This window comes from Genypterus blacodes, unplaced genomic scaffold (genome assembly GCF_046128005.1).
Source record: "Genypterus blacodes isolate CSIRO-AG114 ecotype Tasmania unplaced genomic scaffold, CSIRO-AGI_Gbla_v1 ptg000015l_1, whole genome shotgun sequence".
In the NCBI taxonomy this organism is placed as follows: domain Eukaryota; kingdom Metazoa; phylum Chordata; class Actinopteri; order Ophidiiformes; family Ophidiidae; genus Genypterus; species Genypterus blacodes.
In genome coordinates this window covers 1402425-1532622 of record NW_027466829.1, presented here as the reverse complement: position 1 = coordinate 1532622, position 130198 = coordinate 1402425, and the positions used below count along the sequence as shown (strand labels likewise).

The 130198-nt window shown below is 45.6% G+C and overlaps 3 protein-coding genes across 7 annotated transcripts in view; all 3 read right to left on the bottom strand.

The window, feature by feature from the left end:
* tshz3a (teashirt zinc finger homeobox 3a) overlaps positions 1-3741 on the bottom strand; it is a 17094-nt gene extending 13353 nt beyond the window's left edge. Inside the window, exon 1 of the mRNA XM_076140559.1 lies at positions 3357-3741. Within this exon, the coding sequence (XP_075996674.1) occupies positions 3357-3396 (40 nt within the window). The 5' untranslated portion in view covers positions 3397-3741. The remainder of the gene's footprint in view (positions 1-3356) is intronic.
* A 26941-nt stretch (positions 3742-30682) lies between these two features.
* LOC142989952 (neural-cadherin-like) lies at positions 30683-104670 on the bottom strand. Its single transcript, XM_076139673.1, has 33 exons — positions 103668-104670; positions 82130-82327; positions 79204-79429; positions 78347-78551; positions 76620-76731; positions 74438-74687; positions 71576-71718; positions 69648-69820; positions 68346-68514; positions 67441-67611; positions 66866-67038; positions 64170-64337; positions 63458-63707; positions 62879-63006; positions 62307-62493; positions 60735-60878; positions 58983-59266; positions 55991-57599; positions 55138-55231; positions 54197-54381; positions 53083-53312; positions 52333-52610; positions 50163-50377; positions 48408-48535; positions 48087-48214; positions 46354-46477; positions 45584-45770; positions 45179-45345; positions 38929-39193; positions 38015-38198; positions 36381-36631; positions 31931-32085; positions 30683-31249 (listed from the first exon to the last, which is right to left on the bottom strand). Exons 1-33 carry the CDS (start codon positions 104668-104670, stop codon positions 30683-30685), a joined length of 8751 nt encoding a protein of 2916 aa, XP_075995788.1.
* Positions 104671-109722: 5052 nt separating this feature from the next.
* The window catches only part of mtss1la (MTSS I-BAR domain containing 2a), a 20671-nt gene continuing 195 nt past the window's right edge, over positions 109723-130198 (bottom strand). Inside the window, exons 1-15 of one of the 5 annotated variants that reach the window (XM_076138342.1) lie at positions 129715-130198; positions 126781-126842; positions 126619-126692; positions 117260-117344; positions 117005-117096; positions 116827-116901; positions 115339-115496; positions 115134-115241; positions 114864-114961; positions 113756-113888; positions 112997-113071; positions 112657-112812; positions 112098-112274; positions 111832-111997; positions 109723-111732 (exon numbers count right to left, since the gene is read on the bottom strand). The exon at positions 129715-130198 is cut by the window's right edge and continues 195 nt beyond it. In XM_076138342.1, the coding sequence (XP_075994457.1) occupies positions 110939-111732; positions 111832-111997; positions 112098-112274; positions 112657-112812; positions 112997-113071; positions 113756-113888; positions 114864-114961; positions 115134-115241; positions 115339-115496; positions 116827-116901; positions 117005-117096; positions 117260-117344; positions 126619-126692; positions 126781-126842; positions 129715-129783 (2322 nt within the window). In that variant the 5' untranslated portion in view covers positions 129784-130198 and the 3' untranslated portion in view covers positions 109723-110938. Of the gene's footprint in view, positions 111733-111831; positions 111998-112097; positions 112275-112656; positions 112813-112996; positions 113072-113755; positions 113889-114863; positions 114962-115133; positions 115242-115338; positions 115497-116826; positions 116902-117004; positions 117153-117259; positions 117345-126618; positions 126693-126780; positions 126843-129714 lie in introns of those variants that run through there. The other 4 variants (XM_076138349.1, XM_076138359.1, XM_076138367.1 and 1 more) reach the window with 4 other exon arrangements.

Genomic DNA, 130198 nt, shown 5'->3' with positions numbered 1-130198 from the left:
CTCCTCCTCCTCTGGTGCTCACGGCCTCATTAGGTATGCACTTATCAGACACATAGATCACAGACGTGACTCAACCTCGCCGGAATCCAGCCACAGGACTTTCATTAGCAACGAGGCCTGCAACGCCAAAACATTTACAACGCTCACACCTGCAAACAAAGCCAGCCGAGACATATTGTTGTTAAGCTCGCTACGCTGTCAGTCAGTACGTCTGTCGGACAATTAAGATTCAACGTGCTCTCTCTGCTGTGTAATTTCCACACACACACACGCGCACGGACACACACACACGTACTCGCACACATTTAACAGGAAGGCACGTCCAAAAACATCTTCCTTTCATCCTCTGCCTTTAAAACCAAGTCACAACACGTGCGCGTGTGTTTGCAACATGTGCTGGGAAAGGAGTGTTTTCCGTGTTGTTAAGTGTGTGTTTGTGTGCTATGCTGAGTGTGGAAGGAAAGAGGAGATGAATCTGGGCAAGGAGGAAGAGGGCTTAGTTAGAATTATGGCCTGTGACTGACTCACCCCATCAGGTGGTCTATGGTTACAATTCCTTTCATCGCTTTCACTAGCAAAAACCACAAACACACACACACAAACTCCAGAAACCCAAACGTGGACGCACACTGATTTCAGTGTAGTAGTGTCTACACACACGTACACACCCACATACACACACAGAGGCGTGAGTGATGGCTGCCAGTCTGGCATAGCTGACCTGGCAGCTATAATCCTGACCCTGCAGAAAGAAGAGACTGTTGGTGTGCAGCCCGGTCCAAACCAGAGAAACCCAACCACCCCCTTTCCTCCATTCTCTCTCTCTCTGACACCCAAACTCACACACTCGACACTCCTACACTAATGGCCGGCGCGCTGGATGTATCTCTATGGTGGCCTGAAAGCGCTCTGACACGGGGGCGCCGCTCTGGTTAAGTGTGCATACATTTACACCTATAGGCTGCAGACATACTGCCCAGGTTAGACATTCCATCCTAACGTTCCCGTCGTCGTTTCCCACATGATGTCGCCTTCCTGCTAAGTAGGTGGGGCGGTTCAGCTTTCTACACTCATTTCAACAGCTTCGGGCTGGGGGATTGCGGCGAAGCTAATCGGCCGGTCACAAAGAAAGATACTTTGTATTTGCACAGCTGCTTGTGTCTCTTCCTCATATTTGCTTGGTTGTTTATGTGGCCGGTTGCCCTTGGTTGTTAAGAGCACTCAGACCTGACCCAGGTATATGGACCCATTTGTCACCTGCAGTGGAAAATTGAGTTACAGCACAACCAAAGGCGAGCGGCTCTGTGTAATATCAAGTTGATTACATCAAAGTGGTGGCAAACCTCATTGGGCCGGGCACCCCGAGCTTGTCATCTCCAATCACGGGGCCTGTCAGGACTCCATCAGCCTCACGGCTAATTGGACCAACGCTAATGAAGCAGGCAAAACAAGTTTTCTGCTGCGGAGAGAGAAACCCTCTCAGACAGGGGGAGAGGAGAGGAAGGGGAAAAAAGAGAGCTACACAGAGAGAGAGAGAGAGAGAGAGAGAGAGAGAGTGTTTGAGAGACAATGAGGGAGCAAGGGGGGAGTAGATTTTTCATGCAAGTCTCAAGGTTGCAGTGGGCTGACTCTCCCCCTAAGTCCCTAATCAAGGCCCATCATCTGTCATCCTTTTCTTTGCTCTCTCTATCACCATGCTCTGTGCTGCAATCAATTCATCATCACCCTTTGTGTGCCACTGAACAGTTGACAACTTTATAACTTGCAGCTGCACAGGCTGACTGACGGGGGTGGAAGGGTAGCATGAAAAAATGAAGAAATGAATAGATGAATGAGTGAACAAAGAAGCGTGGTTTCAGGGAAAAAAGTTGTTTTCTACAAACACAAAACGATCTATATTACAGCCTTTTATTCCCCCGTCGTCAACAGAGACCCACCAATGTGGAGGGGAGGGGAGAGCGGAGGGGAAAGAGGGATTAAAAAAACAAAAAAAAACATCCTTCTCACTGATCTGAAATCAGAAAGCTTTCAGTCATTCTTTATGTGCTCCCCGCGGCCACTCTGAGCCAGTGAGCATGTACATTAGGCTGGGGCATTTTGATGAAATAAAAGCCCAGGCCAGCTTATGGCTAAACAGAATGGGAGCACTCACTCAGCCTGTCTCTGATTGACCATTAAAGCCATTGATGAATGGGCCTGTCAGGGGAGAGACAATTAAATCAAACATGAAACAAAGCCGTTGTGACGGCCCGGTCTGACAGAGCAAACCATTCCTCCCCTCCATTACATAGCACACGGCTCCTTTTACAACCCCTAACCCACTCCTCCCACCTCCTCTACCCACCGTGTGTGTGTGTGTGTGTGTGTGTGTGTGTGTGTTCAAAGTGAACAAGTGAGGATGTGCACATGGGAGTGTGATATTCTCTGCTGGAAGAGTGTGTGCGATGCCTCACTGTGAAACCACTTTATCCCCCCTCACACACACACACACACAGTTCCACTTTTTTGTGAGTCTCTTGACCATCTGAGAGAGGGGGGGGGGAAGAGAGAGAGAGAGAGAAACAGAGAGAGGGTCTGAGAGAGAGACTAAAAAGTACACAGGGCTGTTCAAAGTGGTTTGGTGACGTCAGGGGCCTGCAGCACATGGTGGGAAGTGATTTTCTGATGCAAATCAGGAAGGATCGGATCAAAGCCGCATGACAGCCAATCAATCAACCGTCAAATCAGACATGGCAACTGTCGATTATGGCTCCTTCCAGTCCACGGGACGCCTTTGTCTGCGCTCAAATTGTTTATCTTATTCCAAGAACAGAGGAAAGGAGCAGAGGTAGAGCTTTTTTTTTCTCTCCCTCTTTCGCTTGTGCAAGTAAGTTATGCGCCCGGATCAGATGTGTACAAAGCCCGAGTCCCCCTTATGGCACGCCGCGGGGAAGTCGCCTTAAACTCGAAAACACCGTGTTCCGGGACGGTTCACTCTCCCCGTTAAAAATCAAAATGTCAGTTGGGATGACGAAGTTCAATGGATTCAAGTTGGGAACAATAGGAAGCTAAAGTTTACTCATCCGATGGGACTAAGCGGCGTGGAGCGCAGCGGCACCTAAACGCAGCATTTAGACACTTAAACGCCACAGCGCGTTTGAAACAGGCGAGAAATGTGGGAATGTAGCGTCAACACGGGGAATTAAAGAGGAGCAGCTGAGCGAAACGTTACAGAGTAAAAACAACCCCAAAAAAAAATCACAAAGTGGAAACGGAAATGCAGTGACTGTAAAGTGAGCCTTACAAAACAAAAGGTAACATGCGCAGCTCTACGTTAACAAACCTCCTTTACGCACATTACACACACATACACGTACCTGCTGCGCGCTTGGGCGCTTCTTGTTTCCTCCGTGGCATTCTTGATTTCAGGCTGATTTCCTTCAAACTCTTCTTTTATTTAATTTAATATACCCTCGCGGTATCCGGGAAGATCAAGCTCTACTCAAAAAAAAAAAGGAGAGAGAAAAAAAAGGAAAAGATTCACGCCTTCGTGTAGTAGACGGCACAACATCGGGGAGTCCGATGGAAAGACAAACTAGAAATCATCGTTGTGGAATAGCAGCCAGCTGTGGGGGGTAAATAAAGCGAAAGGCGTCAAAATGTGCTGCGATCGCGTCAGAATGTCACCGGTGATCGCCAGCGTCCGGCTCGGCTGCCTGATCTGGCAACAGGCAAAGTTGAGGGATAAGAGAGATGATCGCGTCACTCACAGCAGGAGAATGGGCAAACCCACTGCTCCGTTAACTCTTTACTTCTCACTGAGGGGCGGACACACACACGCACACACACACACACACACGCTCTCATGTCCTCCCCCCTCCTCCTCCTCTGCTTTTTTTAATATGACTCACACCCTCTGTGTTATTACAGAACTACGACGGAGATTTTTTTTTTTTTTTTTTTTACAGATACAAGCACCTTCAGCATCACTGAACAATTCCAATGATGTCACCATAACGACACGTGTTTAACTTATTATTATCATTATTATTATAATTAGTAGTAGTAGTATTAGTAGTGTATAATTTGCATTGATTTTGTTGTTATAGTTATGATTTTGTAATTATTGCTGTTTTAATTCTATGGATTTTATTTTGGTATTTATATTACATGATTACTATAAATTATAGTTTTGCATATTAGTTTTATAATGACCAAAACACAAACAAACAAAACCCTTATTAACCCTTACAATTTCTGTTAACATTCATGATAATATGATTTCATTATATTTTTATTCAACTGAAGTGGTCACAGCGTTATCAATATTGTGATGCTGCATAGGTGTGTGTTGGTTTTTAAAATCACATGTTTTAATTTCAGTCATCCTCACTGTATTTATCAGGAAAAACAGTATAGCCATGTTAGTAACCTGCCGCCCCAACATCCATACAGAGTGTGTGTGTACACTGTTCCCTTTGAGTGTGAGTTGTTAAACGTTAGCTTTCATCACAGTGCAAGCATCATGTCTCCCACATATCCACATTAGGTCGAGATCAAAGCCGGTTCAGGGAAGAAGTGTTAAGTCTTGAGTGCCGGGGTAATGAGAACATGTCTGTGTTCATTTCTCACCACTTCGCTCTCTTTTCTTTTGCAAACAGTCGCTCTGGAAGATCACATGGTCCTCGGTTCCTCTTGTGCATCAGATGTGTTCAGGCCCCTGCCAGCAAAAGACACACACGCATACCAAAACATGCTGTGTGAGAGCTCAACAAACACACATAAACAGCCGACTCACACTCGCATAGCTTTCTCATAAACATTATACAACACATAAAAAGCAACACGTATGTTTTTTCTCTATCTCTTTCTCAAGCGCACGCACACACACACACACACACACACATACACACACACACACACACACACACACACAGACAGACAGACAGACATGCACGTACACGAACACAATCATCCTCACAAAGAGAGAGAATTAAAGGCCTGTGTGATCAGGTCTCGCCCCTGTCTCTCTGTCTCTAAGAGCACAGAGGCTGGGTCTCTGTCACTTTAACAACATGAAATTACAACCCAAATGGGATGTCAGGGGTTAGCAGTGTCTCCAAGAGAACTATGTGAATATATTTCCTCCTATGGACTTACCCCCATCATGACCTCCCCCAGGAACAAGAAGTAACCCGGTGATTGGCATTTTTACAGCCAAATTAAACCGTCTCAGAGCCGGCTAAAGGCTGGAGGAGAAAGCAGCCTTTCCAAAATTAGTGAGCCATCATCATGACAGAAAGTAGTGGGGACATGGTGTCATCCTACTACTGTATCGATTAACCCATAAATAGTATATGGCCTCTTTCGCTGTGGCTCTCCCAGGCTCACACTGTAAATGGAAGTTATCTGAGCTGTGCATCCGTCTTACTTTGCTCCCTGCATTAAAGCCTCCTATCTAAAGAACGTAACCTTGTGGGTTTTGCATTCAGCGGCTTGCAGAAAAATCATTTCACGCCTTCAGTTATTGAAAACATCTTAGATTATTCCAGGTATGAAAACTGATTGCGGTATGAAACATTATCGATGATTCAAACAAACAAATAAACACACCGAGTGGATTTCTTCATTGTGAATTCCTTCAAGTGTTACACATGACTGCATGTGATTCAGACAGCAGTGCAGCATTACGCCCTGGCTTTTATGATCCTTCTTTCTCTTCTTGACACCGGGATTATCATAAAAGAGGACGTCTGTCTAGCAGGCATTGATTCGCACACAACTTAGTCCAATCAATCTAAAAGTTGCGATTAAAAAGCATGAACCACTTCTGTTTTTCTATTGAAATCCTTGGCAAAAAGCCTCCAGAACACTCAGGTATTCATTGCGCTCTCCCCTTCTCTTTCAAGCTCTCGGCGGGAGGCAGGACTCGTGACATCTATGTACGCCGCTCCAATTCGCGGCGCTATTCAAGCCTTCAGATATGTGTTGCCATTGATCCCTCAATACCATCAGATCTCTTTTATTGGCATACACCGCCATGTGGGCCCGTCCAGAAAGACAGAAGTGCAGGTTGACAGTTCTGTTCTCATAAGAAACAGGAGAGACAAGTCCCATTCAGCCAAGCTCCACTCAAACTAAGAGCGGTCGTCAATTACACCGCAAAGTTGAGCTGTGGAACTCGAAAATGTATCGGTAGCAAAGTTTAAAACATGCTGCTCGGTATCTCTCACGAAATTTATCCCCCCCTCCCCGCCCTGCAAACAGCTATTATGTTTGCCTGTATCTGTGTGCCGTTATCTGTGTATTCATGTGAGTGTGTTCACGTGTGGGTGTGGGTGCGTAATGCATGACCCTGTGGAGAAGAGTGATTGCTTTATTCCTGCCTTGTAGGTGCTATGGGGGCCAGGGCCGTGTCTTTGGGCAGCTATATGGATGGCTTGAGGAGGTCTCCATCATTCATAAAGCACACTCCTACATGTAGAATTGATCTCGCAAAGAAACAGGGTGGCAATAGCAGTTCATCAGTCTTCCCCAACCACAAATCACTCGGAGGTGTCCCCCCGAGGGAGAGGTGACACCATTGTCAATGCGGCGGTCCCCTTGGACAACAGAAGGGGCAGGACGAGAACTCTCGCTCATACCGTAACCCCAAAGTGTCGCGTGAAAGGCAGCCGGCGTTCGCTTCCTGTAGTGTCAGCGCCGTGAAGATCACTGTTGAAAGAACACACGCATGATAAATATACACATTATGAGATTGTTTGTGTTTATACGGTGATATAAGCGGATTTAACAGGCGCTGCATTCAAAGGACTGACAATTTTCTCTCTCATTTTTCAGCGGGGTGATTAATGTTGTAAATGCACGAACATACCAGGCAGTGAAGTCAAACAGGTTTTATAAAGGATGCATAATTAAAGCTACCTTTACTCATAGTGTTTAATATATGCATCTCCACCTATTAATAACCCAGGTCATTAATTTGTATAAATCAGCTATGTAAGGCACAGAGTAATTTCCACTCTGATAAGGAGAATTGGCAAGATGAAGTTCTTGCCTTTGGCCTTCTGTTGCACATTACACTCATCTTACATTAGGGCATATGCTTCTCCTGTTCCTCCTCCTCCTCCTCATAGCATTTGGACTTTGTCATTGATCTTCATTCTAAAATAATCTCTTATCATTCCTCATTGTAAGCCTGCAGAGAAACCTTTTCCAGATTCCAATTCATTAGCTTCACCCTGAAAATAGAAAAGCTCAGGGAAAAGGTGGACATGTGATGAAAACTCAGCGTGAGCACCTTTAAAATATCTCCACCAATCCACCTTAAACACTCATGATCCTTCTTAAAGCTTTTGACATGCTACATATTTATCTTTACGGCCGTTTGTGCCCCAAAGCGTGAAGCCGCGGCCATAACAGATGACTTTCCTGCTGTCATTCTCTTCTCTTCCCCCTATCAAAGCCTTACAAGTCAGACACGCAATTCACACATTAACATTCACAAACTGAGTGGCTCAGTCATTGAAAAGGTCTCCTTAACATTTCTAACAACCAAGTCTTTCTACATCATTTCGCCCACAGCAGAGAAAAAGCATATCCGAGAGAAAAGTTCACTTTATAAGATTTTGTGGTGAAGTATTATGAAGAACTGCACTCATCTGACCGCTCTCATCCTTCAGGGGCTCGAAACGACTCCACACCATTTCAATTAGCACTTCTGATTGTAGAGGCAGAACCCAGACAATTGATCAAGAGTCTCTCTCTCTTTCCCTCTACCACTCTCCCTCTCTACCTCTCTCTCCCCCTCTCCCTCTCTCTCCCTACCTCATTGCCCAAAAGAACCTTTTAAAATATTCAGGTAGATTATGAATGGTTACACCCCCATCTATTTATATCCCTTATATTGACAGAATTACATTTATATGAAGTCAAGGTGAGGGATTTAATTTAGGACTCTTGCAGAACTGCTCAGAATACTTAGAAAAAGACTGATTAAGGAAGTGTGATTTATACGATTAACACTTTCCAATAGGGAAGTTTAATGCCAGATCATATGGATTTGAATGGGCACACACATACAAGGAGGGAATACAGAAGTAGTTCGGAATTTTCGGAAGTATGGTTTCCCTGAGTGACTAATAATTTTTGGTGTTACCTTGTTAGAGAGATTTTACTACGTCTGGCACATTGCTCCACTGATGTCACGTCAGTCTGCTTAGTGCTGTCAGTTTGTGTTTGAGGGAGCGCCGATTCCTCCCCCCCAACCCTCCGTTCCTTCTCAGGCAGGGAACATAAAAGAGAGGATGTTTATGATGGACGGGCAGCTTTTTAAAGAGAAGCATCACTGGGTGTCGGATAGGAGGGATCTGAATCGGGACGGCTGTGATGTGACGAGACAGACAGGAACATCTTTCTCCTCGTGTCGGGATGTCAAGCAGGGGGAGTCTGAGCGGAGTAGACAGTATCATCACTCTCCCAAGTGAGGCAAGAACTCACACGGGAGGAGAGAAGTGAAGGGACACAGCTTCAAAAAGGAGGCACCGCCGGCCACAAGGTCCTGGGTTTCCCCCTCTTTACATCTAGATTTCTGGAAACATAAGTGGTCCCATGTTAATTACAATGTTTGCATACACAAACAAAGTCAAACAATGTGTTATATGCACAAAACCATCCATCTATCCATTTTCTACCACTAATCTGAGTCTGAGTCACAGCACGCTAAGCAAAGCAGCCCTGTTGTCCCTGTCTCCGTCCCTGTCTACATCCCTTTCTACATCCTCCTACTCTTCCTGGGAGATCCCTAGACATTCCCAGGCAGATAGGATATATATATAATCCCCTCAACATATTCCGAGTCTGCCCCGGTGATCCACAGAATCAGAGTCCCTCCCCAGGGACGAGTCCAGGGATGAGTCCAGAATGTGTCCAGGACTTTGGACACCTATTGATGTTCTAACTCCTCCTCTTAGCCTAACAAAACTGCTATTATAATAACAGGAATGGTGAGAATCAGTTAGAAGAGTACAAGAGTTATAACTATCTGGAGTAGCTCTATCATTATTTAATTCTAAATACCAAAACTGTGATACCAAAGCAGGGATTCTGTTCTGTTTAACTTCCCACTGCTGATGGAAAAGGCCCCTTGCACTTAGTGAGGTGCCTCTGCCTCTTGAATTACAGTTGAAAGACGTCCTTGTCTTAGCCATAATCTGCATAAATTTACACCTTTTAAAAATGTGACTCTCCTGTCTTTCTCCTCTACCTCTTATCCTGTTTGGTAATTAGCCTTTGATCCTCAGGGGCCCAGGCTACCGTGGAGACTGAAGGACAGAGATAGTTTAAAGAGACGGATTTGTCGTAGAAATTTCTCATCAGTCTTGAAATCTGAGGGCAGAGCTCCCAATTTGTTACATTACGGAGCACACCTTGTAGCACTATTACTTAGAAAGGAGGTGTCAAGCGGAATCGGGCTTTGACTGTCATGCCAAGTCCATTTGCCTGGGTTTTACAGCGTGCCCCTTGACTTTGCCATGTGTGGAGAATTACGAGACGCTGGTGATGTGCGGTAATTCCCCCGCCTATTGCAGCGAGTGATCGGAATTCATATTAGCGTCTTTACACGCTGATGGCAGCCTGTCACTCCAGGTGCCAAGTGGTCTCCTTGGACTGCAGTTAGTCACTCACAGGGAAGAAAACGCTGGACGGATCAACGTGGACCTCACAGCAGAGGACACTGGGTTCATCCCAAGATTGGAAGGGGACAAAAGCTTTCCTGCCGCAGAGTAAAAATTAATATTTGGTGAATACTTCTGTTTGTGTGATGTATGGCAGCACAGGCATCCTATTACACACATTTCTTACAGGATATCTGTGCAGTTCTTGCTCTGACCGAGTATAATTTCAGTTAGACGCTTGTGATTCTGTTGTATTGGTTTCTCTGTCTGTAATTCCACGAGATTAATGACACTGTCAAACACTTCTGAAGCGTCCTTAACTAAGATTCAGCAGCATAATGTCCACTCCATCTTTGTTTCATTTTTCCCATTCAAACGGCATTCCAATCAGCATCGGGCCATCTTGAAAGTCTCCTCGTTCTGGCTAGTGCACTGTGACGCTGCCAGTAGTGGAAGGGGAACGTTTTGCCAAACAGATGGAAAAGCATCACTGTGTTGCGCACACACACACACACACAGATACACACACACGTACTTTCCTCTTGATGATTTCACGGCCTGCGCTGACATTCAGTCATTCATTACAAAGTGAATTAATGTGCCAGAGTTGCAGTTTCCCTTTAAAAACAGATGTCGCCGGAACATCTAATTAAGCAACACACCAAATCATTGGCTCTCGGTCATCTCCAGCCATTTTGCTGCTGCGCTGCGAAAACAACAACAAAAGAGCCACTCAGGAAACCTCTCAACATGAAGCTGTATCTCATCTGGATCTGGCAAGGTGTTGTGGCTGTGACCTCGGCGCCCAATAACCTAAATCACCATTTAAATTATTCACACAATAACGACATCAGAGCACTCCATTATGAACATTATTGCTGAGAAATGGGCCCGGCTGAGGTGAAGGATGAGTCTTATCTTTCCCTGTCAGTCGGGGCATTAGTCATGGTAACGGGTCCCTCAGACCTGTGTTCAGGGTTTTCATTGAGCTTTACATAGCAGATTTATCATAGATCAGCGGCTGATGTCAGCGTCCAAACAATGAGATGAGATGACCGTCTAAAGATGTTTTGCGCTCCTGTGTTGTAATTTAAGGTCCCGGCTGGTGCAGTGTGTGTGTGTGTGTGTGTGTGTGTGTGTGAATGTGGGCGAGCGTTCTGTGAGATGACATCAGGTAAATGCAAGCGCCGCGCTGTAAAATGCGCTCATGATCCCGCAGATGTCGTAGTTTTTATTCTAGTAAATCAGGACATAGAGGGTAACGTCTATATCTCATACGGCCCGAGGGAAAATCAAAGTGCACGGACGGGAAAACTTTCCATTTGAACCAAACAAGACAGAAGAACGGAGAGCGTTTCCTCTGTCGTTGCTCTTTCTCCCCTCGACGAAGCCAAACTCAATTTATGTCAAACAAGGTTTAAAGGACCTTGGGATTAAAGCCATAAACTGGCTCCTGTCAGACCTGAAGCCCCGCTAACAATTTAGTGCCAAACTGGCGTTGTTCAATATCATTTTATATTATATCACATGGCGGCACAGTGACAGCTACACATCAGAACAGTCACAGCTGGTTTGCCCTGAAGAACTCCTCTGATGTCTCCTCCAATCGAAGCTGACTCCACGACGCTCTGATCTAAAATGGGAAATCTATCTGAAGTACTCGGCGGGGAGTGGGTACGGGTTGGTAACGAACGCCCCCGCTAACAGGTCGATCAGGTAATGGGAAGAGATATTTGGGAGGGTGTAAGGGGGTTGTCTGGCGCTGTAATGGGCCTGCCAAAAGCTTCACTAGCTCCATTATAACAGATGGAGACAGCGTTAATGGAGTACTCACCTATACAGAGATACAACACGCCGCCACCCAAATAAACAACATACACCTGCGATGTTTCACCTTTTGAGGCAAATGTGTTTACCGTGCCAATTAAGAGTATCTTCCACACAAAATAAAGGTGTCAAAGGACATGTTCACACTAACGCTCCATTAAGAGGCCGGTGCAAAGAGAGAAGCAGCTGTCCGTCATTTCTTAAAGCTTCATTCTTTGTTTCGGTTTGATTTTCAAAAGTCGATCCCGTGACAGTCACAAGCCTGGAGTCAGTTGCCAACCATTCATCAACACTCCAGCACCAGCCTGGTGTTGTTCCCACATTAGAGGTGTTTGTTCACCTGTGCACAGATGTGTGAACATTAGAGAAGTACTTCTGTGACGTGCACCAAACTAAATTCCTTCTTTCTAGCTGCCTATCCTGTGTAGGGTTGTAGTAGCGGGCTGGAGTGTGTCTCAGCGTTCAGCCTGTGCGTGTCACATGTCACACACTTGGAGCAGAAGGGGTAGACGCGCTGACACACACGTCCATCAGTAAACAGCACAGATTGGCGATACTAATTTGGGGACCAGCGCGCATTCTAAGGCGACGCCCCTGAGGTTGAGTACCACTTCATATCTGTGGGTGAGGAAGAGTGCAGGAATAGAGGGAGGACGGGTCACTTTGTAGAGTCGGAGCAGAGGACAGAGGAGGAGAGAGACAGGAGTGTGTGAAGCCTCCACGTGTTTGATGGTGATTGGGGACATCACTTACACAAACAACAAAGTGGAGGATGACAACATCTTCTGTTTGACGAGTGTGTTTGTGAAGGCTGTCCTCACACTAAGGAATGACACTTTGAATCATCCTCGTGTCCAGACACGCACACAGACACACACTCTGACACACACAAACTCATCCAAATACAAATACAAAGAGAGAGAGAGAGAGAAAGAGAGAGGGAGAGAGCGACATAGACACACTAGGAGCGTTCACTTCACATTTTCCGCCACAATGTTACACAAAGTATGACTACTAAAGTGATGGGTGGTTGTGTGTGTGTGTGTGTGTGTGTGTGTGTGTGTGTGTGTGTGTGTGAGTGTGAGTGTGAGTGTGGTGGGGGGGGGGGGGGTTCACTCTGTAACAGGAAGTGATGGGCACTGTTTGTCTATTCTTACTATGACAACTAAGTTTGTGGCTAAATGAATAAATCGTTTTAAACTCAACTACAAACATCTCAGACGGCACTTTATTAATTTTCTTGCTGCCCGGTTCTTATTGACGTATGAAGATCTTGGCTCTTCATTCACACTCGGACAAGCTCATATAAATCACAATAAGTAAATAAAAATAATAAATAATAATTACTTTGATTCATTGTATGAAATTACAATGAAATTAACGAGAGGACATCTTTTGATTTTCATAATAAAATGTAATTTGAGGTAGAGGATGATGTCAAAGTGAAAGAAGTAAATTAAATCAAGCATAATCGAGTATAATCTATATGTTTATTATTATTATTATGATACGTTTACCAGTTTTATACTTCTTGTACTTGTCTGTTGTGTCCTGATGTCACGTTCCGGCTCTTTATTATTTACGATTGTTATACGTCCACATTTTTCACTTGTATAACACAATAGCACTGCTGGAACATTCCCTTCCTCTGCTGGCCCCCTTTTCCACATGGGGGAGGTCAAAGGCCAGTCACATCCACAGCGGCACCAGTGGAGGTGATAATGTTTCCACATGCTCGCCTACAGACGCGTAACCCCTCCAGATCTCACATATAGTGCAGCGGCGACACGGACACTGTGGTTAAACTTTGAGTCATTACCGGCCAGCACAGTGTTTAGGTGACAGTCTGTCCTCTGCAGCGTGTGTGTGTGTCCTCCTCAGGTGTGGTCCTCCCTGATACACACCATCAACTGTGCAATCCACCATATTCTGCTGCCAGGCCTAATAAATGGCTGGTGTCAGAGGCAGTGTCAGTCTATTGCTTGCTCATTTTGAGTTTGTCGCGGGGTTGGAGAGGAGCTTTGCATTCTCTGCCGCTCTGCTCAGTGACTGGCAAAGTCCTGACTTTATTGATTTCTTTCTTCAGTGCTCTTTGTCAAAATATCTAACTGCAGACCTTAAAGACCTCCGCCATCGCCAGACATCTGCAGCCACACACACACACACAGCACACACACACCACACACACAGCTCCTCTTATAATGGTCGAGTCCAACGCTTTGTTTTGGAAAGGGGAGGAAGGGATGATAGGCTGTGTGAGCGGGAGATGATTGGAGAACACAATCTAAACCCTTACCAGCTCACACACTCCTCTCCCTCCTCCCTCTCTCTCCTCCTTTCCCTCTCTATCTCACTCTCTCTTTCCATTCTGACACAGAGAAAATATTGTACACTGACTGGCTCCCATTGAATCCACGTTGTGATTCATCGCCCAATTTCAAACTGCCAAGCAGCTAAATTGCACCAGGTCTGCCAAAATTCATCCCAGGAACACGCAGGAGATGTGAAAAATTAAATGTCATCGTGGCACAGTGGAAAACTTTCACCTCTCATCGAGCAGAATATGCTCGCTTCATTCTGTACTGATGGATGATGGCCCGGGGCTATACTTAACCTACTTAGTAATGTCATGTACCGCAGAATGTGTTTACTTTTGAAAAATAGCGAGAAAACATAAACTCTATCAGAGCTTGACATCGACGCATTCTTCCTCCAAATAAAGTGGCTTTTTATGTTGATGCGGGAATGAATTTTCCCCCTCATCAGACTTGTTTGCTGTATATCATGTACAAACGCTGGAGGTATCAAATAAAGTAGGCGAGATGAAAGGACAGATAGTGTCTCTAAATACTCAGAGATATCTGTTAGGCTTCCCCCACTTTCATCTCTGAATAGTTTACAAGCTGGGGGGGATTTTTGTTTTTTGTCCGGTGGCAGATTTTTACGCGGCAAGTTGAAGTTTTATGAAGGGAAGTTACACCATCCAGAGAGAGAGGGGGAGAGAGAGCGAGGGAGAGAGAGAGAGTAAGCGTTAGAGAGAGAACATGCAAGAAATAAATGTACATTATTGAGTGTGAATGAGAGACAAAGGGTTGAAAAGCAAAGAAAGGATGAGGTTGGGAGGCAGGGAGAGGGTAGGAGGGCTGAGCGATGACTGGCTACTTTAGCAATTAAAATGTGGGGCAAAGACACAGCGGCTTGGTTTGACCGAGAGACTGCACCATTCATCATCCCAGCTGCCATAAAGCAGCAGTAGATGGAATCTTTGATTTGAGCTTCACAGGAACATAAATCAAAATCCAAACCATGGCCTGTCAGGGCCATCGCCAGAATAACCCATTTGAGAGAGAGAGAGAGGAAGAGAGGGGAGGTGAGGTTGGAGAGAGTAAAGGTAGTTACTTTTCTCGTTTTGCACTCTATCCCACACGCATGCACGCACACCGAGACCTCCGTGGACACACACCTTTGTCCCCCCTCCCCTCGCCTCTGCACGTATTTGTAAGTTCAGACGCAGCTGCCTCACAACCCCGGCACAATATCGAATCCTGGGATCATTGATCAAGTGGCTGGGTCCTGTCAGTGGCCAGCGGTGTGCCTGACCTGCCCCGCCTCGCCAACATCTCTCCGTCCACCCCCCTCCGCTCCCCGCGCCCCCAAATACAAGGCAGAGAACAAGGAAGTGAGGTCACGCCGCGTGTACACCCATCCATCTAAATAGCATGACAACGACAGCTAATAAATCATTCATTCATTGTTTAATCTATTGTCTACGCGGTGCAAAAGTCACACGGCTGATATGAAGACAGATTTTCGGAGTGCAGGTGCGGCTCATTGCAGGGGGAATTTTTAGTGTTACTGGTTTCCTTATCAATTAGTAATGTGTTCATTATACCTAGCAGCAATTAAAAGCACTAATGATTGAAATAACACCCCGAGTCTTTTATCATGTCAGTGCCAAAGTAATTTAAGCCAATTTAGTGATACATTTTATTTTCGCCGCAGGCTTCAGTGATTCAAACGTGGGTGATTTACCGGAGCGCACTGGAAATTGACTGAAAGATGAATTATTGGTCATAGGAGTTATTTCTATATTACTAATCCACTAGCGATTCTAATAATAAGCCTTATTTCCGGGTCGTAGAGGGTTCAGTTTTACGGTCACAGTATGATGCGTGTTTAGGGTTCATCTCTCCAACCTGAGCCATGATTAATTTATTATAATTACACAAATCTGGAGTGAAGGCAGCGTGTTGTAAGCAGAGGTAATCGCCCTAACGTAACCCCATTACGAGGTTAGGCTTCCCCTGCGTGGCGGCGCTGTAAAACACGTGACCTGAAACAAGCTCAGGACAGGTTAATGAGGCTACATTTGGGATCTGCATCTCATTACCACAGCCGGAGGGAAGGTCACCACAACGGGACTGTTTACATTATGGCACAACACAACACGCCCATTGCTTTGTAACTAGGGCGAAATGGAGCAAAACACAACTCCCAGCATTCCATCTCTGAGAGCTCGTGTGCAAAAAATACGTTCCTCGGTAGAGAGGCGCCGGCGCCCGTGTTGACCTGTTGTTAAAGCGACAATGGCAATTGTTTTACGCCACATGAGTCTGATACACAATATGATTTAGAAGCCATAAAAAGCGATGAGGTAGCGTTGATCTCTCAGACAGCCGTCATCTCCCGTGAGTGATTGAGCCTGGGGATGGGCCCGGGGAAACAATGGGAGGGCTGCGAGGTGTGTGTGTGTGTGTGTGTGTGTGTGTAGGAGTAACAGCTAAAAGCGGTGTGTGTGGCACTCCGGTCTGTGCCCGCATGTGGAGCGTGGCATTAGTCAGAGTGTGTAAAGCCCTACCAGTCAGACGGGAGATGGGTTGAGGGAGATGAATGGGAGGCAGGTTCGCTTTATTACTGTCACTCTGCTCTCTCCCAGTCTGCCTCAACCTCCCCACTACCACCCATCCATTAATCACATGTTACTGCCTCCTCCCTTCCTCTCGCCCTCTTCCTCCCTCCCCCCTCTCGCTGTCTCTTCCTCCTCCTCCCTCCACCTTTCCACTCCTCCTCCTCCGTCGCTCCAGCCATCCGTCCTTCCATCGCTCACAACCGCATCACTTTCCCCCAAACTCTCTCTTAACTTTCGCTCGCTCACGCCCCCATTCCATCATCCTATCACATCCCGCCGCCCGTCTCCGTCTCCGTCTTGCCCCTGTGGCCCGTCGGCGGCGATTTCTACATTAAATTGTGCGGAAAAATGCATCTCAGAAAAGTGCGATAAAATGTTTTATATCAGCATGAATAACAGAAATCCGAATCTGAAGTCCATAAACATTTGGACTGTTGCAGTTTAGACACAACCAATCAATTTGGAGCAGTAGCAATATGCCCCTGCAGTGATGCCACCGGCTCTCCCTCTGTCCCAGCAGCTATCAGCCTTTCTGCAGCTCCCATGGGCAACACGTCAGACAGTACTGCTGTGTTGATGCTTTTGCTACATGGTGTATATATATAGATGGCCGGCTAGTTCCTCCGTCTACCTCTCTGGGGTACCTGGATGAGCCGAGTGCTACGTGGATACGGGGAGCTGCTGGGAGGGGAGAGAGGGGGAGGGAGGGAGGGGAGGAGGGAGGCGAGGGGCCCCCATAGGCTCGCCATGCCGACGCTCCCCCGGATCCTATCGGCTAATGGGTCGGCAGGGATTTGGGGAGGGGGGCGAGGGTGGACAGAGACGGATGGCTTCTGACAAACTCACACTGACAGCCAGTGAATACAGGGCAGCCTAGCAGAAAGGTCAGAGCAGGGATGGATAAAGGACCGCTTGACTTTCAAAGTTTTCACCCTGCTTGGTGCCACCGGGCCGTCAGCGAGGGACGCAGAGTGTTTACGGCTCGTCGGTTGGTTTATCTGTCAACCGGGCCACACCCCCCCTTTGCTAACTGCCTCCTCTTAACTTGGCGGTAAACTAGTAAAAAGCGCTTTTTAAAATTACCTTATGGTTCAAACGTTGACCCTCACGCGTCGCACACGTATGGAAAAGTAACACAATCTCATTAAGTCTCCGCTAAGCCACTCAGCGGTCGTACCTTGGAGGAAGAGGAGGAGGTGGAGGAGGCATCAAACCTGCTCCAAATGAACTAATCTGCTCTGCACCCCAGAGGCCCAGTTACTGTGCGTATGTGTTTGTGTGTAGGTGATGTGTTTATTGACTCCAGTGGAGGAGTGGATAAGAGGAGAAGTCTCTGACTGAAGAACACTGATCCAGTCAGATGTCACAGGCCCTCAGAACTGCCTCTAATGGGGCCCCGGGGACCTCACTCTCACTCTCTTGCCCTCTCTCTCTCTCTGTGTGCATCTATACCCCTTCCCTCTCTCTTTCCATCACTCCCCGGCTCTCCAGCCCATCTCCTGTGTCTTTCTCCCCCTGGCATTCTGCTCTTAATATACCTGCGATTCTGTTATTTCACCTTCAATACAAATCTCATCATCGGATGCACCGATAACAAACACGACACGAGTCTCCCTCATCTCTTCTCCCACTTTAGAAAGTAAATCACCTCACAAACAATCAGCAGTCAACAGTCCTGCCTGATCTCATCTCAAACTGCCCACACTTACGGACTTAACCTCCTTCGATTGGCCAGCTTAGCGTGAGCCGCCATCGTGGGAGATCAGCGAGGACACCGGTCTTCAGCGGGCCGGAGGAACCGGAAGGGACAGTTGTCGGCGGGACGTCTACTCCTCCCACCGCTCCCAGAAGGCCATGCTTCAGCCATGTGTCCATCAACACCGTCGGGAGGCGTCCATTTTGGAGTGGTGGCGTTCTCCGTCTGAGGCACCCCTGTCCGCTTGACGAGTCGTGTGACCTTTTCCCCACGTCAGGTGTCGCGCTCGCTTTACGTCAGGGCGACGGCCGAGTGTCACAACGTGGTCGTGTTTGTGTCTCCTGACTCACTTAATGGTTTTACCCAAAGAGCACTGATTTGAAGTGAAACAGGATCTGATGTCGGATGACAGCGACGACACGGACGAGGTCGCCCCGTCAGACGCAGCCAGGCCGACCCCGGCACAGTGGGACACATCCTATTAAGAGAGGGAGACACACACACACACACACACACACACACACACACACACACACACAGCTGCTCATTAGCTTTGCGATGGCGAGCAGATTTCTGTATTAACAACAAAGAGCTGACGTATGTGTGTGACACCTCCAGAGTCAAAAAGGCTGCAAGGTGTTACAGCCGCCCGTATGAAGCGGAGGTGCGTCACCGAGATCACCAAGACGATAACAACTAAATAAGGAGGATAATTAATGTCTGCGAGAGTTTACACACACCTGCATAACCACACACACATGGATTTGATTCAGAAATCGGCAGATAAAAGACGAGCAACAGGATCATAATGTCTTTTAAACTGGAGGAGTCTTGTATCTCTTTACTGCACAAATATGATAAAGACGCAAATATAAGATAACTGTTATTATTGTAAGGGAATCTGATCTAATGTGTTCATAGTTTGGCTCCAGATGTGGAAGTAGAAAAGATAGAAACCAGTTTTTAACCACAAATGCAAGAAAACGAATACACACATCTGCCTGTGCACGTCGCCTGTTTGTGGGTTTGTGTGTGTGTATGCGTGTGTATGCATGTGTGTGTTTGAGTGTGCCCGTTGTCAGCCTCACACACCCCGGTGGCTCCGTCTTAACGGCGGGCAGACAGCGGCCATATCTCCCCTGTGTCATAACCACTCTCCCTCTCCCTCATTACATTTCTCCCTGTGTACACAATACACGGTGATCGCACACCGTCGCATGATCATGTTAGAGTCGACTGCGACATCATAGTTCACGTCTCTCCCCCCCTCTCTCTCCCGTCCTCCCCCGAGGCTCCCTTCTTCCTCCTCCTCCCCCCCCGCTGCTTCTATACCGTCACTGCGGCGGCAGCGAGGGGTCGGCGTGTAAGACGGCCTGAAGCGTACATGTACTATAACGCCACGTACAGCTCTGCGTGTAATGAGCTCGTGTTCGTCGCTGCGGCGTAATTAAAACGCGATAAAGCGCCCCGTTATCAACACGGGGGAAGTACATTAAAGAGGTATTTGTTTCGTAGGTCAGCGCAGGGCCAATCTCTCGTGTTAGCCCTGCGTGGACGCGGGGGAAACACGTGGCGGGTGATGGGTTTGTTCCAGCGTTTAAACCCATTTGAAAGTCCCGTTTGCAGCCTTGAACATTTGGTGTTAATAGGGCAGAACGACAGGGTGTATTTGATAACCGCAGCACCTACAGTATGACATCCACAGCCAAAACGACGGCTACCAGCTCTGCAAACAACCACCACACCCTCGATCCATTTTTATTGTATTTGAGCAGCAGTGTTATATTTCCTGGCCTCCCCTTAGCACCACACACACAGGGCACTCCAAACAAAAAATCCATACTATCGACCCGCCAATGTCACCACAATTACTCTTCCCAAACAGCCATTGAGGACAAATTACATCTGCACTGCCTTTTCACCCGGTCACTATGGCTGAGCAGTAGCCCCCCCCCCCGCCTTCACACCACCACCTCCTCCTCCTCCTCCTCCTCCTCCTCCTCCTCCTCCTCCTCCTCTTCCTCCTCCTCGCTCCGTCTCCTCAGCCTCTCGTCTCCATCCCTCCGGTTTTCCCCCTAAGTGATATCTGCAAGGGCTAGATGGAGAAAACGGACAGAGAGAAATAAAGAGAGAGAGAGAGAGAGAGGGACACAACATAAGGAATTCATGTTGTTTTAAGACGTAAATCTCCTAATGGACGCTTTGTTATTTGATTCCATGCTGGAAACTGGACTTGATCTTTGTGTAGTTTTCCACTCAGTCATTTATAAAACTCCTATTTTCCTAATAGAGGCAGGGAAATTACATTAAAAATCGAAATATAATAATAATAAAGCCAGTTTCCTGTAAGTCACAATCCTGTTATTCACAAATGAACGCCTGAATTTAAATACAAACAATCCACGTCCAAGCACATTCAACTTGAATATCTAATGTAAGATGAATAGATTTAACTTCATTTTGCCTTTTGTTGTCGTTAAACTTCAAGTAAATCATTTCCGCCTGAGCCGTCGGCAAGTATTTGCTTTTACTTTGAGGAAGTTTCATGGATTACTGAATCCTTCTCTTATTTCAGTGTTTTGAACAGTCACACCACTTCATTAAATTTAGCGTGAGTTCATCCCCGATCACACAATTTCAAGCCTTCTAGTCAGCTGACGTTCAATGCGATTATGCCGAGTGACTGCACGGCCTTCAAAGCAGAGATGTTTCATTTCCTGAACCGAGGTGTAAAGTGGGACGATGGGATAAGTCCTCCTGATATTTTGCGTTTCGTTACACTGGAGTCTCCGCCGCTGCTGGCGACTCGTGGCTCGGTCGCGGCCGTAGCCATCAGCAGCAGCAGAAGGCCTCCAGTGGTGAGAGGTACTGCTGCTCTGAGGTGTGATGAAAACCACTTCCCATGTTTACATGAATACAGAAGCCCAACGCCACAGAAAACCCTCCAGTATTGATTTGGCTGTCTGGATACACTGCCAAAATCATTTATTCACTATTGGCAGCAGTGCTAGCAACAACCAGCGTTTAATGCTCTTAGCTATTAAGTTTCTTTGCAAGTAATCTCACAGAATGTTGCCCCCCCTCCCGCGCACACACACGCACACACACACCTCCCCCCCTCCGATGGCAGACAGGGTGATTGAATTTTCTTGATGTTACGACGGCCCAGGAGGACATTTAAATGACTTCTGGTGCAGGTGGTGTGTACCTGCGTGTCAGGGTTTGATTCTGTTTCAGACAGTGTGTAGGTCCGCTTTCTGAATCAGGATCATCAGTCACCGCCCACACACACACACACACACACTTGCACGCACGCACCCACACACACCCGCCCGCCTTTCACCTTCATCTTAAACAATGAGAGGGTCGACGCTGTTTAAACTGTAATAGCAGCGTTGCCATCTACTCAGCTTCTCTCCTCAAAGGTTCACTCTTGCAGAACCTCCTCTCTTCTAAAGCTTATCAGAGGCTTCTCACTGCACTTTTTCTTCTTTTTTTTTCTCCCCCTGCAATTATTTTTCAGGCTGGAGTAGGAGCGTGTTTTCTCCAAGTACGACTTCCCGTTATCTGCGATGCCATGCAGATGTCAAACCCGCTTGTTTCTGCGAGGAAACAATCCTGATAGCGAGTGTTATTGTTCAGAAAACGCGAGCAGGTACATTTGCGGGGAGAGAAAACAAATATTGGAGCTCGGCTTATTTGGATGTAGTTGTCAATAGAGCATTGAGTGATTTTCTTCCTTTGAAATACAAAAGGATATTCATAAATAAAACCTTTTTCCCCCATGGAGGAAAGAAGAAAAAAAAGAAGTGTGAGACAAAAGACAAAAGTGAGAGACATAAATCTTTGTTTTGGGGGGAAACTTGGCAGCATGGAGTCGTATATCAACAAAATCTAATATTCTTTCTGCATTAAAGCTGTGAACTTGAATGATGTGACTGACAGAGTCGGTGTCATACGTCACCGGGAGAAGGCAGGAAAAAGACAGAAGAGTCGTGTTCTTCCAGTGTGCTTCACTCCTGTTTCATACATCTGTGAGAAGCATTTCAAAAAAGATATCTGGTCACTAAAGGGCCTAAAAAGATGAATCCAAATAAATCAAAAACGCATCTAATTTGCATGACAACCTACTCTAGTTTCTCTCCTTCATTACGAACAGATCTGCATTATAACATTAAACCTCCACCTATCAAGACTGTGTGTGTGTGTGTGTGTGTGTGCGTGTGTGAATCATGCATGCATCTGTAAGCGTGTGCGCGTGTGTGTGTGTGTGTATGATATATGGTGATCAGTCACAGGAGGGGTTTTTACTGCGTGATTATTTCTGCTGTGACACTAACGAGCTTCGGCTGCAGATCCACTGCAGACCAATTACAGCAGAGAAGGAGCTGCTTCCTTATTACACTCAGATAATCAGCGCTTTTACCCTCCATGTTACAGCTCCTGCTACACACACGCACATTTGATTATCGTCGGCCCTGTGCGGCTGCATATTCTTTGCGTCCCCTGCACGTGTGTGTGTGTGTGTATCGTCGTCTTGCCATTCAGACGGACAGCGGGCTATTGTCTGCGACGCCGAGCCTCGGCTTGTTGATTTATCACTTCTGCATTGTGTTGCCAGGGCTCTCCACTCGATTGTATCTTAGGTGCACCAATATGCCACCTCTGCATGTGTCAGATTGTAGCTGGGCGCTGAATGAAGGATTTGTGACTGGAGGGGACCCCTGCAAACAGGAGAACGATGAAGAAGGAGAAGATGAGGGAGGAAAGGGATCAAAATCTCTCTATATGCTGTGATTGGGTTACTCCAGACAGCACTGTCAGCACTTTCTACAAAGAGTTGCCGAGAACACGGAGAGTGGCAGGGGAGTTCTTTTGATATACAGTATACAGTATGAGAAGGTGTGTGAGGAGTGTTGCTGTGTTTCTGTGTGTGTACGTGCATGCGCATTACGCACTCTAATCACCTTAATTATTTCCTCTAATTACCTGCAAACAGATAATGAATTCCTCAGGAATCCTATCATGTTGTGTATGTGCTCACATCATCATCCGTTTTGCACGGCTGCCATTAATTTGCTCATAAACAAATACAATTAGCATAAAATGTTTCATTACAGGCTCATATATCTGGTTTAGACTCTGGTAAGGGCGCACACACACACACACACACACACACACACACACACACATACACACACACACACTCATACTCACAATCACACTTGTGTGGCTTTTCTCCTGCATGTGTTGTGATGAAAGGCAAGGAGTGTGTGGTGTGAATATTTGTTGTCCTTGAAGTGATTATGTGTGTTTGTGTGCATTTGTGTACATACGTGGCTACGCATGTGTTTGCATTCGTGTGTGTTTGCATTTGTGTGTCTGTGTGCGCATGTTGTTATTTTTCACTTTATAAATTTTCCTACCAAGGTCGTCCGGAGCGGCGGGACAATGGACCCGGTCCTGTGTGGACTGATGATGAATGTGTACATTTCATGACAACAAAAGCATAATGACCTTATTCTATAATGAATGGATTCATCATTAAAAATCTCTGGCCTGCGGCAAAGTCTTTTTTGCATATTCTGATGTCACCTCCTCTCTGAACATCACATGCATTCACACTATATGCCTCTGGTGTACGTGTGTGTGTGTGTGTGTGTTTGTGTGTGTGTCTGTGTGTGTGTGTGTGTGTGCATGCCTATGTGTAGATAGGATTTTGTTTGCATGGGTTTACATGTGTTTATCTGTATGTGTCCCTGTGTGTATGAGTGTGTGTGTGGTCTATGCACCACCAGTTCAGACAAAGCTAACAGCCAAAGTGCCTGAGCACAGTCAGACGTGCTATCTGGAGCAGACTGGTGTTCAATCACACTTGTCACACACATGTTTATGGAAATAGACTTGTTTACATAACTATTGCCCTCATGATTGTATATGCAGAAGATTTCCTCAGAGGGCTGGTGGAGCTGGTGTCCTACATAATATCACACACACCAAAAATGAAATTACTCTCTACAATCTAATGATGATCTAAAAAAATCCAATTTGATGGCATAACTTTTGCACAGTTTTGTAGTGATTTATGCATATAGAATAGATTGATACTCACCATGACAGTTTCAGGGCAGCAGCTTCACCCATGGAGATCAGTTCAGTCGCTCTGCTCTCATGGTGACAAAAGACAAAACAAAATGCATGTGTGAACAAAGATAAATATACAAAATCTAACATTGCAAGCTCCAAATCTTTGTCAGATTAAATCAAAGCACAGGAATGTTTTGGTTGTCACTTATCAGCATATAGGGTGAAAACAAACGCAGCACCGAGCCGCCGTTTGGTGGCTTGTTCTCTTATTCCTTCACCAGCTGCCTCTCCTCTGGCAGAAAGATAATTGTTGCACTCGTACACAACTCTGATTGATTGACAGCGGTCAATTATTGGCGCCTCTCTGGGCCGTATTGATCCTCGGGCGAGATTAGTATCTTTCTCTCTCCCTCTCTCTCTCTCCGTCCCTTCGGTGGCGTAACGCACTCTGACCCCCGCCGTTGGACACAAATGGCACATACATCTGCCGCACCTCTCCAAATGTCACCTGTCAGAGACGAAGCCAGACGACGGGGACGGAGAGAGCGGCTTGAGCACACACACACACACACACACACACACACACACACACACACACACACACACACACAGGAAGAGAGAGATCACAAGCCACAGAAGTGCCTCTTGTTATAAAACACCCATTAGGGTTTGTTGTCATTTGACAGGAACTCTTCCACTATTAGCGTTGTTTGCCCTCTTGTAGGAAACACTCCGCTCTGTTGTACTGTGTGTGTGTGTGTGTGTGTATGCCCTGCAGGTATAGATGTTCTGAAAGCCGACTATGAATAAGTGCTTGACATGAATCACCCTTTCACAAAGTCATTTAGTTGTAATATCTAATACGGAACGACACTCTTACCAAAGCAGTCAGCAGACCCGTCCGCCTCAGACACAAAGAAGCCCAAGTCATGTAGGAGAGTCTGGGTGCCATGTTGAGAATTCCGAGCCTCCCCTCTGTCTGGAGTCAGGTGGGATGACAGGGGGGGCGCGCGCGTGCTGCCGGGTGGCTCCCTCTGACAGGCTGTCACCGGGAGATCACTGCCACATGCCTGTCTGTCCACAACGCTGCCGACGCCTGACCCGTCCAACGCGGCCCGGCCCAGTGGTCATGCCATCCCTGTCTGCTGCTGGACGTCTCTGACAGCTGACAAGACACCTGGGACACGTCGGGCCGGGGCCAGAGCACTGCTACCTGTATAGACATCAGGATTTACTGCTGCCAAGGAGAGGAGAGGAGGGAGAGGAGGGAGAGAAGGTGAGGGCGCACAGGTAGTGGCAAGATTTGCGCTCAATTAGCGTGTTTTTGTTGTCATTTCTCGTGTAAACACATATGCAAAGTTATCGCAACACATCCCAGCTTTTGACGAATACTCCGTGTGTGCTCCTGTGCGAGTGTGTGTGTGTGCATATTACATTTTTCACATGGTAACTCCCTTTAGATGTGGAGACAAAGGAGGCTGGCGGCTCGCGTCTGGGCTGCTGAAACATATGGGCCATGTCATTTATCACGTCTGCTGGTGAAGGAATGAGAGCCCATCAGTGGCCTGGCATTGATCCCTGCATGGCCCAGCCCATTGTTTCCAGCAGCACCTGGTGGAGTTCAGTCTGCAGTAATGGAGGAGGAGGAGGAGGAGAAGAAGGAGGAGGAAGAGGAGGAGGAGGAGAGACAATATGGAGCGAGGATTAGTTCAGAAAGGGGAAGGAGGTGCCGATTTTCTAGGTTGCAACAAAAACTGACAGAATTTTTGTTGCATTTGTGCGTTTTTCTATTACAGAATTTAATATAAATATAAAATAAAACTTAATAATATCCCCAGCAATGTAGTTTAAGAAATAAGAGGCTAAACTGTTCAACATATCAGCCACAAATGTTAAATACAAATGTTACTTAATGTTTCCCGTCATGAAAACTTCCTAACTTCCTTTAAGGAGTTAAGAAAGTGAATCAAAGATCATGTTGAAGTAAAGTCACGCTGCCAGCCAGGCCGCATGCTGGGAGACACTTTCAAAAAATATAAGCAGGTACAAAAAAAAATGACAAGCTTCTGTTCTGATGTGTGAGGAAAGACGCTGTTATATTTTCACCTGGCTTTGTTAAAAACACATTTGCTTACTCAGCGTTGTTTGTCTGCAGTAATTCATCACACAGGCTTTGAGCTATTGATGGAGCCAGCATCCGTTAGCAGGCCCCTGTCAATGATTCACTCACTAAGCCCATCTGTCAGGCGCCCTCTGCTTCTCCCCTCTTCCTCCGCTCCCGCCCGGCCCTCCTCTTCCTCAATGATGGATGGATCATGTCGTTGATAGCCTCAGATGGTGACATTCAGCACAAGAACATCTGACAGCCTCACCTGCTATTATGTAATCCCACATAAATTCATTCCATTACTGTGTCGGTGTCACCCGCAGTGCAGCGACATCACCATTTACAACTTTTGAAAGGAGAGGCTGGCTGCAACTATTGGTAACTATTTGAGTATTCACAGCTCAGCCCGGGACACTGATCAATAAATCAACCGCTCACAGAATCCATCACGATTGTGCCATTAAATGTTCCCGATACAGTCGATGATAAACTGCAACCGGCACATTTTGGGGAGGCATGCGGTGAGCAGAGCGGGATCAGTGGAGCACACAGCTTCTAACCTGTCTGGGAGGTGAGGGAGGAACCTGAGGATCTTGTGTGTGTGAGCACTGATCAGTTGTGTGTGTGAGAGAGTGCAGGTGTGGCAAAGAGTGCCATCTGTGGACGGATGGGGAGAAGTGCATTGGGAGGTGGCGTGAAAGACAACTGATCAATTTGTCATGGAAGTGAAGTCCGTCAGCCTGCAATCTAAGGGCAGAGGGGAGTTTAAGGGATTTTTAAAACCTTTTTTCAAGTCTTTTATTACTGAGGCGTGGAAGAAGCTCAGTTTGATTCATTTTATGTTAAGGACAGAGCTTATTATAATTTTCTTTCTTTTTTTTCAAATAAAGTAGATAACTGACTGGACTTCAAAGGGACGCTCTTATTTTGTAGGATTTTGCCTTTTTTTTTTTAGGTAAACCCTGAAGTATACCCTCACTTTAGATTTCTGTAGTAAAAACCCTCTTTGTTTATCAATATACAAAAGCAGAAAATCATATTCAATATATTTTTCCACTGAAATTTCCTTTTCCTTCAACGAGTATATTTTTATTCCCGTAGCTGTTAAATCCTAAAATATATTTATCTTTATTCATGTCTGTATCCATATGTAAATTATTATTTTTTTTAATATTATTTTAAATTATATTTTGTAATCGGTAACAGTTAAGATTCAATTTCCAATTTTCCAACTCTTTCTTGTTTTTGAAATAGATCTGTTCCCCCTTTAAACCTCAACCTTGTGGCAGACGATGTTAAATGCAGCAGGGACGTCAGATGAAACCGTCAGCGATGCTCTCATATGACTGCAATGTCCCAAACTGAGTGCGGTGATGATTTATTTATCTCCAACAACCTAATGTGGCACCTTGAAGACTCGTGTCAGTCCATCTCTGACAAATATGTGGCACGGTCTCTGTTTCTCCAGCTGTGAGGAGATCACTGCAGCTTTCACTCAGCCTGTGAGCGTCTGGCCTTCATGGGTGACCCCCTCACATCAAACTTGACTGCTCGTGTCCTGTGTACGCGGCGAGTTGTCGTGTAGGCTGTGTTGTCCTGTCATAAGACATGTCCCACATTTGCAGCCCGCCGTCGTCGGCCAGCAGGATGGGAGCGTCTGTCAGGAGAGCTGACACGCATGCCACTTTACTGGGCGACTGACAGAGGGCCACGCCACACTGTCACTTCTCCCAGATCTATTGCCTGAGGATAAACACAGACACACAACACACACGTACACACACACGCACACACTCGCGTTAATAAAGCAACGGTAAACAAAGCCAGAATTTCAGAGTGTGACTGAGTGACAGTCTGACTGGATGACCGGCCGGGGCTGAAGAAGCCGGAGCTCTGTGTCACCCCTCATTCTCACAATCTCCAGCTGTCACATCAAACACTCTCTCCTCTTCCTCTATCCCCCCTCCTCCTCCTCCTCTTCGTCGTCATCATCCTCCTCCTCCAGACCCATCAACACCATCGCCTCCCCCCCACCCAACCCTTCTTAACTGAAATCTCATCCTAATGACTGACGGGAACCTATCCTGTATCGTGCCCGGGAGCAAATACGGCTCCATATCTTTGCCATTGTGAGGTACAAGGTTTGATAAATGATTGCGTATTGATCACACACACACACACACACACCTGCTGCGAAGATTGTCTTCATCTCATTGTTCGGTGTGTGCTGAGGTTATCACACCATGACCTAACTGCCCCTCAGACACAGTTTGCTCCTCACGACCGTGCGACTTATTGAGTTACGCTGTCCTCTAATGGCCAAAAGCTAAATTACATCCAGTGAAATCAATTACAAATGGCAAGATACAAGCACAGACACTTTGATGGTGTTTTTGTCTCTTTATTCCTCTTTTCCTACATTGCTGGAAATTGCACAAAAGTCTATTTCAGCTCAAGAATCTGAGAGGGAATCAACACCTTCTGTTCCAATTTCTGCACAGCCATAAACATCCTCCCTCCATCCATCCTCACTCACATCATCCTGGTTATTTGTTTTTGAGGTCAATCTGAGGTGAGTTTCACTGAACCGTCACTCAAGACTCACCTCAACAGAAAAAAAAACAAAAACTGCCAGCACATTGTCGACAACTCATCCCAGATCATTTGCGCCCCCTCCATCAGCCCGACTCTCAGCCGACCCTGGAACCAGTGAGAGGAAGATCATCCCAGATTCTAACACTTAGCGCAGACACTTGTTCAGGTTGTTGTCCTCTGAGGAATTTCTACAAATGACCAAGAAACTGTTTTAAAAATAGTTCTTCCCCCCACCGCTGCATGAACCCCTGAACTCCTCACACTGATCCCTTATGGCCAACTCCTGCATCCTCTCTGCTGTATATCTATATGTCTGTGTTACTTTATGTTATTTTATAGTTATATGTGCCATGTACGAGACATTTTGTGTGACAATTTTGTTATTTGACTTTATTGGACCTTGTTGGATAAAGAGAAGCCAGATTTCTTATTTTCAAACATAATTTAGCCAAGATTAAAGTAGTAAATGAAACCTGAGATCAAATAAGGATCAAGGTATTTTCCATTACAGCATTTTTAATAAACTGAATAAAAGTGCAACTTAAGCATCCTTCATTTTGCCAGAACCAACCTTGGTCTCTTCTGATCAATGCAGTGCCGTCCTATCACCAATAGGTGGCAGTGTGGACTCATACAACATATTTACCCAAGAGAATAATTGAATTCAGAAAAGACAATTCAGCAGCAGATGAAGTAGATGTGCAGTGCCACAGATGTTTGAGCTCCTGCTCCTGCTCACCCCTGTGCCTATACCACACCTCATACATATAATATGCAGATGTGACGTTCTTTAAACCCCCATAGGGAGTACTTACCATCATCTCTGACTTACATTTCTCTTCATACTCTGCATTATGTAGGTGGGTACACAGAGAGGACTCAGACTTCAGGGCTGTCAGCGGCTCGTCTTCTTCCCCGGTGGCTCGCTCCGGTGTCACAGCTGTTTAACTTTGGTAATGCAGTCCACTTAAGGGTGAGTTAAGGCAGCGTGCTGAGACCTGCGTGCTTCAGAGTTCATATTGGACACTCTCAAAAGCTGGGCTCGGGAGGACCAGGGTTCAGGACATGAATGATTAATCCGGGAATTGTCTTTATTCCTCTCATCAGAGCCTGTTGGGGATGGCAACGGTTATGCGAATAAGACAAGAACAACTGTTTCAGTTTATTTTCTGAGTCTTTGTCATCATTTCCTCCTCCTAACATCAACATCGATCATAAAAACATCTTGTAATCTTCCATGTGTGTATAATTAAAGAGACGCATGTGTGTGTGTGTCCTCACTTTGAAGATGAGTGTTGGCTTGAACTTCAAAAATGGTAGATGTGACGGATTCCAACAAGACTGAGATCAAAATATTGTCAAAGATATTAATTTATTTAAAAGTAAGTAGATAATACAAACGAAACCAAATAGTTTTGCCACGTAAATGATTTCATGAGTCATTAACAACAAAAAGAATCCTCGTCAGCCTTCTTCTATATTACTCTGGAGCTTTATGACATGAAGAGTTTGGACACGAGGTTCCTCCCAAAGTGCTTTCTGTAGAATATAGATACTGTACAGAGCAAAGTCAAGTAAACAATACACCACATCGGATCATTCATTGGTAAACAGATTTCATATCAAAGAACTTAAATGTCCAAGTTTCATCAATACAGTACATATATAGCAGACTCCACATAGATGCTCACAGCCTCTCAGTCTCAGAGTAGCTCACTTTTAATTACCTCCCTTTGGAATTCTACCTCTGCGCACTGATTGGTGTTACCTCACAACCTTCAGTCCTTTTTCCTCCCAGCGCAGTCTTACCCACTTTTCTCACAGCTCAGCTGCCCTGTGCTCTCCTTCAGTGTGTCCCTGGGAACCTCTGGAGGCTTGGCGTCTCCTCTCAGTTCACTGACCACAGCTCGGAGGGTTTTGAACCTGTCTAGCCGGGGGCTCTGGGCCCCCTGGAGCCTGACCTCTGAACCCTGAGATGCACTGAGGGAGCTCAGCGAGCGCACGGCCGCCAGGCCGCGTTCCTTCCTGGAGGGGCGGCGAGGTGTGGTCATGGTGCCCAGCTCCCCAGGGTGCTCTGTGTCTCTGATGACCTCACACAAGTAGCGAGCCAGGTCCTGGCTGGAGAAGGACAAGGTTTTCTGTGATCGCCGGAAGGTCAAAGGGGATGGCAGGGTTTCTGACTCTGAGGGGGGAATGGCCAGACGCAGGGCGATGACTGCGCTCCCGTTCCCATTTGGCATCCCCTTCCTGCTGCTGTCCTGGGGGGGTTTACTCTGTGGGTACGAGATGATGCTTTGAGGATAACTGTACCGCAACGACTGTGCCGGGCTGGGCTGGAGGGAGCGCTGCAGCTCCACCATATTAAAGGCATTCTGAGACGGAGAGACCGAAACAGAAAGTACAGAGAATGAAGGAGGAGGAAGAGGAGGAGGAGAAGAGGGCAGGGAGACGGGGGGGAGGCATTTTCTGCATAATGTTCTTTTTGAATATAAAAGGTAATGAAAAACAACATTGGCACATGACACCAATCTGCGCTCAAAGGAGTGGAGCTCAGCTAATGCCTCTGCAGGCAAATGAAGCAAAGATGAAGATCCACCACGAGGGTAGAGACGCTGGCAACAACAGCACCATTGATTGGCCAAGTAATTAATTATTTGATTGCGGAGGGGGAAACTGCTATTACCAGCACTATTAAAACAAATAGAGGCATTAACAGCTATTGGTATCTTCTAGCTTAATTTCAGCTAATTGACTCACATTCCCAGATCTCTAGGGAAACAATATTTGGTCTTAATTTCATGGCACCAACAAAACACCAGCCTCTGTTTGGCTGCAGAGCAAAAACGATGCTATTTTCAGCATTAGTTGCTCGCCGTTATTTGTTTTTGCTCAATCCTGCGTCCTCGCTAAAGCTCTGAAAAAAACATCACTCACCTTGATGTCAGTCCAATCAGTGAAAAATGTCATGTTTTTATAATATAAAACCCTGAGCCCTTAATGAGATCTGAGCTGGGTGTGTGTATGTGTGTGTGAGCTTGTCTGCCTGCCCCTACCTGGTCCTGCTCCCCTCCGCCTTCCTCATCGTAGTTGAGCACGTTTTCTCGGATGTCCTCCCACTCCCCGTGGTGTGCAGACACGTGGTACACACCCTCCTTCAGGCCCTTGTGCCTCCTCCAGCAGGAGTACAGAAACAGGCCCAGCATCAACACTGAGCCACAAACAAGGAAAAAACAGGTTAACACAATGGGAAATTTTGCTCGCATCATCAAAAAAAAATGTGTGCACGTGTTTCAAATTTGCAACGTGAACTAAAAGTGAAGAGAAAGTAAAATAAACGCTGAAATACTAAGAAATACCCAGGATGTTGTTATTCTCCTAAATAGATGTGCAGCATCATAATCCCGGGCAGCAAAATGGATCCATCATGTCCATTAGATATGTTATTATCATTATTATTATTAGGACCTGCTAATGGATGCATGGAGGGACGAGGGACAGACTCTCCACCGTTTCTCTTTGATGTTACTTGTGTGTGTGTTTCTGCTCTATTCAAGGACTGCAGTTCCTTGGAAACCTATTAAGTGAATTTGTGCTCCTCCCTGCTTAGAGCCAACAGCCTTGGCGGCTTGGCTGAAGGCAGAGAGGAATGCTGGGGGAGAGGAGCAGAAAAGGTCCGAAAGCATACGCATCAATCACAGCTATTGTGTGCTGAATTATACAACATGCAGGACTGACCTTTAAAGTCCATTAATCTCAACCAATATTTTTCTCCCATCTGCCATCCCTCTTTCTCTTTCTCCCTTTTCCAGCTATCTGTTTTTACAAGTTCACACTCTGACTCTTACTTTTTCTTTATCTGCACAATTCGTTTTCTTTTTGTCTCTCTGTATAAGAACTTCCCTCCCTCCTCTCCCTCTCCTCACTCGCCTTGTGTGCCTTTCTCTCTCTCTGGCCTCGGCTTTTATCTCACACACACTTGATGGGATCCATTTCAGCTGGAATACTTTGCACGCCGTGTTGTAAGTATCGCTTTAATTGGAAATCTTCTGTGAAATCCGTGATAATCATATTAGTCTGGATTTGAAAGTAATAGCTTTGCTCTTTAGGGGTCACGGAGAAGGCAGGTGTGCATAAACAAACAGAGAGAATGGGGGGGGGGAGAGAGAGGGAGAGAGAGAGAGAGGGGGAATCACCATAAAATGATATCTCCATGAAGAAATCTCCCTTTAGCCACTCCCTCCCAGGGAGTTCTTTGGAAACCTTCCGCTGCTATTTACTGCACTCTTCATCTCTTATGCTACTCTCAGATGGGGAAGTGAGATTGTGAGCCTCTCATTTAATCCTAAATCAGCTGGAATGGGGTGGTGGGGAGGCTGACTTGGCCGCCCTGAAGCGCCATACAGGAAAACACCAGAATCACGACAAAAGCCTTAATGCCAACAGTGGCAAAGTAATACCTCCTCCAAGCACCTGCCTGGAGTTATCTCCAAACCCCAACAATGGCACAGGTAAACACACACACAGAGGCACACACACACACACCTTGCCTACGCCTTATGCCTGAAGCCATTAAGGCCCAGATTGTGTGTTCAGGATCAATATCACTCAGGTTGGAGAACAAACATCGCCGACATTCATCAATTCCTAATGTGGCTGCTTTTGCCCTCTAACAGTTTCTATGAACTGGGTATTATGTTGTTAGGGCCTGGCCGGGCCGCCGCACATTATGAATGAGCGTAACGTAAACAGTTACAACGCAGCTTTACCTTTTCACCCCAGCTTCAATATAAGGTTAATGAAAAAGAGTTACTGGGCGAGATGGCAGCAGAATGAAATGTCAACGGAGGAGACAGACAGTAAGAGACAGAACAGCAAGAAACGAGACAGGTGAGAGGTGAGATGAGTGGGAAAAATTATTTATTAATACATCTTTCAGAGAATAAAAGGAACGGGCACTTTACACAAGCATTTGGCATTCAGACTCCATGTGGAAAATTAATGTTTTATGCCTTAAAATTGAATGTCAAACTCGATGTAATAAAGTATCTGCACCTTCTGGCATTTTCAATTGGATTAATGAGACGCGATCAGACATCAGCTCGTCTGCTTCTGTCAATAGAGCGCTCGCTGAGCTCACACACTCTGGACCGTCTGCCGTGGCTTATGTAAAACTCAATAATGGATGATCATTTTAACTTTTCATGCAGGTTGAGGCAGAGAAGGAGTCCCCCTTTAATTTAACACCCAGCCGGCAGTCTGCATGTGTGTGTGTGTGTGTGTGTGTGTGTGTGTGTGTGTGTGTGTGTGTGTGTGTGTGTGTGTGTGTGTGTGTGTGTGTGTGTGTGTGTGTGTGTGTGTGTGTGTGCGCGCGCGCGTGCGTGCGTGCGTGCGTGCGTGCGTGTGAGCGGTGTGCTGTGGAGATCAGGGTCATCATTAAAGAATTATCTTTATACAGCTGGATTCATTTGGATTTTGATGACTGCTGATTATGATGTATAACTCGGTTGCTGCCTCTGCTTATAAATCTGAAAAACTATGAAGCTGGTTTGATCTTTCAAGCTGTGAAAACGTAATAACAGCCACTAAAGCCCTCTACTTCCAATTTGAATTATATTATGGATTAGTGTGTGCGTCTTGTTGAGGTGAAAAGTTGGGAGCCTTGAATATAAACGCCTCATCAGCAACGGTGAGCTTCGCTGCGTTAAAAAAATAAATAATAATAACCGCTCTCCCCTCTTTTATTTAGTATGCAACACATGAATTTCCATGAATGATGCTGAGGCCACATTTAATCATCTGTGAATTCAGTATCAAATATTGAGGAGCGCTTTATACGTTTCACTCTCAGGTGTCAAGAATAAGTGATGTCCCAATACTCGCCACATGGCCTGGGGGGCACAGGGAGGGGGGGCGGGGGGGCACAGCGCCCGTTATAGAGGTGGGGGGACAGTGTATTGAATTGGCCGAGCGTTTTATAAGGCCGTCTGTGATAGAAACACTCATAAACAGCCATGTGGCTCTGCAGAGAGCACTGAGCTCGCCAGATGCTGCAACGCGTGACATTTTGTTATGTGCGCGAGGACGGGAGACTCTCTCTTCCCTGCCGCTCCAAACTGGCCTCGCCACGACACAAACCACGTATAGATGCCACGGATTATAATTGGGATGCGTCCGTTTATATGCGCTGTATTAATTGCTCATTGCGGAATCAAATCCAATGCATTAATAAAGAATAAAGAGACAACAGAGAAAATCCCAAAAAAATGTATTAAACTCTGGAGCTTTCATTTAATATTTCTTTCCCCGGCCAGCATCAAAAGTGTTAGATTTGAGTTGAGCCGGTTTTTATCACAGGCTATTAACTAAATATTTCATGAAATTCTCTCATTGAACTCATTGTCTTATTAGAATTGATTGATAAAAAAAAAACAGTGGTAATTAAAGTGTGGTGTGATTCTCCCAAGACTCCGACTCGCAGCTCCTCTGCTCTTTGTGTTCTTCCAGTGATAAATTATGCATTTCCTCATCACAGAGCGAAATGAGGTGGAGAAGAAAGCATCAGAATTACAAACAAATATTCTGTATTGTCTCTTGTTAAGGCACAAAGTGTAGATCTTCACTTCAACTCACCAAACCACCAGTTGTTCCACTTCTGTCTCGCTTTGACTCCCTTAAAACTAACCGGGTCTAGTTTAGACTAACTTTAATCTCAAACCGGCATTTAATCTCATTTAAATCCAGCAAAGCCATCTTTTCCCTATTTTGATGTTTTTTGCTATTTCTGGGTTTTGCAAAGACGGATGTACAAAAGAATGCACAAAAACACACACACACACACACACACACACACACACACACACACACACACACACAGTCGGACACAAACAGATTTAGGACAGCTTAGGTAAAAAGAAAATGACAAACAGAGGTGGATGGGAAAATATAAAAGAGAAGACATCAGGAGAGTAAAATGAAAGGACGGTGAGATAAAACAAGTCGGACGGATAGAAAAACCCAAAATAAGGCAGAGGGTGAAATTGACTTTTGAAGTGAGAGTGGACGCTGAATACGGAGCGATCTATCAAGAAATTGCTTGATTCTCTCGGGACACGTGCTGCTTCCCTGTGAATCACAAAGTACGAGTCTGCCCTGCTTACATCTTCATCACCGATATGTGTTTTAGGTTTTCACTGCCTTCCATCCTGACACAACTACACAGATCAATACAGGTAACAATGTGTGCGTGTGAATGGAGTTCACAGAAGTAAGAACACGGATGGAGAAGCAATGAAACGGGGAGATTTTGCGGATAGACGCAAACATGATGTGAGACTTAGGCTGGGAAGTGGAAAACAAGCAAAATGGAGATGTAAAGACATGAATTAGGAGATGAAATACAGGAAAATGGAAAAGAAAAACATGCATATAAAGAGAGAGATGATTGGAGAGGTGAACGGCGTGGGGGTCACCAAAGGTAGAAGAGGACGTAATCGACATAGCTACCTAGGAAGGCCATGACGCAGATGCTGATGGCGAACATGGAGCTGACGCTGAGGGTGTTGCCGTCCTGGTTTTGAACCATGGCCAGCGTCACCTCGCAGTGGCGCCCCCTGTAGCCCTCGCTGCAGCGGCACGAGTACCGGGAGGGGGAGTGAGCCACGCAGGTGCCGTGGCGGCAGGGCCGGCTGGCGCACAGCGTGTACACACACACTTTGCCTAAGGAGCTCTCTTTGGTCATGTGGCCTGGAGGGCACCTGTGCAGGGGAAAGGAGAGAGGCGACTGTAGTGCAAATGTGACGACGGCAGAGACGTGAGGAGGCTGGCAGGTAAAAAAAAAAAAAAAAAAAAAGAATGCTGGAAAGAAAGATTGTGAAAGCTAAGCTGACATGGTACAAATTAATCCCTCAGGTATTCACATCACATATCAGACACAGAGCTGTAATCTTTGAAAGGTTCCTTACTTAATAAACAGCACAAAAAGAAACCAGATAACATATGAGTGACTTTTTGATGGAATAGCCTCTCAAAAACATTTTTCCCAAAAATTAGCCCAGGAAATTAACAACCCCTGGTTCACTTGGAGTCTCTGAGTGTGCTTTAACCTCAAGCTGGGCAAATAAAAGAAGATATTGACCCCGAACATAAAGCAGAGAGGGAGAGAGAGAGAGCAGAAAAGAGCAACTTCGCCTCTGAATCTTCAAATCTCAGAGTTCAAGCGGCTGCAGCGCGAGCTCAGAGTGACACAACTGAACCAGCTGCCATCTGGTGGAAGAACACAGCTCCAGTCTTGAGTATGTGTGTGTGTATATGTATGTGTGTCTCTGTGAGTGTGTTATATGTTTAGCTCAGTGATAGGGACCACATGTAGCTATGATATCACATTATATGTTTCCTGCTGCACATGGAGGTGTGTGTGTTCCATGGTGTTCAAAGTGGATGGTGCAGGTTAGCAAAAGGGAATCGAGGAACTTTATGCACATTAAATACACCTTAAATGTAAATATAAATGCATAAACGTCCTCTTTAAGGTATCTTTAATTACTATCCAATCATCAGTCAGTAATCTAGCACGTCTTGTACAATAGAGGGCGTCTAAACTCTCCGCTCTCTTTGTCTTGACGGAGTTTGCTTGCGATGTTTCACTGTCGATTTTTGGGGATTTTGTTCTCAAAATGTAGTCATCTTTTCTTTTTTTTGGTCTCAAATCAATGCACCTGTGATTGCAGCACAGACGCCTGAGTGTCTTTGAGGTGCATTTCCTTAGTGCCGCTTTGAGAAGTCGCACATCAAACTGCTGACTGCCAGACATCTTTGATAGCTGACAGATGGCACTAAATAGCATTCAACCCCATCCTCACTTGTCGATTTTGGGAGTTTGTATTTAAAGTTACTTCCCATTTGCTTTTTTTTCTTCCAAAAATGTGATTTCATCTCCTCTCCGCAGCAAAATCCACGTTCTGCCTACTGTGCAAACTGTACACACAGCCAGTTTTATAGCTTAAATATCCTCTCTTAATACAGCGTGGAGACGCCGGCATAACTAAGGTGTAAATATGTATAAGATGTGCTGTACTGTAAGAACTTAATAACATCCTGTCCTTGTTATTTATTTGGCAATATTTCTATATTTCCAGCACCTGCATTCATGGTGTCTCCAGAGATCCACACAGATTAGAGGAGGAGCGCATTGCTGTTTTCTGCAGGCATCCGAAGAGCACCCGAGGGACACGCCCTGGGAGCTGACCACCTGAAGCCCTCCTGACGGCTGCTCCTTATCCAGCGGCATTGAGCGGCCATTAAACCTGAGATCCCGCAAACAGCCTGGCGGAACAACAAAGAGGGGCCGAGAGAAAACAGAATTTAAAGTGGCAAAAAGGAGACACAAGTGCACCAGACCTCAGGCTAAATCTTTTATGGACACACACTTACGCCGCAGCGGGGGTACACAATCGAATGCCCTGACACAGAACCACTGACTCATAATCTGACACACCTGCACACCATTGTGCGTGCCCCCACACACGCGAATGCACACACACACACACAATACACACGCACAAACACACAAATAGCCCCGGGCTACGATGTCAGCATGGGTCTTTCTTCTGCAGCATATCTGCTCTGCTGGTTAGTTTGTTCTCTCTGCGGGGGGGACGCAGGGTCTACCACATCATTTAAATACTGATCAGTGCTAACTCTATTCCTCTATGCTGCATCTCCTTGAAACTAAAGTGTAAAAGAGAAAAAAAACACAGCCTGGGAGCCATGTTGGGCGCTGCAGCAGTATGTGCTAAGGGTGATCACTGAATCATTCATTAGGACATGAATTTTAACAGGTACACAACTGGGAAATCTGCTGAGATAACTGAACCCCTCTACTGCATCTACTGCATAGAGTCAGATTAACTCCCCTTAAAGAGAACGGTCCCATGAATTAATTCATCTTTGTCATTTACCCAGTCTGTGCTCAGGTATTTACACCTCATTTCTCTGAATATCCATCAACTCCTTCATTCTGGATCTCCCCTTAAATAAGTGAGTAACTGCTTACCCAGGAAGCTCCGGTTGTGTCCTGAGGGGACAGAGTTTCCAATCATCACGGCAGAGGGATCAATAATTATCTCCTGACTCCTCCCGGGTGAGGCGGTGACCTCTCGCCGCCCGCCGCCTCTGTCCACTCGCAGGGTGAACTCCGTGCCGTATCGGTCCAGCTCCACCTGGTGCCACTCGCCGTCGTCCAGGCGATAGGCAGGCAGCGTGAGGTTGTAGTCGCGGTCCCCGAGGTTGTAGAAGACGGCGAGCAGACCCTGAGAGACCTGGGAAGGAGCGGGAGAAGGAAACAGGTCAGAGCAAAGCAGCGTTAGAAGATGAAGGAATCCTTTGCGTGTCCTCTAATTGGACGCTGCAGCATTACTTCTGTGTGGTAAATAAAATACAAAATCGATTCAAACTGGAAAAGAAATGACACTGGTAAGATTCAGACTGCTGTCACATTGTGCTGTGGTCGATAGGTAGAAACAAATTATCAACATTGAGAACAGCTGGCCAGCAGATTGGGTGAAATTTATCCATCCAGGAGAAAAACTATTTGTTCTAAAATGAAAAATTCAGCTCTGAAATTTAATTTGGCAAGTTGACTAAAGTAGCGTACACATCGCTGCATGGCAGGAGCCGGAGCCATCCCGAAGGGAAGGTATACAAGGAACAACAATTATCTCCAGCAGTTAAGGATGAGCGAACACAATGAGCTGGGCAGGGAGGGGCTCCCATAACTGCAGCTTGTACATGTCCAAGCCTTAATTGGAAACAGTGGGGCAAGATAATTCAATACAGTGTGTAATGCATTCAGCCCAGTCTGCATTAACTATTGCTCCCTCAGCATGGGCATCTCAAAAGTGTCTTTCCCCTGGAGACACACACACACACACACACACACACACACACACACACACACACACACACACACACACACACACACACACACACACAGACTGAGTTAAACTTCTCTGTGTTCTTGTCACTTCCTCTCCCTGCATGTGTTCAACTCCACAACAAGAAGAGAGCAAAAGGACAAAAGGACTGGATCGATACTCCGGTTGATCACGTATCTGATTATACAAAAATGTCTGCCGGGCCCCCCAGAGGTCTGCATAATCTCCCCACCGAGTTACGCAACAACGCTTTGTATTTCAACCTCTTAATGTCAAATTGCATTACCATACCAAAGAGAAAAGGGAAGCCTGTGATGCTGCACTTATATTTCCGTGTAGTAGTTGGGAGTTACTGGACTTTGTGGTGCAACACAGTCGTTTCCCTTTATGGACTGCATAAGATAAATGTTTTCTTTATGCAGCCACCGTGCTCCTTTGAGAGCTGCAAGCTGTTTATACCCGGCTAGCCCTGCTAACCTTTCAGTGAATATCTGGTTATTTATTCAGCGTGCACTCTATCCCATATCTACCCTTAAGGAAAGAAATAAAGGAGAAGAGACAGACCTTTAGATTAGGGCTTGTTGTTGCCAAAAAATACCACACATGAGCTCAAGTGTCTCTAAGAGCTTTGAGTCAACCAGGCTGAAAATGCTTCTCCGTGCTGGCCGGGGACAAACGTCAGATGTTTGGTACAGCTCAACACTCCACATTCATCTCCAGAGAGGGTTTATACACACACACACACACACACAGACACAGACACAGACACACACGGTGAAAGCTGCAGCCTCGCTCCCTGTCGCTGTCATTGTGGGACTGCTACAAGTGACAACACACCCCAAGAGGAACAAGTGTTAACGCGTTGCCCCTTTCATCCATCAATCCATCTGCTAAACTTGCCTCTTCTTATCTAGGTGATACAATCGCTTAATTTAGAAGATGTGACATTTGATTTCCTGTTTGGAAGCATGTTGCAGATGCTTTAACCTGCTTGTTTGCTTGTTTGTTGTTTCCCTGCGTTGGTGGTGTGAAAGTGAGTTCAAGGAGGAAGCAGGACAAAAGCATGGCGATAGTTACAGCACTCGAGAGGAGCATTGAAGACTGGAGAACTTATATTGAAAGACAGGAGTCGTGCTGTATTGCAAATGCAGTGGCAATTGATGAGAAACGTTAAAGTGTCCTGCTTTGAACGGCCAGGGCACAAAACCTTCAAACTCATTGTGGACACACTCTCTGCTGAAATGTTTCAGTTTCACAAAGGAAATCAGAACAAAACATGAAAGTAGCTCTGAATATCTGTGCAGGTTGTCAGAGTGTTGTCAGTTTGGAGCAGGACTATCTGACACATTGAGGGACAGATGAGTGAGTGGGAATGAACAGCGACAGCACACAAAAGAAGCTGCTATCTAAACAAGATTTGACACTGGAAAAGATCCTCAGCATTGAAGTATCAATGGAGGAATCTCTGAGAGGAGCGTCCGAGATCCAGCCACAATCTGCCCATTATGCCACTAATAGAAACGTTACCGCCAAGGTAAAATGTCACAAAGCCCTGAGGAGTGGGGATTTAAAGACCAAGAATGTAGAAAACGCTGCAAACAAGGGCTCAATGAAAGAATGTGAGTGAGCAAAAATAGAAAAGATGACAATACACAGAATTAGAAAGACAAATTCTATGAAGAAACATCACAGAAATGTACACAAGGTGACAGCAGGGATAAAAAGGAAGTGACACACACACACACACACACTGAGGAAAGTGACTCTACGCTTCCAGGTTTTCTGGTGATGATTATAAAACGCTGATTTCCTATTTACCCTTAAAACAAACTGCGGGGACCTAAAGTCAAATAAAAGTTAGTGAAACACCGAGATAACACTGAATGAGGCTGTAGCACTGAGAAATGGTGGACCGGGATGACTCGGGAAAATCCAAATAAATTGTCATTCCATTAAGACATTGGAAGTGTCAGCAAAGTCAGACAGCAGTGCAACAACCAAAAGATGCTGATGAAGTGCTCAAGAAGGGAATAGTGACACCAAGAGGAATGAAAGCCAAACTTGGAAGTGGAAAAAGAAAAAGTTCCACAGAGCCAGAGCCTCACCGTATGCAATCAGGCCGACAGCAGGAGAAGCAGGGATGGAAAAGTCGGAGCAGACAGGAGTCGTGTCGTGTGGGCGACACCCATCGTGCCGGTGATGAAGAAAACCTCCAGCACAAAACCAGGGAAAGTGAGAAAGGTGGAGACTGTAAAGTGACTGAATCCTGTTCTCCATGCAGTGCAGTACCCACTACCTGATGTAGTAGAGTACATGCTTGCTTCTTTGGCTTGAGAACGCTCCATGAAAATGTATGAAGTGCTTGACCATTACTAAACATTAAGGACTTAAACAGTACAACCAGTACAAGAGTTTGCAATTCAGCATCGGCAACTGCAATTTGGCAGGGAGCGATGGACAGAGAGTGCTGCAGGGAAGTCCAGGGACTCGGCGATATCTGGACGACATTATCGTCACTGGGAAGGACGATAACGATCACCTCTCAAAGATAGACCGAGTACTTGGTAGGCTGCAGGAACATTGGCTCCGAGCAACGGAGACTAATGTGAGTTTTTTCAAAGAGGAAATCTCATACTGTGGACAAAATTGACAAGACAAAATTGAAGCTCCACCACCTGAAAATGTGTCTCAGCTGAGATCCAATCTGGACTTGGTGATCTGCTATCATAAGTTCTTACCCAACCCTGCCCGCAGCCCTACAGCCACTAAGCTGACCTTCACAAGCAGGGTCAAAGTGGGAATGGGATAATAAATGTCGACCAGTTTTTCAAGAAATCAAACGACTCCCAACATCTGATGAAGTCAAGGCCAATTTTGATCCATCATTTCCGGTCCGTCTGGCGTGTGACGCCCCCCCACATGGCATCTGCGCGGTCCTGTCACATAAATTTCCAGATGGGTCAGAACGGCCAATTGCTTTGACATCACGACCGTGGACTGGAAGTATGCAGAGCTCGACAGAGACTGGCTTACTTCACTGACTGAATTTAGATTTGATTCTATTTTCCACACATGATGGACAGATTCCAACATTCGACTGCACCTTTTAAATTCACACGCCAAATGTGCTTAGTAGGCGGGAAGATTCGCTGATTGTGTAATTAGCCACAACCTTTCATTTCAGGGCTCATTGCCAACGCGCAACAACTCTCGTCTGAACGTAATTTGCACGTTTCATGTGTGTTCATTTGGCCCTCAGTCTTTTCTGGGGAGTCAAGAAATTCAACAACTGTTTCTGTGGACAAAAATGTATACAGATTTTTTTTTACTGATGTTTTTTACTGATCATCAGCCTCTCGTTTTCGACCCCAGAGAAGGTGTTCCAGTGTCGCCTGTGAGTCTGCAGCACCGGGTCCACTCGGCACTATGATGTTGAATATAAGGGCTCTGCATCTAGGCCAACACTGGCGTAAAAAGGGAAAAGTGGATGTATAGGCGGTGTTTTACACAACAGCAGTGGAAGATCTCCCTGTGACAAACAAGATGATAGAAAAGCAGACAAAGAATGACCCGACATTGACTTCTTACGATTCATGAAAGGACATCCGGCACATGGTGACAGGATGTTTCTTGAATTCTTATTGAGGTGGATTGTGTCGGGGAGCCCAGATTGTGATCCTTCCCAAGCTTTGCACACAAGAGTAAGAGCTCACAAAAAGATGCTCAAGGTAATGTTCTTCATAACGCCATGGTGCCTGATGTTAGGTTACCTTTTACTTTACCACATGCGGCACATCATCTGCCTGCCTGCCTCCTCGGGTAGCCGCTTGAGATCTGTCAGTTTCATGTCAGTGGGGGATTGGGGGAGTACTGGGTGGGGGGAGCGCCAGTGCACTCAATCACCACTCACACACACACACACACACACACACACACAGACTCACACAGCTGCCGGACAGGAGATGTTTTCAACCCCTGACTATTTATACAGTTATATATCCTATTCTTTTCACTCTGGTTGCTTTTTCATTGCTCACCTCACTGAGGTCTGGACCTGTGTAAATTTTTCAGACCTTTCAGCGAGGTACAAAGAGTTCTTGTCGGTGAAATTTGGATTAAAAAGTGGTAACGGGGAACAATAACAAAAAAAGACACAAAAGACAGACCACTGATGTATACTGTGGTCTACAGAGTGTGTATAGAGAAGACGTCATGCGGATCAAAGCCATGATGCAACAGTCAATTAGAGTGAGCTGCTGTAGAAATACCCACACTTACCCACCGACAGCGAAGGTCAGTCACTACAGGGAGCTGAACACAACCGTCCTCCTACTTTACCCAGAGAAGCAGAGAAGGTTTCCCCAGAGACTTGATTTTTTAAATAAAAATGTAAAAAATTAGAAGAAAACAAAGTGACATGGCAATAATAATAATACATGTTTGAGTTATGGTTTGATAGATGTGTAATGTTAACAAAGGTGAGTAAACCAGTCAGTGAGGAGTGTAAGATACACCAGTGCTTTAATTTGAAGGACACGTTAGTTCCTGTTTGATGCATGTTGTAGCAATATTGACCTGCTTGTTGTATTGTATTATGGTTGTATTCCCATGTCAGCCGGAGTAAATACGTTAAAACGGCTACCTGCCTCTGGAGAATGTATTGCTCATGTAGTTGTGTATAAAGTACAAACAACACATAGTACTGACAGGATAAACCATAAACGAGAGAGGTTCCCTGCATAGAGCTGACCCATCAATTCAGTTCGATTCAAGCAGAAGTGTTTACTCTTAGGTGCTGCTCACACTCCACCTGTCAGTCAATCGGACAAAAAAGCTTCAGACAAGAAATACAGGCATCTTATCCACTCAGGAACATGCCAGGCTGGAGAGGGAATGTTATTATGTGGAGCTTTGACAAAGTGAAGCAGTCTTGACGTCTGCAGAGATGCTCCGTCGACTCTGTGTGAGCGCCGTTTGACTCTGGTTTTGCCAACACAAGCAGCACATATACATACAGTACATGATTTTCAGCCCCCACATTTCAAATGATATGTCTCCGAGCCTTCAACCACAGAGGAGGTCTGACCTTCACCTAAGAGCATTCTGCCCTCAAATCACAGGCCTAAATTTTCAAACAGTTTCCTCTCAATAGCAGCACTCACACTTGCTGAATAGATCTTAGTGTAGAACTTTCAAATGTCATTCAATTCTCCGTATCCACCCATCTGTCGCCAACCCTGATATTAGTCACTCTCAGCCCGAAAAGCCTTCACAGCAATCATTTGTCCGGGCTCTAATCATCATTCCAAGGCTCACAAATGACACAATCGGAGCTGTAATCATGGTGGGAAGAGGCCAGACATCACAAACCTCTAGACGCAGGTATTCATTCTGCTCCTGGGAAAGCAGGCTGACGATGACACCGGCGGCAGCACGAGTCCGGACCCCGACCTGCACCCGGGTCTCTCGCGCAGACAGGGACCACAAGAGCTGGAACTGAATGTGGCTCCGTCCGTCAAAAGAAAACTCATGGGCCACTTGTCAATCAAACAGACACAGGACAGAAGTTTCATTAGCCGGGCTGTCATCAGCCATGTGTCTTCAGTGAGACACATGAAGACATCACAGCAAGCCTTCCCCAAAACTGTCCAAGTGATGTTCCAGCCATTTTGTAACATTGCAAAAACAATTTCAGAGACCTAATTTGGACATAAATGAGCTGAAAATCAGTTTGTACGGTTGCCGGGGTTACTGATCGGAATGTTATATGCCTACCTTGGTCACATTGCGGCCCTGTGAAGCCCAGTTCACACAGGCAGCTGCGGGAGCCCCAGTCGCCATGACAGCGACCCCTCTTGCCGCAGGAGGGAAGTTGCTCCGTGTGTGTGGTGCAACGACCATCAATAAGCGAGCAGGCTGGGACGGCGTTCAGAGATTCAGCTGGGGAGCCAAGGTCATAGAGCTGGATGGAATAACAACACAAACAAGAGAGAAAAGTAAAATATAAGCAAGTGTCAGCCCTCTCAATCAAAGTAGTGGCGTGAAAAGAAGCGCGAGTGTCAGAGAGAGAGGGAGGCTTTAATAACCCTGTGCCCATATGCAACGTGATTACTTAAGCTGTAAAAGCTGTAAAAGATGAAACTCTTATTCGTTTTAATAGATAACTGGCCAGTATATAATGTAGATCTTAGATAAAGAAGGTGAAGTTACATGTATGGAATGAGGCCACGATACAAACGGCTGAAACACATTTCCTGTAGCTGCAGACCATCAAGACAAAAAGACACAATAAAAGACATTCAGAGGGAATTAGACCACAAGAGAAAGTGATGAGCGAGCGACATCAGCATTCAGTGGATTTAAGAACACGGCCTTGAGGCCACATTTACATTCCTACCGAACTGGAGTCCTCCAGCAGCTGCAAAAGCGCTGATCCTAAATACATGTAGGTTTAAAGAGCTCGTAACACTGCAGTCTATTCCTCCTACATGCTTCATAAACGGGCCTCTAAATGGAAACGGCCAAGGATAAGAAGTAAACGCTACCTTACTGTCAACATCCAGGTTCCTTATACATCCTGTATAGTGTTTGTGCTGTAGCTGTGGGTACTCGAAAGATATGTTCTCGTTGACGCCGCCAAGCTGCAATACGTGACTTCCATTCAGATACCTTGGAGAGAAATACAATTCTCATTATCAAAAGGGAAGACTGCAAGCAAGAACAAAAGAGAGAGAGACAGACATGTAAGCTGCCAAGGTTATGGTTCAAAATAAAATCCTCAATATACAACAACAGCGACAAAGAATGCAAACAGCGAGAAAGGAAAACAGATACGTCAAGGTTAGAATCCATTCTTTGCTTACTACAGCCGTCATAACTTTTACTGCTTCCCCGCAACAAATAAGACATTTTACTCCACTCTTATGTCTCTGATTTTTATTGAAAAAGACTGCAGGAAAATCTGTTGCGTGAATGTGAAATGTATTTATCTCACACAACCAAAATGTGAACTGTCACAGTGAACCATAGCAACTGGTAACTGGGATAATTGGCTGCAAAAGGGAAATAAAGCAAAGACATTTTTAAACATGAAAGCACAATTACGCATCTAATTGGCATTACAAGGCTGGATCAAGTCTTTTTGGAGCCTTTTACTAAAATGTGACCACTGTTATGTCCAAATATATTCTGAATAATGACATCTGATGAAAGAAATTACATTTATTCAGATCACACATATGGATCACATGTTGCTGTGTAAATGGGAAAGAAACCACAAACATGCAAATGACTGTGTTTCCATGAATGCCAAAGTCATTGCAGTGCGACTGCAGACTCACGTTTAACTCCACCACCTCCCGACTCTCTGACAGGAGTGGCGGATGAAGCGTACTGTGGCCTTCAAATGGTTCTTAGAACTAACATCTGTGAAGGTTGATTTCTTAAAAGTTGTACAAATGAATGGCAATGACGAAAACCCAGATGTTGTCGAACATCATAAACCCCAACACATTATCCAACGAAGCGTGCGATATAAAAACCAGTCGTCCATACGTTCAAAGTGATACTCTGATGATCTTACAAAATATAATGATTTTTTGGGGGGAAAAACTGTCAAAACTAGGTCACTGACAGTGTTTTCATCTTTATTTTGAAGTTAAGTTCAGTGATATTTGACTCCAGATGTTTTCCTCCAGGGCCTAAGGTTCCCAACTGCCAATAACTCACAGTTTGAAATCCAGTCATATGATCAAATTTAATGTTCCAACACGGTCGGTAAAGTAACGGGCAGATTGCATGAGCCTATTGTAGGTTAATTAAGATGACTGATGAGCACCGGATGCATAAGCTTCAGCCGTGATTGTCAGCCTTTTGCAGACGCAGAGCAGGCAGCATGGTGAGGCGAGTACTTCCTTGTTTGAGCTCCCTACAGAACGCTTTTTAAGGATTATATCTAAGGATTATTTCAACAGTTTGTTTCCCCCGGAGGAGCAGTTTCCCTGAGAAACTGCACAATGTTTACTTAAAACTGTGTCTGTTTTTATTACCTGCTGTGACTTTGATTAATGACTGTGCCTGATTCTCCAGGTAAACCTCGCTAATTGTTTGGACTAACTCAAGGGTGCAATTTAGTGGTTAATATCACTTTTATGGCCCCACCTCTATTGTGAGACTCTAATCTTTTAGTGCCCATTTAAGAAGCATTGTCAATAAACACTGTTTAGCCAAAAAGGAGTCAATTTTGCAGCGTTGATCAAATGTTTACCGCTGATCTTACCTGTCCCTATTTGGCGTGACCCCTCGGATTTCGCAAGAGGAGCGGTCCTCCGTCATCGCCCAAGAGTCAACACCCTCCGTCTCCATGACAATCGCACTGGAGCATCGATCAAGAGTGAAGCGCACTTCCTTTTAATTGGGGAACAGAAGAGAGACAGTTCATCCCTGCTACAAGTTTGGATGTATGCATATTTTCCCTGACCTTTTCACTGGTCAGAGAAGGTTACATCAAACTCAATTTGAATCACGCCATACATTTTAATCAGACTTCTTTTCTGTGAACAGGGGAGAAGGGGGAGGAGATGAGTCTTAGTTTTCTTACTTTACTGTTACTCCTCACGTCAAGGCGATGCCAGCGTCTGTCAGCCACGCCGGCGTTCTTTGTCAACTGAAGGACCAGAGTCCCAGAGCCGTGGTTAATTTTCAGACTGGGTGACCCGCCAATGAGCTCTGAGGAAGAGGAAGGTCGGCGTTAACCTGAGCAACTCTGGAGTATATTAAGGTCATTACCTAGAGAAAGTTTGGAAATCTTTAAGATGTAGAGGCAGAGTGCAGGAGAAGATGATGAAATGCACTGCGCACACACACACACACACACACACACACACACACACACACACACACACACACACACACACACACACACACACACACACACACACACACACACACACACACACACACACACACACACACACACACACACACACACACACACACACGCACACGCACACACACGCACAAATAACTCCGTATACCACACATAATCTACTTAGTGCAGGCGAGATGGAAAAAGCCCAAGAGGCATGTGAAAGAACTGAAACTCAAAACAAACATATATCAACGAAAACAGTAGATGACAATGTGACACAGCCGCAATATAAAAAAAGGATCTGAATGACGTGACAGAAACAATGTGATAGAAAAGTGTGAGAGAGCTACAAGAAAGATCAATGAAAATACCTCAGGACGGGCAAATCATCTAATATTTCAATTGATTCAGTCTGGGGTGTGATTCTGTTACAGAGAGACTTTTCAAAAAGACTAGGCTGGATTTATTATTAAACTCATCCAGTCGTGATCATCATCATCATCACCACCAACTATTTCCCCGTCTTTTGAACAGTTCAAAGTCAAGTCTCAAGTTGAATTATGTGATGATGATGATGATTGTGGTGATGATGATGATGATTCTTGCAGTGTCTGAACCACTTCATCATGACGATAAAGTCTAAAGCACTTCAACATGTTCTATTCAACCTGTCAGAAAAGTGATGTTAAATGATGAAATACAAATCCCTTCAACGGAGCCTTTAAAACATTTTTTTAGAAGAGAAAGAAGAAGAGAAAATAAATGTTATCTCAAATCTATTCATTTCATATGCTTGACATTGTAAACCAGATGTCAGGGTAAGTTTACATTGTACATCATCATTATTATTGAACTTTTGAAAATTTGTATCCTAGACTAGGATAGCAGAATATTCCTGGCAACTAACTCAAAATCACTATTAACAATGAAGTCAAAGCCTGCATGACTGAATTGTAACTAACATAATAAGATTCTGAAACACAGGATGTCTTATTTACTGGCGTGTCTGATGATCTGCCTTGTTCCTTTTGATCAGCATAGACGTTAGTGAACGAGGCATTCTGGTGTTTTAATGCAATTTTCACCACAGTTCAACAGAATAAACCCTACTGCTGTGTCCTTTGAGCAAACTCTTCACCAGGCAGAGTTCAGCAGCTGGATCAGTTTTGTTGTACAGGGTGGGGGAATGCAAAAACAGAATTCCTTATGGTGCTCGGTGCAACATTACACACGTATTAAGCCTTGAAACAGGGTTACCCATGTAGCACTACATTAAGTCCACTGCTTTGCCACTTACGGCACTTTGGCTTCTTTGGTAGACGGAGTGTTCAGATGCCTAAGCAGTAGACTAACAGACAAAATTTGCCCTGTATATCTGATTAGCCACCTAGCAATTAAACACACAAAATTAAACTCCAAGCTGTAGTGCAATACAGTCCTAGAGGCCCCATGGCAGCCATCTAATTATACTGACTCATTCTTTACCTATGGCAATGTAGTCCTCAGCATCCCCGGGCAGCAGAGAGGCCAGTGGGCCGGCATACAGCAGCAATCCGTCGTCTTCCTCCGTCATAAACTCCACTGAAAGATGGCTATCAAAGCACGGCCTTATGGGGGGAAACCAGGCATAGCCGTTGCCAAGGAAACCAAGTCTCGTCTGCTGACACTCTGGACCCTCAAGCTGCGGGGGGCAACGGCACCTGTACCAAAGATATGAGAAATGGGAGCCATTCAAAGCCAAACGCGGGTGGAAAGAATTGATCACGGTTTGAGTTTGGACACGGAGCCGGCGGAGGTTTTTTCGCCTCGGCTCATACACACTGGACACGACTATAGCAAAGCATTTATCAATCAATTGTTTGCATAAATCACGTAGCCCGGGAACAGCCGATCCCCCATTAAATCAATTAGGTATGAACACAGCATTAGATTTCTCAATTCTTTATCTGCGGCTGCCTGAGCGGAGCCCTCTGGAGAGCGTTCATGCCCTGCACATCCCATCTCTTTTGTCAGGAGATAATTAATTCTATTTCTCTCACTTTTTATGCACCAAACCACCACCGATTTCTCAAGACTTTTTCTACTTTATTATGCCATCCGCACACACACACACACACACACACGCACACTAATACTTCATTTATATTTATATTATGTGATATCTGTGCATTTCCTTTTCTTGCACTTATCTACTAAGAGCCGGAGTGTTAAGGATCACCGCTCTTGCAGAAATTTCAAATGAAAATGAATACATGTTTTCCATGCCTTTCTTGTCTGTGTGTGTGTGTTTACAATGGTAATGGTAATTACTAATAACCGTGCGCCGTCACATCAAGGAAGAGATCTATGCAGTGATGAACAACTGCTCTTCATCATTGTGATGATGGGAATGGAGGCAACTGGCTAATCTCATCCTGTCCCCTTCACTGCAGGCATGTGAGACAAGCTGGCTTTGCTGATAATGTCAAAGCCATCTATTTTCATGCAGTGTCTGAGGAGGGCTCTGTGTGCCGAGGCTGTTCGAGGCTGTTTCTTTTCCGAACGCTGTTTATTCTGCAGAGGACCAACACATGTCAAGAATACTGATCCACATGCAGCCAAGGAGCGGCTTAGACAGAGTAGCCTTATGCATACATATGCACTCATGAAGCGCTGCGCCTCACTCTTTCACTTCTCTTTCATGTGACTCGCAAGAATAACGTAAGTCCAAATCAGGAAGTGCAGGGCATGTTTCCCCCCCTCGCTCCTGACTGACGACATCTGATCAGCTGCTGTCTGGGAGCGCCTGTTAAGCTCCTTCTGCACTGGATAGAACCCAAAATTGGATTCTTTGTGCTTGTACTGCATTCACATGAGGGCACATACTATATAGCGCATAGGGGGAGATATTCATCTTGCGGTACACGGTTTTCTCCCAACAATGTGTACATCAACCGGAGCAGAGACAGTTTTTGGGGGATGAAATATAACTAAAAATAAGGTTCTGTACGTCCTCCCTCTGCCCGATTCTGCCTTTGACAAACTTTCATGTTCATGTAAACGGAATTTACGGAGATTTTTAAAAGTTGTGAACACAGAAGGGGACAAAGTTGTACTAATCCACATGGCCTATATTTCCTTAATCTGGGGATTAGTTAGAGAATAAATAAAATGCTCTGTGCTGTGATAGAACCTCCACAGGGACCTACACTGCATATACATTATGGCTATTAAGGTCTTTATATTTACTGTGTTACCATTAAGGTTTTAAGATTCAACATCCTAACAATGTGACTTGTTGGAGAATTAAAATTGAAGCTCGTTGACTGACCAGGTTCTCTTTTCAGAAGGTATTTCTAGACAAACTGACCAAAGATCCTGTTCACTCTGGACCTACTCTTCTATGTTCAGGTGACACATCAACACACCAGAGCAGCTCAAGCAAGTCAGGTCAAGTGAAAGGTGAAGGAGGAATTATTTCTCATGTGGGGCAGCGTTAGCAATTCTGGGCCTCATTTTCAGAGACGTCACTCCAGAGCTTCCAACAGATAAAGAAAGGCTGCAGCACCTTAGGAATGTCCTATTACCATTCCCAGTGATTTATTAGCTCTTCCGTTTCTAGTCTTCCTGGAAATACAATCACTCCTCTCCTCCGGTAACTCTGGGCATATCTCACCTGTAACCGTTCTGGGTGTCGATGCAGGTTCCACCATTGAGGCAGGGGCTGCTGGGGTAGGAGGAGCACGGCTGATGGGTCGCTTCCCTGGCAGCACAGCCGCAGACCGCCGTGGATATCACCTTCACTGACACCAGGGATAAAGCACCTGAATCCACCAGGGTGGGGGAGTCGCTGATGCTTAAATGTGTGGAGCATCCGCCGGCTGCCCTGCAGTCTGCACACACGCACTCATCCACCTGCACCTGGCTCACATTCACACGCAGCGCCGACTGCAGCTGCACAGAGCCAGAAAAGGGAACAGAGAAGGGGGGTGGGGGGGGGAGAGAGAGAGAGAGAGAAGAGGGAGACACGAATAGGAGTCACTGTAATTGTCAAGATGCAAGAGTCAAGGATTTGTACCTGCAAAGTTTCTTGGTGACACTTTTGCTGGCACACGGGGTAAAACTTGCAAAAGAAAAAGGACTGTGTGCTACAGAAAAGATTGTGCATGGCAAACAACTGCAGGGGTCTTGGAAGACTCAGAAGTTGATGGAACTGTAATGTGTAAAACAGAAAGGAGATAGTCAAGAAATGAATGTTAGCGACGATGAGACATGGCAGGGCAGGGCTGTAAACAGACAGGAACTTGGTGGGGAAAATAAAAGGGCAGATAAAAGCCTCTGTTATCTCTTCCCTCAAGCCCCCTCAGTGTATCACTTGATGTACGAGCATTGATCTCTATCTATCAGACAAGTTGGTATATACTACCTTCTTTTTATGTGCAGCCAGGACAGCGTGCAGTTTCTCTGGGTGCAGGTAGTCACTATCAGTTAGCACAGAGAAGTGGATGTCCACAGCCCTCTCATCTCTGTCTGCGATGCTGAAAATGTTGATACCCCCTGGTCTGACAGACAGGGATTCGGACAGGAAATCCCAGAACGTCTCCAGCCGGCTCTTCCCCTCAGCGTGGGAGTCGATAAAATCTCGGGCCGTAATGCCTACAGGAGACAGACAGAGTGGGGCGATGAGAAAATACAGACTCGTCAATGACAACTACAGAGTTGATCAAAGCATCTCCACTCCGGATTCCATTAGCACGTCTCTTTCCACTGATCAATTTCCTCTCTGATGCCTCCATCCATAAGGTGAAAGAGTCATGATGTAGTCAAATAACCATTAAATCCTCTTTACTTATTTACCGCAGCTTGTAGAAAAATATTTAAGGACCGCAACAATTTTTCCAATAATAATCTTCAAAAATGATAATGTTTTGGAGTGGGAGGCATCCCATAATAGCCTTCCACTCTGTCCATGGCTTCTTAAATGTCAAGGACTTTACCTGACACTTCTAAATTGACCTTTGTGAGTCCGTTGTGCTCGGCGAGACTGACAGAAGAACACACGCTTCAGAGATTTGAAGGAGAAGAAGGAAAAGCATTACTAACATGTATAAAAGGCTTTGCTTTACAATGCTTAGAAATGCTAAATAATGCAGGCGCAGAAGCGTCCCCTGACAGCCTATTATTTCACTGTTAAGTGGATTGACAAGCTGATAATCATCCAATGAAAAGTACCAATTTATTCAAGCCTGTGGCATATGCTGTCTCTGACAACATAGGCGTCAGAAGAAGTTAACAATTATAGACGCGAGGACAAAGACTTTGCTTTCCCGTCTTGAAAGATGCCTGAGACAAGGAATCCAAATTAAAAACTGAAACGTTTGCTAATTTCTAGTCTCATTGTCTTTGAATTAATGCAGAGGCACAGATGATGATGATGATGATGATGATGATGATGATGATGAACTTCAGGGAAGACCGGGAACAGAAGACCTGTGTGACTGCTGACCCCTGAAGTGTAAAGTCATCAGGTGAGGTATTACCAGTCAACCGCAGCGAGGCTGAAGACAGGATGGCCTTTTCCTCCAGGTCTCTGACATGAACTCTGACCCCTGACATGACATCAGGCCACACCCCATCAGACACCCCTACTCGTAGCCAGTAGCTGCCCGCCGGAGTGTTCTGCCGCATGAACAGCGACCCCGAGCTCTGGTTCAAGCCGAAGTATCTGAGAGGAAACAGGACAGAGGCTTTCAGTCATTGGCAACGTCTCACACGGAAGAGAAGAGAAAGGAAACAAGATGAGGGGCGATGTTTTGTTTCCGAGCTCTAGTTCAAAAGGAACGCCAGATGGCTGACAGACAAGAAGAGAACGGGTCAGCGCTACCTGGGCTTAACCCAACAGGAAGTGAATGCAAATGAATTCTAAAGAATTAGCAGAGAAAAAAGGACAAGAAAGTGCGTTGATAGTTGTCATAGTAACTGTCAGAATGTGTATGAATAAAACAAATATGCAATTGCTGCTTCTAATCTGATCTGGAGGTTGTGAATATTGAATAGGCGCACAAAGTCCCCGAGGGAGCCGAGCCGTCGCCGTATGGCCTCATCGTGTGTGTGTGGGGGGGATTATAAAGGTGGACTGCAACCGCTCAGTTTGTTTGCATCCAAATTCATTTTCCGGAGCGGCAATCACTGTCGGCGGCCATGATTAAAGTCCCCTCGGAAACACTTTTGCTGTATTAGAAGCGGATGAATTAGGTCTAAGATGAAGGGAGGTGCCTGTTAAGCGTGTCGCGGGTGAAACGATAATAGAGAGGCGAGATTGTCAAGATAAGTCAGTCAAGATAGTAGACGGCCGTTTTCTGTTTCTGTTTCTATGGCCAGGAAATAACTGTTCAGCACTTCCACTTATGCTGCACATTTGTAGCTACAGCTCAGCAGGTTTTCGGGGGGAAATTACATACACTTAACTGAGTGTTCTTACTTGGCTGCACTTGTCTCCAAAGTATAGGTCTTGTTGTCCCAGTCATCTGGATCTGGGGCATACACCTTCCCCAGTGCCGCATTGGCCAACCTTCCTGTTGAAGGTAAACACACAAACACACACACACACACACACAGATGCGCGCGCACACAGATGCACGCACACACACACACACATACATTGATTCCGTCTGGTTGGAATCTGCTGATGCCAACACTTATCTTTTTGTCCCCCCTCTTCCCCTTATCTTGCATTCCTGTGTTCTGTTCTACTTATTATGCTCATAACTGTGGAGCCCCACTGCTGAAATGAATAGGCTCTCAGTGCTCCACTTCAGAGAGTGTAGAGCTTAAAGAAGCGGGGCTATCGCAGTATGGATTATGTTATTATCGACTTGCAGTGCCAGAGTGCTGCAGCTGGGTAAACAATCTCAGCCTGCATGAGTCACGTTGCTCCTGTTTTCCACCATTACCAAAGCTGCCATTTAGCGGAGTGTGTGGTCAAAATAATGGTGAGACTGCGGCGGGTACATTCCGAAACGAGACACCTGGAAGGTACAACATCCAACAGTGTCATGGTCCTTATCATGTTGTCATGTTAAGAGCACTGGTAAGGGTTTACATGGGAGGGAAGTTCTGAGGAGGCGTCGACAATGACATTACCATAACAAAAACACTGTGCCAATGTGAGGGGAAGAGCTCAATTAAGAATTCCAGACAATGCTGAGCCGGTACTGGAGGGAAAACTTTTCCTTTCAGCCCCCGAGTTTCTCAGTTCTGCATGTTCTGCGGGAAACTCTGCAGGAAAAGGAAGTTGCAAAGCGAATGGAATTAAAAGGGAGGGAACAACTTACCCTTGCGGCTGTGAACGTAGACGTCCTTCTCTCCTGCCTGATGTGCGTTATCATTCTGGTCCCCCACCGTGATAGTCAGCGTATGCGTGGCTGTCATTGGAGGATGGCCGCTGTCAATCATAATCACAGGCAAGTGGAATTCACTTTGCCGTTCCCTGTCAAATCTGCGCAGGGCCGTTAGCGTGGCGGAGCCGTTCCCGTGATCCTGTAGGTGGAAATCAATGGTGTATGGCGAGGGCAGAGAGAGGGAGAAGGGGGCTCCGTGCTCTGGGGAGTCTCTGTCCACAACGTGCAGCAGGGACGAGCTGTGATTGAGCCAGACCACTTGAGGCGCCGGGCTGTTCTCCCACAGCACAGGGGTGTAGGCCGACTCCAGCTCTGGTCCGTTGTCATTCACGTCCAGTATCGACAATTGGACCGTGACGCTGCCAGTCAACGCTGGCGTGCCCCGGTCGGTCGCCATGACTACGAGCTCATAACCCTCCACTGCCTCCCTGTCCAGCGGCCTGGCAACTGTGACCACGCCGGCTCGGCTGACAGTAAAATGTTGGTAGGGGTCAGACTCGGGAAGAATGCTGTACAAAACGTCCCCGTTCAAGCCAGAGTCAGAGTCACTGGCCACTACCTGAATGATGCTGGTTCCCACTGCTACATTCTCAGGCAAAGGGGACAGCAGGTGGGAGCTTTGGACAAACACAGGGGGATTATCATTCACATCCTCTACTAGAACCACACAGTGGATGAGGCTGTAGAAGTCCGAGTCTTCCACTCTGACAGTGAGATTAAAACGCTGCTCCCCCGGCTTTTCAAAATCCACTTTTTTCTTCAGTCTCAGAGTGCCGGTCTGCTCGAGCCTGTGGCTGACCATGTAGAAGCTTTGCTCTGGGTCCCCTGCAACCACGCTGAAGGCCAACTGTGCGTACGTGCCAGTGTCGGGGTCCACGGCGCTCAACTCCAGGATGGACGCATCCAAATTAGAGTTCTCAGGTATGTTGGCACCGCACCACTCCTCTCTAAACTTCGGCACGTGGTCGTTCATGTCCGTTACCACAACAGTGACCGTCGCTGTCCCCGTCATCCCCCCACCGTCTCGAGCCTCTACCACCACTTCATGGGTCTCAGTAAACTCTCGGTCCAGACCCTCTGCTGCCACAGATATGGTGCCGGTGCTAGAATCCATCGCAAAAAGGTCAACATTGTTTACGCCGCGCGCATTTTCGGTAATCCGGTAGGTGAGGATGGCGTTCTGCCCCACGGCCGCATCATCGAGGTCTATCGCTGTCATTTCCACTACGAATGTGCCAGGAGGGGAGTTCTCCACCACGCTGCTGAGGCAATTATCCGGCGCGCAGGAGAAGGTGGGAGCGTTGTCATTGATGTCCCATACGTTTATAATAACGTCGGTGAAGCCGGTAAGTCCCTCGCCCGCTTCGTCCGTTGCCATGACGACAAAACGCCAGACGGCACGGTCCTCTCGGTCCATTGTCCGCTGGGCATACATCTCCCCTGTGATGTCATTAATCATGAAGTGGGATTCGGCCCCTTGGCCATGGATGGAATAGCGAATGGCCCCCTGGTCTGCGTCTTTGTCCGGGTCAGTGGCTGTCACCTGAGCAGAAAGAGACATCTTACCAAACAGACACATTCATTCGGCCATCCTCCATAATTAAAGACGCTTCTTCTCGTGGCTTTTCAACTTTTTCCTTTTTTAATTTCTCTAATTTCTTCTCTATAGCCGCCTGTGGAAGTGTTTTGCTCAACCACCTAACTGAAATTAACGACTTCTGTTCAGGCACATTTATTCCATCTGGACACCCAAATGATTCTGACCACCTGAACTACTGGATTTTGTTGAAGGTTCATTCACATACAAGATCGATCACCTTGGCGATACTGTTAGGGCGGACATAATTGAAGGGAAACGAGATAATGAGATGCAGACTCTCTGACAAGGCCAAAACTTCATCAGGTGAAGCAGTAGGTTTGCTTCCGGGAGAGGATTTCCTCCCGAGATAGATATGCTGGTGATGTGATTTAAGCCACAGACTTTTACTTCCTTAGATTGTGTGGATATCCCTCAAGGAGAGAAAGGACATTCATTAAAACCTTTGTTATGCGAATTTTGAAAAACCTGTGAAACCGATCCAAGATGCTCCACAGTGGGATTATTCACACATCTTCCTGAGGTGTGTGTGTGTGTGTGTGTGTCTGGTGTTTTTCTAACCTTGAGCTTGCTTGTGGGTCAATCAAACCAGTTCTCTTTCTGATGTGTTGATGTGTGTTATACACAGACTTAACATGGCCTGATACATCCATAAATTCCCAGATTAAGATGCTGTGACGGAGATTTAAGCATTTATTCTTTTGTTCATTTTCGTCTTTGAGGAGAAAAGACACATTACTGGGTCTCTGCGTTCTATTAAGCTATTGTTTAAAATGATCTTTTATTTTCCATTATGCAGGAATATGAAATGTTTCAGTTGTATAGATATTATGATGAATCATTAACGACTGCCTGGCAATATAAAATATATTGCACATTTTAGGATTCCCTGGGGTGGGAAATCTTTATCTTCGGTAAAAATATGGCGAGTCTGAGTTTGTGGTGCCTGTGACCTAAAGGCATCAGGGAGGCGGCAAAGTCAGCACAAACGATTTCATCTTTCATGGTACAGTTGTGAATAAACGACAAAATATGAGTAATTAAAAGGATTAAAGCAACTACATCCATTAATATTGAGATAGTGGTTCTTACACTGAAACCAAAACCATTCAAATCTATGGGAATCCTCTTTATGTGAGAACTAATTCACAAATGAAATGAGTAGTAAGCAACAACAGCAGCATGTGGAGTCACTGGAAAAAGGCTGAGGTGTTGTTGATTTAAAAAGAGATCTTCAAACTTAATTAAAGATCTGCAGATTAATGACAGTAATTAAAGGAGAAACCTGTGGCGTAACGCTCCTGAGCTGCAATCATCTCAGCTGCTCACCTGTAGCACAAACACAGGTGACCCGTCCAGCTCCTCCGTCACCGATCCATAATACTCGTTCATAGAGAACACCGGCGCCTCGTCGTTCTTATTAACCACATTAACCACCACAGCTGCGTAGTCTTCCCACTTCCCGTCGGAGGCCAGCACCAGCAGCTTGTATCTCTTTTGCTGCTCGTAGTCGAGCGGCTGCGCGATAAAGATGGTCCCCACTTCTGGCTCAATGTCAAAAACGCCACCTTTGTTGCCAGATGTGATCTGGTAGCGCAGCTTGGCGTTGGCCCCTGTGATGAAAATACACAATGCGTGGAAGTCACAGGCTTTTAATCCTGAAAACAATGTCCTTGCAGCCATCATAAAGTTACTGAGTGAAATCTGGGGGGGAAACACAGGCAGACTAGCATTTGGTGAGGGTAGTAAAATTTAAATGAGATAGCTGGAATCATTTATTTACTCAATCCCGACATGCTGGATATACAAACGGTGGCCCTTTCTCTCTTTCCTTTCTTACATTTTTGTGGAATCTCTCCCCCTCTCATTTTTCTTGGCGTACACTTGCAACAGCACGTGGAATTACATCTCATCTCCTCAGAGACACGGACATTAGCCGCTTTACATGTATCCCTTCCTTGTTTTGATTACCTAATTAAATGGTAACTTTGTACCTCATCTTCCATGTCTTAATCAGATGCTAATTAAAAAAAAAAGGAGTGTAGAAAAAAGCGAGAGCACGATAGCGAAAAAGCAGCGTGATGTACTGTGGTAAAGAAGCTCTTTAGGGAACGACGCCGAGGTGTGAGGGAGGGAGGATCTGCGGGACAACAAGGGTGGGGGTGGGTGGAGTTCAGAAAACTCAATATCTGAACCATCTCCTGTGTCCCCATGGAGACTATCCGATGACGCACCTCTTAACTTTTCCATGAAATAATCCTCAAGTACAGAGTTTGCCTCTAATCATTCTGTTTGGTTGAAGTGGCTCCAATTCCATGTAAATACAATAATCTCTCCTTCTGCCACGCCAGAGCTGACAAAGTGCTCCCCTGCCTCCCACGGGGATCTGGCCGGCTTACGCTATTCCAGCCCAGGGTGGAGTTTTAAACAAGACCGATTGAGTATCACCTCTCTGATACAAGTGTACGGGTATTAACTTTAATGTTGGGGGCGTTGTTATTCCACAGCCATTCATCATTAGCGGTGCAGCCTGACCTGAAACGCACCCTGGCTGTCTATAAATACTTGATTAAGGGAAGCCCGATAAAGGCATCTTAAGCTACTGGTGTATGGATGTCGAGCAACTGCTTCATCCCTCAAATCCCACCCACCTACTGCGCGGGAGCAGGTCGCTCACTTCAGAGCATACATGCATGTGCTGCATTGCGACTACGCCGAGCAAAAACAAGAAGAACGCCTGCTAAATGTAGCACAGCTCGCTCGGCTCAGCACCGATTGATCCAGATTTGGGAGGCGCCGCTCATTGGGTCATTCCCCCGCCACGCAACAGATGCTGAAGAATTTATAGCGAAACAAAAGACTGATCAAAATATGGCTTCTATCGCTATTTTGAGAGAGTGAGAGTCTGGTGAAGAAAAATGGAAATCTGTAGAAAGTTTTCAAAGCAGAACATAAAAAACTTTTATATTGGTTCTGGCTGGCTACCTTCTTTAACCTTTATTTCCGCTAACTGTCATGTGTAAATCTCCTTTGGGGTTTACTGTTCTGTACCCAGTCGAGCTGCTGCATCATCAAGCATACCTTCATCCTCGTCATTAGCACCGACAGTGACAACCGCCAGGCCCACATCTGCATTCTCATCCACTCCAACTTCATACAGCCGCTGAGCGAAGACCGGTTTGTTGTCGTTGACGTCGCTGATGAAAACCCGCACATATGCTGTGTCTGCAGCAATGACAGAATGCCAGAAGATTAAATAACACACACACGCCCACGCACACACACACAGTCATATTCTCCTTCCATCTGTTTATTGATTCTTCATTTCATTGTGCCTGTTAAGTGGGGGAGAGGCACTTAACCCCAAACAATGTGGCTCATTGACATTGAAATCAGACAAAACATTTCTCACCAACATGCGCTGGAAATTACATAAATTATTCATATTGGGGAAGTTTATTGCTTTTTAACAGAGGTGACTGTTTTTCGCCCGCAAAGAAAAGCAGCAATAGTTCTAAAAAACCCTTCAACAAAGCAGCTTTTTCTTAGAGAGCCAGTAGATAAACAACCTCTCCTCTGGGAAGGTTAAATATTTATAAGATGACAAGTCTTATCTGTGTCTTCCTCATTGCCCTGCTTATTTTCCTTACTTAGGAAGAGTAAATTAACCACCCAAAACACACAGGTGACATGTTCATTTGAAAACGGCTGTAATAAGAGATGATGGTGGAATGTGGCGGTGTTTTCTCTGCTTGTTTTAACATTTCCCCCCCCCCTCCTCTCTGGGAGCATCCCTGGGGTGCCAGGGGAGAGACAGGTAATGTTTGCAGAGGAGATGAGCCCTTCTGGATGTGGAAGATACGTAAGCGAGGCACAGCGAAGGCTCATTGGAAATGCTAAGCAGCCCCCCCCGACATCCCCGAAGAGAAGGCTTTGCTGGTGAAAAACATCACCCTTTACCTCTAATGCCTCCTTCACAAATATTTGCAGAGACCCGCAGAATACAAATGTCGCAGCACGCCACTCCGGCTACAAGTTTTAAGACTGACAAAATGTCGCAGGGAGAACCAAGCTAAGCAAATATAGGCCATGCTGGTTAAATATTGAAAGATTAGAAAAGGGGGTTTAAACTAAAAAAAGAGAGGGTGTGCCAACAAATCTCCGAGCTATTTTCACATGGAAGAAAAGCGAGGCATGTCTCATCTTGGTAATGGAATAAATCTAATTAAGAGTCACTTTTTTCAAGTCAATCCCAAGGTGCAAATTAATGTAATGTAACGCCGCCGCAGCCTGTTTAAAACACAGCGCACAGACGAAGAACTCTTTACAGCTCTCACTATTGCCCAATAGGCTTAAAGGATAGAACAATGCTGCTATTATGATTGGACATCGCGCTGAGGCAGGGGTCACTTCAATGTCATCTCGCATGGCGGTGAAGATGAGGGGGGAAAAAAGAGCAGAGATGAAGCCAAGCTGAAGGAGCTGCCATTGACGCTTTACAATGTAAGATGATAAGTGAATAGCAATGAAGCTCAAAGGAGCAGAGGCGGATACGGAGCTTTGAGTGGCAACTTTTTAAATGAAACGAGGCAAAATAGGAATTCTCTGCGAGTTCCGTGTGAAGTGATTATTCAAATAGACTTCAGTTCTGACCTGAGTTTGGCTGCTTGTTCTTGCCGGGTCGAGCCGACTCGTGGCCGTCCTCCGACTGGACCTCCAGCAGGTAGGAGCCGCGGGCCTCTCGGTCGAACACGGCCTCTGTGTGGACGGTCCCCTGCTTGGGATCTATGCGGAACAGACTGTGGTCGCCGCTGCTGTCACTCAGCAGGGAGTAGGTGATCTGTGGAGTGCAGGTGAAATTGAAAATCAAGTCGAGACATGCTTTGAAATGATAACGCGCAGAAAATGGCAGAAATGAAATCTCGAGAGGCGGAAATGTCAATATGTATTTTGACGCTCGCGGGCAAAATTCAGATTACTGTCCCACTGATGCGATCAGTCAGTCAGTCACACAGCTGCGATGGCACAGATCCTGGAACCTCCATGTCAACACGGTGAAACAAAAGCGTCCACACAAAGGCAGAATAAGTTCTCGCTCATGTATGATTGACGGATACGTGCAGTGGTTTCTGATCAAATTTTATCTCCTTTCCTCCCCGCCACCCCTCCCTCCCCCGCCCCCCATATAATGTGACTGGAATGTATAAAAAAAAATCAATGCAGACCCCGCCGTTCAGTCCCAGGTCTTTGTCGTGAGCGGACACTTGGAGGACCAAAGTCCCGACCTGGGCTCCTTCTGTCACCGACGCCTCGTAGATGGAGGAGGTAAAAAACGGCACGTTGTCATTAACATCTGCCGGGAGGAAAACACAGATGTGAATTTCCCACCTGGGTGTGAAATTAGGGTTATAAGAAAATATAATAATGATCTCTTGGCATAAATCCAACTGCAAAACTGTAATAAATGGATGAGGAAAACTCACAAACCGACGAGGCTGGAAGCAACTACAGATAAATAAACCGGATTTTAATACAATTATGTCGGGATTTTTATTCTGCCTGTTTTATTACCTTTTTCTAACCAGTGATACTGATATGTTATGACATTCTGACAAGTGAATACATCATGGAGCAGTTAATTACCGTTTGCGAGACTTAATTACTGTATGTGGTGAGGGTTATAAAAATGCAAATGGAAAAAGATTTATACAGCATATTGTTAAAGGGCACTAGAGTAAAAGCAGTCAGTTCTGATTTTGAATCAAACATTACCACGAGCCGTTTTAGTGCAGTACAAATCACACCTGTAACGTTGACGTAAACGGTCGTAAAAGCTGCCAGAGGCACCGCCGCCACGTTCTGCGCCCGGACGCGGAGAGAGAAGAACGGCGTGGTCTCGTAGTCCAGCGGCTCGGAGACCAGGATGGAGGCGGAGCCATCTTCCCGGTTTGGGGAGAGGTAGAAACGGACGGGCATGTTGGTTTCTGGGACCATCCCGTCCTCCAGGTTGTAGGTCACCCTCGGGTCTCCCAGCTGAGACGTGGCCTTGATGGTCTAAAGAGGACGGCAGACAAGGTTAGGTTATTTTTCCCTGGTTTAAAGTCTGGATGGAATGTCGAGTTCAAAACAACAAATACAGATGCAAAGACGCAGTCGTCCCGCTGTAGCTAAGGTGACATTTCTCCTATAGGAGTGTGTGGGCTGACTTCAGATTGCAATTATTGCAATGAAACAACCTCTTATACTGAAGTCATTGGAAAAAGCACTTCTTGTTTGACACTGACAGCCACACACAGCATGTTTGTCACATTAAACAAGACATTGTGAAAGGATTTAATTATCTCGAAGTCATGAAAGTTGTTCAGCACCTTTAACATATTGTCAGCTTTTCTCAAACGTGTTCAGACATGTTTGGCACAGTGAGTGGTGCAGGGGACTTAGTTGACAAAAATGTTCCAACCTGAAGCTACAAAACAGACAGACACACACACACACACACACACACACACACAGTACCACTATGGATGTGTCCCTGGCTGTGTTCTCCTGGATGACAATGCTGTAGCTGTCCTGCTCCCACTGTGGAGGCTGGTTCTTCACATTGGTGATGGTGACTGCCAGCTCCACAGATGTGCTTCGGTTTCCTCCATCTGTTGCCATTATGTCTCTGGTGATGTAGGTCCTCTGTAGTCAACAACAACAGCTCAGTCGATAAAATTGTTGCAATAGTCATATTTTTTTGTCAATTACCGCGTGTGGAATAACGAGCCTGTAAAATGCAGTTTCCTCTGTTAGAGCACAATCTTAATTTGAGCCATGTCATACAAAGAAAAACACACAAGCTGACAAATGCTGTATAAAGTGTTGTTTAGAGACTAATGAGGTAATATCAGATGGCATTGTTGGAATGTGGGTATAGCTGATAAAATGACTTCATGATCTGTATGAGCTCCATTTATGAAACTATTTAATTTGTTAAGACGACATTTGTCTTGTAATTTAGATTCCATTAAATCTTGTCTCGACTATTGTTACTGTCCAATAAATTACACAATACAAGGGCAAAGATTGAATGAGGAACTATATAAAACGGGAGAGTGCAGGGGAATTTGCCTGAAAAGGTCACTGCAGAGTTTGACTCTATATTAGTAAATGTGCAACATTAACAAGACACTGCTGAATGAGATAAAACCTGCTGAATAGATTTCTTTGTACGGACAGTTTAATTCTATCCACTCACAGAAAAAGATAAAGTAAGTCATACTTACACCGCTTTGTTAATTAAAATGTATTGGAATAAGACTTCATTGGTTAAGATGTAACATTTCGACCATCAGGTGCATTATTCTCCAAATGCAAATCATCGCCCGAGCAACTCAAGCGGATAACAAAGAATCTCACTTAACTTGAAAATTACATTTTCTATTCCTGGGACGATTCATACAGAATTTGTGCACAAGCTCAATTCTTTCCCAAAGGTTGAAACTGCGGAACAGCGATTCTACACTCTGGTGGCTACTGTGGACCAAACAGCATTTGCATTTACAAGAAATAAATTAATGACTTTATAGCAAGTAACTAAGGGTTTTAAATGAAATAAGCAGAATAGTGTGAGGATGTGAAACAGAAGCAACAAATGCTTGGGCTACATTCGCATCAGCCGCTTCCATTTGATTTGAAGAGCTGTGCCGTACATTAACACTAGATGTTCTGCAGCACACTTACATAACCTAAGATGGACTTGTTGTGCACATGAACAAATGCATACATGTGAAATTTAAATCAGTGTTCCGTGGTGTGAAATCTGGCCTCAGTCATCTGTTGACCGTGAACAGAAAATTAAAATTCACCCACATCCAAGATGAGCTACATTTACATTTAATGAAGCACTTTCATAGGCTTAGAGAGCAGAGACAGATTAAAGGATCATTCGAACAGTGCCTGAAATCATTCTGAAAAATGCAACAGAATTGTTCAGCAAGGTTTTTGGCTTAACGGTCTGAATTTTGCATGAAGTCACAGGCAAAAAATGCTAGACTTCTGACACCATTTCACTAAAAAGGATGCTAAATAATACACAGCAGACCGGCGCAATTAAGTTGAGAGCCAAAGAAAAAAGAGGAAACAGGAAGAAGAACACTGCTGGGTTAGAGAGAAAAAGCCTAAAACGCATCTAGTGTGTAAAATACGAGGGAAATAAGGGAGCATAATTTACACAGGATTACATCAGGGACGCTTTCCAATAAACCAGCAAAGAGAACGTTGAGAAGAATTGTTAGTTTTCATTCCACACACAGCCTAGTTAGGATAAACAAAATCTTCTCCACGAGGGAAAAAGACCTGTTTGATTTATCTCAAAAGAATTAACTTTTTTAGCCGTTTAGCAAGTTTAAACGCTTTGAAAGAGCTGTGAGCGGCGCTGAATCGTGCGCAGGAGCTCCCCGTCTCACATAATATCCTCCAATTGATTCATCTCAATCTGTTTCATGCTGTCAGCCGTCTTATCAAAGCCCCATGTGATGAAATTGAAAAAAAAAACGTTAAAAAGGCTTCAATCCATCATATCAAAGCCAGTGTGTTTCCAAAGAACAAAAGCGGCTCAGTTTGCGTTAATTAACTTCTTAAAAACCTAAAGAGAGAATCAGTTCTCAACAGGCATTGTAGTGTAGATTAGAGGAGAGTAATACACCTAATTTGACTACAAAGACACGACCACAGGAATTCTGATCTTTTAAGATTTTTATTTTTTCATGTCTATGAGCAGGATTACTCAAAATGTTATGAACTAATTAAACTTGGATTGGATCCAGGGAAGAGTGCATTAAATTCGGGGTATAGGATCAAAACTTTTTCTTGGATCAATCCATACAGGACACTCCCAGATGTGCCAAACTCAATTTTCCCATTAAATTCCACAGCAGTGAGCGACAGTCTTAATTGGAGGACTGTTGAGCAAAGCAAAGCACTCTAATCAGAGCCTTTCTAGTTAATAATTTGGTAGGCTTGAATTAGGCTCCTCTATCATCTCTCTCTGTGGTCTTTCCGCCTACATTACCTCTGGGTGCATACATGCTCAGTGGGAATCGCAGACAGAGGCACTTAGTTGGCAGAGTTCCGAGGCCTGGAGTGTGAAATTGGCCGTGTGTGCGTGTGTTTGTGTTTGTGTCTGTCCGTGTGTAGGATGACAGAGAGCCTTTTAACTGCTGACTGACCTGCGATATGGGCTGGTTAACAAAAACCCATCCGGTGACGGGGTTGACCCTCAAGTACTCGGGCTGCTCCAGGGACATGGAGTACGCGATTGCTGCGTTCGTGCCAAAGTCGTCATCGCGAGCCGCCACACGCAGGAAACTGGTGCCGACCAAAGTGTCTTCTCTCAGAAAGTCTGCAGGGGATTGAGACCATTATCTATGCACTTAGTTTGGAGATTAATAAATAACATCATCTCTGCCAGGTCCTCCTACATCTTTCCCAGCTCATAAACCCATGAAACGTTTACATTAAACATTCTAGTAGATCTCATTTGTCAAACAGAAGTTCTGACAAATGTGACTGAAATGATTGAATAATAAATGAACATTTAAAGTCGATAACACTTCCTCTCTGTCTCTAATAGTCAGGATGATATATTTAGCATTTTTGGAGTTCCCATTTGAAATCAACATTCATTTTATTTTATTTTAACTGATTCAGGAAGGAAATCTGTTTTTTTGTCAAGATTGAAACGATGGAGGAATGTACTTCTGCTTCTGGATACTGGCATTTAGAGTTTTGAGCCAACACTTACACTCATAACGCAAATTTTCAAACTTAGGGCTATTGTCATTCTGGTCCAGTATTTGGATGTTGAGCTGACAGATGCCAATGAGCGGCTCCTCCGCCCAGTCAGTGGCCGTTACTGTAATTGAGTATTCCCTCTGCCGCTCTCTGTCGAACCGCCTGGCTGTCACAATCACTCCTGTGAATATGAAACAATAATCAGCCCATTTCGCCAAGCCAACCAAACTGCACACCATACATACATATCCATTCATCCATTCCATAATTCTCCAATTCCACCATCCAACCCTCCATCCATCCATCTGCCAATACACCCATCTGTTCATTCAGTCATGCAGAAATCCAGATAAACAAGTAAACAATTATTAAAAAAAACTTCAATCAGGAAAAATAGCAACATTTCATTTCATGTCCCATCATTTGGGTATTAAATCTCGAGATGAAGATGAAACATAAGCCCAAAATAGTATTAATATAATATGTTGGCTCGTCAGGTCACAACTTCAAAACTGTTTCTCTGACAATCAGTCATTCATGATAAACAACCATTTGGTGCACTGCAGACCCACGCTGGCCTCGGTGAAATGAACCCAAATGATGATTGATAGACACACGTTAAGAGGACTGGTGCTTCACTTTAGCAGACTGCAAAAATAATTATGGTAATTGGACATTTTCCTTGGCTTTTAGACGTTTCGCTCATGTTGTGGAAAGTAGAAATATTGAATTCCCTGCGTAGTTCCATTGTTATATTCGCTCTCTGCCTCCTTCTCTCAGGATAATAGTTCACATGCTATGAGCCTTGAAGGTGTCAATTATCACAAGAGGGTTCCTGTGTCGTTCTGCTGCACTCTGTGTGCTTCACCTACAATTGGGTCTTCTTTTAGCTCACACAATCTGCGACTGTTCTACCTGTATCTGGATGAATCCTGAAGGCGGCCATGGCACTGTCTCTGTGCATTAAGCCGTATTTGACTTTTCCATTTGCTCCTTCATCTGCATCCGCGGCATGCACTTGCAACACAAAAGTCCCTGTCGGTTGGTTCTCCAGCACCGAAGCCTGCTCGCGATACTGCTGGCACTGAGATAAAGACGTGGGGGGGAGGGGTGGTGAGAGAGAGAGAGAGAGAGAGAGAGAGAGAGAGAAAGAGAGAGAGAGGGCGGGAGACCAAGAAACAATGCTCAAAAACGGCAATATGTTGTTACACTAATGAGAACACAGGGATCAAAGAGACAAAGTCATTAACTTAGTCGCTACACACAAACTGCACATTGAGGTCCATGAAACACAAAAATGACGTTTAACATATTCCAGCACACACGTCTGTGAAATGGCAAGCACTTTATCTGATTTCCTTGAAACACTAAGCAGTGAACAGCTACAGTAGATTTCAGCCAGGTGCTCAGTCCATTTCCCCTAATAAACATACAATTTGCCCCAGATAGAGAGCTGCTCCCTGGAGACATAATCAAATAACTTGTCTTTCAGAAGAATGGCCGTGAAAAAGACTAACAACTGGGGAAAAAGGCACAGAAACAAATGAGAGCAAGATAGAGTGAAAGAGACTGATCAAAGGAACAGACAGACAGAAGGAGGAATAAAGCAAGGATTCACTGGGAGTGCCGTGATAAACAATGGGGCCCGGAGGTGAGAATCACAAAATTTCAAAGACAAAGTCTTGCTGCTGTAAATTGAGGAGGCGTAACGTGACATTTAAACGCTTCAAGTCGTCTTCTATCCAACCCAAAATACCCCAGGAGCTACTGATCTGCATGAATACGTCTGTTGGTGAAGTTCAAGTCATTCCTAATTAAGGAGAAAGTTAATTACACAGGTATTGTGCCCATATTGTGATGATATTGCTTTTTTTTTTTTTATACATTAACTTGAAATCCCAGCGGGCTGCCTCGAGATAGAAAGGGTGTGCAGGCTAATCAGAACTCATGGGAAAACAGAACAGAGAGAGAGAGAGAGAGAGAGAGAGAGAGAGAGAGAGAGAAGCCCAGGAAATGAGACGGGCAAATAGGAGAGGAAGAGCAGGAGAGGGTGATGAGGAGAGGAAGAATTTCACTAGACTGAGAGAATGAGGGAAATGGCAAATAAGTGGAAATTGTAACATCATTGTGCAAGCACAGTCTGCCAGCCGTTAACCAGGATGCAGATTGACAGTGACAACACATTTATACGACACAGATGAGAAAAGATCTGCTCACCTCCCCGAACACCGGTTTGTTGTTGTTGACATCATCGACCCCAACGATGACGCAGGCGGTGGAAGAGAGAGGGTGTGGCCCTCCAGATGCGTTGTCGTCCGTGGCTGTGACATTGAGGACATACTCCAGGCCCTGGAGCTGGGGCAGCGGAGTGGAACGCAGACGGATCAATCCTGCAAAGACCACAGGCCCAATAAATGAGATAGTATAACACGGCGTTCCCTCCCCGCTCAGCAGGATCACTCATCACTGTGGCCTTCCAGTGTGAGGAATGTGCCATCATAACACGCTGGGAAATACAAACCGTATGCTCTTACAATGCACAGGCTGGGAGTAAGACAGTTAAGCAGGTTTATGTGTGTGTAGAGTGTGAATGTACAGCCGGGGGAAACCGCCTCCACAAGCATTTATGATCTGTATTCGGATTAGACAATATATCATTCAGGGAGCAGAGGAATACTATTAGATCAGCCCATGTATATGTCTGATTTCTTTCCTTTACCCCAGAGTATAGAGAGCATGTAAACCTGGGGAGAGAGTGAGTGAGTGACAAATTTCACAGTGGGGTGTCACAGTTTAATCAAGTATTTGCCTCCATACAGCGACAACAAAAGGTTATAGAACCCTCTGGAAGGATCTGGCGTTCTGAATTAATTACTCATTAAATTCGCTTTGATCTTAATCAACTTGTGATAAATTAACAATCGCACTTTTCATGTCTTTGTTTAAAATGTTTCATCTTTCTCAGTCCAAGCCGGACTGTGAATGATGAAGTGCTCCAATCTCAGTCTCAATCATCTAGACAACTCATTAAACCAGAGATACACTCGTTTTTAAAATCAAGATTGTAAATATTTGAATGCTATATTGGATTAAGCAGACAATGCAGCTGCTTTTTAGTTATTCCTATCCAGGCCTCCGTCTGCTTTCCTATAACTAGAAGATAAAGGGTGTGAGAATCTTTCTCATCAACGGAAATAAGAACACATTAAGATGTGTGATGTTGAGGAACCTCATTGAACCGAGAGCAGCAGGAGATTTATTCTTGCCCTGTCTTTCTTTCAATGATGTTGTTAAAAGACAACAGCAACGCCCCGACACGAGTGCCAGTCTGCCCTCTCTTCCAATTTACTTGCGATCTCGCCTGCTCGCACAACAGCGAGGAGCCTCCGTGCCTAATAACAATGCATGACATTGATAGTACAGTGTCACGACATTGAAATAAGTGAACTGCTGGGTGTAATTCTTCCATCTTAAATGTCAGCCTTGTTTACAAATTCGACACGAGCAGCAGCAGCAGCTATTCAATGAGCCAGCACTATTCATATAGTATAAGGGGGAAGCTGTGCAGTAGTTTTGCTGCACCCAAAGGATATCAACCTTAGCATTTTTTCGCTCCGTGGATCCACAGACAGGGAGGAAGGGGATATAAAAAGATGACACAAAGAAAGAGGAAGCGGTTGAGTGCAGCCTGAAGATTTTGAGCCATGATAGAGCAGATGTTGTGAAATTGAATTGAAAGGGTTGGGTGACAAATGTCACCGTGATTGCCACTAGTTTCGGATCAAAGGCTAAATAAAAAAGATAAACTGTGCCATCAACGACGGTAGAGAGCTTGGAAACATAAAGAGCATTCCACTGTGTACCTGTCAATGGAAAAACCCACTGTTGACATTTCCCAAATAACGTCATCGTTTATATTTATGACTCCAGATATAGAAACGGCAGAGTTTGCCCCGAAATTACTACTTTAATATCAACTTTCAATAGATTTCCACATTGACTTTGAAAGTAGAGGGCATCAATCGTGCACTACGGTATAACAGGAACGTATTAGAGAAAATTGAATGTGTGGTTTGACGGAAAGCCTGTCAATTAGGGCCAGAGTTACAAATGTTGGACCCGGCTGGCAAATTAAGAAGCATCACCTTTCTGGCTGTCAATGACAAAGTTTCCCTCCTCATTTCCTGCGGTGATGGTGTAGATTATTCCATCACCATCTGGGTCTTTGGCCAGCACTGTGGCTACCAGCGTGTTGGGGCCTGCGTCCTCGGAGACAAATGTCCGATATCTGGAAAGAGACGTTCAGCTTTACAAATGCAAGTGCAAGAAAGTCAAACACACGCACATATATATTATATATAGAAGAGATGTATTGTTCACACAGTTTAAAGCATCAGCAGGCTGATTAGACTTATGTTCCTGGCTTTTCCTTGTCACCATGATTTAACCCGTCCTCTTAGCTGGCCAGGCCAGAGACAAACGATAATGCCGACTGGGATGTTGAAGTCATTGAACAAATGGTCCCTCCACACACCCAGCCCACTCTGGGACCATTTGATCCAGTGCCTTTTAAAATGTCAACAGTGATTTGCTTGCTCTGTGGTGTTGGGCACTGGGATGCCCATGGAGACTGATATACCACTGAGGCACAAGAGCACAAAGGGGTGGAGACCAACTGTGTGACTTAGAGGATCGACAGATGAAGAGAAATGGAAAACACAGCAAAGGCGAGATGGAGAGAGGAGTCGGCGACAGCGAAGGGAAGGATTGCAACAAAATGACGGGTTAAGTGATGTGTGGGTGAAGGAGAGAGCGAGCCAAAGAGAGAAAGAGGGAGAGAGACAGAGAGAGAAAGGGGAGAGAGAGAGGCTGACCGACAGGAGAGAGCAGGATGTGAGAGTTTGAGTTGATTCGTCAGCAGAACTCCTCCCCAGTGAGATCCAGTAGTGTATGCTCTTGAAATGTGTGTGTGCGAGTGTGTGAGTGTGTGTGTGCGTATCTGTATTTAGGGGGTATCAGTGTCTGGTGGTAAGAAGTCAGGGGTGATTGATGGTTTACAGAACAACACTGATGGGTGATTCATCTCCTCCTGTAATGCCAGTCTCCGTGGCAACATGAGTGACCCGTAATCTGCCACCCGGCACGGCGGGCCACCTCTCCATGATACAAACACACTCCCTCGCCTTTCCCTCCCACAGCTTCTCACTACACCTCACTTAACTGTGAAAGCGTACACTCGGGGAGAGTGTCCCTTGGCCCAGTTGTTTGGTTGTGTACACGTCTACCTGTGCACCGTTCACCTCCATCGTTCCTTGGAGCCTCTCTGTACCTCACTCAGCTTTCAAACTAGACACCTTCGCCTGTTTGCATGTTAAAGTATCTGTAGATTAGTGTCTTTTAAATAGCAAGAGAATAATTCCAACAGCTTTGTAGCCATCATTCTCATGCCGTGTCTATCTTTGTGCTTTTGTTGTTCAACTCTGTCCTCTGGTGTCCTCAAAGCACTTATCTATATCTCTGTGTGCACCCGGCAGACCCTACCTGGCAAATTGCCTGCATTTCCAACTCTGTCTGCCAGTCGTGTAGCAGCACTTGACTGACTGCCGACAGGATTCTCTGTTTATCTGCATATGTGACTGTGGCTGTCTGCCGTCTGCCTGCTGCGGATGTGTTTGGTATTCTCCACTTGCTTTTTCCCTGTGCCTGCATCTGTTTGCCTGCCTGTGCGTCCTCTGCCTTTCTGTCTGCCTCTTTGTTTGTCTCTGTGTCAACCCACCCACTGAGACTGACACCTGACAATACGAAAACAGTAAATAACAGAGATCCGCGATAGTTACGGTGAAGGTCGTTGACACATGACTGACAGGCCAAGCGGCTCCCTCGTCTGGGGGGAGAGAGGTGGTGGTGGTGGGGGTGCGGTGGAGCAGTGGAGCCTCTGTGACAGTAGCTGCCCACCCACTCACACAGCTTTGCAAAAAGGTTGTCTAGGATACATTGGATTTCGTCCATATGTCAATTTTCTGCAGATCTTCTGTAAAGGCCAAAAATAACCCCAAGAGATGCTGCCGAGTGCGAGCATGGGCTTAAGTAACTCTGTCTCTTTGTTTATGTTTAATTTATAAGCAGAGAGCAACAGTTTGTACTGTTGGCAGATGGTTGTGATTAACACCCAGAGCCAACTATATTGAGTTTTGTGTAACGATTGTGAATTTATGATGACGGGTGTAGACAAATGTAACCACTTGTCTTTAAATATGATTGCTGAGTCCAGCCTGAGGGAAGGTACAGTATGTCTGCTGTGTGATGAAACTACTTCCATGTCCTGGCCCAAAGTACGAGGCATGAAGAGACTACAAAGCAACCAGATGCGGATCAAACTTTAAAGTTCTCTTCTCATCTGGGTCATAAACTGTGTTTGAACTACAGTTGCAATTTAACTTTAATAATAGAACCAGTAAGACAGTAATGGAGACAGTAACGCTTTTATCAAGGAAATGTGAATTACAGGCTAAACTTAGACTGTGTTCACACACACACACACACACACACACACACACACACACACACACACACACACACACACACACACACACACACACACACTAGTTGAAACACTTTTGAGTCTTTGCCTGCCTGTTATATATTATATATATATATATATATATATATATAATATATATATATATACACACTGTATATTGTGGGTGCAGTCCAAGTATATAAGTGACTGTACCTTTTCCTTACGTACCTTTTGAGCTCTTATGTTTGAGTTTGAGCTGTTATTATTTCCAGGAGACATTTGCAAAGCACATATTTTGCTACACTGCAGCTCATTAGCGCATAAAGAATGCCAGTGAAACTCTCAAAACACAAAACAAAACTGTAATGAGATAGTCTAAAATTAATTATTTATTAATTATTGGAGAAATGGTGGGAGAAATTAGGTTTTTTTTTGCAAGTGGGCGAGTGTGTGTTATGCTTAGATGTAGAAGATAAAAAGCACTCACACAGGCTGGGAGAATTCCGGGGCCTCGTCGTTCACATTGGCCATCCTCAGACGCACGGTGGTGGTGCCAGAGTGGGGCTCATCGCCGCTGTCCACCGCCATCACCACAAACTCGTAAAGATGGTTCGGCCTCTCGTAGTCCAGTCTGCCCGCGGGGAAAACGGTCCCGTGTGGCGATATGCTGAAGTGTGGGCTCAGGGTGTAATAGGTCAGCTCGGCATTTGACCCCGAATCGCAATCTGTGGCCAACACTGGAGGGAGAGGGAGAAGAAGAGGAGGAGACGCCGCAGGGAACAATCAATTAGGTTAGAATCAAAGCCAGCCAATGGAAACGGCATCAACTGATGAATAAGTCAACATCAGTGTAGATCATTATCTCTTTATAGCTTTGTTAAACATGTCGTTGATCATATGCCCTGGCAGCTGCAATTAGTGGCGGCGCACAATCGGCAGAATTATCACCATCATTTGCAAAAAAGACAAGAGAAAAGAACACCACAGTGAAAAGGAGCTGCGTTTACTGCTGAGGATGTTTTGGTCAGGTCGCTTTCACTCTGAGGTAGTTACACAAAGGAAAATAGATGTGTGTGTGTTTCTAATGTATGATAAGATGCCTTCTTTAAAATAACCACACCGCAGAAGCAAATATTGACACCTTGGGTTGCACAGCTAATTTAAGTTGCTGTTTGGTAAATTCCACTTAGGCTCAGTGTTTCATGTTCAGCCCCTCTAGCTCAGAACGCTCTGTATTGCATATTCCTTTGATGTGTGTATCTCCTCTATTCCAAGCATCAACAGTCTGCCTCACAGTGTCTTGTAATGTCTATAATTATGGAGTGGCAATTATGTATCTGTTTACGTATACCTTGTAAAATATGACCGATTTGTTACATGTTTCACTCAACTATGAAGCGACGTGAAATGTTCAACTGTTTCTACAAAAAAAACAGATCCGCAGCTTTGTTACCGTCAACCTCAGTGGGTTAGAGTCAGAGTGCAAACCTTAATGTAAAGTCTTCGCCTGTGTCACGGCCGATGGAGGCAGAGTAAAAGTTAATAGAGATTTTTCTCCTTTGAGGCCTAAAAACTTTGACATCCCATTAGCTAGCTGTGCATCAGGATAAGCAATTAACCTTTTTTTTCAGCAGGCGTTTTAGCCGCCTTATCTGAATTATTGGGGCATTGTGAGCTTTTGTCAAAAGCTTTCTTATACATTTCTTATACTTATATATATATATATATCTATGCAGACTTGTAATGCATATCTTGTTCAATTTACAGCATACATAACCGTTTGACCTTGTCTCCTAGAGATAAATTCTAATGTCAGCCTCTCCCGCCAAGGTCGAGTTTTTCACATCAAGTTGTTTGCTTTACTTATTTATTTATGTTTGATGTGGTGGATAGTATTAAATAGCATTTTTTCTTACTGCCAGCAAAAACAACTTCTATAGCTGCAGGCTGTGTATTCAATTAGTTTCAGATAAAAATTTATTCTATGTTGACTAGACTACATTGCAAATATTTGACTCTCGCGCATCGTGGACAGTCGCCCATGGGGGATGCAAATACCTCCAACATGAACATTTGAGAAGGAAAGCAACACCAATAAGAGGCAAAAATGTAAATGAATATTTTAACTCTACTGGGTTTCTCCTGAAAGTTTTGTCCATATCCCTTCAGTTTGTGCCGTTATGTCAGAGTGAGATAACAGATACGTACATACACACACGCATAACAAGCTCTGACTGTAATGCATTTACAGTGATAGCGATACTAAATGAAAAATACACCCATTCAACATAGAGGCCTCATAATTGATAATTATAAGGTAACTTCATGCTGTAATGGATAAATTGACATGCCATTATTCATACAGTACATAATAAATCAAAACAAACGCATGACATCTTTGTAGTGGCTACTTTAGAGAATATAATTGAATTTCTGATCACAGATCTGAGAGATCTATTACTGGCTTTTAATATGCAAAGATGGAGGCGTTATGGGTCCATAAGCCATTATGGTGATTGCACGGTATTGTTGCAGCACTGGCTTTCCGCCAAAACGTTAAATACATTTAACGGCTTTCATGGAGAAAAAGTGACATTCTGGTAGTTTCCGGTCTTCACTCCAAAAAGAGAACCAGATGGAAGGAAAATATGAGGTCAGAAGAGGCTCACCTTGCAGCAGGGACGTTGCTGTGGTGACAGTTTCAGGAACTCCATCCACACTGTAAATGGATTGGAGGAACTCGGGGACACAATCATTCTCATCCGTTATCAACACCTGAACCTGATTAGTGCCAGCATGGCGGGTGGAGAAGAAAGGATGGCAGAGGAGTTGAGGAGAGGCGAGGAGAGGAGTCGAGAGGAGGGGAGTCGAGAGGAGGAGAGTGGAGAGGAGAGGAGTGAAGAGGAGGAGAGTCAAGGAGAGGAAAAAGATCCGTGTAAAAATGACAAAAATGACTTAAATTAATCTATAATTTTAATGTTTCTCATATTGCCTTTATCTTCCACTTCATAATTTTGTCTAGTCAAAAATAGGAATATTCAGAGCAAGTGTGCTCCTTCCTGCGCATGCTTTTAACAAAGGCCCTGAGTCGCCCCTTTGCCCTACAAGCTCCCCGTCACCACTGTGTGTAAAGTGTAAAGTGACAGCTGAGTAATAGTCCTGAAATAGCTGGAACAGGTTTTCCCAGCCTCCATCTCCTGCTCGGCGACACACAGCTGAGCATAAAGAGACTTTGCTTGCTTCATCTGTGGCATGAAATAAGGGCCTGACACGATAATTGGGCAACAGAAATGGTATAATCTTAAATTCAGTGTTAACAAACATAAAAACAGTTTAACTAGATGTTTGAGAAATATGAGTTCTCATCATAAGTGCCTCACAGCCTCCAATTCCCCAGATCACACTCACTACAAAAAGGAACGGAAACAATATACCCCTGGTCCCTTTGTTAACGCATCAAAAAACACTGAGTCATTCCTGTAGACAGAAACAAACTCGATCGGTGTCAAAAGTTCAGTGTTAAGTTTCTATCATTGCAGTTGATGCAATTTTGCAAGGCTGTGTCTGAGGGACAGAACATATAGGTGAGGCTGGGCTGTCAGACAGCTTTGTGATAACCCAAGTGGACAGCATCACCCAACAAACATTTTCACTTTAATTCAGCAATAACTGTAAAGGCTGAGGACAGATACTTATAATGGTAAAGCAACATCTTCAACCTCAGCTCGGTTCACCTCATTTTATCTAGCAGTTGCAGGTCAAGGCAACTGTACACTCTGTTCAGTTCTGAAGGTATTTTTCATCCGGCATTGCTAAGTTCCACACCCAAAACACACTGTTGACCTCAAGAGATCCAACAACTACAGCACACATAAACAGAGCGAAGTGGTTTATGGAATCAGATACAACATTGAACTATACACTAAGACCACGCATCTCTTAGGTGCAAGGCAGGGTCAACTCTGCTCTCTACCTACACCTACAAGATACATAACACCCTCGTGATGAGAGAAATCCATTCACGGAATAAAGGAAGATATAATATTATAGCACAGCCCATACATGCAGCAGAGTACATTTCCACTCCAACCACTCACTCCTGAGTGCTCTATGACTCTAACAACCCTCACATGTCTCCCACGTGTCCCAAGAAGTCACCTGCCCGAAGGTAAGACAGCTACAGTTTACTGCCCAGTGCTGACTCAAAGGTACTTGGATGAGTGGTGTAAGATCGTCCAGACAATACAAGTCCAATTGTCTTGAACTATTACAGCAAAACCTCCAGTGACCTGGATGACTTGAGAAGCTTTGCACACATTTCACCTCAGCTTGGTGGACAAGAGTGCAAATGCTCTTTGTCACCTCGTGGAGTCCATCACTGGCTCTTTAAACTAACCTCAGCGGCAGTACTGAGGCTGCCAGGCTCCTCACTGGCTCGCACCATCAGCAGGTAACGTCGCTGGTCACTCTCGTAGTCCAGAGTCCTTGTCAGGCTGATCTCCCCCGTGTCCTGCCGGATGCTAAAAAGGCTGCTGGGGTTGATCAACAGGCTGTAGCTGATTGACTGTTGCTGGAACGAAATGGCAACCACCAAAAGAAAGCTATAGAAGGGAGGATTTAGGGGGTAAACACACACACACAAAACGTTACCATTTGATTTCAATTGCACAAATGTTGAATTAAAATCGACTCCCATTTTTCCTACATCAGCACTGTGCTCTAATGAAATCAATTACTGTATGGCCCATTGGCTTAGTGCTATAAACACAGTCAATCAGTACTTGGCAGTTCTGTGTAATAATGTAATACTATTACCCTGGCATGTTTGTTTGTTTTCAAGGATAAGGGAGATTGCATTCCCTAACGGCATGTGATGAACATCTCAATTTATGCCTGAGAGCAGCCTTGTGAGCAAATGAATATTAATAATGAATAATCAACACATCATCCCATTTGTAGAGGTAGACAAGAACAAGAACATTTGCGTGCAGTTTGGGTTTTGTTGTAATGTCATTATTTAGGACCGTATGTGTGCAGCCTGTGTGTGAATGACTAACCCCATATTGAGGCAATAGTCAAGAATCTGTAATAAACCATAGAGAAAGGAAAATATATGAATAAAATGAAGAACTGTTTTACTGCAAGCAAAAACAGAATTTTCAATCAGTCTAAACAAATATTAGTCCGACCTGGAAAGCCCTAATCCATGTCTGCAGGTGTATGTAGCCTATGTATGATGTCAGCAGTACTCACGGCTGTCCTTCAGGCGTGTTCTCTGGGATGGAGATGGCGTAGCTGGTGTTGGTAAACTGTGGTGCTCTGGCTCCTGCCACCACAGAGACCATTGCAGGGACACTGCGGGTGCCTTGGCCATCAAGGGCCACCACACTCAACAGGTACTCTCTGTCCCTCTGAAGCACCAGACCTGTGGTTACCACGTGGCCCATCGTCTTGTCCACTGCAAAACAGCCGTCCCCACCTACGGAGTGATAATGAGACATTCTCTAACGATGGATGCAAGGCTGCATTTTTGGCTTTTTCTAAATCAGAAATATGTTTCAAAATGTGAAATACTTACTCAGGAAGGCTATGTCCTGAAAAGTCAATTCTAAGGTCCTCAAGTCCAAATCAGAAGGTAAACCTTTTATGCCTTTCATTTATTTGTCAGAACAAGTCAAGTTGTAAGTGGCTTCACACAAAAAACATCTATGAATGCACTTTTCAACCTTCAATAAAATACTCTTTTGGTTTAGTAAGAGAACACTGGTATTTGAAACATAAACTTTAACAGAATATTTTCGTAAGTACCCATTCAAGAAAACGCACCGTGTGTGTAATGAATAAATACAAAGACAGCCTTCTGTGCCGTATCATCCAGTGAGCTATGGTGACATGAAGCATCATTCATGAAATAGTTGCATGAAGGCAGTACAGTGAACCTTTGGTGATGAAATATGTGAGTGGCCTGATTTCCCCCTTATGGGCATTGTATTCTTCATACAGAGTAGAAACTTTCAGGGCCAAAAGAAGTCTTCCAAGGCTGAAGACGTGGTGGCCAATGTTCTATGAGATAGCTCCCAAAGCAAACATCAGCTTTTACCTTTTCCATGTCTCATACTCCAGCCATCACATCATATCTTATAATCTCCTTCTCCGTCTACTTTCCTTCAGTTTTATGACTAAATCAAATATAACCACTGACACCTAAGCCTGTTTCTTTGGTGTTGTTGCCTCTGGGCTTCATGTTGGCCCCTACTAGCACAATTCCTTAAGGACGGTGCTGCAGCGTTATCCGAGTATGTGTTCAACCTCCTGTTTTTGTGTTGTTTCGTCTGACATCACCCGGGATGTATTGGAAACTTCATAACATGACTACCTGTTTCAAATCAACTCTATCCATCGGTTGTAGTTTCAAACAAACAAAGACCAAAGAACGACTTTTGAATCTGAAACTGCACGGCCATTTTTTATTCAGAATGTCGAAAGGCACTGGCCATATATTATTCAGTCTACAACATATCTCCTTGTGTCCATGATATAGAAAATATCTTATTCAGCACACAAAAGCCAGCAGAGAAAAGCGCAGGTTTCCAGAGGTCAGGTGTAGAATTCTGTCCACGGTCAGAAAACACAAAGACGCAACAGACAAGATGGTGGCTGTCAACCACTAAGTCTGTGTCATAGTTTACACGTGGAGGTCGTGACATTGCGACACACTCTTTCCAGCCACTGCCAGTTTCATGTTTAACCTACTGCTGGCTTGGGGAAGCTAAGATAAGGGATTTTAAGTGGCAAATCGAATGTCTTTAATAATGTAGTTAGCAATAGTAATGAGCCGCAAGAAGCTTCTCGTCCAATACCAAAGCGTTGTTAGAAGCCCTATCGCGCTCTGTTCTGTACACAAAAAGGATCATTTTGTGTAGAAACAAACCTTGCATGTATTATTCATATTTATATTTAAAACCAAGCAAGAAATACAACTTGCTTGTCTAATGCAGGGCGGAGAAGTTCTTCCAGATACACTCGTAGCATAGTACAGTGTGTGGGTTTGGGATAGTTCAGCACTTTTGGACAAAAAATCAACTTACAAGAAAAACTATGTAACGGTTTTAAAATTGGCAGCACAATACTATGAAGCTACTGGGAAAAACTAGCTCAGTTATCAGCTAATTGCTAATTCTAGCTAGCTAATCTACAACACAACTCTGGCAATGGTTCACCTCCTGACATTTTGATTCTCGTGCTTGTGTAACACACTCTCACCCACAGGCTCCATGTCTGCTGTGAATACTAAAACGAGGTTCACACACGCACAAAACTTCACTTCCCAAAAGGTCAGCTAGGTCTCGTCTTCCTCAGGTCTTAAAACTTAACCAAGCAATAAGTAGGTTAAACAAATAAACTGAAGTCTAGATTACATTTGTTATCTGGTGCAAACGTTTAGAGTAAAGCCCAAATGCTTAACAGAGATTTTAGCGTGATCATACAGACTATAAGTGCTTTGTAGTAATTGCGGTTTAACTCACATCAGGGAGCGGCACGATGGAATAATGAAAAAGGAAAAAAGTCTGAAGTGTTTTGTAAACCCCCATAGGCAAGATTAGCACATCCTCCAATCTCTGACATGCCAACAAACCTCTATCCCCTCAACCACCAGGGGGTCTACTTCTGTGGCAGATTTCCAACAGCCCACTGTGTGTGTACGAGTGTGTGTGGATATGTGTGTTTGTGTGCATGACTGTGTGTATGAAACAGAGAGAAGCAGACAGACAGGCAAGAGCGTGAGCACAAGATAAGTGAATAAACAAATGTGCGAAGCCTGCTGGCTATCTTTGTATTTCTGCATGGCCGTATATATGTGTGTGTGTGTGTGTGTGTGTGTGTGTGTGTGAGTGCCGAGTGAGTGAGAGAGAGGGAAGCGGAGGGAGACGGGGTGAGTGAGAGAAACTAATGGATACCTAAAGAGTGTATGACTGAATGAATGTGTGAATGCCCGTGGCTGCCTGACTGAGTGACTGTTCTGGTGTCTGACTCTTTATTTATATCGCAGGGCCTGTAGTCTGTCAACCCGTTTTAACAACAACACAGCCTATTTTCATACAGCTTCTCTCAGAGCCAACCTTGTGTGTGTGTATGTGTGTGTGTTCATGCATGCATAGACAGCACAAACAAAGCTTACCGTCTGATAAAAAGTACTCCACCTCCCCGCTCCTGCCCTCGTCCTCGTCACGAGCCTGAAGCTGGTAGACCAACGTTCCTGCCGGAGCCTCTGGGGACACGACAGCCAGGTAAGGGTACGGCCTCATGTTCCACTCGGGGACATTGTCGTTGACGTCAGTAATCTTCAGCTTCACCTTGTTCAGGTACCAGTCGGGTCCTGGGGGATAAAGCGGGGAGATAGCGATGAAGCCGTGCTTAGCGAAAGTGACAGCTGTCATGTAACTTGAGTGAGTAGACAGGAGACGAGCGTTCGGGGGAATCCAGAGCGGAGACAAATACAAGTCAGCTGAGGGTTCAGAGCAGCCACATAAGAGATGAACATGAACCAAATGAAGTCGCTGTGAAAACTGAATGTTGCAAGATTTGAATAAATCTGAGTGCTTATTATACCTGTAGGATGTCATTATTGCTGACATTTTTATTTCATCTTAGGTTTTTCCAGCAAAGTCTTTTACCACGATATCTTAAAACGGAACCACTATCTTTCCAAGTCCTTGTCAACATTTCTCCTCTATAGCTGCCAGACTTTGGAGATTGCTGGAAGTGGAAGTCAGAAGGGCTCTTTGGGAACACGGAGGAGCATTGTGGAAATGACGTGATCAATCCACCCTCCATCAGGGCTCCAATCGGGACATCCAGACACCCAGGTTCCCATGGGATAGTGCCTTAGCCCTGGTCTCATCTACCAAGACTTTGTAAAGCTACCTTGATCTCCCCACAGAGGCCTGGGGATGATACCTTGTGGCTGCAGGCATTTTGTCGCTGTGACACTGCTTCACTGAAGTGAATAAGAAGATTCCTGGAATCCAATTACCCAATCTCTCACCCTGAGCCAGAGCAGAAAGCAACAGTGCACAGCAGCAGGCAAGGAGGAAGTGGCACACAACTGCATTACAGCCAGTGTGAGTGGAGAGCAGCATGCCTGTAACTGATACTCGACATCATTATCCACATTACTCGGTAAAGAACATACTATGACACAATCCAGATACTGTGCACAATGTCTGTTATGAACCCAATCTAGGACACATTTTGTGTAGAATCTATTCCGGCAAAGTGGAGCGAGTCACAGAATTGTAAGCTAAGACACTGTTTCCACACACTGGCTGTGATCTTGTGTCAACACGGCATGAAGGAATGTCAGAGGAGCTGCCAACCAGTTCAGAAGGCTGAGATCCACAGAGGCCATCTGCCTCACCCAAGAGGAGGAAAACTGTCTGGACACATACACACACACACACAAACAAATATGTCTACAAGCACAAATACTTGATATAGAGGCAAGTCACACTGTCTCATCCAGACACATGCACACACACCTGACACAGTTGACATGTGCCTGTGTCTTTCTGCTTACTTTCTTTTTCTGTCCGTCTGTTCTTCCCACCTACACCCAGAGCTTACTGACGTAACCTGAGGGCTAAATGTAACTCTGGATTTCAAATCCTATTATGCAACAGGTTTTCCGTCTGTGACCTGAGGCTATACAATATATGGAGAAGCAGCAGGGGCTTCCAATACACCTGAGGATCCACCAACTGATGTGGCGTCCCTGCAAGCGGTGGTTGTGCATTACGGCTTTCCTCAGTCCATTGCAGTATATAAATCATAGAAATCCAAACACTGATACTAACAGTGACACACATTTGCCTCATTTGACACCAGCACCTGCTCTGTTAAGTTTTATTAAACCGTAGCACAATATTAAGCCTTCAGACTGAATGAACTGCAATAACATATCTTTTTACAGCATTCAGTGTTTGTTTACTTAACAGGGTTGGGTGGCAAAAAAAAAATCGAATGCTGAGATCTTATTTCCTACTTTCTTCATTTTATCCGGCTTACTGTTCAGATGCATTTTGATGAAAAACACAACGTCTTGCAACTCCAGACTAGCTGTGGTGCGTGCACGACTGAAACACAATAGCTATAAAGTGTGTGACAGCTCCTAAAAGGATTGTTAGAGGGATAATAACGGAGGGTGGAAGAAGCTAGGGGAGAGAATTAATCTAGCTTCCTGCTCGGGCTTTAAAGTTGCTCTGTGGAGAGAAAAGTTCTGACTTGGATCTGATGGTTGTGCGTCGGGATAAATAGCCACAGTATCGTGGGGGCTGAGAAACTAATCAATGCTCAGATGCTATCTCCTAAAATGTCGACAGCAGCAGTTTATGCAATTTAAGCCAGATCATCTCGCTCTGGAAGACGGAACAATCCCTTCCGTGATGAATAATGAGAAGGGATAAAGACTCCATTCCAATGTAGAGGGCTTTAAAAGACACTTAATCAAAATGAAATCAGAGATCCAGCACTTAACATTTAGTTGACTATCAAATCTTTGAGGGGAGCGGAGCAAGACGCATTCCTCGCCTCGTGCTTGTTGGTGTCTTTCCCAGCTATGTCTCTGCGGTAATGGCGGTGATGATTTTACAAGGCTCCATCTAATTAGCTTGTTACAGAGAGACTAATCAGAGCCAAGGCAGATAATTAGAGCGTATCAGCTCTGGAATGGTAATGAAGAACGTACTAGTGTATGCATGTGTGTGCGCATGTGTGTGTGTTTGTGCGTAGGTGAGCAACCAGTTGTGTGGATGTCTGGGTAAACGAACGAATGTGTACGCAGCATGTTTTAAGCCTGCATACGTGTGCACATTCTCTCTGATCTGGCGAGTTAAATAAAGAACGCTGGAGCGCAATGCCCCTGTGAGCACAAAACCCCTCTGCCTCCACCTGCCTCACATGACCGAGGCGAGATCTGTGATCAAATAGGCAGGCGAAGCAAAGGCTCACTGGCTCTGACAGAGGTTTGGAAAGTCAAATGCACCTTCTGCTGGGTGGGTTTGATGAAAAGCTGGTCTATACTCCACAATCCCTTAAGGATAAGAGCATCTGCCAGATGACTAATATAATAATGTATCATAAAAAGGATGAGAGGAGTGCGCTGTGTGTGGCTGGCTGTGGTTCAGTGCGTACAATGAGTGCTTGTATTAGTGCGTGTGTGCTATGCATGAGTGTGTGTTCCATATCTGTGTGAGCTGTTCTGTTGATGTTTCCTGCTGTTAATCCTCTCCTTGGGTAGTTGCTATATAAAGCTGCTAAGTGGCTTGCTGGTATGGGGAGGGGGGGGGGTAGTTGTCTCAAGTGCTTCCACACACACACACACACACACACACACACATACACACTGTCCACAGTACAAGGACACCAAATGTGTGTGGGAAGGGGATAAGAGGGAAAAAGGGAGCGCACATAGAGAAACACAAATATCTACACACAGATAGAGAGAGGGGGGGAGAGAGAGAGGGAGGGGGGGATGGATGGGGATGGATGGGGATGGATGGGGATAGGGTGGGAGTATTGTGTGATGCTTAGCAGACAATGTAAATTAACATTATGCAGAGTAGAACACAAGGGGAAACACAAACCGCGCTGCACAGCAGCGGGTTTTAGGAGCATTTGCGTGTGCTAAGATAACATACAGCAGCAGAGCACATCTCACCAGAGGAGAAAAACGGGGTTGAACATATAATTAATATCGAAGGGTTTTTATGTCGATCCCTCGTTACTCCTAAATCCAATGAGGAAGGACATTAGGATACAAACATTTCAAGGCGGAATTAGATAAATTGCATTTGCAAGCATAAATATCAATAGCACATGTGAGACGTAGAATTCCAGGGGTGCTTTTCTCGCAGGCAGTGAATGGAAAGTGAAAATCAGCTCAATGGGGGAGTAATAAGGTACATTAACCAAATGTTTGCAGTGTTAAGGAGGCTCTATTCCAAACCATCCCCCCACTCCACTCACGTCTCTCTACGCTTAAAGCAAAGTGTGAAACTGTCAGCAGGAGATCAACACACTGAGCACCGGGGACATAAATCTATTAACAGGGATCCCAGCACTACACACCGACAGCGGCAAACACACACACACCATATAGAAGCACACACGGATACATGTTCGTGCAGGAATAACTTTAACCGGTGGAGAATATATCTTCAAGTTCTGCAAGCGTTCCATTCCCCATATGCAGCTATGCAATAAATGGACACGCAAGTGGTCTAATAAAGCAATCAGTCCATTACTTTTTCTTCAGCCTCTATTTGCAACCATGAAAGTGCAATTATACAAAAGGGATTGTGGCACAGCTTATATAGTGGGATGCAATTGAAATGACGAATGCTGTAAACAGTAAATGCGGAAGGTGATGTAGAGTTTCCCCGCTCACTCCCGTCTTGGCAATTGCTTGTACCCAGAAGGCTCGGGTCACTTGAAAGTCTTTCCACCCCTGCAACGCGCTCACATCGTTCAGATACTTACTCGCCACAACACAATCTGTTCTGCAGTGATATGTAGGTCAAAACCTCTGCGGCTAATTAGTGAAAATGTTTAGCTGTCAAAGTTTTTAAAGGGAACTTGTTTATTATTGGCTGAGGAAGAAACCACACACATACATAAGTCGATGATTGTCTACTGACTGTTGACTTCTTCTTTTTTTACCATAGTAGCTTTCGTCCTCTGTGCAAGAGTGTTGGTTTGTACCACATCGGCCCCACAAATGGGGAACAACTGGTGTGCACAGACTTGACTCAGGGTCGTCTAGCCACGGTTCTGCATGTACAGTAAACTCACAGAGGAGCAGAGCAGAGAGGTTTAGTCATGCACTGTGGTGGTAGAAGCAGCTGTTGGAGGTCGACACTCACTCTGCTGTTTGTGTTCAGATCACTCAAGCAGGAAAAACCGCAAGCCACTGAATGAGATTCTGCCATGTCAGTTCTGGCTCATACTGTGTACAAGCAACACGCTAAGTGAATACAAGTGAAATGTAAAGGAACAGAAGCAAAAGTACATCCATTACATGAGCGTCAGTGATGAAACCAACGAGGAGGACCAACAAATTTGCTTCATTCGGGTAATGTCTTGCTTGGTACCAAAACATACTTTCATCAGTGATGCATGTCCAATGTATTGAACTGATGGCATTAATGCTATGAAAAGGCTATATTTACCATGACAGCCTCTTTGAGTTTTTGTTTTGTTCCTTCTCCCCGGCTATTATTGAGATTATTCAAGACCACTGCCGTCTATTTCAATATTTCCAGCATTTTATTTTTAGTGTTTTATGTTGCCAGCTGCCGCTCTCCTCTCTCTAATGTAAAAATGCAGAAGTTTAAAAAAAAAAAAAAAAACCTGTGTTGTCTGCACTGCGTTAGCAACTTTCACAGAAATGAATGGAAGTGCGATCCTGTCAACGCTGCACCCAGTTCTAATAATACATCTCTGTACGGTACAGTGAGGCGAGTGCGATACCGTTAGGGGGTCAGAGTGGTGGATGGGCCCACAAAAGCGTTTAACTGCGACGCCAGATACCTTTTTCTGTTTTGCTCGTTTTGTTTTCTCAACATTATCTTTCCGTATGTGTGGAAATTGTCTTACTGTATTCTATCATTCAGACGTTACAATCCACACACAGCACACAAGATCTCACGAATGTTGGCACTGAATATCTTATCGGGATTTATTATTGGACCTAATCTGTGGTGTGAGGAAACCTCTCAACGCTAGCGTTTTATTTGGTGGGTGTGTGGCCACAAATTCATCAGAGCGAACGCGTTTAAAGAGCAACTGCTTTGATTTTGGAACGTAAGGATTGATTATCATCTATTAATATTGCAATGTGGTGTTTCTTTTCATGGAAATACGAGAAGTCGACCGTTTGAAATATTTCTCTTCCTGCTCAGCCTCCGTCCCTCATCTATCAGTGTCACGATCTGAGCTGGGGCTGTTTGAGGCACAGTTTTGTCTTAAAAATAAATGTCACACTTTGAGTTAGTGCTCAGTGAAACGTCCATATATTTATTTATTTGATGCTCACTGAATCTGTTCAGGTGCTACAGTGAGTAAAGATGACTGTAAAGAGTTGATACTATATGCAGAACGTAACGTAAGATGATTTTTGTGATGGATACAACGTCTTTGTAAAAACCTTTCTACTCAGATTCTATCTTGGCTATGATTATTATGCAGGAAACACAATATAAACACATTGTTACGGAGTGATAGCTGGCAAAGGAGAAACAGATAAATAGAGTTTGGAGTCGAGGATAAAAGTGTGTTCCTGACAGGCAGAAATTTCAGAAAGTAATTACAGAAGCAAATTAATTGCTCAGGAAAACTTCTAAACCCATATACTGTATATATTGAATATTTTTTGACAAGTGAGACAACACTCATTTTGCACCTTTATGATTAAAATTCAACACCTGACAGTTCTCAGGAAAATACTTCTTTCCCACCTCATCATCACCAGCATTATCATAGTTCCATGGCTCCTGTGTTCATGTTTGTGATATGAAACCGTCACATACTTTACTTTAAACACAGACATATGTTATTTGCAAGTCAGGGGCTTTAAGCAGAGTTTGTTGGTTGTGGGAAGAATTCAAATGTTGACTCTTGGCTGTCAATGTCAAAATGCTGGAATTATTGCAGAAAGATTTACAGCCTGATGTTCTTCAACGTGAGCCAACTCTTCTTAGTCTACCCTAGACAAAAGAAATCTCTCTACCTCTCCCCTCGTCCTTCACGAACAAAGGGGGACATAATTGATGCTCAACTTTAACCCTAAATAATCAATATGACCCTGGAAGATACAGCAAGATCTTGTGGTAAACTCAACATTATAAGCTTTTCTATATAGCTATTGCAAAATCCTCAGTGAGAGATGTTTGCCAAATGGTAACATTAACTATGAAACAGTCTTACATGTATATATATTATATATTACACTATATACTATTGAAAAAGACACCTATCGTTTTCGGTGGAAGGTTGACAGGTGATGAGAGAGGACTGAGACTAACTCCTCCTCTCTTTTTCAATGCTGGAAAGTACATATGGTTGTGTGCCAGATGGGGAACTAGATCGAAATGCAGAATGTGATTTGCTTTCCAGCGGGCGGACAGAGTGGTGTTTATAGTGTTAAACCTGAAGCAGCTGTGGGTTTTATAGTTCTGTCTCTGAATGGAAAGTCTTTTTGTTAGGGAGATTGTTGCACGGTTTGTTCCATGTCTAGCCACGCGGGGTTTGAGTTACTGGTCCAGTGTCGAATATACTGCAACTGATGGGATTTGAAGCAGTGGCAGAAATCCAGGCAAAGATTTGGATTAATGGAGTGTTTTTAATCTCCCTTGAGCTTTTTGACTTTTCCAGTAGAAAAAAGGTAAACTTGAGACTAAAAATGTTGTTTGGATGTGATTTGATGTAGTCAAGGTAACTCAGCACCCCAGTATAAAATTCCTTAGAGGCAGAATGGTCTTATATTATCTATATTATAAGATATTAATCCTCCCAAACTAATTAAAAATTATTAATCAGATACTTAAGCTCTTCTGCCCTGTAAGCATTTGTAGCAATACAATATTTACAATTCTTCACTTATACAATATTTATTTAACACTTGCTTGGATTGCCTGTGGAGTTTTCTTTTAAACAATGTGCTTTTGTTCCCCAATAAAATACAAAGTGTGTGTCCTTAAGGTCTACACTTATTATGAAGTATTTGTAAAACCAGCACCAATGTTTGCCAGATGTAGCCATTTGTAAATAAAACACATTTCTTCTACACAGGGTTCAAAATGTTATACAAATATTAATAGTTTCATGTTTATTTCCCTCCCAACACATTTCCTACAAAACTCCACCGCAGCAGTAAATGTGCCTTGCAACCAAAGCATAAATTAAGCTTTATATAGCTAATCTTACCAAAGTCAGAATGTCCTGTCAGCATATGGATTTCGTCAATGCGTTTCCCCAAATGATTACGGTATGGAACATTACGTGAGATCACTGGACCAACCTGTTTAAGAGTGAGGATGTTTTCTTCTTGTTCAGCTTCAGAATCTGTAACAGTATTTGGCAGGGACCCACACACCCAACGAGGCTGTCAACATTACCACCAAACGTGGATAAATGTGGAAGTTTGATCTGAAAAAGCATTTTTCAGATGAAGGGTTAGGACATCAGGAGTTTGCTGTTGCTGTAACTATTGTTGTTAACCAGCTAAGGACGTGCAGTACAGAGAGGTGCTCATTTTTCTCCTTTCTGAACAACCTTTACCAACATTACCGTTTGTGTTGCTCCTGGTTATACACTCTTGTGGTTCCACTTTCCCCACACCCACCCTCCAGGGATTTATTATAAGCCTCTTTCCCCAATTGTGTGTGTACAAACCACATGTGGGGGGAACCGACTCCCTCTTTAACTTATCACGGCGGCGGCACAGTGAGCATTCAGGCGTTGCAGCTCTCTCTTCTGTTCGGAGCAACCCTTACGTGTCATTCCTTAGCTTCTCAACAGATGAAAATCCTATCAAAATTATCTGCTAGGAAGAGATAAGGGAGCAGGTTTGACAATGAGCGAGACAGCAGCTTTGTGTTTGTTGTACAGTTTCAGGACTCGGAAGCCAACCGAATGTCGAGACTCAAACTCTACCATCTGGGCTGATCTGGAATAACTGAGGGAAGCTAAACCAGAAATAGTGGTCATGAGGGAACTGTTGAGGAAAAGGTGATTGATCCACAGGAGGATCTTGATGTTGCCATTTTGCTGCAGTGACATCAACGTGTCCTGCTGTAAACGTAAAAGCTCCTCAAAACAAGTGCAATTTTGGGCAGTCCCATATGACAAGTAAGGATTGTGACGCTCTCACGGTGAAAGGAAGTGTAAAGAAATCAACGATGGTCCAGAGACAGAGAGTTTAGTGCCCATGCAACCAAACACAGCCGGCAATAACATTGTGATAAAATTTAAGACCGACTTCTCAGTGTGACTGCTGCTACGAATCATGTCTGCAAACCAACCAACAGGAATATGGCAGGGAACATCATAAGGGAATAGTTGAGGTATAAACATCATAACAATCATGACAATGCTTCATTTCCTGTATATATGAAATGTGTGTTGAAAAATCATTGCATAGTATTTCACTAGATGTGTTTTAAAAAATATGTCCAAATCTGGAAGGACTTGCATCCATTTTCCCCTTTTGGAAACCACTTATCTTGGTCTGCATGCCAGAATTGTGTTTGCCTTGTAGTTTAATTAGTTGAACCATTTTCTTTCAGAACATTAAGGTGATGCTTATTTTGCACCGTGGCGCTGTTAAATCTCCAGCCACAATGACTCATAATTTGCACAACAAGAAAGACCGAAAGGCCACAACAGAAGCGTGTCACAGAGTGGCTGGAGAGGCAGTGGACCGTATCAGTCGAAGACCTCAAAGGCACTATTGACAGTGCTGCGGCTATAATAGACATTAAATAAATTACGTGCTACATAGGATCATAACTGCTGCATCATTTACTTCGCTGCAGTGATAGAATAATTAGCCTTAAGGAAACCTAACACGCCCTGAGAGAAGATATTGCTAATTTGCCACCTAAGCCACAAAGCAAATGATGCTGATGGTCTTAAGCAGCTGGTTTGTCCATCTGTGCAGCTATATGTTATATATATTCATAAGACTAGAATGTCAGAAGGTGCAATCTGTTTTAAAAGAGCCAAAAATTGCAATTACATCAATAACTATTTTTAAAGAATGAATTGTTCCCTTTTCTGGACTTGAGTGCGTCGTGCTGGTGTGTGTGTGTGTGTGTGTGTGCCCGACCTGCTGTTTGCTAACACCAGCAAGGGCATCTGGAAGCTTCTTTTAGTTTGTTCCATGTGTGCTTAAATGAGCTGTCTGCCAAACAAAGTAAACCAGATGGTGGCAGAAGCATCTTTCCGCTGCTCGAGAGCATGAAAACACTCATCTTGTTGGTAGTTTCAAGAGTGACATGAGGACGCTGTTGTCAGAGACCTACTTCTCAAATGTATTATCTATTTCAGCATAACACTTATGTTCCAGTATTTGAATGCTTATTGGTACTTGAGTACGAAAAATTACTGTTTTGAGTACGCGCCCCTATTTTGTGGACAAGGTGGCATAACCTAAACTGGACATTAGCTTTGGTTAAAATTGCAAGTCACTCCGCCATGTTGTGTACAATTGAGTACAAACTAAATACAAAAAGCAGAAATAAGTGGTGAAGCACTGACAGCCTATAAGAAAATCCTTACAAAATATATAAGAGGGCGTTGAGGAACAGTACAGCTCAAATATAGAAGTAGCAGATGAGTAGCTAAGGCCGGCGGAGGTATCATCCAGCACTAGCTAGTTAGCATGGCTAGCTGCTACGCATGGTGCTAGGACTACACACAGAGAGAGAACTGTTTTGTTGCTCATTCACCTTGAAACAGTCATTGTGGCCTGCCCTTTACTTATTCAGTGTTTACTGTATTTACTGACAGTGATGATGATGACAACAACGGAGAGAGTCAGCGTCAAAGAAGGCAATCAGCAAAATAAGGATGTATGACTAGGCAGACGCCATGCGAGTGTGTGCGCGTCTGTTTTACATTTATACAATTTGTAAACTTCACGTATGTAAGATAAGCTGTAATTACAGCGCATTAACATTTCCAGCATGTGCCGCACGTTATTTTTCATCTATATTGCCGTCGCTGCTGTGGAAGCAGATGCAACATACAGCTGGTGTCAGCAAGTAATAACCTTTAAACATCGGCAACCACTTGCTTTTACAGGAATCATTAACATTTATCATTGGCATGTGAACCAGATGATGATGCGGCTTCTCATGTTTATTTAATTGATCTATGGCTCCAGAATAATCGCACTGCCTGCAGGAATGTTTGAGACTAAACAAACGCACACATTTTATTCTGGAATTCTTTGTGGGTTTTGCTTATTTAACGCTTAGCTTATAGAGATGTTGTGAACACACCATGAGCTAGTTTACTTGGTATGTTAAGGTATACAATGTCTTTCTATCCCCATCATAGATTATTTAGCTTCTACCAAATCTTCACATAAATAATTACAGTAACATAACATGAACTCTTGACTTGCATGAAAGCCTACTAATAGAGCAACGGCTGAACCAGGCCAACTTCTCCTCTGCATCCTGGCTTTTCTCAAGCTTGGATCCAATCTTGGTGCTTCATTTGCATCTCTACACATGTCATTGCGAGCCAAATGTAAAATGTCAGTTCTGTTGGTTTAAATATTATGAAAAGTATGAAAATAAAGGTCGGACTGGTTTTAACAATGTGTCTATCCTTTCTTCAAGTCGGAAGCACCAGGAGCCAAAACAACACTAGTATTGTCAGCACAACGTTGAACACACAGGAAACAGATAAATACGCTCAATAGGTTTTAAAATTCACCCACTACTCCCAATAAACCCAAAGCATAATGGGAGAAGAAGCAGGTCAGCTGTTGAGTGCGGGATAATTAGGTTTCTAGTTGCGTCTTACAAAGAAAATACAGTGTTGCGGTGCGTATCCCCAAAAGTAAATGGACGCAGATTCAAATGCCTGTTTGAAAACGGTTGATTTCTTTTGGTGTTTTCTCATGCAAGACGGGGCAGGAGCGTTCTTGTATGGATGTCTGAAGATTTCGGTAGATTTGGCAGTAAAAGCTCCCTAACAAAGGCTGTAGACAAATCATTAGGCCTGAGAGAATTAGACCATGAAGCCAAAGAATCGATTGGAAGCCGCCGTAAGACGGTTAAAATTGGTATGAGGGCCTAACAACTTCACACTTACACGCAGCTGAATGTTTGGAGAAGAATCACAGTGTAGCCGGTGTAAGTGCTGCATTAGTAGTCAAGTACTGTACCTTTACAACTGCCACGAGCGTAATTAGACCAGGTTGTTGAAAGTACTTTCTCAAATATGTGTTGGGGAGGTGGGGAGGGTACACTAGCTGCCAAGCAGACACTGTAGGAATAATATACACTCATGCATACACGATGCACCCGCCCACTCTCCCACCCACACCTGATATGAACCTGCAAAGAGGACACGTGCATATGCCCTTGCACACATTTCACCACAGAGCCCGGCCATCAAGAAAGGTGGGAAGAATACACAGCTGCAACGCAACCTCTACACGTTGGAACAAAAGAGTCTGATGAACCAGTTTTCTTTTGTTTGTGTTCTGAGAGCTAATGCGTGTCTATGTGCATTTGCACTTTTTCATATGACATCAGTATGGCGTACTTGTGTCTCAAGAGTGAATTGTTTGTGTGCAACTGTGTAGCTGTGTGTGTTTACTGTATGCGTGTCTGTAGGAGACGAAAGAGACGCTCCTATTCACCCTTCGGCTCACGCGGATGTCTGGGTTTGAGTGGGCAGCGCAAACTCTGAGAGAAATCCTCAAGGAATGAGAAGTGAGGAGAAGGGAAGAGATTATTAGTCTTATTGCTGCCTTTCACTCTATCCCATATCAGAGGCTTTCATTTAGCCATTAGTCTCTATCAGCGCCTGCCCGTTAGTGTTAGTGTGTGTCAGATAGCTGTGTTTTTTTAGATTTAGCAGAGGGGTAATTTCGTTGTAAGGATGAGTGCATTTGAGTTGTGGAAACCGTGAAAAATAAAAGTGCATGCTTCAATTCTGTGCATGTTTAAAGTACACATCTGGTCTTTTGTGTGTGTGGACAGAAGTGGGACAAGGTCCAGGTCCTGTTGTCCCCCTCGCTGAACGGGCTGTTAATGGAGAGTAATGAGGGAGCACCTCAGTGGCAGATGTGCCCTCTTTGCAACTCTCTTTCTACCTCCAAACTCTAAAACTGAACCAAGCGAGACCTCCACAGGCTTGCAGCCGCTCCAGACTCTGACACCGCTGTGTGTGCGTGTGTGTGTGTGTGTGTGTGTTTCAGGAATTTGAATGCTTTATTCGCCAAAGTTCACCTCGCGCTGCTGTACCCCCATGAAGAAAGACTGAGTATCATTCTGACATAGCACCTAGAGGCACATTAAATGACAAAAGCCCAGGCCGTTTCAGCCAGGCCCCAAATCTGTTAGAGTCTTCTTCACTGGAGTGTGAAATTATTTTAGCTCTCTGCTCATTATAGGATTTTAAAATGCATTATAGTTGGGGCATTTATGGTGTGCTGCGGCATTAATTCAATTTGCCCCATTCATGCTTTCTTATTATCACACTCAGCTGAAGCTACAGGGGGAGGAAGCTGCTGAGCGTTCCCTCCTCACCTTATCTCTTAAAGGATATAAACTACACTACCCAGCTCAATCAGAGCCGGCCCAGACGGCTCCATCCATTCATTCACTCGTCCTCTTTCCCTGTCTCCCCCTTCTCCAAATGCTTCTCGTGGCAACCTCCATCTCTCTTTCCATTTCCTGTCCCTCTCGCCATTTCCTTCAGAGTTGGTGATTGATGGGGGGTTGTCCTGAGAGCCCTTTCAATATCCTACCATAGGAACACATAGACAGGCAAAGACCCGCACAAACATACACTGCCACCGCGCGCGCACACGCATGCCCCGACCCGCAGACACAAAGGAGGACCAGAGGCCGAGCAAGGGGCAACAAAGGGAGCCACACAGGTTTAATGGAAAAACAGGCCACAGTGTATGGGTGAGACAGCCCTAATCTATCAGTGGAAGCAGAACCTGGGTCTGTTTGCTTTGCATACCACAGAGGGAGGAATTCGGGGAAGATCCTTTCATCGTTCGGACTGTTATTATGGAAACAGTCCGAACGAAAGGGGCAAAAATGCATTGAGTGTTGTTGTGTAGGTATATTCCCATGGAGATGCAGGGTATTAGTGCGGCTAGAGGATGAACGTGCATCGCATTGGAGCTCTGACTTTGCTTCCTTCAATGTGAATGCTGACTGTTCACATGAATGCACACTAACAAAACACACAATGTAATTCTGCGTCTCTGTTTGTATTGTGTAAGGACCCCCCCACATACACACACACACGCATATACACACACTATAGGATACATGCGACACTCGTCACATCCATTATACTGTAAGAGTGCGTGATTGTGACTGGCTTACTGGAAATGGAGGAAGAGGAAGCGAGGATGAGGATAAAGTCCTCATCTAATCCAGAGAACTGTCTGTCCAGTATGGATCATCATCTCCTCTCATTAGCAACAAGGCAGCAAGATTAAACAAGATCAAGGTTTATCACCCACTGGGTGTCAAAGAGAAGTCATCAGTCATCCTGCGTTAGGCACCAAGATCTGGTGTCAGAGCAACTTTAATCATAGAAAACTATGACATAAAACTGAAGCGATCAATTTCAGATATCACCTCAGGGATCTATAAGCTATAATATATGGTGCAATCAGTGCAAATATCATATTATATATTGAATGAAATACTAAGACCTGTTGAGTGACAGTGACTTATTTAGATCTTTGAACACATTCATGGGAGAAGTCATTTCTCCCTAGCAGATAATCATCTGATGATAATTAACCGACATTCATGCAGTTAATTATTGAAATTAGTCGATTAGATAGCGTCTGCTGTGTCTGGACAGAAAGGGCAGACTTAATTATGAATCGATAACTGAGAAGTTACATACTAAACAGTGATTTTCAATTCAGTCCAGGCAAACATCTCGCATTAAGAAAACAACTTCTCACTTTTCTGTTTATGTTTGGAGGAAGATTGTTGTGAACTCTGTGCTCTCAATTTCAGGTCTTGATGCTTAACGTCTGCTGCTTTTTTTGGGGTGTTTCCACGGCAAGATTGGCTCAACTAATGACAGCATTGCCTTCCCATCCTTCTCCGCGCCATTACGAGAGCATAGAGGCCATATGGTCAGATTAGGGCACGGAATTAAGCCGAAGCAGATAGAAGGAAAGACGGGAAGAAAGCCATGCGCGTTCTGTTGATTATACCGAGAACTCACACGGTCCACACATGCGGGCGCACGTAATAGCCCTGTTTCGAACAGACATAAAAGAAATGTCCAAACACAGACGGGGGGGAACATAAAACAGCACCACAATAAGCACTCTGAGACAGATCATGAAAGAGGGAGGATCAAAATCATCCTTTTGCACGTCGTGTTTTGTAACCGCAAACAGTGATGATGCCCTCTGTTTGCATATTATATATCTATATAATCATCCATATGACAGCCTTATGGAGCCTGCAATCTCCAGTAGATTATCATCAGCCCTGAGAGGCACTTCATCTCCCCAGCATCAAAGACACCTGCTACTGTAATCAGCCATCCTCCAGCCATGATGAGGTCGTAGTCTGTCTGTCTCCATGAATTGATTAAATAACTGAACCATGAGATGGACATCATCCTGAAACATATTTCATTAAGCTTTGCCTTCGTAGTCGCTTTATTCAAGGGTAACAAGTTTCTTTTTTTAAAGGCTTTGAGTTCCAATTTACTACCTTTTTCCGTGGCAGACATTTTAATCTTTACAACAAAAGCCACACTCTCACTGTGTCTTGCAATTTCCGCCATTTCCTCCCCGCGTTGAAGCAAAGTGTACGCCATGTCAAAACATCTCACGAGGGCGACTTGGCCAACCATGTGATCATTTCTCCTGCTTGTCCACGGTTCAGTCAACAGAGCCGCTCAGACGTTCTGCGTCCCATCAGTGCCTTCCTTGGGCCTGGACCGGAGCTGTAGCCATTGTTATTCTTAGTTAATTGGACCTTTGGGTACGAAAAGGTAGAGAAATTCAAGACCGAATGGATAAATAACACAAAGCATTGAATTCCCTGTGGCGTATCCCGGTGCAAGCTCCCAATTTTCCCTCGCTTAGTCTAGCCTATAGGCGAGCCCCGTCTGAGAGGCTGATTCATTAGAGCGCTTCGGGACGGTTCTATCGGCGCTTCTGCTCAATCACACAACTACCTCTCTGTGTGTGGGTAAACTATCAGCCGCAATCTGTCACAGCCCATTCAGCGACATATATATTGTTGTTTAAAGTGATGTTTTGTGACTGGGAGCAAAACAGCTTCTGGTTAATCAATAGCACACAAAAATCAATCCGCCTCTCTTGGGAAATGCCACACAGAGGCTATCCAGCATGCAAAAGGTGAAGCAAAAACTAAAAGTTAAGATGGATGCAGAAGTTGGCAGGTACAGAAAGTAGATAGCTGTTCAGACAGGGAAAGACTCGCCGCTGTCGTGTTAATTGCAAATCATTCGGAAATGTATGCAATCGGCGGGACATAACAGCGGCAAATTAATTGGCATCAGCAGAACCCTCAACCAGAGACATTTCTCTCCAGCTACGGTGGTTGTCAGCGGTCCGATTTAATAAACACAAAATCGCTCTCGGTTGGTGATGGGTTCCGTGTCACGACGAGCGAGTAATGCTCGTTTATCACGCCGGTAGACAGCAGATTGCAGTGAAGCATTGTGGGACTTTACGCCCGTGGAGGTCAGCGAGACATTTACTTGACAGCACCTTCCTCACTACCGATGTCTGGAGTTGACATTGTCTGCGGTAATGGACATCAATAATGCAGACCCTTGGCCTGATAAAAAAGTCCATGTACCCGGGACGATCTGAACGCACATCCCCCCCCCCCCCCCTGCTTTAACACCCCACATACACACTCCACAAACTCGCATAAGTGTGTTTAAGGGCCCAAATGTTGTGATTGATGATTCCTACAGTAATTGTATCACAGAAAGACAGACACGTGCACACACTCCTTCATTCTACATCGCGAGCTCCATCATTTCCTATTTCGGCAGTGAAGGAACACCGTATCCTGCTGTGACCTCAGCACTCCAGCACACACACACACACACACACACACACTGCTCTCTAATTTATTTCTGCTAGATTTTGCACAATCTATTCTGGCTGTCTCCGTCTTTTGTTCTCGTCCTGCATCCGTTCCAAAGGGCAGGTCATACTTTTCTTCTCATTTTCCTCTCCATTTTCGCCCCAACAATTCTCAAACACATACGAGCACCTCCTGCCCTTTTCTCGCCGCTCTGCAGAGCCGTATCTTTCCCACGCTCTGTTCCCGTGTAGCCATCTGCTCCCTGCTTACAAGCGCAGCTCATTCCCCTCCTGCACCCCTGCCATTCTCACCTGTGCCCCCTCAACCTCAGACAACTATGTATCCCCCAAAGCTGGCCTCTCATCAGCAGGATACAACTCTCCCTGCCTCTGATCCGTCAGCCTTTTACTTCTATCTATCTATCTTCTGCGTACACATTGCTTACAGCGTATACACATGCAAAACACACACACGCAGACTTGCATCATTTCCTTTCATCATACTAATTTGCTTCTCCCTCCATGCCTCCCACCCTCATCGTCTTCTTTGCCTTCTCTCCTTTGGTTCACCAGGCACCCCTGATTTTAAAGCCATGCTCTGTGACCACACCATCAGCACTACAGCCACTTCTTGACCTCTCCGTGCCCCGAGCAGCAGTAGGTTGTATCCTTTTAAAATATCTCTTCCACATGTTCAGGGGGGGGTTATCCTCCTTTCACTCCTTGCTCCTGCTCTAATCCCATCTTAAAGACTCTCGTGCCAACATGCACCCCCCCGTTCCCTCCTACAGGGCATCGAATACATGCTAGGAGTTGAGAGGAAATGGCTGCAGGGGTGTGTGTTCTTCAGACAAACCCATTTGATATCAAGAGAGACCACAGAGCCCAAATCAAAAGGCTGTAGGCATGTTACAGCATCAGAAGCAACAAATCTAACCAACCTGATCTGCCAGGGGATCCTGGAGGCTGAAAGCAGCGGGATAAACATTTACATCGCACACAAATGTATGGAATTAGGCTTTTTACATACAACATGTTTGTATGTGCAGCGAACATGTGCTGGAACACGGAAAGCATGGAGCGTAATCACCACAGGCACTTTTTTTTTTGTTTGTTGCTAAATTGAATAAATGGAACGAGCTTCTGGTGAAATTGTTTTCCATTTAAAACAAACAGCCCCACAGTCACAAATTACAAATAAAAATGAGATCTCTTCTCAATTCATTTCACATCATGAGGCAAATATGCAAATATACAGTAGAAAGGGTGGGGGGGGGGGCGGTGGGGTAGTAGGGGGAATGGAAATGGGATTAAAGATAGCGTGAGGTGAGACATCGACTATGTGAGACAGAGACAGGATGAGACAGATCGAGAGAGAAGAGAGAGTGAAAGAAAAACAAGCTGGGTTGAGGTGATTAACACAAGCTGAATGTCATCCAGCCCACAGATACTCAAATGAGAGGCAGAAACGCACATCTTCAATATTCCCCCCATTCCAATTCACAAGAGAGCGCACCACTTGCTCAATACTTCCCCCCATCCCCCCCTCGCCAGTCAAATACCATTAAGAGATTTCCACTCAGGTGCAAAGAAAAGGATTCTTCAGGAGGGACATCCTAAAGTGAAGAACCCCAAACGATACAAATCTAAACTTACATCCTCTGTGGGCCAAGAAAATCCTTTACACCAACAAACTCTGGAAGTCCCTCGCTCCCTCACCGGAAAAACATCACCGCCTAACTGCTTTCAGGAAAGTGTATGTCACGGCCCGCTCCCATTACCCCCACCCTCCATTTTCTTATACGGCTGGTTTGATGTAGAAAGATGAAGTCAAATGTGCCGTTTCATAGTTTTGTCAGTTTCGTTAAAGTGTGGGACAAAGTTTAAGAAGGGGAAATATAAGTGAAACACTGCGACGACTCTAAAGCGGAAATGGTTTTATGAGCAAGAACAGGTTCAACAGGCATGCAAAGTGAAACTGTAGGGAACAATTCAGTCAGAGAGCGAGTGGGAGGATCTCAATTTCCGAAGAATTTGCAACTGAAGAGAAGCAAAACAAGAAGAAATCCTTTTATCTCCGACTGTGATAAGTTATTCATGCACCAGTCACTGCCCTGTTTTAACACCATGATGAATACATTTGTTTGAGACCAACATGTCCAGAATAGTTGTAAATGTAAACACTGGCTTTATGTATGTACACTAAACAACCATGTGCAAATGAATGAATTAAGAAGCAAACAAACAAACAAATGAAGGAACCGCATTACTGGCAGCTTATTCTAAAGGATACAACAGTTTATAAAAGACGTTTATTACTCTATGCATAAGTGCAAAACTGCATTCTCTGGTTGAAGTGTGTACTTCTGTCCTGGGTGCTAAAACATTTGGAACACTATGTGCCACCACTATACAAAACTAACTTCTCCTAACACTTTAAAATAAGACTTTTGAGTTCAAATGTGGCACATCAGAGAAGCACTTGGAGCCGGGGGGGATGAGCTTTTAGTCAGCATGGTTTCATTTAGGTGTGTCAGTCAGGATAGACACCACACTGAGAGTAATCCAGCCCTGCTGTTAAACCCCCCCTCCCTCCTTATCTATAGTGTGCTAGAACAATTTATTCAGAGATTTCTTAGTCAAACCAGACTTTTTCATCTCCATTTGAACAGCACAAATAACAGCTCTTGTGTGAGCTCTAATCACAACACCGCGCCCGCCCGTCCGCCCACCCGCCCGCCTCGCCCCACTGTGATTAACATTTTATGCCCACGTTAACACTTAATGAAGACATCCGCACACACACGCAAACGTTTGTTAAATCAGCACTGACCGCTGTATGAAGACGTTTACTTGGAAAAACAGGAAAATACTATCAATGGAAGAAAAATGGAAATGTTGGGCTGTTACCTATATGACTATATGATATGTGGTAATAACAAACCAATCAGGCATAAATCCAATAAGGATGCTATTGTTTAAACAAGTAGCTGTAATTGTGCTAATAACATAACAGAGCTATATCATTTAATTGCTTATATTTAGAGGGAAAGGAAGAAGAAGATCATTTCACCAGTAATGTTGGTTACAATGTGTTCAGATAGGCGTGGTACCTTTGTGGTTGGACAAATGGAGAAAATTAAGATTCATTTATGAAATCCAGTCAAGTATCTCTGCAATAAATACTAATTATAAAGATTATGCATGATTTTTTTTTCTCAAACTGTGTCAGAGAACGCAGTGCTGTGATGACTTAAGGGGGAAACTGAACATTATTAATGCATTTAGAATCAATTTACATCATCAAGGTGCCATCATAACAACAGACCAAGGCTTTCCTATAGGATTCCCATGTAGAGGACGTCAAGAAGTGTTTGAACAGTTTGAAATGGACTGTTACCTAACGGTGCTTTCTGCTTGGCATTCAGCAGGTGACCGTCAGCACCATGGACAGCTCTGTGCTATTGAGAGTTCACAGGGTAAAATGAGTCGAGACAATGCAACACCATGGGGCCTTATTAAAACTGTTGTTATGCTTGCCGGGGTCGATTTCAGTGTGTTGTAGTATGTCCGTGTGGTTCATGCACACACAAAAAACCATCCCACCAAACAACCAGATGCACACGTGTTTCACTCAGCCTGTCTCTTCCTATAATGGATGTGATCTCTGCCTCCAAGACAGGAGCAGAGGTGCGTTTCAAAACCCACAAGCATTTGGTAAAAATCCACGGGAAAACCTCTCAAACCGACGCCTTCGCTTGGTAGAGTCACGTTTGTTGGTATGTAGGAGAGACAAAGAGAAGAAAGGCCCGTCCTTGCACTAGCCAATTAAGATTCTCTCTCAAAAGCAACGTAGAAAAGTTAAATGAAGTACATACCGTGCCTTTGATCAGGAGGGGGAGGGGGAGGGGAGATGGAGGAAGGCATCTGAATGTCTGGCAGGCTACGGCAGTTTATTAATTTTACTCACCCATGAAAAAAAATTGATAGAATCCTGACTATTTCTGTTGCCTCTGAACGGCAACCTCCACATAACACCTTCACAAGGATTTGTCCCAAACAGGCATGCAATTACAATGTAGAGCCTGCTGTGTGAGGCAATGCTACCGAAATCATTGCAAATGTGGGTTTCTACACACACTCGGTGGCTCCATCGCACACTCAACCCATTGCCTTTGTGTTGTTTAAATTTTCATTTTCACATTCAAAAGGTCCAAAACAACTAACAAACAAACTCTTAACACAGTCAGCCAGAGCCAGAGCTTCACCTTCCCACCAGGAAGGGCTGCCTGCCTGTGGCGGTGGCACTTCAAATCCCTGGGACTATAGAGGGAATAGAAGGAGGATTAGAGGGGTAATACCAGTAGATGACAGCGAGGGTCACAGTGTTTGCCACTCTGCATGGATTAGTGCTGCAAAACAACTTCGCAGCCACAAACTACATCAATCAAGGACTATAATTCATCCAGTTCGCCAGAGATTGGATATTATGGGATATTCGGTCTCATCCTGAGTGACGCGTCGTATGTTCCACCAAATGCTGCAATGTTAGATGTGGGGGGAAAACAATGGTGGTGGTGTGTGTGTGTGTATGTGGATGGGTTAATGGTAATGATGTGCACCTGTGGAGTGATCATATGATGCCTCTATACACTGACAGCTCTACATTAATCTCAGGCTTTTTGGGGGGCTTCTGGGATAAACTGTCCAGATGGCACCGAGGGTCTCCATGTGCACGTCATATGCATGTAATGGCAGCATTCCATTAAATAGGGCAACACTCAGCACCGTAGATATAATTCCCTGTGGGAGGGAGGGGGGTCGATGGGGGGACGTTGGATGCGCTACACACCTCGTTTATCCTGAATCCTAACCGTGAGCTCCAGGAGAGGTTCCGTCTCCCTATCCAACCTCCTGGCTATGGTGACATCCCCACTGTCGCGCCCAACGGCGACCGGAGAGCTCCCCGACTCCGGGTAAATCACCTCAAAGGCGGCCGAGTGGAACCTGCTGGCGGGGGTCAGGCTCGTAATGACCGAGCCGACGCCGGCGTCTTCGGATACGTTCAGGGAGATGACGGCGCCGGGGTCCAGCAATGCCCGGGGCGCCCGTCCCGCCCTTCTCGACCCCCCAAATTCGGCAGGACGCGTCGCCCACCGCTGCGGAGCGACGGTGACCGTGACACCTTTACTGGTGAGCGGGGGCCAACCGTGATCTCTGGCAAACACACAGAATTGGACTTTAGAGGGGAGACCCAGTATGGAGTCGACCAGCAAAACTTCCCCTGTTTTCGGAACCACGTAGAAGCTGCCATTTCTGGGCACGGAGATGTACGTTAACTCTGCGTTCTCGCCGCTGTCTGCGTCAACAGCCTCCAGACGGTAAACCACGCTGCGTAGAGCCGTGGTGTCCTCCAAAGTTATGTGGATGGTGTCTGCACTGCGAAAAGTGGGTTCGTGATCGTTGGTGTCCAAAACGTCCACTTTTACCGTGGCGACCTCGAACACGGGGGACCCCGAGACGCAGGTCTGGCAACACAAGCCCACACTCAGCAGGTATTCGGAGCGAGCCTCTCGGTCTAAAACCCGGGAAGTTTTTAGCAATATGTTCCCCTTCTTTAGGTGGACGAAGGGGCGGAAATCTTCGCTGCCGTTCCCGTATAATCTCAAGTGCATCCCGGCGAATGGGCACCATTTTTGCGCGTTGATGCGCCTCGCCGGAATGTTCAGTCCGTTCACTTTTGATGCCGTCGGCGAGTTCTCAAAAACATGTCCGTGAAAGAAAGGCAGCCGCTGCTCCGTTTTACATCCAACAAACAATGTCAGGAGGCAGCACAACCAAACGAACCACATCATGTTTGGAGACCAAGTTGCGTTCCTCCAAGTGGCTCAGCGGGTTCGCACGCAAATCGTCAAAAAAGACCGGAAAAACACGTCGAAAGCATTCCTTTCATACTTTTCCATGATACAATCCTTCCGATAGACTCCTCTGAACTTTCACCTTTCTCATCGCGCTCTCGTGGATCCGTGCAGCACGGCGGTGTGTGTGTGTGTGTGTACGCAGCGAGTCCTCCGCAGGCACTTGGCCGCTCTTCGTTGCTCCAGCGTTCAGCACCACAGCACCGGACAGCGCCAAGCGCGGGGGCGTGGCGGCGCGCGGGGACGAGGCTCCGCTCCGCTCCTCTCCGCGGTGTTGAACCCCACCCTGCATGCGCGCCGGTCAGGGGCGTCCCTTCCCTCCCTCCCCCCCTCCCGCCTCGACACCTCCCCAGTCTAGCCTGCCTCAGCCCGGAGGGATCATCAATCGGCTCTTTCCGCCGTGTGACATTCTTCCACAAATCCGCTGTCAGCTTAAATAAATGTGGATGGAGCTGGAATCACTCATCCTTCCCAGTCCAGGGAAAAGTGGAGTGAACGCTCCTTTTCCCAGCGAAACCAATACGATCACACACACACACACAGACACCGACACACAGACACACACGCACACAGCTGCCTCCTCTCAGGCTGCCTGACACAGGAGCAGGATTACCACAGAAGTCAATCACTGTTAATCACATTCCCAAAATCGAATCCTCCCCTAAACTTTCCTGTAGGATCACAACTTCTCATTCCTGCCTTCATGCTGGATCAAATGTTCCCTTCATCGTGGTGCATCTTCCTCTCACCACAAAACTTTGCACTATACCTTTATTTATTTTTCATCCACATGCACTGAAGAGACCATTTTAGGAAAAACAGCAGTATGGAGTCAAATTCTGTCCCAGTCATGTGGAATGTGTAAACATCCCATAATACAGCGAGTATATCTCTGCAGCAGGTGTTTGAACACTGCCACCCTGATGGCTAATTGTCTCCTCTCCCACTTGCATGCCAAGTACTCTCAACCTAAGAAGAGTCGGTGCTGCTAATCCCCACAGCCTGAAACAGTCTAGTCTGGGTTCGCCTCAAACTCTCAGCAAAGTGAAGTAAATGTCACACGGGGTGGACGCTTTTGATTGGTCAGAGGAAGGGGAAGGAAATAACAGCCCCGTCGCCGCCGCCGTTCCCTCAGAATTCATCTTGCATGTCACCCCAACCTTTACTTTACAAATGTACAGATCAATACTCGATACATTGTGTGTGTGATTGATGGCGCCGCGTTTCACAACTTCTCCTCCGCTTCTACATACGGGCTGCATCTGGATTTGGGGAAATTCATCAAACCCCACGCTGAAAGGTCCTTATCAATTTCAAACCGCAATCCATCACTACAAATTTAGCTGAATTCAATCTCGGCAGTAAACTGTTCTTTTCAGGCAATAACTCTGGTAACTGGCGGAGAGCCCCCAGACAATTTTGAATCACAGCCTGCAGCTGGAGCACAATGCTCATACTGGCTGATAGCTGTATTCTTTTATGTGGCATAAACTCAGGGCTGTGTCACCCTGACACACGAGCAAGCCAACGCTCACTGGTGTTTTTTAAGAATCTCTGACCTGCACGGGAAAGGAAATGGCATTTGGAAACACGAGCCCCAGAGGAAGCAAAACATGACAAAATGGTAAACGGCAAAAGCTGGAAACATGAAATATACTGATCAGCACGGCGGCGATGTCATTCCAGGTGAACCGTGGCAGTTTTAGTTTCACGTGTCTTCCCCTCCGTATTGTGCTGTGCTACGCAACTTCTCTTTGAACTTTCCCCCCCCCCCCCCAAGTGCTTATGAATGCACATCACAGCCCCGTCTTTTATCATGCTGTCTCTCATGCTGGAATTCACCGTGACTGCCAGCGAGTGTGATAGCGGATTCACAGGCTAATGTAATCACCGGGGCCAGGCCATGGCGTCGAGGAGGGTTTTTTTCAGCAGCTATCTGCCGAGATGAAACACCGACGCCCACCGCACAGGCAACAAAGCTGTTAAGGATTCCATAAAAATCACGCAACTGTCTCATCATCCCTCCTTCCCTAACAGATAACGAGCAGCCGAGCATTAAGAAAGAAAATTCACACTGAAGAAAGCAACAAACATTAAGCGGCTTCATGCTTACTGAATGAATAATTGACCGAAGGCGTTCCCGAAAGACAAACGCGAGCACAACAAGCTTCTGAAAGGCAAAGGTTGTAGCCTTGGAAGCGTATAAAACAGAAAGGATAGCTGACGGGGATTGAGGGATGGAGAGACCATCATAATGTTGCTTGTATGTCTATTATTGTTGCTGTCATAGTTAAGGTAGAGAAGGAACAACAAGGAAGGTAATTCTAAGGGGATCTGGCACTCACATCAGTTAATTGGCAGTTTTCTGTCAGTAGAAGGGATGTAGGATGTTCAAAAATGTCTTGAGATAAAGCAGTTCAGCAGAATTCAATGAAGTAATTGGCTGGAACAGGCAGATGTATTGAAGAATGACAGCACAATTAAAACCAATGACTAAGCATCCAACTTTGCTCCGGGTATTCTTCTGTGAACATTTGGATTGAAAATGTATAGAAACCCCTTACCCACAGGCGCTCTCTCTCCCTCTCCCTCCCTCTCCCCTGAATGAGCTGCAAAGTGCCATTTCAGGAAACGCCACGGCACAAACCATCAACTGGTTCCTGTGCGACTCTGCATACGGCCCCCACAGGATCTTCTCTCCCCTCAACACAACCTGAAGGCATAAGGCAGTTAGAGGAGCTGGATAAATATAAAGACATCCTCCTCGTGTGTAAGGTACAGCTAATTAGATTTGATCTGTGATCCCCTCAGGCTGCCGTCGCCTACTGTACTATTTAAACGATCACTGTGTATTAATAGGGTTATTAATTATGGAGCAACGTGTGTGTGTGTGTGTGTGTGTATAACCGAGTTCAGATTTTTACCTCCACCGGTAATTATGCAGCGAGGTTACCAACACGTTTCTGAAATGTGTTGCAAAACACCAGTAAAACAAAATCACCTGTGACCACACACACACACACACACACACACACACACACACACACACACACACACACACACACACACACACACACACACACACACACACACACACACACACACACACACACACACACACACACACACACACACACACACACACGATAGAGTTCGTGAACGTAATGAAAGGAGAGGAATAGCCGTCCCCAGTTTGAAGAGAAGCCAAAAATAAATTCATATTAATGCATGACACGTTGGCCCGATACAAACAAATCGCACAACTTCAGGGCCACATCTTGTCTAAGAAGCGGTTTTATAATGTCTATATTCTGACTGGAGGGGCCCCCAGGCTGCCTCAGTGATTAGCTCACTAAGAGATGATCACAGATTCTCACAGTATCTCTCCACCGCCCCAAACAATCACACTGTCGAGCGCCTTTAGAAAGATCTCTCGCATTATTAAAAGACACAGGAGAGAGACGTCGAGAATTAAGAGAGAATGGAATTAATCTCTATTTCTCTTTGCCGAACAAAAAAAAAAAGAGTGAGATTTTGTTAAATAGGCATTGAGAATGTTTTCTTTGAAGCCGTTCAGAGCGGGAACATTAACGGCCATACAACAATGAAACTCCTTCATTCGTTTTCTCAGTTAATTATCCGCCAAGCCTCAACCATTAGGCGATTTTCTATTACCTGACCAGTTCAAGGCTGTGAACTAATAGTGTAAATTCAATAATGTGCCATTTATGAGGCTGGGAGGATTATGATGGAGCTATTTCAGGGGGAGAATGGGAAATATACTGTGGGGCCCGCCGAGACCAGCGGGCTAATCAGGAGGCTTCAGACTCGGTGGTCCTGCAGCATCTGCTTCATAATATATCCAGACTCCCCCCCCCATCCACCCGCCCCCGCACACACACACACACCACATACGGCCATGATTAGCCCTCAGATCAAACTGTCTGATCTTCATTGTCTGGTTTTATTCCCTCCTGTGAGCTTCCATTTTTCCCTTGCAAATCACTGGCATTTTTTTAGTGATGACTCAGTGTCAGAGTTTTAAATAGGTCACTTTTATTCTCTCCCTTTCCTTCTCTCTCCAGCTCCCTCTCTCTCCTATATAGCTATGTCTAATTTCTATAGACTCTCTTCATGTTTGTGCAGACAACATTGTTAAGTGGATTCTTAATAATTGCAGCCCCAAACGGACGGCGGGCTCGTACATCATACACACTCCTCCAATAGCAGCCCTTCATCTACAGAAAAGCCTGTGTGGTTCATCATCACTGTCCAGAGGGAAAAGCTTTATACACTTAATTTAAGATTTGTTTTTCCTCCAGCTCTGCTCATTTAAGGCCTAATGAGGGGAGCTTTCTTCAACTGCATCCCATGGGAACGTACGTCTCACATATACTTCTGAACACATTTACACAGAGCCTGCGTTTCAAAATTAAGGCTGCAAATCAGAGGCAAGGCAAGAAATGCAACACCTGAGCTAACTTGGCCATCATGTCGTTCTTTTCTTAACTATTCTCCTCTGCTGTTGCAGTACAGCTACATTCTTATGAAATATCCTTACATGCTTCATCCATCTTGCCTAACAGCCAGATACCTTAACAGAAGCAGCCCTCTTGATAAATGCTGCTACAGGCTTGTAGTTGCCACGCGCAAAGGGACTCTGACGCCCTCATCTGTCTGCCGAGGGAACTGCAGTCTTAGAAACTGTCAAATCAATTGTCTTAGAAATGAGAGTGAACCCAAACTAAAATGGGATGTGGGAGGTGATGGGTTTAAATATTGCCTTTCAGATCATGATAAGCAACACCACTACTTTACTAGACAAATGAGAACTAACAACACAGATACTTAAATCATAATAATAAAGCGCTAACACTGCACCAATAATTGGCTGTGTTGTAAGTTGTAACAGGCCTATTTGCATTCCTGGCGGCAGCTTGCGGACGTCACACACTTTATAACTATGAGAGCCGAGACGTTTAACAGTAAAAAGCCTTTTTAATTGCAGAATATATTGACAGTACAGTACAGCAATAAAAACACTGCCATATTGCTTCTATTTTACAAGACTTACACACTTGCTGTTTAGCTTTGTGAAAACAAAAACAATGTTACGGCACACGAACAGTAATGATGCCAAATACAACACACAGACAGGCTCACAGAGCACTTCAGCAAACGCACAGGTGGTTGAGTTAATTAAGGCTCTGTTCAGACCCGAGGCCCGTTGGGAGCTGAAACCGGGATCGTGAACCCCCCTCCCCTAGACCGGTTCGCACTCGGATCCGAATCGAATCAATTGCAACCGATTCAATAAACGACACAACTCACTTCCTGTACTGAATATGCTATGAAAAGGAGTTTGTTGAATGTGTTCAGGATCATAAATATTATAAATATCTGACCAAGCTTACCTGATGCGTCTTCGGACGAGGACTTGTTTGTTTGCGTCCATCAGAGCCAATCTTTGACTTGAAGCATCGGCACATTGTTTTCGATTTGTAGTCTTGATATTCGCTCAAAATTAACGAATTGTCGATGTACCTAGCGTTGTTTAAGATCAACGAGACAATAGCAAGCAAAGCAACTATACACACACGGTACTGAAGCGCCATTTTTTTGGATTGTGTTTATGATTTTCGCCAGGTGACGGAGGCCATTTTACCCAGGTAAGGGGGTCACTTCCGGGTCAAATCTGACCAATCAGAACACGGGTTGCAAGCGCGCGCGTTTGTTTACAAAATTTTCTCTGAATTGGAACAAAGAAAACGAACCCCAGGTCTGAATTCAGCCTAAGAAACGCACAATATCATAATAATCATATGAGCAAGAGCAAAGACATTGAATCCCTACAGAGGTGACTTCTGATCACCGCGTCTAAAGGGACAACTTGGGCTTAACGACTGAGCACAAAGCGAACAGGAATGCACAGCCACAAAGCCCACAGACAAAAAACAAATAATAATTATAATTATAATAATAATAAGACCAAACATATGGGGTACTTTGTACGTACGCAATACATACATAACATGAAATGGTATGACACAGTCCATGGTCACTCATTTCCATCCTCTGTACATTTATTCTATCAACTGGCCTTCATTCACCATATTACCTCTCCATTGTTACTTGTGCCTCGGTTCATGTATTACATGAGTGCTGTTGTGTTTCACTACAAAGCGTCGAGTTGCTTCTCCCTCGGCTACCACAGCATCCTGGGAGCCGACCTGTCATCAGTCAGTGTCTTGCGGAGCCTCACCCCCCTGCGTATAGACACCAGGATATCCACATCGTCCTGGGCGGCCAAAGACGGATCGTGGGTTGCGGCCCGAGCCAGATCTGCTGGCAGCATACTGGGGAAAGGGAACTGACCCTCACCCAGGGCGTGGGCACTGGCTGCCAGCTCTCCTATCTTCTCCACCAGGCTGTGGCGGTTGGCAGCGAGCAGAGGGTCCTCCTCAGCCCTGCCAGCGGCCTGCTGGGCATAAACAGTCCTGTCCAGCCCTCCCCCTCCGCAGCCCCAAGCTGTGTCAGGCAAGCTCATGCGTTTGGGAGAAGCCCTCATGTAGTCACTAGCAGATGGGTCATCACCATACAGAAACTCATCACTGCCTAAATGCTGCTGGGTCAGGCTGGCGTACCCTGAAGAGTCAGGGACTGTGGGGGTTTTAACTGGGACGATAGGGGGGCGGATGGGGATGGGGCCGGATATGGACGGTGTGCGTCTCACCCCAGTTTTAGAGGATGGCGTCCGACGGATTGTGGCCGTTCCAGAGGCGATGATTCCCGAGGTTCCTCCCCCTGCGCCGTTCTGAGTTCCTTGACTTGACTTACCAGCAGGCAGTCCCGCTGTGCTAGCTGGCCTCTTGGTTTGGATCATGCGGCGGTAGCTCTGAGCGATGTTGCTGTGTCGTGGGATGGTGGAGGACTTGTCGAAGTCTGCCTGCCCTTCACTGTCAGCGTCCCCATTCAAGGAGTAGCACTCATAATCAGATCCTAATTAACGAAAATTAGAGAGAATGGAAATTACTCAGAAACGTAAGTCTTCTCTACAGGCATAAGTGTGTGCTGTTACCCTGGAGACCCTGGTGTTACCTTGTGAGGGGATGGTGTCCTCAGAGCAGGACGGGGTGTTAGTCTGGGTGCTGTAGCCACTGGAATACTGCAGAGAGTCTCTACTGCTCTTCTGCTGCTCCATACTCAAACCTCTGGTCAGAACCATGGCCAGGCTGGTGGCTGCCGGGGAAGTGGGCTCACCATGCTGAAGCACACACACACACAAAGATAAATTAAAAGACACAATTCATCACACGGTGCAAAATCTGACCTTTGCCTTTTTTTAAATTTTTATTCATGATCACCTTGGAAGCAGTGGCTCCCGGGCCCATTCTCAGCCTATGGGGGTCATCTGGATGCATCCCAGAATACCCCTGTGGGCTCGGCGGAGCGTCCAGGTCTCTCATCTTATCTGGAGACTCCCTCCTTCGCTGCAGAGTGCTAACCAAGGGCGACTCGCAGGAATTCGATTTGGCCCAGTCCTGTGGCGGCAGATGTAACAATGAGACTCTCTCTCGCAATCTTATCCCTCCGACAGTGGTGCAGGCTTCTGTTTGCTACGAAACGGGAAGCAGCTATTCTGGCTCATGAACTGTTAAGATGCCGAGCAGGATTATGGGCAGACTGTGTTAGACAATGTGAGCGTGTTATGAATGATCAAGCCATCTCAGTTCAGCTTTCAGTTCCTTTGCTAGGAAAGATCTGGAAGCCGAGCTGGATGATCAACAGCAAGTGGTGATCGTGAGGTTAATGCACACGCTGCTTAACTGGTGTGTGAGCAGTAAGAACGAAGCAAAAGAAGCAACAAAGTTTTTAAAAGTAAAAAACAAAAAAACAAAAGTGAAATTGCAAATGAAAACAAACCTTCCAGCTAGGAACCTTTGATGTGGGTGAGGGGGTGTTGGATCCAGGGGAGTGGTTAAATGTGGGGGACGCAGGTAGTATGACAGAGAGAGGCCTGATGGTGCCAGTGAGAGAGAAAGCAGGGCGGAAGGTACCGAAGGATGAGCATGAGCCAAACTGCGGAATGGACAGACAAGTCTGAGTCAGACTGCTCAAAACCCTTAAATAGCCCCCGTTCAAATCATACAGGGGGCCGCCTACAGGCCTCCTCAGGCTACAGAGAACAATGAGTGAAATATATATATCAGTGTTTACGCCTACGTGGACGTGAATGTGAGATGTATACGCATGCAGTACTAACCGCTGTGGGAGAGCTGCACTCGCTGACAGACTGGCAGGTCTCTGAAGCCTCAGAGGAGGCTGAGCTTGTTGATTTCTGAGGGACAGTGAAACATGGAATAAGAAACAGAGGAGAGGGAGGGGGTGAGAAATGAAGAGAGAGAGAGAGACAGAGCGGAGTGAGAAACGCGTGGAAAAAGGTCGAGAGTTGGAGACGGCGATGATGGGCTTAAGGAAGATGGAGGTAGGGGGTCTCAGAGGAGATCTGTCGACCGCACGCTACATGAAAAATGAAGCAGCTTGTAAGATCATTTATTCAGGGCAGAGCGTTGCATCAGTTGCCGTGTGGTTGTTTTGTACACTGCAATCCATTCAGACTGTGAGGGAAGAATAACTCTATCAGTCCTGGGGGGAGGGGAGGTGAAAATTCCACGTCTTTGAGCTGAAACGCGCCGCCAGTTAATACCAAAACTAAGAGTTCTGTCTACCAGGCTCCTAGTCAGACAGCAGGGTTGTGTGGGAAATGAAAGAAAAATGGAAAACATATATATCTCAGGTCAGCCTGAAGGTGCCACATACTGCAATGAATTGTAGTGGGAAAAACAAGACAATTAGATCTACTGTGGCAGGAACAGTATTGCTGTTGTTGCTGCTGTGTCTTCCTGCCCCCCAGCTTTATTGTCGGAGGCGACTGAGGAGCAACGAGGGAGCTTTGTCCCGGTTTCGTGTCCCGATCAAAAGATTAAAACGCTGTTTCTCAGGCTGAGGCCGAGGCCATTACCTGGCTGGTGATGTCGGAGGGCATGGGCGACGGCGGCTTGGAGTGGGTGTTGGCGTCCTGGGAGATGAAGCCCGAGTCGTGGGAGGAGACGCTGCTGAGGCGGTGAGCGCCGGCCGATGGCATCTGGAGAAGACTGTTCCCGGGAAATATCATCATTACATTACATTAAGTCCATCCACGCTTGATTTACAAGGTTCAGGGCCAAGACAGAGCAGAACAGAGCAAACAAAGGTTGCCATTCTTCTTACTGCCGAGCATCAAAGAGCATTGAAATATGATCTGCTTTGATTTCTCTTCGCTTCTGCATGTCTCTCTTCCATTCTCTTATTTTCCATCTAATTTAATATCGCTTAGTGTTGCCATCCTTAAATGATCTGACTTTGTTAGTGATGTCATCCTTCTTCTCTTCCACCCCTCCATCTTTCCTATGCTATATTGACGTTGCAAACAAAAAATCCAGACTCTTAAATCATCTTTTACATGTAAAAGCAACATGGTTTGATATTTCTTCTGTCCTGGTGTCATTTTCTAAGCTAAGATCAAAAAGCAGCTCTAAGCATTGCCTGCATCTGGGGCCCACTTACACACACAAAAACTGGTTGAAATATCACCGCCGCCCTTATGAATAAGTGTGTGTTATGCTTGAATGTGAGCTCGTGTTCTTTGATGCTTTGGACATGTCCCTGCCAGAAACCTCAGAGTTGCACGTCTGCAAAAGCAAGAGCTAAGAATCTCAGTTACCAGCAAAACGTGGCACAGGAAGAGCCACTTGTTCCTTTAGGTGACACATGCCATTGCTTTGCTTTATATATGAGTAAGAAGGTTTGGAAACAGGTACGTGGGTGTGTCTGTGTGTCTGTGTGTGTGTGTGTGTGTGTGTGTGTGTGTGTGTGTGTGTGTGTGTGTGTGTGTGTGTGTGTGTTCAGTCCAGCATAGCAATGAGCTCTGAGCCAGCATCAACAAAACACACCATCAACAATTGGGCATGTCACACAAAACACAAATCATAGCTTACAAAACACACATTGCACCACATTACCCAGAACAGAACACACTGAACAAAGGACAAAGTGTGTTTGAGAGTGTGTGTGTCTGTGTGTGTGCATACCTGCACATGCTGCTCTTTCTTGACCCAGCGCTGCTGGGGGAGGAAGGAGGGGTCTGATAGGACCAGCTGTAGTCGGAGCCTTTCAGGTCTCGGATCACCTGCGATGTCACATTATACAGGGACACAAGGAACACCGGAGAGATTACTTGCAGGCAGGGAAGAAGCAAACTGGAACAGGTTGAAATGTCTATATTCCTTATTCCTAGCAGAATTCCTAGTGCAGAGGCACCAAACAGCATTAAGTGTTAGGAAGGATTGCGCCTCTCTTACCTGCTCGCTGGCTGGTGGCAGCTTGTGCGGGTCTTCAGTCAGCAGAGTGAGGTCGTCCACAATGGGCTGTAAATGCGTAATCTCTCCCAGCATGGCAATCTCCACATTCTGCAGGGGAACATGGGAAATGGGACAAATTAGAAACTAACAGCTGCCATATATCTTACAACTACTTGAGGATGCATAAAGGCTGAATATTCCTCACCACCACAGGCTGCAGGAGGTTGATGAATGCACAGTAGCGCCCCCTCTCCTCCAGGAGGGCTCGGCGCACCGCCTGCTTCTCCGTCTCCTCCATCAGCAGGTACAAGTCACTGACGTCCTGCATGGCGCTGTCCAGCTGGGGGCGCAGGTTACCCCGGCCTGCGGAGAGCAAGGGTCCAAGGGGGGGGTGAGATAGATCAGAGTGAGGGAGGAAGAGGGACAAAAGAGGAGGAGCGTAGGGGAGAGAGAGATGTTTTGACAGGGGAGAGTGTGTAGAGTGTAGGGAGGAGGGGAGAGCGACAAAATGAGAGATAATTACAACACTCATAGTGATAGATTGCTTTTGCGCTGGAGGTCAACGCACTGACAAACTTTACACTCAGATGGTTCGCGTGGCAGACGATGAGACGCTGAATCATGTCGTCGCCGAGATGAAGCGATAATGCGTGGCGACTGGTGAGAAAAGGTAAAAGGTAAAGGTCCTGAAATGGATGTTATTAACGCACAGGCTACTGCGGCGAACACCAAGGGTGAGTCAACCATTCATACACCAGATGATGGATGAAGAAAGGCAATGGGAGAACGGAGAGAAGGAGACGATGAGGATGGCGACTGTGACACTACATTTTGGGTGATTTACAGGTGAAAACCCATCATCTTAGCATTTTTTTAATCAATCCTTATGCACCTTTCACATACTCAATATTTGTAATTTGTTTTGGGAAACGTCAACAGGTCTGAACCTTTTCCACTGCATCTGCTCTGACGCTGTAATTAATCCGAAACGCTGTCTGCTGGATCTGAACGGTTGCCAATTAAAAAGCTATTAAAACCCATGATTTAGGTCGGGGGGTGGGCATGGCGACGGTGGCAGTGTCGTCACGGGGGGCGAATGCCAGCTCACATCAGAGTCAAGCAGAAATGAACTTACAGGCTGAGACAAATGCAGTGTTTTGCATGTGGCTGTGAAAGAACAAAATGCTGAGACGTGGAGAGCTACTGCTGGGCTGGTGATGATGGTGATTATGATGGGGATGATGTCATTAAGAAATATATTATGTCAATATTTTCATATTCTAAGCAAAGCGCAGCACATACCTAGAAGCTCTACGGCCCGAGAAAGAACCCGAAAGAAGAGGGGGGTGGGGAGGAGGAGAGAAGAAGAAGAAGAAGAGGCAGCGTTAGTGTTATCAAACACACCGCACCAAGGTCGAGACCCAAGCCACTGCTGGGAAAGCAAACGTCAACACAACATCCACGCTCACGCTCCTCTGCAAGCGTATTTATTTGATTCATAAGGCGAACGTTGAGACGCCTTTTGCATTTTATGGCTTTTTGATGTCGCTTCTGTTGACTCACTCTAGATGGCGCCATTTCAGATTCACCACCCGGCAGGGGAAGGGGCAGAGCAGAGCAGAGCAGAGCAGAGCAAATAGCAGTTCAATTACAGTTCAATACGCTCTCCTTACAAGCGGAGCACTTCTCTCACCCTTTCTGGCTTTTTTCTGTAGTTTGATGGTATCGAGCGACTTCCTTTTGATTTCCTGACGAGATCGCTTGTATTCTGCGGAGAGCAAGAGACACACATGATAGAAACGATCCTTCTGTAGTTGCGTGATCCATAAAAGTGCCTATTTAAGTTTTATGTGTATTTCCTAGTCGTTCACCTTTGGCATGGTCTTTGTCCAGCTGATTGGCTGTCTTCTTCCATTCCTCTATCTTGTCCTGGAGCGGTGTAACCAGGCCTTCCATGAGAGCACTGGAGGGTCAAAGGGATGAGGTACATAACAGCTTCATAATTGCGGCCTGCAAACACTCAGGGAACAGTGGGCAGAATGAGACGAAGGTCAACAGAGATCCGATGGGAGCTGCAATGAAATAATATCCTCGGGCGAAAAAAAAACACACACAGCAGCACTTACTTGGCAAAGTGGCGTAATTTTGTTTCAATGCTGCGATGGCGCATACACATCCTCGTCAGAGCTGAGCCAATGTCCCTGGTGGCACCTTTGGAAAAACAAAACAAAACAAACAAAAATTACAAACTGTCAGCCAGGATACAATAGCTTTGCTTTAACAAAGCACAGATATGCCTCAGGGCAAACACAAATATGATTCAGAGACAAATAAACAGAGACAAATCCAAGCGAGCATTTTGAAAGGCTCCTGCTTGGAGAGGAAGTTCCGGCTGCAGCCACTAGATGGCGACCAGAAAACCACCAAAGCCACAAATGTCACATTTGTTTGTCGTTTCCATCACCGGGGCTGCAAATGTGACCCCCTGTGTTCCAACTGCATCTTTATCCTCCTCCCAACAAATCAAAGGATCCCCCACAGAGCTGTTGACGCGTTGAGATTTGCAAACGGCGTGTGTGTGACTTGGCTGCCGGACTTTTCCTCCACGCTCAAGTGTAATTAAATGGGGTCTTAAGCCCTAAAGCTCGGGCTGGACCACAACCCACTTTATCACTAATGGTTCACAGGCCGTCGTAATATGTAGCAGCGCAGATCTCGTTGTAATCTGGGCCACACAGGGCTAATCTGAGGGTCTCACTCACACACACACACATACACACACAAAGGGAGAGCAAAAGATCTCTCAGCAGCAGACCGGCCTCACAGTGGAAGCATGCAGGGCCGCGTTGGGAGAATATTTGCCTGTGCGTCTGTGTTTGTGTATCGCGGGTGTGTGTGTGTGTGTGTGCATGTGGACAGGTGGTGTGATTTACCCCACCCCCTCCTCCACCCTCTTTCCAAAGTTCTCACCCCTTCTATCCTGGAGGAAAAAGGAGGGAACCCTGTAAGGGGATATCCCTCCATTCTTCCCAGGCTGCTCTGCCTTTCCTGTTCTTTCTGTTTCCTAAACACCATTCACGCTGGGTGGATGCAGGGAGAAAGAGAAACTGGCTAGGACAAGCAGGAATAGAGAGACGGAATGAACAGAAAGAAGCACGGACAGACAGAAAAACAACGTTAATGCAGCCGGCATGAAATCAGAAACTGGACGATGAATGAGCCACATGCGAGATCGGCCCACTGCTCCATCTCTCACATATAGAAGCTCGGTAACTGTCTCCCCTTCAATATCACATCACATTGTGAGACATTTCAGTCCACAGTTTCCCCTCAGCTGTCCACTGCAGCTCATGTCGGCGCAGATCAAAGACGCCATTTTAGGAGACGTCAGTTTTCCTTGGGCCTTTGCAGATTTGCATTTCTGTCTGTGTCTGTCTGTCTCGCTCTGCATTGCTTTCCCACGTGACCGAGCAGAGTTGACAGGTCAAAGGTCGCCCTGCTGTATCACACACAGACGTTAAAAAAAGCCCAGCGGAGCCTGATTGTGTTCACACATGGCTGCTGCTGTTAATAACCAAAAGAGATGTTTGTCTTTGAAGGACTGGGGTCGGGATTATCTGTCACATAAAAGCTTTGATTCACACACTGCGCCTTTGCTACATTAACAGGCACTCAGACAACCTGATGTGGAAAAATACTGACACACACACACACACACACACACACACACACACACACACACACACACACTCAGACGAGGACACGTGTGCGCAGGTTACGAATCGCTCCGTTTGGCCTTTCTCCTCTTAAAAGCATTACGGGAGGCATCCACAGCTGCGAATCAGCTCTTTAGAGGGCGAGCAGGCAGGATGGAGAGGGAGAGCGAGAGAGAGAGAGAGACAGAGAGAGAGAGGGAGAGGGAGAGGGAGAGAGGAAGAGAGAGAGAGAGAGGGCGAGCAATGAGGGCTCTTTTTATCTCTATAACAGACCTTCCCAATGTCACTGTCAGCCAGCTTCCCTGAGATCCCTCCCCCCTCCCCCCCTCTCTCTCTCCTGTCCCATCCACACCTGCCAATTTCCTTTCCTCTCCCTCCCTTCTGCTTCCCTCCCGTCCCCTCCTTGTCTCCTTCCCTTCCCCGAGGAGGATCAGCTGACAGCTACATCCTGGGGAGGTCAGAGGCTTCCTGTCCAAGTCCAAGAGCCCTGCTGGCCTCTGGCCTCCGACGGGGCGGGCGGACGGTTCCGGTCAGGGTGATTCACTTCTTCAGGCCCCCTAAATTCTCACACACACATGCTTCAATCTCTACATGCTGGGGGGCGATGTAGGATATCTATCTTACCCATCTCTGATGTCTCTCCCTACGGTTTGATGGAACGATGTGTGGCACGTGACGTTTTGGTGAATCGGCCCCTCGCTAGAAGTGTTCAAGGGCTGGAAAAGTGATTCGTTCGCAAACCCCGGACCCCTGGGGGTGCAAGGGGAGCCCGGCTGACCTCATAGCAGACACCCACACGCATGCATCAATGAAACAAAACACAGACCAGAGTGGAAGAGAGCTATTACGCATCCCGGTCATATATCTTAGGACATGGAGCAAACAAGCGAGGGGCTTCTAGATTACATTCCAACACAGCGCAGCAATGTGTGGTTCATTATAACACCAGCTCCGTGCTCGCCGCTGAGACTGATGATGCCTGTTTCAATACGTGCACGGCACATTAATATAAATTGCCACCAGATCTGCAGTACACAGGATTGTTAGTGGGAAGAATGAGCTCCACTGTGGGGGTTTCTGGTGGGAACTCTGCGCTCCACGACCCGGCTACAGCGCAGTGCGGTCGGAGCATTTAGCCAGTGGTTCCATCCAGAGCTCTGGTTCTGATTAACCACCCTGATTCCTGGGGGAAGGAGGAGCGTTTTAATAGTCCTGCTTTATAGGGGGGCTCCTCCTGCCAGGCACCGGGAGCTGTAGCCACCAGGCCTCATTCCCTGATGTCTTCAACATGGGAGCTTAGCTTAACCCGCTCCATCTTTCAGAATCTAAAGCCTGCAGCTTGGCTCGGATTTCCTTCGCGCAGACTACCGAGCTGGACTGAGACCTGGCCTCCGTTTTGGGAACGTGGGCGGAATACATAGACGCCCAGGCGCAGAGCGACCCGTTTGTGAAAGGACTCCAGTTTGAGTGTTGGATTTCCACGGAGCTGCAGTGGGTGTTCCCTTTCTCTCTGCTTCCTGTGTCAATAAAGCATGTTTATGTGGGCCGTGGAGCAGAAAGGTACAGAACATCCTCGCTGCAGCTACAGTTCCAGGAATATAAAGTCCCTTTTTGTGCTAAGCTCTCATAGAGCTGCCGCTTAGCTAAGGAAATTCCATCATCCATAAGACAACAGCTATTCCTCACATCGGCACCTTGGCTGCGGCGCCGGCGTCTCCTCCTCATGCCTTCATCCTCTCTCTCTCGCTCCCTTTTAAGTGCAAACCGTGAACTGGCAAGGACACAGCGGAGGCCACTGATCGATGAACGAGGGCCGGGGGAGTGGGAAGAGGGGATGAAAGGGAGTTCACACCGCCGAGGAGCTGGGGGAGGAGGGGGAGAGGGGGCGAGCTGGCTGCTGCAGGTGCAACAAGTGCTGCCAGGACGGATCTCTGAGAAATCTGCACACGTTGGAAGCAAGAAAGTGATCACCTGCAGTAAAAACCTGTGACCCGGTGAATTCGACGGCGGATTACCAAAGCTTAACTGGTGTTTTCTCTTCATTATCGTGAGCTTGGCGAGAACCGTCCAAACAAATAGAGAAACGGAGAAGAAATACAGAGCTTGACTTCGCCAATACACCCAGAGGCGATTCAGAGTGAAAACATCACACGTTCACATCATCAAACATTCACTTCAAAGCACAGCGTGACCTCGCCCAACCCCCCCCCCAACACACACACACACATCCCCGAGGCGTCTCTCTCGGCGAGGAACAGCCAGTCAATGTGATGCGATGAATAAAGCAGCATCGCTCGCGTCTGATGATGAGGAAAGTCGTGAATAAAACAGATCAAATCCAGGATTCAATGATCCAAAAAGCTTGAATGTAGAAAATAAAAGAGCTTTTCTGATCCCTTTCTCTGTGATTACAGCAAAAATAGAAGAGTTTCACTTTGTTTTATGTCAAATTCTAATAAATGGAAAATGACAGATGGGTGCAACGTCTTTGTGTGTAAATATTGTGATCAAGTGTGTGAAGGGAAAGTGTCATGTTTCAGTGTCTTTGTTTGGGAAAATAGGCCACCAGTGTCTCTACACACACACACACACACTGGAGTTTTCCATTAACATTAGAAATGTCACACACACACTTACACTACGCCCAGACTCCATCTTTTCAGAATGAACGTTTACATCAGTGTGTATTTTTAAACATCACACCCCATCCTGGAGAGTAGGAACATTCACTGTTGGGAGTGAGTGTGTGTGTGTGTGCGTGTGTGTGTGTGTGCGTGCGAGTAAGTGAGTAAGTCTGTGTTTGAACTCTGACGCAAGTTTACAGTAGAAATCAAACAGCTTTCAAACCCTGTGTGTGCATGTGTGTGTGTGTGTGTGTGTGTGTGTGTGTGTCACTTCCTACATGCAGAATGTCTCCTCTCAGCAGTAACAATGCTAATGAAAAGCAGGGGAAACAGCCTGGAGGTCAATTGTCTTAGTCACACGCTTGCGCACAAGCTACATGTACACACACACACCCACGCACACACACAAACACACACTCATCCCATTGTTGTCTACATGGCCCCAGACGGCACACACAGCAAAGTTTTTACCTCCTGAGCAGCAAACACCCGCAGACAGGTCTCATATGCTATAAACATGTTCTGGAGTGCATTAAGAAGAGAGGAGGAGGAGGAGGAGGAAGATGAGAGGGAGGGGGAGGAGGAGGAGAAAATGGAGGAAGTGATATCTACTGTTGATGGAGCTTCCTGTTCGGGAGAAAGAATGCTGCTAAAAATAAACACGTCCCCTTATCCAGATGTGGTTTTTATTATGAAGAAGAGAGAGACAAAACAAAGAAATGGACAAGAGGCCGAGAGGAAGAAGACGAAGAAGACAGAAGGTCTCCAGCTACTTAAAGCAGCAGCATTGGGTCACAATCAATCAGTATTGATCTCTACCAATTACCTCAGAAACCTCCACACCGGTTTGGTCAAAGATCCTTCCATTCCCTCCTCACACACACACACACACACACACACACACACACACTCCCTTGTGTTCCTCCATCTGGGGACGCAGCGCTGGTGTGTTGTCCCTCCCCTCTCCAGCTCCCTTCAACCCTGAGTTCATGTCCAGGATGTAGCTGAACACAGTGTTCCCAACATGTTTGTCTTCTTAGTTTTTTGGTATTCGGAGTGAAAGTTACCCCGGGGTAAAAGCTTATTATTGTTATGTTTATTGTTGTTATTGTTCCCCCTCCCCTTTCCTCCGTTCCCTTCTTTCTCCCGCTTCCGCCGCCCTTTTTTCGGGGGTTTCCTCGTAACCCAAACTGGAAAACATCGGTTGGAATCCGGCTGTGGTCACTGGCTCTGCTCGGTCTAACTGACGGGCTCGGCAGGAGGGGAAAGGAGAAGCCCAGTCCGTATGAAAGCGACCTGAAGACTGGAGGTCATTCAATAGCTGAAGAGCAAACCACACACACACACACACACACACACACTGCAGTAACGGCAAAGCAGCAGGGGTAAAAAGAGCACACACACACACACACACGCACACACACACACACAATACAGAATAAGTCCAATGTATGAGTGTGTTTGAAATCCGCAAGCTTATGGCATCAGATATAACCCTTCGGCTCTTCTGTGTAAAGACCCGCAGGCCCATCAGGCCTCCGGCGTGACACGCTGAGGTCGCTGCATGTCAGTGTATTTGCCGCGTGCACGCTCTCATTATTTGGCACGCCTGTAAAAATAACTGCGCTGCGGGGACGGAGCGGAGAACAGTAATCCCCCCGCTCGTCCTGCGGACCGCGCCGTGTCCACGCCAGGCCCGTCCAGATGGCGAGCAGGGATATCCGTCCCATCTGCCAGACCGGAGAATCGTAAACGCCTGAGCAGATTACGTCCTACGCTGACACACTGATCCACAAGCGCACCTCTGTGTCTGTGCTGTGTACATTTGTGTGTTGTAGAAGAAGAAGGAGTAAGCGTTTGGTTTGCATTTACCCGCAGGAACATTACGTCTGTGTGTGTGTGTGTGTGTGTGTGTGTGAGAGTGTTTAATGGTGTGTGTTCAATAAGTTCTGGCACACAGATGTAAACAGAGAGTCTGAGAGTGGTGAGGAGAAACTTGCAGTGGGTCCCAGCGTGGGTTTGGTGTTAAAGCAGAGAGAGGAGAAGAGGAGGCAGCCCGGGTGTGTATATGTATGTGGGTATGTGTGTGTGTGTGTTACACAGTGGGCTAAGAGGATTAGCTAAACGCCTCTGACTCGCCTGCCTACCGAGAGTTGGTGGAAATCCCACTGCAACCACAACCCCCCACTCCATCCGACCCTAAACCCGCCCACCCCCACCCGGCTAATGTCGCCCTCCGAAAAAACACCGAGCACCGTACCTCATCATACGCCCCCCGATGGACCATTAGCCCCGGACCCCCGGCCCGGCCGACCTCCCTGTGCGCTGCGAACACAAGCAAATCAAATTCATCCATGTCCAAAAATGGAAAAGATGATGTCAGCCCCTTTGTAAAAAACACACACAAGTGGCCTAATGCCATCCAGCCTAGCAACAACAAAACACCTGAACAAAACACGGAGACCACCATTGTCTAGATCAGCCTCAAATGTCCTCTCAATGACCATAAACACAACACACAGCCATTTTAAAAGGCCAGTGTGTGACATCATCATTACGCTTCCAGAGAGCCGCGTGGCTTCAAAACAAGAAACTTTTTATCTTTAAAAGGTCTGAATTCTCCAAATACATTCGTCTGACACACACTTTGTGGTTAGAGGATCTTGATTGGACCCAGATGTGGGCCCCGCCGAGTTCGCCTAGACGGACATGCGTTTAGACATCGATCCGTCCAGACACGGAACAAGCTGAACAGAAACACCACTGTTCAGACGTCCAGCGCCAAAACGCCTGGCAACCGCGCTTCCAGCTGCTTCGTCAAAGGCAAACGCTGACCCCACGAATGTAAAGTCTAAAAATGGACGACTGAGGGGGAGAAGAATCCGAGCGTGAAGGCGAATGGAGGCTGTTGGAGGCTTGAATGTAGAGAGGGAGAGAGAGAGAGAGAGGAAACAAAGGGACGACAGGAAGTTGAAAGGGTGTAATGCTTTATCACAGCTGACCCCAGGCCTCAATAAAAGACACAAACGCCACAGACAGGACATCATTCCATCCTGTCTCTCTCCCTCCCTCCCTCTCTCTCTCTCTCGCGCGCGCTCTCTCTGGCTATGACACATTCAGGAAGCAGAAAGGTTTTTGCTTTCCTTGGCAGGGAAATGTGTTGCACGATCCAGCCAGTGCGAGGGAGTAAACGGGGGCGACGGGGACCGAGTGTGTCAAAGGTAAGATTAAAGGAAGAAGAATGCAACCAAACCTCCAGCTGTGCCTAGCAGCTGCAGCTCGTCCCTGACCGAGAGAGAGAGAGAGAGAGAGAGAGAGAGAGAGAGAGAGAGAGAGAGAGAGAGAAGGAGCAACATAGACAGAAATAGAGACTGTGAGCAAGAATCTCTGTTTCTTGGAATTATCAGCTTCAATACAGCAACAAGGCTGCAACGTTTGTTCAAAGCACAACCATGTGGAAAGCCTGCAACATCTGGACAGCAACATACTGTATAAATATATATATATATGTATATATCTATAATACGAGGGCCATTACTTTTACTACTTCTTTCCCTTTCAGCCTTTTATTCTCCTCCTTTCATTTCTTCAAGCGTAGGACGACCAGCGTGCAACGAGCTGCCAGGAGATGTTCCTCTGGTGGAATTAGATGCGGAGCTTACAGCACATGAGGAGCCATATGGGTCCCACAGGAAAAATGGAGTGGATGTAGTATGACGATTAAAGGCTCATTGTCAAAGGAAAACAGAACAAAAGGAGCCTCGGATATCAAAACTAATCAATGACTTTTCTGTCTACTACTTCATTTGCTAATCAATGTTGTGTATTGTTTACAACATCTCCGGTCTCACTTTGACTTCTGGATCAGTCGTGCAGGTGTTGTCCTGAGAATGAGGACTTTAATGGTGGAGAGAAGGTCCCTGAGTGAGGAGCAGCAGGGTGAGTGGGCGTATGAATGACACACTTAGAGGGATTTGATGCGTCTATAGCTGTGAAACCAAATCTCTCTCTCTCTCTCATCTCTGTCTCTCCGGCCCATCTATCACTCCGTTGCTCTTTCCCTTCTTTTACAGCAGCAGACACACTTTCCCTTTGAAGTACGGCCTCGCACACACACACACACAGGCTTTACCTCCCGCCTTATTGAATCAGGCTGCCAGCTAACTTCAGTCGACCCTAAACTACCTTGCACAGGCTTGCAAAAGGCTTCTGCGCACACATGGGGAATCACTTAAGGTCATGTGGTTTATCTATAGAGCAATAACATGTAGTGTTGCTGGAAGCCTTTCAGAGTCAAAGTGGTACCAACGTGTGAACATTGGGAAAGTATTTTTCTCTTGAGTGATTCTCTTCAGCTGTAAGTGGTCAGTTGAAGTCTCTGCTCCTACACACACTGCACGCTGGCATGTGACCCGGGGTCAGGTGGCCCATCTACCAGCTGTCTCCCTCTCTCTCCCTCTCTCTCTCCCCCTCTCTCTCTGTGTGAGTACGCGTATGCGTGCATGTATGTCGGCCTGCATGTTGGTTACATTTGCATCTTTTCTCCACGTGGTTCTGCCGTTTTTCTTTGACCTACATTGCTGCTCTTTGACTATCGGCTCTGCTCAGATCTGTGTTAATCAGCCGCCTCTGTGGTCGGTGGGTCTGACACAGTGACACAGCAGATCAGCTGACCTCATTAGGACCAAAGGAACAATAAGCTCCGGTTCTCACTTCTCTCCCGTCTCTACTTTGACCATAAAAGCATGAGAATTGCATCTGTGAGTTGATGTGTGTGCACTTGTATGTGTGTGTGTGGGGGGCCTCGGGATTGTGTCAATCATTATTGTATTTGCTAAGGAAATGCTGTTAATCTAATTTAAGATTATTATGTATCTGGGGGATGCACAGTGATCCCACAAGATGTTGGAATAGAGCAATTACATGTTGGTGAAAGAATAACATTAACTTTCAGTGGATTACAGCGGATATACGTACTATACTGCATGTGTGTGTGTGTGTGTGTGTGTGTGTGTGTGTGTGTGTGTGTGTGTGTGTGTGTGTGTGTGTGTGTGTGTGTGTGCGTGCGTGCATGCGTGTGTGTGTGTGTGTGTGGCTTTTGCTGCGATAAAATCAAATTATATTTAATGAACAACTTCCTCTTACCTCTGGAATTTGTAGCCATGTCTGCAACCTTCTGAAAAGCATCCAGGAAGGCCACTGCTGCCAGAATTGTGGTCCTGTAAATGAAACACACAGGGTCATTTCACCATTACTGCACAAATGACAAAAAGTACAGGAATGCATTCATCGGTGCGTCTCGCTCACCTGAGTTGCGAGTGCAGCTTTGTCGCTTTGGCACTGAAGTCTTCCCACACAGGATAAGAGCTCTGATAACAGAAAGGAGAAACATTGTCAAATAAGAGCCACAGCGTCTCAGCGAGAACTCATTGAAATGCAAAACACAACCTCTCACACACATCCTGTACGCATGCAGGGAGCAGACGTGACGTTTCCAAGATCTAACCGTGAATTGATAAATACTCAATGGACGCTTTTTTTCTTTTCTCTGCATGTTTTCTCTTGAAATCGCTCCGATAAGGAAAGCGAGGGTTTGGCGTCTCACCCCGGGGTTGGATCTGGGTCAGAGAATAAAGCTCTGTGCTCTGACTTGTTTCTTTAAAAAGGGGCCAACATAGTTTCTCCCCCTTTACATTTACGGTATGATGGCTGTTCAGTGTTTACGGTGTTTCTCCTCTCCCGCTTCACTCTGAGCCTGTGCCTGCGTTCACGTGTCTCCATGTGACTCGTACACGCACGATCTGCATAAACTCTCACGACTGTTTATTTGACCGGGGCAGGTAGTTTTGCTGGTCTTTTAAAGAGGCTTAGGATCAGATTTACCCTCAGGATCATCACACGGCGCCTCAGGGCTACAAAAGCAGCAAACACAAAACTTGAAACACATTTTGTGGCCACATCCCATTAGAATAAAGAGCTTGAGCCCTGGAGAAAAGGAGAGGAAGGAGGACGTAACCCCTCGTCTGCCTCTTGATGGAAGGGAGCCAAACGAGGCCACAGATTCTTACTATATATAGTCAGGAGGCGATCTGGAAGCACTCTCGCTATTCATCATCCCTGAAACACGCCGCAAACGCAACAATGACAACATTTAACTCACGGTCTTCTCTCCCGTAAAGCCTCTGCCTTCAAAAATGATTTAGGAAGTGTCATCCTTAACAAAATGTTTGCCGTGACCCTCCCTGCCTGGCTGTCTGCACTTGACTCCGACAGGTGGTTAATTAACTTGTGTGCCCTGTGACTCCCAAGGGCGAGAGGGATGCGCTGCCAAAACAGCTGAGGGAGGCTGGTGAGGGAGGCTGGTGAGGGAGGCTGGTGAGGGAGGCTGGTGAGGGAGGCTGGTGAGGGAGGTGGGTGAGGGAGCGGCCACAGAGAGCTTACATGGCACCCAAACGGACTCTTCCATTCATCTACGCCAAGCTTAACATCCGGACAAAGATCAGAGAGTGGACGGGACGGATGCGAAGAAGGACGGAAGACATTAAAGAAGCAAAGAAGCAAAGAGGCAATGGCTTTCCTGCTTTCAATCCAACACTTTCCAACACAAAATGGCTTGAGATCACACCCCCATCTTAAACAAAGTGATCTCATCCAGTCTGATCTTTGCTGAGTCCATTTTGTGTTTTCATCCTCGTCTGTCTCTTCTTCTAACACTTCCTACACTGTTTCTTTATTCCAAATTCAGTCGGTTATGTAACTCCAACAGGTGCTGCTCGTATTCAGACATTTTCTCTAAGCGAACTGTGTGAGTGTGTGTGTTTAAAGGACAGTGTGTGTAGTATCGCCATCACACACAGCACAATCATCTATAGTGCTGAGTTGCTCCCACACGGTAAAGCTGCCCTGACAAGGCTTGCGTGGCTCAGTCAGGCAGCAAGAATGAGGTCAGATGTGTGTGTGTGTGTGTATGTGTGAATCTGCGGACATCACAGTGCTGACTAAGGGCTTCTGCCTCATTCATCCGCACTGCTTATCAATACACAGACCGACTCTTTCTCACAGCCGCCGCCTCTCTCCTAAAAGGAATTATATGAAACCGAACCACCGCTGCCAATAAGTGAGAGGCTGATTTCATCGAGCCGCTCACAGAGAGTCATGCTGAAACTCGGGGCCATAAATAGGCCGTCCAATCGCACCGAGCTCCTGTGAGGCAGCGATCAATAACAAATGTGTTAGACTGAGAGTGGGGGCCTGGTGCTTGGTTTACTTGCTGTTACAAACACAATGAAGCATGACAATGAGAGGGACTTTGAGATTCAAAGGCAGGCAGATGAACACATTCACACTTTCCATCTGTTGTAGGGGAACAACAGACCACCCTGAATCAACTTCCTTCACTTGACCCCTCCCCCAACACACACACACACACACTTGCCTGTGAGGCATCTTGCCATTCAAAACATTATCACAAACAAATCCCGAGAGGATAGGAGCACCTTTACTCCTTGTTTTTTACAGAGATCACAACTAAAGGCTATTCAATTACAAACACAAACCTCGGCTGAAGTCTGTATTGAACTGCACAATGAGAAAGCAGTGATTTCCTGCGACAAGGCCCAACGTGAGGAAGCAACAATCGATATCCCGGAAGGCGGAGGCGTCGAGAGCATCCGTGGACGCTTGACGTTAATTTAGAAGAGCGTAGGAGTGCTGGGATGGTGGTGCAGTTTGTTTGGGGTCAACCGGTGCCCCCAGAACAAACACACACAATCACCTGTCACCTCCAATATGACCACATGTTCTCTGCTTCTCTTATAGCTTTACAGGCATTAACAGGCAAAGACATTAGAGTTGGCTTAGGACTGAACTGTGGCATGTTATGACGGTGTTATGTTCCAAACCAAACATGCACAGACACAATATGTCAAATAGCTGAAACTAAATGCTTATCCTCTGCTATTAATGGAATGAAAACAGGTTTTGTGTGATGATATACACGGAGTGGTTAACCTGCTGCACATCAAGCAAGTGACACAAAGGGAAAACATGTTTGATCTCTGAATTTGTCCCGCAGCTACTGGTGGGGGAGGAACCCGGTGAAAAGGGACAAAGGCAGTAAAAATATGAGTCTGATCGGGCACCGTGCAATCACAAAGGTCAGGGGAGAACACACACACACGCACACACACATAGGGAGGGAGAGGGAGAGAGGGAGAGAGTACTTTAATTCATTTGTGTTACCTTCATGTCGTTCACGATGGTCTGGAATAATCCACCCAGCGCTCCACACTCCTTCTCCACAGACTCCATGATATCAACAGCAACAACAACAACAACAACAACAAAAACAAAAAAACGTGGAAAACGAAGGCAAAATCAAAGAGATTATCCGACTCTTCAGATGTATTCAAACATCAGATATCAACGCGGATCTTTGTTGTGATCATCCGCCCTTCGTTGCCCTCTCTTCCGTGGCCGGCAGGAGAGGAGAGATGATGCGAAGCCGCAAAGCGAAGCAAAGCCCGCAGACAAAAAGAAACGTGCCGCTCGTTGGTTCACCCTGGGCCGGGAGGGAGGGGGGCGATCGGTCGCTGCTCGGTCGCCGCGTTCTGGGCCTCTGGAGTGGGGGAGGACCGGAGGGAGAGGACGCGCTGTGGTCGCACGCCGGGTGAACTACAGCCGGAGGAGGACGGGGACGACACACACGCTCCGCGCCTTCATGATC

Coding starts and splice junctions, on each gene's coding strand:
- LOC142989952 (XM_076139673.1), bottom strand. CDS start 104,670: ATGATGTGGTTCGTTTGGTTGTGCTGCCTCCTGACATTGTTTGTTGGA. Junction 71,719..74,437: donor CCGGAATTCTCCCAGCCTGT/GTGAGTGCTTTT, acceptor GTCTCTTTCCAG/ATATCGGACATTTGTCTCCG. Junction 53,313..54,196: donor AGCCTCGCTGCGGTTGACTG/GTAATACCTCAC, acceptor TGTCTCCTGTAG/GCATTACGGCCCGAGATTTT.